General features: G+C 40.0%; 1 protein-coding gene across 3 annotated transcripts; it reads left to right on the forward strand.

The window, feature by feature from the left end:
• The first annotated feature begins 4,498 nt into the window (after positions 1-4,498).
• On the forward strand, positions 4,499-121,683 carry Mtm1 (myotubularin 1). 3 transcript variants are annotated; one of them, XM_034485685.2, is made up of 15 exons: positions 4,499-4,601; positions 31,564-31,634; positions 33,296-33,368; positions 35,086-35,180; positions 54,259-54,369; positions 60,300-60,401; positions 90,866-90,949; positions 93,389-93,538; positions 97,534-97,722; positions 102,087-102,272; positions 104,862-105,068; positions 107,045-107,137; positions 107,740-107,853; positions 112,983-113,159; positions 119,714-121,683. In XM_034485685.2, exons 2-15 carry the CDS (start codon positions 31,572-31,574, stop codon positions 119,879-119,881), a joined length of 1,812 nt encoding a protein of 603 aa, XP_034341576.1. In that variant the 5' UTR covers positions 4,499-4,601; positions 31,564-31,571; the 3' UTR covers positions 119,882-121,683. The 3 variants fall into 3 exon arrangements, with proteins under 3 accessions (XP_034341576.1, XP_076774983.1, XP_076774982.1); XM_076918868.1 differs by lacking the exon at positions 4,499-4,601 and adding an exon at positions 4,614-4,665; XM_076918867.1 differs by lacking the exon at positions 4,499-4,601 and adding an exon at positions 10,099-10,119.
• The last annotated feature ends 213 nt before the right edge of the window (positions 121,684-121,896 follow it).

A 121,896-nucleotide genomic window follows, 5' to 3' on the forward strand; every position in this document is an offset into this window, starting at 1 on the left:
GTAACCCTTGCACTTTGGGAGTCTGAGACAGAAAGATTTCAAGTTCAAAGCCAGGGTCAAGCACATATCAAGGTGCTGTCTCACAAAGCAAAATGCTGGGGCTGGAGGTCTATGCTGTTGTATTTGACCAACAGCACTGAGGACAAAAAGAGAAACACAACAGGCACAGAGAGTAAGAAACGCTTGGGACTTTGACTTTGATTTGTGTCTGAACTTCAGGGTAATTTATTTAACATGCTGCTTTCTGAACTGGACCTCAGAGTCATGTCTCCCACTGCACCCTCCACCCCACCCTGCACTGTGAACACCCTACCTAGTGATGTTTCCTGGGAAACAGTGTGATGTCATAACCCGATGACCATAGATCCCTGGGAGCAAAGAACTTAGATTTGTCTCTGTGGGAATATTTTCACACTCCATCACTTGCTTTAAACCTTCATTTAGCACCTGGGAAAATAGAACTTAGTGGCTAATCAGGTCTCCATTAGGAGGCCCCATCTTCAACTCTGAGTTCTGTGAGAAAATCTGGAGTGAGAGAGGAGCATCAAGCAGCAGCAGTGTGCTCATCTCCATGTGAGACATACCAGCACCTCTCCACTGTGTTCATGGTACAGCATATCCTTGCTAAGTGTGGAGAGCAAGTTTCTTTATCCTTTGTTCGTCCAGGCTTTCTTATCGCCATAACATGTTAGGCTAAATTTTATACACTGAAATTTACTCATATAGGCCATACTCATAGTTGGAGTTTGGGCAGCTGTTCATAGTTTCATAATTACCATCATAATCAAGACATAGTACATTTTGATTATTCCTTAAACTTTTCTATTGCTACCTTTGGACTCAGTCCTCTCCCATTCCTTTGGTGTGATGCAAGTCAACTATAAATCTGACTTCTATCACCATAGTTTTGTCTTTTCCAGGCTGAAGTTTAAGGGGTTAGGAGTGTTGAGCACTTGCCTAGCATGCTAAGACTCTGAATTTGAGTATGTACCATAAAAACACACTATAATACCAATGGAATAGCATAATATTTAGTAAGTTGTATATAGTTTATTTCACTTAACATGGTATTTCATGATTTATTCATCTTGTAGCACATAGTATAACTTTTTCCTTTCTATTGCAGAGTAATATACCAGTATATGCATATATCATTATTGATTTAGCCATTCATTAATAATGAGAATTTCAGCATTTATATTTTTGTTAATGTTTTTAGTTAGTATAAAAAATGGGTTTCATTATAGAGACAAGATCTCATAGATCCAAGTCTGACTTCACACTTTTTATGTAGCACATGCCTTTAACCCCAGCAGAGGAATACTCTCACTTCATAGATCAAAAATGAACGTTTATGGAGCAGTATTTGCACAGATAAACTAGGATTTGAACCCTGAGTCCTTGATGCCAAGCTCTCTCTCTCATATCACTCTTTTCATGACCATCCTGGTAGCTTGGAAACACCACCTTCTTGAAATATTTATATTTAGCCTGGATATGCAAGGGTGCAACAATCCTCAAATGTATTCTAGGCCTTTTTTTTTTTTCCAGAGGAAGCAAGTTGGTGTTTTTGAGAGGTAGACTGGCTTTCCCATAGCCATCAACTTGCCTATAAAACAATTCAGATCCAAATCACTTTTTCATTACAACTGCATCCTTCTAGAGTCCTGCGCCTCACAGGGACATTTTTACTCAGTCTTTCTTCAGCCTTGTTCTTCCTTCACAAGGATGTCTCTTCCTGTACTCCACCTTTCCCCATCCTGGCCCATGAAGGGCAGAAACTGTGAAATGTGAGATGGAATCCCAGATTCTCTTACAGGCCCCTCCTGGCTCTGCCTACTCCATTTCCCAAACTTCAGTGAACATAGTAATATCCAGAAGGCAGGTGTGTGCCACTTATTACAAGTCTCGGCAAAAGCAAGGATTTTAAGGAGTCAGGTTGGTGTGTGTGGGGGACACAAATAGAAGTACACTAGGTATCAGGTGTGCACCTCTAAAAGGTTGTTGAAGAAGTAGCCTCATGCCACAGTCGTTACCTCTGTGACTGAAACTGACAGATCAGCCATCTTCCCATAAAGCTCCTGCCTCTGGATAAATATCTATGTAAAGTTCAGGGAAACTTGAAGAATGGTTTAAACACACACACTCGTTTACACACACTCACACACACAGGTCCTATCCTGGAGGAAGGTAGTACTTGGTGACTAATACAGTCGCCTCACTAAGGGTTCAGTGGTAACGCCTCTGTAACACACATTAACAACTTTGAAATTGTTGTCAAATTTGTGTGTTTCTAGGATCTCCATTAAACTATGAGGCAGGCATGGCAGGGGCCACTGTGTCATTTCCTAGCCTAGGGCCAAGTCTTCTCTACTGCCTCTTCCACAGATGAAGCTAGGCTAGGGTTTGAGCCAGATGGACTCTGAAAAAAATCTCTAATGAGGACCTCCTTAGAATACATCAGGCTACTACCTGTAGCCTTTCCACCCCTGACTTCTAGCTTGAGCAGAAGGCTCTAGCCTCATTGTGGGACACTTAAAGTATGCTTAATGTATACAAGTCTCCATGCAAGCTGATGCTTTCCCTCCTCACATCTTTATTTTCCTCTACCCCTCTGCCCCCAAGATTGACAGACATTGAGAATCCAGTTATTCTGTAGGCACCAGGGAGCCTCTCCAGCATGCAAATTTAATGAGAATGCTTTGAAATACAGCACAAATATGAATGTAATTCAAAGAACTTCACAGTCTGGGGAGGGGAGCTGGCAGAGTAGACATTCAAGCAGATTATGACATCAGTACAATGAAAAGGACTCTGTGGGTTGGGGGAAGCTTCTAAGTTTGCCTGACTTGGAAACAAGCGCTATTCTGCTCTCTGTCCAGAAGTTTGACCAGTCTAGAAGAGAAGAATAAGTGGAAAGGGCTAGTAGAAAAACACTGGAATATCCAAAGAATAGAAGGACCTCTGTCAACTTGGAGGGCAGAGAGAGAAGCAGACTGGGAGAAGTAGCTAAAGAACGAATTGGATTCACAGAGGTCTTGTTATTTCAGAAGTGTCTCTCTCTCTCTTTCTCTCTCTCTCTCCCTCCTCTCTCTCTCTCTCTCTCTCTCTCTCTCTCTCACACACACACACACACACACAAACCTCCTCATAATCACTGAGAAATATATATCCCAGGATCCCACACTAGATGCTTGAAACCATAAATGGTACCAAGTATGCATTAATCTAGATAGATGGAAAATGAAACAGTACGACTCATGAACTAAGTACAGTAAGAAAGTAATAACAACAGCTAGCAATAAAATTGTGTTATTCTTGGGCTTTTTAGGCCATTACTAAATGGAAAGTTACTGGAGCGTAAATCCTGAAGTCCCACTACAATCAATCTGACAACTTTGGCCTCAGTGACTACCAGGTAGGAAGTATATAGACAACAAAAATGTTCTGGAAAAGAGATGATCCACGTCTCAGCTAGGATGGAGCTGGGAGTCAAGATATTTCATCACTTTAAAATAGTTTGAAAGTTAAATCTTATAAATTGTTTGTTTCTGGAATTTTCCATTTAATACTTTTGGACCACAGTTCAACAGTAAATAACTGAAACTATAGAAGGTGTAGCTAAAGATGGGTGGGATATTTTATAATGATATTTGAATATGTGTGCATATTTGAATGATATTAGGCAAAAGAGTTGCTTTTAGATGCATTTAGAACCAATCAATAGAAGAAGAAAAATGATCATGGTGAACTAATTCCTGTTTACCCAAACTTCTTATGTATAATGTCGGATACAAAACTAAGAGACATTATTATGCAAGTTCTTCTAGGAGTCAGTGTGTTTATTTGATCAAGCGCTGAACTGTCTTCTTAAATTTGTACTTGCTTTCACTTTCCATTTACTGTTTCAATGGTCATCTGACCCAAATCTCAAAAAGCAGAAGAAATTTTGACCTGTTTCTTTTTACTGGTTTAGTAGTGCTCTTGTGAAGGTCCTAGCACAGTGTGAGATACACCACAGCTATACTGTGGTCTTATGAGTTGCAGATATTGTACCAGAATAAGTGATATTTTTCAACTTCACCCACCGAATAATAATAGTTCAACTTCATGACTTCTGTTACAATATAATCTAGAATAGTTTTCCCTCTAGATTTCTCACTTTTTTGGGATAGACATATTGAGCCAGTAAGAAAGTACTGGGACATAACTTCGCAGAGCCTTCTCCCTAACACAGACACCAACTTTCTTACAGGGATGGTCCCTCGCAACTCTGCCCTACCCATTTCCAGCACTATGTTGCCAACTACAATTCCCAGATGCCTCTACGCTCCGGACCCGGCAAACAGGGTTTCCCAGCATCCTTACGGGTGAAGAGCTACAAGAGGCTACTTAGGTCACCCGGCACTTTGCGCCCACCCCACATCACGTGTCCAGGCCCTGCCAATCAGTACTGGGAGGAGGGAAGGCAACTGTGGCCTGGAGTCCTGGAGGGCTCAGAGGCGGGGCAAGCGTGGAGGAGGCGGGGCGAGCGTGGCGGGGGCGGAGCGGCGCGCCGGAGCTGAGCAGCCTGGCAACAGCGGTGGCTCCCCGAACCTGAGGTGGGTTCCCTTTCTCGGCTGGCCTGGCTAGGAGCCGGGCATTGTGGGGACCCAGGATGGAAAGGTCTGGAGGAAGAAGTAGGGAGTCCCTGAGCCGGCTGGTTGCGAGGGGCCTGGCTGCCCCCGCGGGGGTGGGGGTGGGGTTCGCTGGAGCGCCTCGGCTGTCCCTGTGAGGCAGGGTTGAGGCCCTGGAGCGGCAGGCAGGTGCCTCCCTCGGGCTTCCACTGTTCTTCTTGTCCTGTGTCCTCAGGTGGCGGCCGGTGATAGTTGGGACAGGAATAGGGAGGGCTGAGGGTCGTCGAATGCATTGCCTGCACTTTGCTTCCCTGTCTAAGGTTGTCGAGTGCGCAGGACAGCCGCCCTAAGGCGACTGCTCCTTGCCCTGGCTCTGCTCATGGGGCGGACACCCCCTGCATCCCCCGTGGCCTCGCCAAGTGGTGGCACCCTGGCGCTGGCCAGGAACCCTTCTTTGTCGCTCTTGGCCAGTTTTTCTGTGTCATACACAGGGGCGGCGGGGGCGGCGGGGCCGGGTATCTGCTTTTGCAACAGTTGAGAGAAGATCTGAGAAGGAACGGCTAGTTCCCTGATACCCAGTCGGAAGTGTGAGAAGCGCTCTTGGCCGGGTTGCCTCCCTTAACTGTCTTTTGTGCTCAGGAAGTGAAAACTAAATTTTAGTATTTGCCTAAGCAAAAATAAAGTGAATCTTTTGTGAAAAATATATTACAGATTTGATGGACACGTTTGAGATATGAGACAAGCGGGTTGTAGTTGGTTTCTAAACCAGATCTTTGCCAGAGTAGAATCAGAGCCTTTTAGAACAGACCTAACATTTACATAGTAGTTGAGTTGTTTGCTGAGGCCCAGGAAAGGTTCATGTGACAGGGGCTTCAGGCAACCTCATGACAAAACTGATGTGACAGGTCAATTCTCTGGGGGTTTCTCAGTGTCTGTCAAGTCTGGATTCCTTTTAGCAGGGTTCATTTTTGTTCATTGTGAAGTATCCACCTTAGAGTACTGAGTCTGAGCCTGGAGTCTTACTACAGTTCAAGCCATTTTGGACTCACCCCCCCCCCCAAAAAAAAAAAAAAACCAGTTTACTAGCCAATCTTTCATTCATCACATATACTAGGACGGATCTGTGTATTTGTCAAATTTGACTACAGGGTACTTGAGACCATTTTACAGGATCAGATCTAGCTTTTAAGAGATTCCCGTAAGCTGTAGGAGATTCAAACTGGTGGCTCTGTCTGAAGCAGTGGAACAGGTTTCTGAAGTGTTCAAAAAGTAGCTATCAATTCTGTGGGATTATAATTACTCTCATTATATGATTGGTCTCCTTTTATGTTAAAGTTTTCATTTATATCTCTCTAGTCATCAGAAGTTCTATTCATTCATTAAACATTGCCTATGGTGTACCTATAGTTTCTGGCCTGTGCACCAGGAAGACAAGAGGGAAACACACTATTAAGGCATTATGGAGTTGATATAGGGGGTGTCAGACATAAAGGAAAAAAAAGCTTTGCTGTGTTTACTAGCAGAGGTGAGTTGTAAAAAAATAAATGTTCAAAGTGTACAATAAGACAAGCTCCACGATTGAGAGTGCCTTTGCCATCGCATTGAATTTCTAATTTTTGATAGTTCTTACTCCAGTAAAACATACACATTGAAAACAAAATATATCCAAGTCCAAGAGATTCACTCTATGGAGTCACGTTTCTCCTGTCAGTGCATATAGTGATTTTAAACAATTAGGTTGATGGTTTACAGATGAATGTTTGACTTCCTTGTTAGCTAGATCACTGCTCGAAAGCCAGAAAAGTCTCTGGTGAAGTCAGGATTGCATGGTGATTTCTGGCCACAGTCTGCTGGACTTTCAGCCTACCGTACACAAGGGTTTCTATTCTTTCATGCAGGCTTGTACTGTGAACCTGTTATCTGAAATGATCATCTCTCTGTGTTGCCTGGCTTGTGGGGATACTCGTACACTTTGAAATAGTTCCAGAGTAAAGGAACACTCAAAATCTGAGGAACAAGAGCCCTCAATGATGAAATGGCATTGCAAGAAGTCACTGGGAAAGTCATCTGTTTGTGTAGTACCACCCCTTTTAATAGTCCTGATGTTCAATGTTTTCAAAACAATCTTTATGACTTCTGAAAATGACTAATGTTGCAAATAATACTGTAATATTGCTTCAAATGAGAAGAGGATTAATAAAATGTGCTTGCTTTAGAAACCATTGAAAACACATGGTTTTAGCTTTTATTGAGGGCTCAAAAATAAAGAGAAAAGTGGAGACTCTTCAGGGCTCCTGAGGTGACATTTTTAACCAGTGGCCAAGTGATTACAAAGGGTAGAGTTTCTAGTTATTTCTAAAGATTATCTAACTTTACAATAGCATAATGGGTTTCATTTTTTTATTTATTCTCTCATTCTGTTAATGACCTCGTACAAGTTCTAATTTCCTCATTTCCTGGTTTCTAGTTAATTTTTCCTCTTTGGCAGATTTCATTTGCCTAGAAGGTATGGACTCAGGATTGAGCAGTGGTAGTGAATGTGGGCAAGCTGCTTGCCTCTATGTTCTAATAAACCATTGGAAATCCAGTAAGATGGGTTTTCTAGACACCTCTCTGCTTTCCATTGTTGCTGTGAACCTTTAATTTCAAAGGGTAGTGGCATTCTGTAGGTCTTGAAGTACTAAATTCCCTTTGCCATGTGGAATGAAGAGTAACAGGGCCTTCCACTTCCAGTGCTTTGTAGATAGAAGATAGTCTTATATAGGCAATGGTTGCAAAACCTTTTTCCATACCTAATCCCACAGCCGTCTCATTCCTTTTAAGAATGTTGAAGCATCTCTGTAGAGCATAGACATCATACACAAGTACTTTCTTGGTATTTTTGCTCAAGGACCAAGGAATAGTAAATGAGCCTGTTGTCCCTGTGAGAAGCTCCTTGAATTTGGATTCTATATACAGGTTCAGGTCCCAGTTTCTCTTAACTGCGTGACTCTGGACACATTTTAGTAACCTCTTTGCTGGTGGTACTGTTTGGAAGATAGAGGTAATAAAACCTGCCCCACCAAACTTCCAAAGACCTAAGGGGTCTCACATGTGCATTAGAACTCTTTGTAAACCATGTGGCAGTATCATTGTTATAGTAAAGTGTTTCATAAACCATTGCTATTTGGAGAACTGGTGTAAGAGGGCACTTTGCCTTCTTCCTGTTCTTAGCTGTCCCTTGCCCTGGAGCTATGGGTGTAGCCTCTGCCTTACCTCCCCCACCCCCCAAACGCGTTGACACCACTGTCTCTAATGGACCTGAAGAATAGAATCCACTCCATTTATTCCACTTCATTCATTCCAAACAGTAGCAGTGTGTAGCCAATAATTAAATATCAATACCAAGGTGACTCCTGTGTCATGAAGTTTTGATTCATCTCTAATCCAGAGTGTGTAGGCACCAAGGCTTTCCTTTTCCTAATCAAGACCAGGCCTTGGCTGCTCAGTAGGACTAGAGTGGGTGCTCATGGTTCCTTGTGCTGATAAAAAGCCATCATGATCTGGTGAAGATCTGAAGATAAGATTGTTCCCCATATATCACTGTCCCCCACCACTGTCTGTAAGTGACAGGCCTTATTTGTAAATGACAGGGTCTAAGTTCCCTTTGCATGATGTTTGGATTTGTTTCTCATTATCTCAAGATAACTCCAGAAGTAACTTTGATACATCTTAGACTTCTAATAGTTTAGTATTGTGGTTTCTTAGCTGGATTTGACAGGTAACTCCTGATGTTGCAATATTTTTTTCCATCTAAGAAGGAGGTGCTGAGAGGTTTCAGATGGTTTCTGCAATGTGTATGAAACTTAACTTGGCCCAGAGCTCATATTAGGTATTTTGTAAACATTGTTGGCTTGAATCAAAGGAGTGCCAACTTAAGGCGTTGTTTGAGCATGTTGGTTTGAATCATTCTGCTGTATACCTACAAACCCCATGTTCTTTACATAATAAGTAGTGGAGCCTATGCCTAGCCCTTCTGTCCAGGTTCTGATAGTGGATCAATAGAAAAGTCTGAATGTAGTGTTGGGAGAGAGTTCATGCATTGCTTTGCCACTCCTTTCTTCCTAGCTTCTTGATTTTTGGACTCTGACATGAGTACAGGCTCATTTTTGCTTTGTTTGCAAATATGTTTGGGACAGGAAAGGGCTAGTGGAAGTTGAAGTGTAATGATTAAAAGTAAGAATAAAATTAACTTGTTTGTAAAACATTTAGCTCTCATCCCATTGTACAAACTTGGAAAAAATGCAGTGGTGCCCATTCTTTAGCATGCGATAATGGTTAGATTTTGATGTCACATCCTTGACCTTTTGGTGGGAAGGAAGTACTTTGTTTCCCCAGCTTCTTGAACACACTTTGAAAACAGTCATCCCGTCCTCTTTGTGGGAGTGACTGGGACAGAGGTGAGTTATAAGGACATTCCTAGTGTTGGGTGGTGGTGCTTTAAACTCTCTTCGTTGGCTTGTAAATTTCTTTATGGCCCTGAGATTGCTTAGGTGGGGATTTCGAATAAAAAGGACTTTACTTGATTTCAGTATTGCCAAGAAGTGATCCCAGCTGTTTTATTCAGCTCAGGACTGTGTATATACAACAGTGACCCTCAGGCTATGACTCCTGGTGTACCTCCTAGTTAGTGCTGTTCAAGGGTAACCTGCAGAAATTTGCTTTTGACTTCAGGGAGACCTCAGGCTGTGTGACTAGCAGCAAACATGTAATTTAGAGTTTCCTGGTTCTGAGATGTTCCTTGGGCAGGATGGTGTGGGGATGTGAGAAAGCATGTGTCCTACTCCCTGTCAAATGTCCTCTACATCTGGGTTCTGGTGGTTTTTAAAATAGAGGATGATGGCTTCTTGCTTTTCAGTCTTTCAGCTAAGATGAAGTGTAAAACAGAGGCTGAGCCTTATCCTGCAGGACATTTCCTTTCTTCTTGTTATCAAGTCCAATCATTTCTACAGATAGTCCCATCATTTCTGTGTGATCAAACAATTTTCCTTTGTTGACAAAGATTGTCTGGATGGCCTTAACCCTTAGCAACTGCTCTTGAGAGCTTGTAGCCACTGTAGAATTGCAGGTCAACTAAGAACCCCTGCAGAATCTGCATTTTCAGGTGTCTCCTTAGTGCAGATATATAAATGAAAGTCTAGGATACCTGATAGAAGACTTGGTCACATCCTGGCTTACCAAGCCTTTGAAATAACACTAACCAATACAGTGCTAGATTGAAAAAGTAAACAGGCAAAATAATTTTAACATGTTTTTGCAATCAATTATATGTAAAATACAAGTATATGTAAAATACTGTCATTTTACATACAATTACCATAATAATGAAGCATTCACCCTTTTTTGTACTTGACTTGGAAATCATTTGTGTATTTTACTTATAGGACATCTCCATTTCGACCAGCCACACGGTGCCAGCCCCTACAGTGTGGGACAGCAGGGTGTTAAGAGATGAGTTCATCAGGTTGGCTTTCAGTGCTCAATGAGCTGCCTCTGTACTAACTTATATTAATATTAGTGTTAATCTCTGCCAAGCCCATTGCTGTTACATAATGTCTTCTTTGAGGGTAAAATTATTAACGTAAGTGCCAAGTTTTTTTTTTTTCTCAAAGGTTAGGTCAACAGTGAGCTTTGGGGCAGTGCATTAAGATCTTAATCAAAGGTTGTGATTTCAGGGTTTACAACTGTGGTGTTCACCTGACTATGGCATTGTTTTTTATTACTGTTAAAAATGTAGTGTTGGATGTGGGTGTGGTGGTACACATCTGTCATCTCAGTGCTTAGGGTTGAAGCAGGAGTTCAGGCTATCCTGAGCTTTATAGTGAGATCCTGTCTCCAATGAATACATCAGGGGAGGAAGGAGGAGATGGAGGAGGGGCACATAAAGCAAGCTCTTGTGGAATGCTTGGCTTTTGCTTGTGTGTGGGAAAGTATCTTTTCCCTAGCGCTTCAGAGAGAGTGCCACCTCCCTAAATAGACATTTCCTCACTTTAGGAATACTGTAGACTGGGTTTGCTAGGCTGGCTGCTCATTAGAACCACCTGCTGCCTGAGCCCCACCCACAGACCTCCAGGGTCAATTAATCTGAGGTGAGACCTGCCTGGGGCTTTTGGAAAAGTTACCTTGTAGCAGGATTATGCAGTTCCATGGAGAACATCTGCTTTAGGATCTATCACTTCTCCAACTCCACTGTAGGGACTCACCTGGACTTCCAGGGCTAGCACAGGTTCTGCCTCAGTGGGTGTCCGATGAGGCAAGGAGTACAGTAGTCTTCTCATTAGCAGCCAATCCTGGGTGATGCCCTGGTTGCCGTGCAGGTTGTACTTTGATTAGCCAGCAGCACCGAAATCACCTGAGGGGGTTTTGCAGAGGTACAAGTTCCCTGGCTTTGTGCCTGGAGCTTCTGATTCAGCAGGTCTGGGCCAGAGCCCAAAATCCATGTTTTGAGTAGTGTCATTTGCAACATTTCATCATCAAGGATTGGGTTTATCTTCAGTTTCCTGCAAATGTGCTGCTAATACCCATTGGGGGTTAAAAACAAAAGATGAATTTTAACCAACCCCTTTTGTGTCTTGATAATGAGACACACAGCCATCTTTTAATTTGTTGTTGTTGTGGCTATTTTAAGATATTTCCTAGTCAAACTGCAGCATTAGCTGATTCCTGCTGTTGGGACAGACGTAAAGTGCACATGCTCTTGCCTACTGCTGCATTTGATTGGTAGTACTTTGGTGCCTGTGAGTTTTAGCTTCAGTTTTTGTATAGTTTAATGCCATGATTGACAGTGCTAGCCTTATATAGTGAGTAGGATGTTTCCTTTCTTCGCTGGAAGTCTCTAAGGTTGGAGCATATCACTTCCTTGAATGTTAACAGAACTGGACCTGGAAGATTTTCTACTGTTTCTGTGATTGTTTGCCTATCTCCCCCCCCAACCACCCCTTTATGTCGTCATCTCATTTAGGCCAAGTAGGCCTCATGCTTACTAAGTAGCAGAGGTTGGCCTTCTCCTGATAATCTTGCCTCCACATTCCAGGTGCTGGGATGACAGGTATATGCCTCCACACCTAGCTTTGCCTTTTTTCTTGGTCAGTTTGTTTTTTACCATATTTGTCAGTTGTGATGATAGTACTGTTTGGGGGTTTCATTTTTCTACAAATACATGTTTTGATTTTTTGTGATTTCATTTTTATTTTATTTTTTGAGACAAATATCACTGGCTGGCTTGGAACTCACATTGTAGATCAGGTCAGCCTTGAACTCACAGAGATCTGTCTGCCTATGCCTCCTGAGTGCTAATATTTAAAATGTACACATTATACCTAGATTACAAATAGAGTTTCCTTTCTTCCTTCCATGCTATACCTACCATTTTCTTGCCTAGTTAGAATCTCTAAAAATTGTAGCTACACATGGTTATTCTTCTTGTTTTGATGCTTTCCATTTTTTACCATTGCTGTATAAACTGCAGGTTTCCAGAGGTAGCATTCCTACTTTGCTGGACAATCATGATATGGTGTCTATTTTGTTTGTAGAAGCCATGTTTCAGATATGGTTTTCAAGAAGATAATAGAGATGGCATAATTGACTGTATCATAACACTCATGCCCATTCCCTAAGCATAACACCCCAACTTTTATTCTTAGTGTCGATAACAGAATTTCTGTCTGGAACCCGGGAATTCTTTTTATTGCTCTGAGAAGCTGCCCTTATTGCTTGTTCAAAGGGCATGGGAGTTGTCAGATTCAATGGGTGTCCTTGTTCTTGAACTAGAATTTCTTCATCCTGTCATTTCCATTCTGTTAATAGTGGTTTTAGTTCCTCTTCATCGTCTTCCCTTTCTGGTATTTCTTGCCTTTTCCTTGGATGATTTTTTTTTTACATCCATGAGTGCTTCTCTTCCAATGATGTCAAGGTCTAGACATGTTAGGCCCTTTAACTTTGTTCTGTGACAGGAATGTATGGTGGCTTGTGTTTATACCTGGTAACTGTCCAAGTAGGAAATGATTGTTCTCCATACTCTGGGTCACTGTAAGCCTTTCTCTTTGTGACTTTCCAAAGACCTTAATTAAGTCAGTCATTGGGGATTCCCTTTTGGACACTCTTTTAGTATGGCAAGCTGCCTGTTGGGCAAGTGACTACTCCTACTTCTGCTTTTTGCTAGCCTCCAAGGTAAACTTGCTCTTATAAATTTGGACTATTTCAATGGATCAGGCCCAGCATTTTCACCAGTTGAGATGCCAAGCTGCATTCCCTGTTCCTACTATACAGGAGTGTCAAGAAGCACCAATTCACACTTTTCTGCCTGTTCTGGAACTATTCATTTGAATTCATTTCAGAGACTCTGGTGCATTTTTAAAAAGTATTTTAAGTGTCTATATTTGAGTGAGGATTCAACATTTAGTTCTAGGCCATAATCACCGAGAGGCATATTTATTAAATATAGTGGGCACTGGTATTATAGGAGAATTATTTTTTAAAATTGAGATACAACTAAGTTTTATAATATGACATCTTGTATAACTTTAACCTCTGAAGGCAATTTTGTTTTGAGCCAGGGTCTCACTGCATATCCCTAACTGGCCTTGGACTTGCTAGGTAGGCAAAGTTGGCCTGTAAATCACAGCTACCTTTCTGTCTCAGCCCCTCTAAAGGCAATTTCAGAAGATGATTTTTTTAAAAGGAAGTACTTGGAACAGAAACAGCATTGCTGGAATGAGTGTACATCATTGAAGAATACTTCACTTAGCTACATATGCTCTGAGCCTCACTATTTCCTAGATATACCTCGTGGGATATCCATTCTGTTTGTGTCCACCAGTCCACAAACACAGTTACAACACAAAGTAGTACTGCAGTGGACAAATACGGGGAATATTTTTAAGTGCCTCATAGATTTGGTAGAGGGAATCTCCATTTGTTTACTTCCCTTTAAAATGAAGACTAAATTTCTTTCTGGATGTCAGACTTTTTATATGGGTGGAATCCCCTTCTAATACTGTATTACATGTCCAAGTAGAAACTATTATGTCCTTATTTTTATTTGATCATCTATTGAAAAATGGTTAGTGGTTCAGGGGGCTATGTTGCCTCAGGTTGACTTCTCTAATCTTTTGTGGACAAGTTGTTCTTGTTCGTGTTTGTCAGTTGTCATATGAAATTACTACTGTTATTTGACAAATATGGTTGTTGGTGGAAAATGCATGACTTATGATGTGCTTAGAACAGTGGCTGATAGTGTGGCAGTCAGAAATGTGGAAACTGTGATCAATGCCCATAAGCAGATAGATACCTTTTGCTTTGGTCATACTATCTATCACCTTTGTTATTGTCTTCTCATATGATCATCATTTTCTCATATACCTACTTTGCTGCCATCCAACTTGTATTTGCTTACTGTCTCCCAATTAATTTTTCAAAGACCTATCTCAAGGTTGTTGTTATTATTTTAAAGATATTTTATGTATATGGATGTTTTGCTTGCATGCATATTTGAGTGCCACTAATGTGCTTGGTGCCACAGAGGCTAGAAGAGGGCACAGAATACCTGGAAATTGGAATTACAGATGGTTGGGAGCAACCATGTAGGTATCTAGAATCAAACCCAGGTCCTGAGCAAATAGTAATAACTAATACACACACACACACACCAGATAGCCATCTCTCTAGCTTCTCAATTTATTTTTCAGTCTCCCATTGTAGTACATAGTATCTATTTGTTGGTTCTTTTAATTCCAAACAGTGAAGGTAAAATTAGTTTGTAGAAGGAAGCACCCATGTTTGAAAGTGATGTCTAATTGAGTGGCAGACAAAATGATGAATCAGAAAGATTTAACAGAATAGGATATGCCCAAACTCTCACAAGGATAGGAAAGGGAAGCTACTTCAGAAAGGGCAGCATGTGCAGAGAGAGGAGGAGGCGACTTTTCTTGACAGTTATACAGAGACAGGTTGCAGAGAGAGAACAAGCTAGACAGAAGTGAAGACAGAATGAGCCAGAGGAGTCAGAAGGAGTCAGAAGATTAAAACATATTGTCAAAGTTAGTATGAAGCCAAGCAGAGCGATTCAGGAGAGGCTGAGAGAGAGAGAAGTCAGATTGGCTCAGTCAGCTGGGAGAGGAGTTTGAGCCAGAGCAGCTGAGTTGATCCAACCAGCTACAGCTCAGTTAGAACAAGAAAGGATGGGCTTATTCAGCAGTAAGTCTCAGAGGCTGAAAACATCCTAGGCCTAGATAAGATTGTGTGGAGGCTAGAAGCTTCCAGGACTAGGCCTAGGTTAGCCGACATAAGCAATAAGCCTCAGAGACAACAATTATATCAGGCAAATAGAAATTACTATTACAGTATTACCTATCTTCTCAATATAATTTGATTTTTAAACAAATTTGCTGCTAGATTTGAAAAAAGTATAAGAAAACCTGGCTCCAAAATGCCATTGCAGTTTTACATGTGTATGTCAGGTATAGGAAGAAATGCTTAGAACAGCACTATTTGTAGTAGTGAAACATAGAAGCCAGTCAAAGGTCTGTGGAGAAAATGCTAGTACTATTTGGTAACAGAAGTGAGTAAAGCACAGGGACATGTACCTGTGTTCCTGATGCTCACAGTAACCTATGTGAGAAAAAGCAAAGAGCAGAAGATTGTGGACTCACTCTATTTCTACAAAAGCTCAGAAACACACATAAGCCAACATAGTCTTTGCCAATATATGCAAGATGATAAAGCTATGCATGGCAACTAGAAACATCCAAATCCATCCTCCTTCCTTTAGTGGCTGAAGTCGACCTTCTCCAAAGTCATAGAAATTTTGAAGGGTGATGCTCTTTACTGGGTGTTGTGTGCCAGTAACAGAAAACATATCCTTTGCCTTTAGGAAGGAAGCTCTAGAAATCTAACAGGAGACCCAAAAGGTCACTGTGGGGTATAGTTCAGTATGTGATGTGAAATATTAACAACATGTGCAGTATATAAAGAGGTTAAGTGTGTACATGTCATGTAAGATGTGCATGTGTGTGAGATGTGTGTGTGTGATGTGCACGTAAGTGAGATGTGTGTATGATATGCATGTGTGTGAGATATGCACGAGTGAGCTGTACACATGTGTGAGATGTGCATATGAGTGAGATGTGTGTGTGTGAGTGAGATGTGCACTTGTGTGAGATGTGTACATAAGTGAGATATTTGTGTGTGTGTGTGAGGGAGAGATGCACATGTATGAGTTGTGCACATGAGTGAGATGTGTGTATATGAGATGTGCACATGAGTGAGCTGTGCACATGTATGAGATGTGCACGTGTGTGTAAGATGTGTGTGTGAGGTGTGTGTGATGTGCACGTGTGTGAGATGTGCGTGTGAGTGAGATGTGTGTGTGTGTGATGTGCACATGAGTGAGCTGTGCACATGTGTGAGATGTGTGCTGTGTGAGAGGAGCCTGAGTACAGCTCTTGCTTCTACCTTCAGTGAAAGTACCTGGAGGAACTGGTTTCAATTACAGGTTCCATCCAAAGCCCTTTCCTCTCATTTGTTTCTAGAAGTTGCACATGTGCTTTAAAGTACCTTGCCATACTCCCTGTGCCGTTACTGTCCAATCTCTGGGCTTTTCTCTGAGGGTCCCTTAGCCTGCACCTGAGAAGGTTCACAGACTATAAGGAAATGTGATTAAATGTAATGTAAAAGTTATACAGTGGCTTTCTTCATTATCATATTAGTTATAATTCTTTACTTGTTTTTACTCCTTAGCAACTGCCATTTGACCTTTTTACTTAAAAATATGTCTTTTACGTATGAATTTAAAATGTGCTTTTGGAGAATAGTTCTCACTGCAGAAAATAATTCACCAAAAGATTTTGTTTTGTTGTGGAGACATTAGCTGGGTTCAAGAGTCTCGGAATTGGCAGGTGGATGGTAACTTGATCTTGCTCCTATTTTAAAACTTTGTTTACTGTCAAGTATTTGACTGTTACAAGACGCATTGGTGATTCTAATGGTCTGCTTCAGTGTCTGCCGTATCACTATGTTGCCTTTGTCATTAAAAAATAAGTTATAGTTGTTGACTTTTTAATAGTTTATTTGCCATACCAGTTTCAGCTTATGGTATCTAAAATTACTCTGTTCTATGGCTAACAGCTCATGTCACTAAAGCCAATCAACTGTCCTGAAGATGTGCTATTTGTCATGAGAAGACTAAGAAATAGAGTAGGTGGATCTACCCAAAGTCTATCACTGGCTGCTGGGGAAAAATGATTCAGACTGTCTTTTCAGCTGCCTCTGAATTGGTTTCAGCCAAAGATCTTTGGAGCATTTAAAGCTATAAAAGTAGATGTGTCTTTGAGCTTAATTTTTATAAATGATAAGAAGAGTGAGTTTCAAAACAAAAACCTACTTAGCACTTTACACTTTCTATAGTCTCATCAAACCAGGTAACTTAGCTGAGATTTGAAGCAGCCAATATAAACTGATCTAACACATATGAGTTATTGTATATTTGGATAATTAGCTACTTGCTGAGATTAGATTATCACATAAGAACCATCATCTTCATCAGAGCATCTGTGACTACTCAGAATTGGGCTCATTGATTACTGACATTGCCTCATGGAACAGTGTGGAAACAGTCATTGGATCCTTACCTGATCTCAACCATTCTTTACTGTACCTCCCAGCTAGTTTTACATAATTCTATTGTAATTACAAATGGCTTTCTGGTCGGGAGGTGCTGGAGCATAGAGGGTGGCAGGTTAACCAAAGGGGAGGCTTCATCCATGCAGCTGTGGAGAAGTTGTTACCCATGCTAGAGTGACACTTTGTGGTGAAACAGCTGCTTTGGGATTACTTGTGCTCCAAGTAACCCTCACCCATACTCTGTAAAGAAGCCGAAGCCAAGAGTTGAACTTTGGTTTGTTGTTGGTGTTCTAGGAAGAGTGAGTAGACATTTGTTTGACTCTCCTCAGGGCAGAGTTTCCATCCATACCTAATTTGAGGAATGCCGTAAGAATTTATGGAAAGCCTCTAGTTGGAGGCAGGAGCTGGTATACTGCGCCAGCTGTGGTCTCCTTTTCATGTCCTCCTCCCCTTCAGCCAGGACAGTATTTCAGGACTATTACTACTGAGTGACAGACTTGGGATTGCAAACTCAAATTCTTGAATACAGATTCCTCCTTTTCAACCATGTCACACCATGTCGAAGCTGGTCATAGTGGCATCTTTGACAAACTGAAAGATAGGGTTAATGATTTATTTTGCAGTTTAAAAGAACATAGTTATTATTTGTTTTTCTGAGGAAAGTTCATTTGGAAAGAATTACATAAAGCAAGAGGTAGCAGCCTGTTACTGTAAATGAAATTGTCTTACGTTACTGTTTTGGTGCTACATTGCCAAGTTGCAATGAGATTTATGGCTCACATACTATCTGGCCCCTTACAAGAACAGTTTGCCGTCTCTGGTCAAAAGAAAATGGATAAAAACTGAAACTTCTACTTTTCGTATCATGCTTTATTTTCATGCAGGTTGGGGTAGCCTTCTCCCAAGTAAGCAAATATAGTTTATAAATTGATAGTTACTGTGGGCTCAAAATGGCTGCAATGTTGAACAGTTTTGTTGTGCACAGCTAAGCTAGTAGTTTCATTGAGAACATTACGAGATCTTTTGTGATTTTCTTGTCTCCTAGGTGGTTCAAGTGCTTGATGCTTCCTCCTGAGAAGCCAGGTTGCAAATGAAAAGAGGAGGTTGAATGAAAATCACAACCTTTTATTTTATTCTAGATTAGAGTTAGGACATAATGTTGATGTTTGTTTGTTTGTTTGTTTCAGAAAGGAGGACTGACTAGAGGACAGAAGGAAAACAGAGAGATGGAGGAAGGTAGTGTCAGGGAACAGATGAGAACAAAGCATATAATGACACATGAAGATGCCATGATGAAACCCATTGCTTTGCATGCTGATCTAAAGCAGTGATACAGAGATGACTCAATGCTGCTTGTGCAAGTGTGAGTTTAGTTCCCCAAACCCATGTTTTTTAAACATGGTATAGTAGCATACACTTTAATATTAGCCCTAGAGAGGTAGAGGTGGTGGATCCCTGGGAGTTGCCTAACCTACTAAGCCAGCTCCAGGCCTGTCTCAAAACACACATACACACACCACCACCACCACCACCATCACAAACCACCACCACCAACAAAACCAAGCAAATAAGGTAGATGGTACCTGAGAAATAACACTTAAAGGTTTTCTTCTGGGCTCCACACAAACATACACACAGGGTCACACAATAAGATAGGGAAATTGTGCTCAGATTGATACCATCTACAATTCTCATCTTAAGCTAGCAAAGGGGCTTTTGCAGAGTTCGTTTTATAACAAGGGTGTATTGGGTCTAATAATATTGTACACCACTGCCTGATCTTGACATTTGTTTTCAAAACAGACTACCAAGCAAAGACAATTATCTTTAAAAGGAATTCTAAACTCAGGCTGCCTGTTGATGATTCCTTGTTGGCTGGCAGGCTTTAGAAGACTGGATAGGTCTGTACAGCTTCAGTGGGACTGGATCGGTGAGGGTAAGCTTCTCTGAATTTATTTAAATAAATTCCAAAGAAATAAATCCCATTAGGGAAGATCGAAGGAGAAAAGTGTCTATACTCTAGGTGTTTTGCATAATCTGTAAAGTTTAAAAATAGTTTCTTAGTCTGGAAGAAGAATGTGTGAGTGCCTTAAATATTCTGTTTTGTGGGGGAGCCGATAGAAGAGGAAAAACTGTCTCAATTCTTTGGTGCAAATTGTTTCAGAGTAGTATAAGCTAACAATCCAGTTCTGCTGGCCAGAGTATTGTATAGGGAACACCTGATGAGTGAGAAACTTTGTTGTACCTTTTTATTAATTTTAATAAGCTTTCATTGGTTTCTGGATTAAGAGAAATAGTGTCAAGATCCTTGTCCAAGTAGTTATTGACCAGTTTATTCATTGAACACATAACCCATTAGGTACCTGTTAGGTGCTAGTCACTGCTGCAGGTGCTATAAAAATGCAGGAGTAAATCCAACATAGAAGTTTTAGCTTGCAAATAGGGACTCTTGCCAGGAGAGCTCTAACTCTTGAGGAGGTGCTAAATGCTAGAATGAGAGTCATAAATGGGGAGAGAGGAAGACCCACTGAGTTTGCCTTGAATTTCAAGAGAGACAGTGAAGGCTATGTTGCACTTTAAACTTTATTCAATAAAATACCATCCTTATGTTGTTTTATTTGAGGAGGCTAGAGGACCCAAGACTAGTGAATAGTGTTCTCTTTAACTGTATTTTGTTTTACTGAGATCAGAAGCAGTCACATATAGCACTTAGTTTGCTTGAGAGACTCACTTCAGGAACTGATCTTAACCCCTCTCTAGTCCCTGTATGCTCTGTGACGGGAGAGTGCTTGGCTGAAGTCATCACAAAAATATCTTGTAGAGGGGACTCAAAATCATGTTTGTGTATAGAACTTTCAGTTTTTGCACTAAAGCCAAGGTAACAAAAAAGCAATAGTATTAAATGTTGCGAACCCCCCACGCTTGGGCACCAAACTGTTGCGCTTACTGGAGCCCGATGTTGGACGCCAAACTGTTGCAGCCCGTACTGCCCGTTCCGGTCCGAGGGTCAGGGTCTAGCGAGAGAGAGAGTGGGGATAAAGGGGAAGAGACGCGAAGAATGGAGACAAGACAGAGATTCTGATCAAGTCTCGTTTATTGAAGGGAATTCGGAGCTATTTATAGGCTTTTGCCACGTGCCTTGTAGGCGTGTGGATACCACGTGCCTTGCAGGTGTTGATATGACGTAAGCCTTACAGGCATCTATAGCGTGGACAGCACGTGCACCGCAATGCCTTGCAGACGTGGATAGCACGTGTGCCTTACAGGCATGTATGGTGTAGATAGCACGTGGACAGCACGTGAACTGCATGCCTTGCAGGCGTGACTACCACGTGCACCTTGCAGCTGGGGCCAGTAAACAGCAACACAAAATATGTGGGATATCAGAGTGTGCTTCAGCTGTTGTAGGCTATTGAAAACCAAATCTTTCGTCAGGGTATATGGTTCCAGATGGCTGCAAAGTTGATCTAGCCGCTTTCTGATAAAGTCACCTCCCAACAGGTCCCCCTTTTTAAATTTTTTTTTCAAAAGGGAAGGCTGGGAAAACTTACGGAAACCGTGCCTGTCCTAGGTTGGAACAAAGGACCCCAGCCTCCCTTTCCCGTCCTTGGATACTCAACAGCCATTGGTTGAGCTCCTGTCTTAGGATGGTGAGGCCTCCCTTCTTTTAGGGGCAAGGGTCTCGGTATGCTCTCTTACCCGTCACTGACTATCCGGCTTAGCGCGTAAGTTAGGGGTTAATCCTCATCAGTCTTGATGACAGAGGTTTCAGAGTCCCCTACTTCCAGCCTGTAATAGTGGACCTGTATGGGTTTCATTTGTATAGTATCTCGTACAAAAGCCATCAGTTTGTTGAACCTTATTAACCCAAGAGACAAGAGACTTAGCAATGCCTGAACAGTCAGTATAAAAGCAACACTCTTTTTTAAGGGTAACACATAACTCCCTCTATCAGAGGAGTAAAAAGTGTAAGCCTCTTCTATTCTGTTTATAAATGTCTTATATCAGAATCTAAATCTATATAAATACAAAACTGATCATAGCTTTGATCTAAAGAAAACTAAGGAAATCCCTGTTCCTGCTCTAGTCAATCTCAAACCCAAAAAACAACTATAGTAACTGTGGTAGTGGGTTTTCTCCTAATCTAAATTCCCACTAAATCTAAAACAATCTAGTTCCCCACTAAATCATAAGTCAGGGAATCAAGAGTCCAATAGAGCCACCCTGGAGATATGGGTGGTGATATCTTCTTCAGCACTGATAACTTCCCAAGTCAGGTTTACTCGTTGATCTGTTCCAATTTGAAGGCAATTGTGAAGCATCTTTATGTTTCCTGTGAAGAAAAAATACGCTTCTCAGGGGGTTTCTCCTCCCTGGATTTGTTATTGTTGTCTATTTGTTTAATCAGTCTCTCTGGCAGCCAACGTGCAGCATCTGCAGTTTGGGAATATATGCAAACAGAACCTCTTCCCCAGATAAGCACTGGGTCTGGCCCATTCCAGGTTCCAGTTAATGGGTCTTTCCAGAGGACTGTTGCAAAATTCTTTTTGGTATCAGGATGCCAGAATCTATCTGCAGCAGATTTTCCTTCAGAATCCAAATTTAAAAAATTTAAAATGAAGAGTGCATGATGAAGGATATTTCTGGGGGATCCCTTGGTAGGGTACCATTCCCCCTTTTTAATTTTTTCAAATTGACATTTAATGGTTTGATGTGCCCTTTCTACTATACCTTGGCCCTGTGGATTATATGGAATACCCGTTTTATGTAGTATTCCCAATCTTTCACAAAATTGGTGGAAACTGGAGCTTGTATAACCTGGGCCATTGTCAGTTTTTATCTGTTTAGGCACACCCATTACAGCGATTGTAGCAAGCATATGAGCAATCACATGCTTGCTTGCTTCTCCAGTTTGTAATGTTGCATAGATGAAACCACTGTATGTGTCTACACATACATGTATATATTTTTGCTTGCCAAATTCATTATAATGAGTAACATCCATTTGCCAGATACTGTTTGGTATCAGTCCCTTTGGATTTACACCCAAATGAGGAACTGGTAAAAGTTTAACACATGATTGACATTGTTTGACAATTTGTCTAGCTTGTTCTCTGGTAATTTTAAACATAACTCTTAAGGTTTTAGAATTAAGGTGATGTAACTCATGAGCCTTTATGGCCTGATCCAAATTAGATTTTTGATCTGATAAAGTCACTGCAGCTATTCGAGTAGCTAGGTCTGTCTTGGTATTTCCTTCAGAGAGAGGACCTGGTAGCCCAGTGTGGGCTCTCAGATGTCCTATAAAGAATTTACACTTTCTCCTCAAAATTAATTGTTGGCACTGTAAAAACAAATCAGCTGCTTCTGAGGAATGCTTTATTTGTGCAGCAGTTTCTAGCAGAGGGATAGACTGAGCTATGTATGAGCTATCTGTATAAATGTTAATGGGTTGATTTGGAAATGCTTGAAACACAGCAATAACAGCATGTAATTCAACCAATTGAGCTGACACAGATGATGTAGCAAAGGAGATTACTTGATCTTTAAAGGCATAAGCAGCTGTTCCTGATGAGGAACCATCAGTGAAAACTAGCAATGCTTCCTTGATAGGTTCATGTGCAGTACGAGATGGAAAAACAAATTCATGATGATTACAAAACTGAACCAATTTATCTGGTGGATAATGATTATCTATCTGACCAGCAAATGAGGCACATGCAATAGGCCAGACTTCAGAATTCTGCATAAGCCAATCAACCTGATGCCTTGTATAGGGTTGTACTATGACATCAGGATCTTTTCCAAAATATTTTTGACTGTTATCTCTGCCTAACATAATCATATCTGCTACAGCTGCATAGTATGGATTAAGAACCTTCTTGGGGGATGAGGGAAGATGAACCCATAATATGGGTGCAGTTTGCCAAAAAACTGCAGTAGGAGTCAGTTTAGTGTTAAAAATAAGAAAATATAAAGGCTTAGAATAATTAATATGAGTTACATATTGGGATGAAATAGCATTCTCTACCTTCTGTAAGGCTTTTCTACCCTCCTCTGTTAGAGCCCTGCCAGATTTAGGGTCAGGATCTCCCTTGAGAATATCAAACAGAGGCTTCAATTCTCCTGTTGTAAGTTTCAAATATGGTCTTAGCCAATTAATGTCTCCCAGTAGTTTTTGAAAATCATTAAGTGTCTTAAGGGAATCAGTCCTCAGTGTGGCTTTACTATTAATAATACTTGGACCATTAATCTGAAATCCTAAATAAGTATATGGGTCTTGTAATTGCACCTTTTCTGGTGCTATTTGTAACCCTGCAGTCTGTAAAGCTGTTCTAAGATCATCAAAGCACTGGAGTACCTGTTTTCCATCTTTTCCAGCTATCAAAATATCATCCATGAAATGAATCATGTAAATTTGCTTCCACATAGTTCTAACACCCTCTATGGCAGAAGCCACAAACTTTTGGCACAAGGTAGGACTGTTAGCCATACCCTGAGGCAATACCTTCCATTGATATCTTTTCATAGGTTCTCTAAAGTTTATAGAGGGAATACTGAAAGCAAAACGTTTTCTATCATTAGGATGTAAGGGGATAGTAAAAAAACAGTCTTTTAAATCTATAACTATTTTAAAATAACCTAAAGGTATGGCCACCGGTGTGGGCAGCCCAGGTTGTAAGGCTCCCATTTTAATCATGGTTGCATTAACAGCCCTCAAGTCTTGCAACAATCTCCACTTTCCTGATTTTTTAATGACAAATATTGGGGTGTTCCAGGGAGAGTTACTCTCTTCCAAATGCCCTGCCTGTAATTGCTCCTGCACTAGCAACTGGGCAGCTTGTAATTTTTCGGTGGTTAGGGACCACTGATCCACCCAGACGGGCGAGTCCCCTTTCCAGGTGATGGGATCCGCACAACGTCCTAGGGGTGCAGCTGAATCAGTAGCCCCCATCAAAAATACCCCAAGCCTCTTCTTTCATTGTTACCATAAACTTCAGTAGAATGAATAATTTCATCTTCACCTTTTCCTAATCCTTTGTCTGGGGAAAGCTCAGAGTTTACCATTTGAGCCATGATTACTTCATTAGGGCTGCACATAATCAATCCCAACTGGGATAACAGATCTCTGCCCCAGAGATTAATGGGAAGGCCTGAGATGACATAGGGTTGTATATTTCCTGTATTTCCTTCTTTATCTTTCCACGTTAGCACCTTAGAGCTTTGTAGTGGATTTTGACTTTGGCCAATACCCCTTAAATTGGTTAAGGTTGGGGTCAGAGGCCAGGTAGCAGGCCAATCACTTTGTTTTAGGATAGTCACATCAGCTCCTGTGTCAACCAAGCCTTGGAATGCCTTTCCATCTAGCCAGATTGTCATCATAGGTTTTTGTTTAACTATAGGCTGTACCCAGTATGCATCAGAGGAACCAAAACCTTGATCCCCTCTTTTAGGATTCTTATATTTGTGATTAGTAGGGTACAATGGAAGTAACAATAGTTGAGCTATCCTCTTTCCTGTAGGAATGGTGACTATGTTCTGAATTGCCTGCGCCATTACCTTAATCTCACCCTGATAATCATTATCTATAACTCCAGGAAAAATTTGTAATCCCTGCATAGTAGTACTGCTTCTTCCCACTATCAGGCCAAACACATTTGGATAGAGTGGTCCAAACACTCCAGTGGGTAAAGCCTGAGGTCCCATTTCTGGGGTTAATACTGTGTGGGTGGCAGAACTGAGGTCCAGTCCTGCGCTTCCTGGTGTTGCTCGACTAAGTTCAGAAAGGGATTGGTGTTTGCTGGTAGGACACTGACTGCTCCATAAGCCTGTTTTGGCTTGTGTTGGTTCGGGGCCTGGAGCTGGCCCCTGTTCGCGTTTCCCTGATCATAGAAAAGGGTGTTACCTTGTGCGTCTCTTTTAGACATACAATGACTAGCCCAATGCCTTCCACGTTTGCAACGTGGGCAGAGCCCAGGCTGTTTTCTGGGCTGTCTCTGGCTTAACTCATTTTCTACTTTGCAATCTCTTGCAAAGTGTCCAGGCTTACCATATTTAAAACATGCCTTTCTGTCTTTATTTGCCAAAAAATCTCTTACAGATTTTCCTTGCATAGCAGCTGCCATAGCTAAGCCCTGTTGATAAGAGGGACCTATGTCAGAACAGAGTCTGATATATCCCGTAAGGTCTGTCTTTTTCCTATAAGGTCTAATGGCCGCTTGGCAGGCAGGATTAGCATTTTCATATGCAAGTTGTTTCACATAATCTACACCTGCCTCTGCATTGCCAAAAATCCTCCCTGCTGTTGTCATTAATCGATGAACAAAGTCAGAAAATTGTTCATCAGGCCCTTGCCTGACTGCTGTTAAAGATGCACCAGGGTCTCCCTTTACCGGGAGTTTACGCCAAGCCTTCATGGCTGCATTTTGAATTTGAGCATATAAACCTGGGTCATATTGCATCTGGTTATCACTAGAAGCAAATTGCCCTTCTCCTACTAAGGCATCAAAGGACCAACCATTGCCTGCCTGAATGTTTCTCCTAGCTGTCTCTTTACAATTCTCATGATACTCTGATTTCCAAATAAGATAGTCTCCACCACTAAGAACTGCCCTCACTAACATATTCCAATCACTAGGAGTCAGCCACTCCTCTGCAACAGATTCTAAAATTGCAAGAGTAAAGGGAGCAGTGGCACCATATTGAGATACTGCATTTTTTAATTCTTTAATAATTTGAAAATTAAACCCTGTGTGATGTCTCCAAGCAACCCCTTGAGCGTCTCTGGTCTCTGATACAGGGAAAGCCTTAGCGTCTCCCTCCTCTGGCTGATCTGTAGCTGAACTAAAGCTAGAGGATAGGGACTGCCTTTGGACACCAGGTTGAGGAACATGAAAATCCGGGGGATTTTCGCAGTTAGTCTCTTGAGACCTCTTCCCTGTCCTTAATTTCTGTAACTGGTTACTTAAGCCCTGATACTCTTTTTCTAACTCTATCAGTTGTTTAAGGGTAGTAATTTTGTCCTGTAACTCCTTTTTAGGATCTACAACCATTGTCTCCATTGGGGGAGCACTTGGAGGTGGAGGCACATAGAAAGAGGGCATTTCAGCGTCATAAAATTTAACTTCCTCTTCCTCTTGGTCAGCACAATCTGGCTCTGACAAATTGTCATCAACCTTTGGCTGTATTTTGGATTCTAACTTACGCTTCTTTTTATTTTGAACCAAAATGACAGCATTCAAGAACAAAAGCAGAAAATTAACACATGTGAGCAGCAAACAAAACCAAAACAGAGAGTTGAATTCAAGCTGACAAATTTCTTGTCCCATTTTCATTACCTTTCTCGAAACAAACCAAAACAGAGAGTTGGATTCAGGTTGACTAATTTCTTGTCCCATTTTTCTTACCTTTCTCAATGCGGCAGATTCCTGCGGCAACCAACAGATCCTTCTTCCGTAAAGTCCCTCACTGGGTCTCTCGTTCCCGCTGCCTCTCGTTGAGCGCCAAACTGGCGCGAACCCCCCACGCTTGGGCACCAAACTGCTGCGCTTACTGGAGCCCGATGTTGGACGCCAAACTGTTGCAGCCCGTACTGCCCGTTCCGGTCCGAGGGTCAGGGTCTAGCGAGAGAGAGAGAGTGGGGATAAAGGGGAAGAGACGCGAAGAATGGAGACAAGACAGAGATTCTGATCAAGTCTCGTTTATTGAAGGGAATTCGGAGCTATTTATAGGCTTTTGCCACGTGCCTTGTAGGCGTGTGGATACCACGTGCCTTGCAGGTGTTGATATGACGTAAGCCGTACAGGCGTCTATAGCGTGGACAGCACGTGCACCACAATGCCTTGCAGGCGTGGATAGCACGTGTGCCTTACAGGCATGTATGGTGTAGATAGCACGTGGACAGCACGTGAACTGCAAGCCTTGCAGGCGTGACTACCACGTGCACCTTGCAGCTGGGGGCAGTAAACAGCAACACAAAATATGTGGGATATCAGAGTGTGCTTCAGCTGTTGTAGGCTATTGAAAACCAAATCTTTCGTCAGGGTATATGGTTCCAGATGGCTGCAAAGTTGATCTAGCCGCTTTCTGATAAAGTCGGCTCCCAACAATTAAAGAACTCCTTATACACATATTTATTATTTTTATGTGTGTGTGTTTATATACAACTGCATGGGTTTATGTGTGCCATATGTATGCAGGTGCCCAAAGAGACTAGAGGAAGCTGAAGCCTTAGAATAGGTTGTAAGCTGTCTCATGTGGGTACTGGGACCAGAACCTGGGTCCTTTACAAGAGCAGTCAGTGCTCTTAACCCCTAAACAGTCTCTTCAGCCCTGTCCACTCCCACAACTTTTCTTTTTTAAATAAAAGGAATGAAAATTTTATTGCTTGAGGTTTTGGGCAAAATGCATTGTAAACCTAGTGAGTGGCTGTTTCTATAAATGCCCCTTGGGTACTTGGTCTGTTTAGGGAATCTTTCACAGTGGCACATTGCTTCCTGTTGCAGTCCTTGTGGGCAAGTGCAGTTTTAAAGTTTACAATTTAGTCACCAGTAGCCAAACAGTATCCTTGTAATAGCTTGCTTTCTCCCTAGTATTTCTAAGGCAAGGGCTGATTCATAGAATTGATTGTGTTAACCACAATGAATAATTAGCCTTCTGTAATTAAAATACTGATAATTATTAACAGATATATAAAGAATGGTTCTTCTTTTGAATTAATTCATTTTGCCCAACAGTGATAAAGAAATGACATGGCCTCAGAAAACTCAGATAACCTGCCCAAGGTCAAATAGTTCCTCAGTTGCAAAGTTGGATTTGAATGGCACCAGCTCCAAAATCTAGCTCTTAGTGTCTCAGTGCTACAGCTTTTGTAGACTGGGGATTAGCCACCACATTTGACACAGAAGCTCACTGATGAAATTTTAAAGCCAGGTTTACAATGGAACTGACTCTTATCATCACCCAGGCCCTTGAATCTCTGAGGATTGTGTTTGATCCGGCTTTTAACAGCAACAGTGTCCAGTGTAATTCCCATGGTTAATAAAGATCATGTTATACATGCATTGTATATGAAGGGGCCAGAATGGGCAGATCTGTAGAGAGGGGAAGCAATCTATCTGTCTGCCAAAGGGCTTCAGCATTGGGAGTGATGACTGATGGGCGTGAGGCTTCGATTTGAAGTGAAGGAAATGTTCAGAAATTGTGATGATTTCGCAACTTGAGACGAAGACCTTTAGGTGGTTCTTTTCATTCTTTTTTTTGCTTTGAGGCTTGTTTGTTTGTTTGTTTTTGGCGTGTGTCTGGGGATTGAACCCAGCAGATCCTTAGGAATTCTGGGTCACACTCTACATTGTGCTCATGCTTGCTCTTATGCTCTCTCTCTCTCTCTCTCTCTCTCTCTCTCTGTCTCTGTCTCTCTGTCTCTCTCTCTCTCTCTCTCTCTCTCTCTCTCTCTCTGTGTGTGTGTGTGTGTGTGTATGTGTGTATTTTCAGTGTGATGTAGCTGGCCTTGAATCTTCCTACTTCTACCAAGTGCTGAGATTATAGGAATGCACTACCACCTTTGACTTTGGCTTTATTCTTCATGGTTTTTGAACAAATGCTATATAATCAGGCAGGTTGACAGTGAGTGGACTATATAGCCTTGGGTTTTAAATATCTTTATTGACTTAGCAATAGTAAATTTAGTTTGAAAACTGACCTATTAGATATTCAAGTGTCTTATTACTAAACCCTAATGTTTTCTATTTCTAAAGAACTTCCCCTGTCCACTTATATAATAATACTATGTAGGCAGAAGAATAATTTCAGGGCAGGTGCATCTGATCTGCCCTTTCTAATTCATCTTTCTCATTCTGTTTCCATGTCTAAGAACAATATTGTGTGCTACATGAACATAAGGATAGAGGAGTCTTCAAAAGCACAGAGTAAGATTTTGTCTGAATTTAATCCATTTGGCAGTTAATCACGGATCTTTTTTAAAAGTTAAACTTTAATTCCTTTTTAATTCCTTTTAAATTAGGCCACCACCTAATTCACTTTTCTTTCTTCCTCTTTCGTCTTTGACCATTTTTTTTTTTGTTTGTTTGTTTGTTTCCCTTACTCCTCATTTCTCTTTTCCTTCCTCGGGTCTCACTGTGTTGCGTAGCCTGGTCTCCCACTACTGGACTAAACAGACCCTACTACCTCTGCCTCCCCAGTTTCTGGGCATGTGGTATGTGCCATTGGTCCCGGTTAATATTTCTTCTTTAAGCTTCAATGGTAGTTCCTAATTCCAGTGTTGTGAGATTTGGTAAATCAGTATTGAAGTCAACCTCATCATGATATCTCATGATAGTATATATTTTCCACACTCATTCACTCACTAGAGTGTTAATAATGCCATTGTGTGCCAGGAGACAGCCATGAGCCAAATGGACACAAGCTTTGTCCTTGTCAAGTTGACCTGTTGTGGGAGCAGCCTGACAGTCCTAATTATGTATATATCTCTATCTTCAGCCTGGTGTTTTTCTTTCTATGCTTTTTGTTTACTTCTCTCAGGTCTTTTTTAAGGACAGTGACCAACACTGTGAAGGGGTGCCAGAATGTTGGTATGCTCCATGCTGTGCTTGTCAGGGAATGCCTGTTCTTTTGTGTTTTTTTCATTGTGTTTGTGTGTATGTGTGTGTGTGTGTGTGTGTGTGTGTGTGTGTGTGTGTGTGTTTATGAGGAGCTGGTATTCCTTCCAAGTGGTCTACCTTGTATTTTGAGGCAGGATCTCTCTCACTAGTCTGGAGCTCACAAATTAAGCTAGGCTGGCTAGCTAGGAAGGGGGATTTACCATATACCATACCTGTGGTGTTGTTGTTTTTTTAATTGTGGGTTCTGGCTCCTCATGATTTGAAGGCAAGCATTTTACTAATTAAGGTATCTCCCCAGCCTCACGACTGTTCTTTGAATGGAATGCATCCAAAAGATTCCACAGATATCCATAGTCACCTTGGATTAGATATGGCTTACCTGCTAGTGACTTCATCTGACTTCATCTCTATTATTAATGTTGATATCTAAAATAACTACAACATTTATTATTTCTGTCATTGCTAACATCTTCAGGAGTCTAAATACATACTTGCATTTGAATGGTTTTGTGCAGCCAGTGAGATGGCCCAGCAGATAAAGGTACTTACCTCACAGACCTGAGTTTGATTCCTGGAACTTAGGTAAAGGTGAAAGGAGAAAACAGACTATACAGACTCATCCTTGGATTTCCACACATGCACTACAGCATGTCTGCCCACACATATACATTATGCAAATGAACAAACATAAATATTTTAAAAATAGTTTTATGTATGCTTTGAATATTTCACTTTTGTCCATAGCTAAATTGAGGAATATTCATTATTTACCCAAAATGTATACTTTTACTAGAAAATACTAAATAATTCCTATGAATTTGATTTTAGTGAAATCTATTTCTTATTAAACCTCTTAATGTGGAAAAATAATTCTTGAAGGGAAGCTGTATGAGTGATATAATTCACTTTTTCATAGTTCTGCTTGAATGCCTATACATTCAATTAAGTGGTGTAGAAATTTCATGCTTGTCATACATTAGTAAACATTAAAAGGTTTTTGTTTATTTATTTGTTTTCTTTAAGATTGCAACTTGAACATTGTGAATATAATCTCCTGAATATAATAAGATAAGCCTGATGTTTTCTGTGGGGTTCCCCTTTTAATATTTAGCTCCTGTTTCACATGGCCCATAATAGTCATATTGCCTAGCTGTTATCTTAATGTTTAGATACAACTTTTGAAAAAGTACTGCACACCTCTGGCCTCATGCTACCAAACCTTAAACCAGGAGTAAAAGATAGCATTGAATGCCTTTTTTCTTTGGACATTTACTGCCTGTGCACTGGCTAGCTCTTTGTATTTACTGCCTGTGCACTGGCTAGCTCTTTGTAGTTACTGCCTGTGCACTGGCTAGCTCTTTGTAGTTACTGCCTGTGCACTGGCTAGCTCTTTGTATTTACTGCCTGTGCACTGGCTAGCTCTTTGTAGTTATTGCCTGTGCACTGGCTAGCTCTTTGTAGTTATTGCCTGTGCACTGGCTAGCTCTTTGTAGTTATTGCCTGTGCACTGGCTAGCTCTTTGTATTTTTTGTTCTGTTGAGCCATAGGATGTGAAAAGGGCCTACAAAGTCAAGTACCGTTTGTTCTCTTGAAATATTTAACCTTTGATGTTGCATGTTTGAAATAGCAATGCAAGTTCAGTTAATAGAGAATTTTGTCTTCCTTGGTAGGTTCCAGGATGGCTTCTGCATCAGCATCCAAGTATAATTCACACTCCTTAGAGAATGAATCCATTAAGAAGGTAAGTTGAGTTTTTACACTTCTCTGAATCTCTCTACATTGCTTTCTTCGTATTTGTATTAGACAGTCATTTGGGTCATATTGAATCATAAATTTCATTGTGTACTCACATAGCATAAGGTGATAGAGACATGGTTTTATTTATCATCCCACCTTGTTCTGGGAAAGATTGAAATATGTGTGAAGTGATTTTTGCTTTTGTAAATGCTCTCCCAAAGCTTTATTGACAAACTGTTGTCAGACCTTACATTCAGGTATGAAGCAGCCCTCTGTCTTAGACAGCTCCCTGAAGGAGCTATTGGAAGGCCAAGACTAAATATTTTCCTAAATATGGCATTATTTTCTAGCTGTGATGATTAAACTTATAAAACCTAAGCATATAAATTGAATATAAAATGTTTCAAAGTAGCCAGGGTAAATTGTTCTATTAGAATGAGATTGGGGAGGGGAGGATATAAATTGAAAGGGAGGGGTGAGTTCAGAATAAGTTTTATTCATGGCCCTTTGAGACATTAAAGATGGTCTACCAGAAAGGCTAATTTATTCTTCCACCCCACAGTGTACGAAAATGCTCAGTCAGAAGGGTGGCTAACTTTTTATTTTTATTTCTTGATTACTGACAAATCTGACCTTTTATTTCCTTTGAAAGCTACATTATTGCCCATTCCTGTTGATTTTGTGAAGTAACCGTGAATGTCTTTTGCCTGTTTGCCTTGGGAGGGAGGTGGGGAGATTCTTTTCTTAATAGTTTATAAGTATGCCTCATAATGAAATAAAAAACTCATTATAATATACAAATCACTTCATTTTGCTTCTTAATTTTATAGCAGTCTATTTTGATTTTTAAATATTGATATTTAATTTTGGAGGTAGCTTAGTTGGTTTGGTTTGAGACTAGGTCAGGTTGTGTTGCCGAGGCTGGCCTCAATTTGTGATTATTCTACCACAACTTGCCAAAAGCTGGCATTAAAATTGTATGCCACCATACCTGGCTTGCCTTAGTTTAATGATTACTGCTTTGCCTGCACGTCAGAACAGCTGATGGGATTCGGGGAGGCACATACCTGAGAATACCTCCCAAATGGGAGACCTACAGAAAAAGTCTATGGGGAACTTGTTGAAATGCTCCCTAGAGACCTAAGCAGGTCTCTGACAGACTACTTGTTCACTTATGTAGAATAAGGTAGAATAAAATGAAAAAGTAAGGCAAGATATTAATAAAATAATAGGTCAAAAATGTATTCTCTAGCACTGTGGTATGATAGCAATTGCATAGGAAAAAAAGCTATCACCATGCAGCATACTGATTTCATTAAAGTTTGACTATTATACTGAAATATATTAGCTTTAAAATACTTTTTAAAAAGTATAAAACTTTGATAACATTATTTAAATGCAGACTAGGAGTTAACATATCTAATAAATGTTACAACCAGCATAGTCTTTTATTTTTTATTTTTCTAACTTGTTATTGCTAGGGATTGAACAAATGGCTTCACATATATTTTCATTCCAGATTCTTTTTTCCAAGTTCAAATTTTTTGTTTTAGTTTTCTTCAATGCTAAACTTCTATTTTTTTCTTTAGAAGTGTATTTCTGTTTGCTACCATGTGTGTAAAGATGACACCACCATCTCCGTCCGATGCCCCTTTCATTTTACAGGTATCTCAAGACGGAGTCAGTCAGGATGTGAGTGAGACTGTTCCTCAACTCCCAGGGGAATTACCAATTACTGGTAAGGAGCTTTTGAGGCTGGGGGTATAGAACTGGAGGAGTAGTACAGCAAGATCAGGTGGTTTGTGTTCCACTTGCTCTGTACAAGTCACAGAGGACAAATAAGCTAGCTTTGTTTAGGAGCCTCAATGCAGACAGAACACTGCATGCCTTTCCTGATCAAAGAGTTCTTTCAAGAGCCTCGTGCTCACAAGGCTAGCGATATTCTTATCTCTGTACCAAAGAGAATGATTTAGGGAGAACAACATAGGTTATCACTTGAAAGTCTCAAACTAGAGTTATCCACTCTTCATAATTTAAGATTATAAGAACAGAAGTAGATTAAGACTTTCAGTCTGTGATGTATGTTTCAAAATGATAACAGCTTAAAGACTCTTCTCTGTGACATAATAGGAGATCCTTTGCCAGAAAAGGGAAAGTAAAGTAGTGGTAACATTTTGATACAGTGTTTTTAGTTTGTTTTGTGTTTGGCTTTTTCTTTCATGATAAACCTAGGCTAAGAGGACAGTATGTACTTTGGAAGGGCCAAAGCATTCTGACTTAAGACTGTAAGAAGCACGGTGTTGGCATTCAATATTTGTGTTAGGGTTGGTCCTTCCTGCCACATGATAGTATATTTGGGGCCAATAATAAGCATTATTTCAGAGAACAATTCTGTTCATTGAGTAAGACTCAAATTTGAATTTTAAATGGCTAAATTATTGACTGTTAATGGAGTTTTTTTTTTTTTAAAGTACCTTTGTGAATTATCCGTACACCACAAGAATCATGAGAAACATATTTGGTGTCCACAGACTCATAATTCTAGTCTTGAAACTAAAATTAGTAAAATATGTTCTTCATAGTTTCTGGAAAAGAGCAAAGAAATTTTATTATTGGTGATCTTTATATAGGATGTTTGGGTACTAAGTATCAGCAGACAGACCTTAACCAATGTAATAACTAATTGAACTGGCATGAAGTGACCTTAGTATATAGTTTTCATTTAGTACCTGAAGAGAAAAAGATTTTAAAGTCATTAACATATTCAAGGATATCCTTGAAGGAGAAGAGAAAGATAGTTTTATTATAATAGAAATGTTTGATTTAGTTTCTCCTTACATCAAATTTAGAAAATATATACTTTACCTTGACTGTACATTATCACTTAAATGTTTTCTACAGACAGATTTCTACAGCTGGCATTATAGCAGGGTGTGGTGACACATTCCCATAATTCCAGCACTAGGGAGGCTGAGATAGGAGGATCATGAGTGTAAGTTTAGACAGGGATACAGAGAGAGGAGACCCTTGGTCAAAAAAGCAACAAGAACCTATGATATGTGTGTGGTTGGTGGTTGTCAACTTTAACACCCAACCTACTGGTTAGTCACGAGGCTACCCTGTATGAACATTATCCTCTTTTGAAATAACTTAAGTAGTTTCTTTTACAATCATAAGAAGCTATCAATAGCAAGACCCTCATTTACTTCTGTGCTCTGGCTCTGGTCTGCATGTCTACAGTGGTGATAACACTAAGTGCAAACTCAGAAGTGCTATGAGTGCCCAATTCAGTCTGGCACAGAGCTGTGGAAACTTTGCCTGTGTTGCTTTTAACTTTTTAGTCATTTTTATTGTAGTTAAATGTAGCCAAGTAATTTATATTAAGTTAGTACCATTTGTTGTGTATCTTGGTATCTATTTCCATTATTTTAGGGTACTTTTTTTTATCTTACTAGACAAAGAAGTTATTTACATATGTCCTTTCAATGGCCCCATTAAGGGAAGAGTTTACATCACAAATTATCGTCTTTATTTAAGAAGTTTGGAAACGGTAAGTAGATTATAAGACCATCAAGATGACACTAACTGTTAAAAATGATACTGTTTCTTTTCTACCTTACAACATTGACTGTGGATCACATTAACAGGATCACATTAACGTTTCCTTCTCAATTCTTAATTTTTTGCTTCTGCAAAACTGATATAACACTAACAGCTCTTTTTGTAGGCAATCGAATGAAGTATTCAAATGGTTGGTGGTTGTCAACTTTAACACCCAACCTACTGGTTACTCACGAGGCTACCCTGTATGAACATTATCCTCCTTTGAAATAACTCAAGTAGTTTCTTTTACAATCATAAGAAGCTATCAATAGCAAGACCCTCGTTTACTTCTGTGCTCTGGCTCTCGTCTGCATGTCTACAGTGGTGATAACACTAAGTGCAAACTCAGAAGTGCTATGAGTGCCCAATTCAGTCTGGCACAGAGCTGTGGAAACTTTATCCCTCAGAATAAAGGAGAGGTTGTTAGAGAACATTGGTGTAGGACATTGGTTTTTAACCGGCAGCACAGATAAGAATGAACAACTTAGAGATTTTTACCAAGCTATACAGATGCTTCAGATTCACTGTATCAGAATGTCTGGGCCCATGGTCCAAGCATGCACACATTTTCTAAAACATCACAGAATAAGATGTTGATGTGAATCCTTGATTAAAGCCTACCACTCCAGAAGTATCTAGGTGTTCTTTTACCAACTGTTAAATAGCAGGGTAAAACTGGGATGAGTGGCATGGCTTACTGCTACTTACTTTTCAACCTACCACCAAAAAAGTTTTGTCACCACATTTCAAAGGATGTCCCATTGATGAAGCCATGACACAGAGCAGAGAAACCCCAGAAAGACAAGAGAAAATGTATAGCTACTGTGCTTTTCCCAGAAGAACTTGTGGTAGATGGGATAGATTATCATGACTCGCTCCTGAATGTGGGGGCAGGTGGAATTCCAGTACTCCTGGGAAATGAGTTTAGGGTAGATAAAAGAATAAGCTGTTGTTGCCTTGCATATTAGGCAACTTTGAAACTGATGGGGGAAATCTAGCTTTTGTTTTCTTGCTTTTAGCCATCCATTTTTTAGCACAGTTCTGATGTAGATTAAGTTCATATCTGTTGCTCTTTTATTATGTTCATTATTATGTCTAAATTCCAAAAATGCTATTTAATATTCATGTTGCCCTGACTTCTTCTAAGTCCTGTAGAGTACAGGAAGGTACAGGTTACAGTGGCTACCACTGCACACATCATGAACTATGTGAGTCAATTCAAGCTTAAACAGTGGACCCTAAGGGAATATTTTGGTTTTCCAGAATAGGAAGAAGATTCTGAAAGTTTACAGCAAGCTAGATGTCAGTCTTTGGCAATCATTTTAGTGGTTGATGGTTTAAGTATATTGAAAATAAACCATTGCAAGTATCATTGACATTATTTTTGTGGAATCAAGGAATGACACAGTCCCTGGGAAGGACAGACTAAATGGTGGCAGTATATTCAGATGAGCTTACAAACTGTCTAAAAGAAGATTAATGACAACTAGGAAGGGTGATCACTAATACCTTGCTACATAGGTTGCTATCTTGTAATGTAATGCAATGTAAAATGTAATGTAAAATAATGTAATGCATGGCTGAGATGTGAGAAGCAACAGATAAGCCAATGTCTAGATGTCAGAGTCAAGGTTTGAAATTATTGTAAATGCCTAGAATATTGGACACAACTAGTGATACAGTATTAAAATATATAATCTCACCTACTTAGTAAAAGATTAGTTGTATGATTAAAGGATAAAGGTCTGTCTTAACAGAAATCTAGGCTTTTGAAATCAGTAACTGGGTATTATTACTTGTTTAAAAATAAGATACCTCTACTGTAAATTAACAGAATATACTGAATGCCTAGATACAATGAGACAGTAGTCCTGTCTGTAGTCATGTTTTAACTACCAAGTAAAAGAGACATTGAGCTGGACAGTGGTAGCACACGCCTTTAATCCCAGCACTTGAGGTCCAGAGGCAGGAAGATTCACTGTCTGTTCAAGGGCTGCCTGGTCTACAGAGTGAGTCTAGTACAGCCAAGGCTACACAGACAGACCCTGTCTCAGGGAAACAGAGGGAGGGAGGGAGGGAGGGAGGGAGGGAGGAAGGGAGGGAGGGAGGGAGAGAGGGAGAGAGAGAGAGAGAATGAATGAGAGAATGAGAGAGAGAGAATGAGAATATAACAATATCTCAAAGATAACTAGGCTAACAATGGGACCAGTCTATTTCTGCAGAACACTATAAAAGGAGCTTTGCAGGTTTGTTTGTTTGTTTTAGTTGTTTTGTCATGGTGAGTGGGTGATCCAACCTAAATTCACTTGAGAAGAGGAAACCTCAGTTTAGGAATTGTCTACATCAGATTGGCTCATAGGCAAGTCTGCAGGGTGTTTCCTTGATTGCTGATTTGATGTGGGAAGGCCTGGCCTGTATAAGAGAAGTAGCTGAGTAAGGCAGGGGCAGCACACTAGTAAGCATCATTTCTCCCATGGTCTCTTCTTCAGTTCCTGCATTCATGTTCCTACCTTGAGTTTTAAGTAAATAAAAAATAAAAGAAAGAAATAGCAATAGAAAGTAAACTAGTACAGGAACCATATAGAGCTATCTTTGAATATTGAAGTGCTTCTCTGTGGACTAGCTCTGTGGACTTGGTTTGTATAGTTCCAGGGGTCTTATAGGGATAGATTGAGGTGCTTGGTACAAGCATCTATGCTAATACATAAGAATTATCGAAAGTTAGAATTAAAGCTATGTCACAGGCCTTTTCACCTTGCAAGACCCTGGCTTGTTGTTTAGCCATGCATATCTGGTTTCATTTTATGCTGTTCTTGATAATGAATTGGGGAAATTATTCAAATTGCTGACATGACAAGGCTGACTATATGGTGTGGTTTTGACTACATAAAACAATAAAATTATTTCTAAAGAAGAGTCCATAGGGAATATATATATATATGAAGAGTTCAATTCTTGGGATATCCAGAGCAGAATTATACATGCTTAATATTCTTCTCACTTGTTGGTATTTTTCAAAAATACTTAAAATGGATATGTATTGCTTTTATTATAATAAAAACACTTAGCAATCTTTATTTTTCTACATTTTATGTATAATTTATATGTATTCCTTTAAAACTGTTTTTAATTGGATATTTTATTTATTTACATCTCAGATGGCATCCCCTTTCCCCATTCTCCCACCCAGAAACTAAAAATGTTTTTAATAGAAATAGAATTATATCCCTTCCTCTCTTTCTTCCCTCTAGCCCCTCCCAGTTACTCTTCCTCAAATTCCTCTCAACTTTTTAAAATTATATTTGTTGCATATATATATATATATATATATATATATATATATATATATATATTACATCCATTAATATTGCTATTTTTGCAGTCTGATGTATGCAGCTATTTCTACAGAAACTGTTTCACAGCTGACTTTCAGGTATTCTGGCTCTTACAGTCTTTTCACCCCTTCTTCCATGGTGTTCCCTGAGCTATAGGTACAGGAGCTATGGTGTATATGTATCCTCTGCAGCTGGGTTTCTCATGATTCATTGATCTCTGCATCCTATCCGGCTGTGGCTTTGTGTAATAGTCACCATTTTCTGTAACAAGAACCTTCTTTGATGAAGGGTAGTAACTATACTTACCTATAGGTATAAGGATAAGATTTAGAATATAGTAAGGGGTTATGCTAGTCTATCAAAGTGGTGGTAGTAGATTCTAAGATCCATGGCTTCATTACCTCCTAGAAGCGATTAGGTTTCTCATACCAAGCATGATTTCTGTAGTTTACACATGGTAACTTATCGGATAGGGTTTGGTATTTAATGCATAAATGAAGTGCCTATCTGACAGTGACTGCTACTTTATTTCTTCTTCTGTGATATTATATAAAATCCTTTTAAGCAATTGGCCACACAACCATTAGTAAAAGTCAAAAAGGAAGCAGTGATGTTAACAGAAAACAGAAGGAATGCTACCAAAGTAGTTATATTCAGGAGCTGAAAAATAGTCATTGTAGTGTTAGTTCACTTAAGTAGTCTAGACTACACCAGTAACCGTAGGTTCTGTTGCAAAACGGAAAAACTTTTTTGCATGTTTGAAAAAGAATTGTCCTTTCATCATGCCTTTCAGTTAATACTTAACTGCTCTGAAACTTTTCACAACTAGCTTTGCTATACTTTTGTTGTTGTTGTTTTGTTTTGTTTTGTTTTGTTTTGTTTTTTGAGACAGGGTTTCTCTGTGTAGCCCTGGCTATCCTGGAATTCACTCTGTAGACCAGGCTGGCCTCAAACTCAGAAATCTATCTGCCTCTGCCTCCCAAGTGCTGGGATTAAAGGCGTGTGCCACCACTGCCTGGCTTTGCTACACTTTTTTTTTTTTAAGTTTTTAAAAAGTTTAATGGAGCCAATAATTCAGCATATAAGTTGTGTTCTGGCAGACATTAAACTTGCTTTCTCTTACCAAAAAAAAAAAAAAAAAAATGGCACGTTTTATCAAAATTTGACAACTGAGAGTAAAGGGCACTGAGATTCAGCTTCAGAGCAACAACTTAAACCAAACCACCAAGAACATCATTATTCAACTGGACAGAGGAAACAGAACAAGGCAGGAAGGGAGATGAAACATGTTCCTCAGTCTCAAGTCCCTTAGAAACGGGAGTTCTGGCTTCTTATCAGCAGCCATCACACTGTCAAACCACGATTCCAGAATCTATATTCACAACCACAGAAAAACAAAATCGAACTCCATATCTTGGTATATCCCAAGGGAAGCCTGTTAGTACTTGTGATGCACAGGCTTGTCCATTTAAGGTAAAATGACAGATTGCTATAATTCTTCCTGCTTTTCAAAAAAAAACAAAGCTCCATTTTTGCAAAAACCTTACTTTCATTCCTAGTTTGAATATGGTTTTCACTGTTTTAAATAAGGGCTATACCTATAATGAATACAGAACTTCAATTCACACAGCATTTCTAACATTCCATTCATATCCCACTCAGTCAGTAATGGTTAACCTAGTAAGGTTTAGTTTTCCACTTGAGTGCTGGATACTATATCTCTTATATTTTTCTGGTTCACCTTGCTTATTGTTTATTGTTCATTGGTGTTCTTTCAGCTTCCAGGGTGGATCCTAGTGCATTGGAGATGCTCAATCAGTAGTGTTAAATGAGTGAATTCTGTCTTATTTGCATATTGCTATATGTCTGTGACTTTAACAAACTTGGAGTCCTTTTGATCCTCACTAATGCAGTAGACAGAGGCAACACACCTTCTCTAAAAGTATATTGAGTGTGTAAACTCATGTGTTGTTCATATTCCCTATAAGTCAAAGGCCTTGATACATGCCTCAGTGGTTTGATAACAATATGTAGTCTACTAAATTGTGGCATCCGGAATACCATTGCCTCTGGAGTTCAGAAGTCCCATAGCCACCATCTGACCTTGAATGTAGCAAGGCACTTGTCTTTGGTTAATATTTTGACCACAGCAGGAGCAACTGTAAGCATGTAACTCCATTTAAGCCTGTAGACTTTCACAAAGAAGACTGATCCCAGATTCCAACCAGAAACACACTGGATTCAGATGCTATTGTGAATGAGAGAGGCAACTTAACCTATTCTTTGTTCAGGTTTTTGATCCAGAACCATTCTCTGTACATTATGGTAAATCTAGTAGCATTGAGGTGAATGATAATACAACATTCCTCATGGGATCCAGATGAATGACTGGGAGAAATGTGACACAACCCATGGCAGCACATGTAATGTTGATGTTACAAGGCAGAGGACAATGAGTCATATATGTTTATAAGCTTGAACAGGAGGAATGAAAAGAGAGAGGTCTATTTGGCAAAGAGCTTCCAAATCCGCATATTATACTTCCCTATACTACTATATAGACATCTGTGCTGGGGACAGTTGAATGATCTGTGAGAACTGGGCCACCAGCAACATAGTAAGTAGAGGGGCTAAGAGGAGGTGTGCTTGTAGCCTCAGGATCAGAAGTAATAGTTCAGCCGTATATGTGTTACATGAAGGACCACACACCAGACATGCATTTCTGGAAGAGAATACCAGCTGCATCATAGAAAGTTGGATAAGGGAGCGGGAGACTGGAAGTAGGAAGACCCACTAGAAGGTTAATTTTGTTCTCCAGGTAAGCAAGAAAAGCCTAATGGCAATCATGGTAGACACGGGCTTGAGGCAACTTTGGAGGATTTTAGTGGGCCATTATGAGAAGGGAGTTGAACAGTCATCCACTCAAGAATGACTCCCATGATTTTCTGCTTGAGTAATCAAAGCTGCTCTTATTCATTGAAATGGATCTCACTGGAGAAGGGAGTATCATATAGGTAAAGCCCAGTAGGAGGGATAAAAGTAAAGTTTGGACTTAAAGTATACAGCTATAATGTGGAAACATCTCCAGTATAGTTGGAATTATATGTTAACACCACATTGAAAGTGGTGAAAACCATCCAGTCTGTGGGATTCCCCAGGAAGAGAATGTGCCCTAACATGAATTATAGGCTTAGTTGAAAAACACCATGAGTGATAGGAACCTAATGGAACAAATCTTGAGTTCAGCCTCTGTTAGAGATCTGGAGGAGAGCAGAATCATGAGAGGGAGGGAGGGAGGGAGGGAGGGAGGGAGGGAGGGAGGGAGGGAGGGAAAGAGAGAGAGAGAGAGAGAGAGAGAGAGAGAGAGAGAGAGAGAGAGAGAGAGAGAGAGAGAGATGCTGGCCAAGGTAGGAAATGGTATAGGTATGAGGGACATAGTGTGAGAATAAGTCGGGAATGGATGCCCTGTGGAGTTCATAGGAGCCTCAGTAAGCAGATATTTTATGAGAGGGTAGTCATTTATAAGAGTTGGTGTGGTCATGGTTGTCTCTTCACAGCAATACAGCCCTAAGATAGAATTTGATACCAGGTACTGGGATATTGCTGTGATAGGCTTCACCATGGTTTTGTTTGGAGAAATGTGGACTTTAGAACTGTAGATTAGAAAAGCAGTTGAAAGCTTGAAAGCTTCAAGTGGGGTTTAATGGACCATTCTAGTAGGAACAAGGAAGACAGTGGTACTGAGAGTGATTTGAACTGTAGGGGCCAAGCTCAAGAGGTTTCAGAGGAGAACATTTTTAATATGTTCTAAAAAATTTCATTAGAAATTGTTCTTGTGATATTTTCGTGAAGAATGTGTCTGCTTTTTGCCCTTGTCTGAACAGTCTGCCTGAGGCTAAGGTGAAGAAATTTAGATTAATTGCATTGGCAAAGGAAATGCCCAGCATAGACTCTGTGCTGTACTCTTAGGAAGAGCTTTTTGATGAAATGTAGCACGCTTAGAAAGGAAAAATAAAAAATGTATTGGTCAAGGATTAAAGGGACACCAGGAAGTGGAATGGAGCTAAATCCTACATTGAAGGAGAGAACCAGATTAAAGATAACAAATGGAATTAAGGGAGTGGAAACCTCAGGAAAGATCCCACTCAATGGCTTCTCTGAGCCACCATGCCAGGAAAACCCCTGCCATATGCCTGACTTCAGTGAATTTCCTTAGCTACAGAGGAAGGAATTAAAGAAAAGTTTAGATCCAGGAGTGGTAGTACACATCTTTAATCCCCGAATTCAGGAGCCAGAGGTATACAGTTCTCCAAGTTCAAGGGCAGTCTATAGAGCAAGTTCCAGGATAACCAAACTTAGGCAGTGAATGAAACTATCAAAAACTGAAAGCTAAAAGGATGTAATTGAACAAGGGGGCCATGTTCCAGCCCCAGCAAGCAGCAGAATTTGGTAGATTCAGTTACATGGTTCTAGCTTTAGAGTCAATAAAAAGGGGATGGGTGATATGGAATCCCCTTCCATGACTAAGGAAAGCCACTGAAGCCAGGTGTGTGGCAGACGTATCTCTGCATGGAGGCCCAGAGAGGCCTAGGTAGAAAGAGGTCATGGAATTAGGCTCATTCTCTCACAGTGAAGCCAGGTGTGTGGCAGGGGTATCTCTGCATAGAGGCCCAGAGAGGCCTAGGTAGAAAGAGGTCATGGAACTAGGCTCATTCTCTCACACTGAAGCCAGACAAGGCAGTCCATTTAGGGGCATGGGATCCACGGGCAGGCGGGCAGGCAGCTAGGGAACAGGCTCAGGAACAGCTCCTGCTCCAGTTGTTGGGGGACCTACATGAAGACCTAGCTGTTCATCTGTTACATATGTTCCAGGGGGGGCTATGTCCAGCTCAAGTATGCTCTTTGGTTGGTGGTTCAGTCTCTGGGAGCCCCTATGGGTCCAAGTTAGTTGATTCCATTGGTATTCCTGTGGAGTCCCTATCCCCTTTGGGCCCCTTAATCCTTCTCTGCAGAAGGGAGTTGTGTTAGTGGTGGTAGGGGGTGATACCCAAAGGGAGACTTAAGGGGAAGGTGAAATGGTGGGGAGAATGGCATGAGGGGTTTCTGGGAAGAGAAGAAGGGCTGATGTTTATTTAATTAAAGAAAGAGAGAAGAAGGGAAGATGGAAAGAAAGAGGGAAAGGATTATGGAATTTCCCTCTGTAGCTAAGGAAATTCATTGAGGCTACACATCTGGCAGGAGTTTCCCTGCATGGATGCCCAGAGGGGCCATTGGGTAATTCTGTGAAAGGCCATTGTGTGAAGCTCTGAAGGTGAAGCCTGGATTGCCTTGGAAACCTCAAGAGGTTAGAGATGCCAGAGCCATGGGGTACCTGCCAAGGGAAGCTGCTAACTGGATGGAACTAGCCCAAGAGAAAGAAGTGTGTTAAAGACAACAAAGCTGAAAGGAATGGAAATCTGAAGAGCATTTTACCATCACACATGTAGATGAAGGGTTTGGAGTTTTCCCAGCTGGTTTTCAGTCTTGCTTTGGTCCAGTATTTCCTCACTATGCTCCCTTTCCTCCCTTTTGGAATAGAGATGTATATCCAGTGTCATTGAATGTTGGAAGTATGTGATCTTCTTTTCTTTAATTAATTATTTTATTTATTTACATTCTAAATGTTGCCCCTTCTCCTGGTCCTGGTTCTTCACTTTATCCACCCTCCCCTTTACCTCAGATAGAGTGTTCCCCCCAATACCTCTTCCCTGGGGCATCAAGTTTCTACAGGATTAGGTGCATCCTCTCCAACTGAGGCCAGACAAGGCAGTCCTCTGCTACATGTGTGCCAGGGACCATGGACCAGTCCATGTATGCTCTTTGTTTGGTTGCTTAGTCTCTGGGATCTCCCAGGGGTCTGAGTTAGTTGATACTGTTGTTCTTCCTATGGAATTACAGTCTTCTTTATCTCCTTCAATCCTTCCCCTAAGTCTTCTATAGGGGTCCCTGACCTCAGTCCAGTGGATGCTCCATCCAGCAGGGCAGTGGACTAGGACTGGGGGACCACCTGAAAGAGAGAATGGGGGACAGGAGTACGCAAAGAACCACGGCTTGTCTATAGTCTGATCAAACCATAATTTTATTTTTTTTCACACAGGGGTTATATACACGTAGAGGCAGGATGTTGGGAAGGGGATGATGCAGGAGCATAGGTGTTCCTAGGGGGAGTACAGATATCTTCCAGATCAGGGTGTCTTCTGGGTGAAGAAGCAGGGAACAGGTCACTATGACTCTGTTTATGATTTATTTGTTCTTATCTAAGCTGGCACTTTCCACCAGGGCTACCTATCCACAAGGTCTATGACTACTTGTTCTTATCCAGGCTGGTAGTTTTCCACCAAGGCTACCAGTCCACATGGTCTATAGCTATCTGTTCTAGGGTCAGTGTTTTTCCACAGAGACCAAGACTTTGTGTTAGCAGGCGTGTATGGCTGACTTAGGCCTATAGCTGATTTAGGCCTTCAGTGTATAAGCAAGGCTGCTCCCAACAAGTGGTTGGCTATAAGTGTCTACATCTGTCTCAGTCAGCTGCTTATAGAGCCTCTCAGAGGACAGCCATACTAAGCTCCTGTCTGCATAACATGGCATCAGTAATAGTGTCAGGGTTTGATGCCCACCCATGGGATGGATCCCAAGTTGGGCTGGTCACTCACTGGTCATCTTTTCCTTCAGTCTGTGCTCCATTTTTGTCCCTACATTTCTTTCAGACAGAGACAATTCTGGGCCAGAATTTTTGAAGGTGAATTGGCTCCTAAAACAGCCTTATTCTTCTGAGCTTTTCTTCAGGCTATTTCCTCAAACTAAACACATGTTAATTCCCAACCTATCCCAACCTAACCTGTCTTATTCCTTGAAACATGATTTTGGCATATTTAGCATATAATATTTATAAAAGACCTACCATCCAACTAAAGAAATCCCACTGACTTCTCCTTTACACTGGGATAGTTGCCACTTTCAAGTGATGCTTTCTACCCCAAGACATTCTCACATCCTGCTAGAAACCAGGAAAGAATATAGAAGATGTGTGAGAAACTGAAGAAGTCTTCCAAGTGAGCAGATCACTGCCCTTGACAGTAGAGTTCAGTTTGGTTTACAACTGCTGGTGCCATGAGAAAATGTTGATTAGAAACTTGGCATTTTCTGATAAACCAGAAACAACATATTTGTTCCTTGATTAAATTCAAGGAGAAATCCCTAGCTTGGCTTTTCTGTAAAAGATTGTAACATCGTCATTCAATTCTTCTGTTCCTTGTTTTATTACAGGATTTTGTACCATGTAGCCCATGTTTGCCTTCAACCAGTGATTCTCCTGCATCCGCTCCACTCTGGGATGACAGTCATTGTATATCACCATTTCCAACAGGAAGTCTGTGCTTACAACATTACCTCAAAATCCTTGAACATTCTTCTGTTCAGTGGGTCTTTTGTTGAGCTTTGGTGACAGGAGACTTTTACTCTGTAAAGGCTCTGTGTACAGGCCTAAGACAGTGTTACCTGTCTGCTTCATCTTCCTCCTGAGTTTCCTTCTGACACAAAGATGGAACGCAGAAAAGCCAAATGGGTAAACTATCTGCATGTTCTTCATAGCTGTGAAATGATCTTCAGGTAGAGGCTGGGTATCATGCTGCTTCCTTTAAGAGACCATCACTAGCTGCCATTGGAACTGGAAGCTCTGGCAACAGGAAGCAACAGGGTGGGGATTCAAAGTTTACTTGCATTGTGGCTATTTGAAAGCTAGACCCTGGAGAGAAAACTACATAATTCCATTATAAACAAAAGCAAAAAGTGAATCTTCAAATGATTCCTTTTTTTCTCTTCAAAAACTATATTGAAAGCTTAGGCTCACCCTTTTCACAGTTGTGCCCAATGAACTTTTTACCCTTCCACCATTTACTTGTCTGTTTAATTTTTATTTACTTAATTTTTTTTATATACTGTAGCCCAGGTCACTGTGAAACTCATCATGTAGCCTTGGCTGGCAGCTAACTTGCAGTAACTCTCTAGCCTCAGCCTCTGAAGTACTAAGATTATACATGTAAGACATTGTGCCTGCCTATGTCTTTTCTTTTTCAAGGATATTATATAATGCTGTGTATGGTCTAATAATCTAGTATTTTAACTGTAGGTTGAGTATCCAAATGCAAGGATATGAATGTTCTGAGATCCAGTATGATGCTCAAAGATCTTCGTATTTGAGGGCTTTTCATGTTATAGATACTTAACCAATAAATTCCATATTCCAAATCCAAATTGTTACAAATTGAAAAATTATTCAGGTCTGAAATGCTTCTCGTATAAGCATTTTGATAAAAAGATATTCAATTTGTACAGATGTTCTTTTTTCAGCCTTGTGTCATCTCCTTATATTGCTGCTACAAAATGAATCCTATTTTTAGGTTTAAAATTCTCTTGGATTCAGAATATAGATCATATTGTCAAAATGTCTGCAGAGGACTTGTGTAGAGTACATGAAGACTTAGGTTTGATTCTCAAAACCACAACAAACAAAAATTCCTCTTCCTACCACGAGTTTTTTGCTCCATGTACCATGTCAAAGCCATGTCCAAACTAGGATATATTGCCTGAATCCTGGTATTGGAAGTTATATGACAGATTTACCTGATGATCCACTTCATATTAGGCTTTCAGCCCCCAGAATAGATGTGACTATTGCTTTGGTAGTTTTTTTTAATTCTCAGATTGAATTCTTAGCATATCTCTTATCATCATTTAAATGACTCCCCTTTTCTCCCCTTTTCTTTCTTTCTTTCTTCCTTTCTTTGTTTTTGGTAGGGGGGGTGTTGAGACAGGATCCCTTAAACCTCAAGCTAAGAATGACCTTAAGCTTTTTTTTTTGACCAAGTCTCGTTTGTAATTGTAGCTGACCTGGAACTTTGCATGTAGGCTATGCTAGCCTTGAACACATAAAGATCCTGCTGTCTCTGTCCCCCTTCCCACTGCTGGAATTAAAGGCATGAGTCACAACACCTGTTCCAGTCTTGAACTTCTGATCCTTCTGCCTGTATCTCCCAAGTGCTGGGGTTACAAGATGTATGCCTGTCATGTTCCATACTCCAGCTAACTTTGTTGTTCTGTTGAAAAGATGTCAGCTTCTTTGAGCTTTCATAGATTCCTTTCTCCCCTTCCTTCACATAGGAGAATAAGTACATGTCCATTTTGCCAAAGTGTATACCTCTTCTAGAACCTTTCCCTACTTGTTCCTTCTACCTCCTTTGAAGTCTTAGCACCACTCAGTTTGGGTGTTACAATTTTGATTTTCATCTTTATACCCTCTATACTGTGCACAACTCCTCAAGAATCTTCATTTTAAAATATTTTAAAACATTTATTTATTTACTTATGTGTGGGTGTGTGTTTATAAGTGTTTTGCCTATATGTAGATATAAGCACCATGTGGGCCTGGTGCCCATGAAGGAGAGAAGAAGGCATTAGATCCCTTGGAAATTAAGTCACAGATGGTGGTGAGCCATCATGTGGGTATTGGAAGCCAAACCCAGGTCCTCTAGAAGAGCAGCCAATGCTCTTAACCACTTAGCTGTCTCTCTGGCCTCCCAACTCTTCATCTTACTACCATCTTCTTTCCTCCCCTTCTTGAACTACTGCTTCCACTTTCTGACAGTTCAGTCCCTCACCTCTCAAAGTCTAGCTTCCGATTGCTAGTTAAACTACTTATCTGCTGCTCAATCCCAAAGCCTTTGGCTGAGTGCTTGAGTTTCTAACTTCTTTAGAGTAGTTAGTACTTTCCTCCTTTCCTTTTCTCCACCCATTTTTGCCTTTTGCCTTCTCTGCAGTTCAATTTTTTTCCTATTGCTTCAGTCTGTATTTTTCTCAAAGTTCAGTTCAATTGCTTTTCAGTCTTATGACTGCAGGCCTAGTTCATTTTTAACTCACAAAAGATTTGAAAGCCTATTTTGTGTTGATCATGGTGCCACAAGCCTGGGTATAGTGGGACCACAGAAGGATACACAGTACCTCCCCTTGTGGAACTTATGGTTACAATGGAATAGAAGTACTGCATGGAAGTGCAGGAGTAGGAGGAGCCTGGGAAGTTATGCAGAGAAAAGAATGTTTAACTTGTGATCTGAAGACTGAATGTGAGTTACATAGAAGTGAGGCAGGCCTAAGGAGGCCAGAAGGAGCTCAGAGAGTAATGTCTGAGAAGACTTTAGATCAAAAGGAACAGAGAAAGGTGATAATGTGGTTAGGTGAGGGGGGTGAGTATGGCAAGGGATGAGAAAACTGAGTAACCTAGGCCTCACCAACTCCCTTATATGACCTGAACTTGGAACAGTCCTTGTGCTTCAGCCTCCCAGTGTTAGAATTATAGGCAAGTATCATCATACCTGCCTTTTTGCTTTTAATTATTTTAAGTCACTTTTTAAAGCAGTCAATCATGTTTTGAAACATGTCTGCATTGTAGAATGAATTCATCATGTTAATGAACATAGGCATGGCTATACACCCTTGTAGGCTTTGATTTTTTTAAAAACCTACTTCAATAAGGGTTTTTAAATGCTTTAACTTCCCCTCTAGCCCACCACTAGAGGTAGTAGAAAGGAAAAGTTAATAGAATAAAGGGGGATGTGGACCTGTTTAGAAATAGTACTTTTGAGCAATTCCAATCTTCATTGTCAGGATATCAACAGTCCATTTCACACAAATCAACAGCAGTAGCTCAATCCACTCACAAACACCATTCACAAATTAGCAATGGCATTTCAATCCAGAAGAAACTGCAAGGCTCTGTCAATGGGCCAGAGTCCACAGAAGAGGCAAGACACTTCTGGAATATCACAAGAAGTTCTTTGGTGCATTTCTCTCTACAGTCACAACAAAGGATGATCAGTGAAGATGCCAAAGTGAATCAATGCTAGAGCATTGTCAGCAAAAACAAGTATCAACAAAGCCCAATGAAGACCAGTAAAGAGTAGCAAGGTGAACCAATGCCACACTGTAGTCCACTGTTTGTTGGGTTATACTTACACTCTTTCCAAACATCATGTGTTCTCAAGCATCTGTTCTAGCAAAACATCGCATGCCCTTTTCCCAGGCAGCTTACAGAATAACACCACATATCTGCTTCAGCAAAACATCCTCTCATATGACAGTCTCCAGAAAAACATCACATGACACAACTGAGTCTTCAAAGAAACCAGAAATTTCCACTTCACACACTCATAATTTTTTCTTGTAGTAAGAAAACACAGCAATTTTTAAGATTTTACTTGTTCTCGTTCCAGTCACTATGTAGTATGGTGGATCTTAAATGGATTCTTTGCCTCTGACTGGACTTTTTCATGCTTTGATCAGTAGCTTCTTGTGCACACCTGCATAGATTTGGGTTTTCAGTGTTTGTTGTTGCAAAGCTTCTGAAAAGGTTAGCAGAAAACAGCTTTCTATTCACTTCTCTAGAAGTTGGTTCTGGTTGCTGTATCACTGTAGCTCATGAAGAGAAAAGTTTTAGATGTAAAGGGACCAGAATAGTGGCCATTACAGTGACCTAGAGGAGTTTTTGGGAGAGTTGGAAAGATGTGAGAGATCAAAATTTATTTAAGAAATAGAAATGGAATAATGAGTTAAGGGTAGTTAAAAAAATAAGGGCATGTCAAAGATGACTGGTTTTTAGCTGAACAGTATTGGCTTCCAAGACAGGAAGCATGGGAAGAGGACATCATTTAGTGTTTTCTGCTGGATTGCTGAATGTGAAGTATCTCTATACTGGTTAATATTTATTATATTGTCAAACATAGTAGTGGATCAAAAGTCTACTTTCTGCCCCCCTTTTTCTCACCCCTGTGTTCTGTATGCCTTTTGACAGTGCCACCATGGTCCTTCTGAGATCTGGACCTAACTCCGAATTATCTTGGATTCCTCCTCAGGCTGGTCATATCCTCTGTTTTCCCCCTGTCCCTATCCACTTTTAGGTACCCCTGGCCCTCAATGTGAACTCAAGCACTAGCTTCCATGATGCAGAGAGTTGGGAACATCCCTCTCCTTGGTAGTCCATGGCGTGCAGTCCTGCTGCCTGAATCTTCATGAAATACCAGTGGATCATGTACTCTTCTCAGAAAGCATTCTGTGGTTATCTCTAAGGTGAACTAGTCCTGCCAGTATTCCTTTGGGAATTCTGTGTGCTGGCTTTTAAATCCAGGCTATGTATGATGCCTGGTTTTTCCTACATGGGTACCAGATGCAGTCTGAGGTATTTCAAGACAGCCAATCTCTAACCATAGTTATTTCATCCCAAGAAAGTCATCACCATAGAAATTTGACAGAATCCAAGCAGTAAAGTACCAGCTTGCCCTTTTCTGACATTTCATTCAATTTTGGGTGGACTCTTCTGATGGCTTTTGGAACTGGCAAACTGGCATCTTACTGTTTGGGTACCTGTGTCTTATCTCCTAGATATGGCTAAGGCCCAAAATCCAGAGAGGCAATTCCACAACGTAGCTTCACAGACCCCAGTGCCCAGAACAGGTCTCTGTTCTCTCTCACAAGAAAGGGTGAATACAGTATCTTTGCTGGTTTATCATATTTCTTCCCAACTGCTTTAGAAACTTGAAGAAATAGAAGCATATGGTTTTTAGTTAGAGTGAACCTTTGGTACTCTTTTAATATTTAATGATATTTAGATAGCGATGACTCAAGTTTTCTGAGACTTGGGCTAATTTTTCCTATTCCTGGATCTTCCTGTTTAGCCTGTTGAGTTATCAGACCTAGAACATGCCATTCAGGAAGAACATAGCCAATAGCCGCATTAGACTGTATAGGCTTTGGATAAGGAGTTGGCTGGTTCTCCTCATTGCCTTGTTTTCTGCTTTCTTGTGGACTAGGGCAGTCTGAGATCTAGAATTTTCTCTATATAATGATTAGAGAAGACCCATGTTATATCTCATAGCTGGGCATGGTGGCTCACAACTGTAATCCCAGCACTTGGGAGGTGGAGGTAGGAGAATCACAATGAGTTTGATTCTAGTTTATAATCTACATAATGGGCTCTATGCTATGGTGGGCTGTTTGATATTTAAGAATGTAGTTCATAGACACTCATAAATCTCAGAATAGTTTAAGAATAATAGCACACTGCTGCATGGCAATATGCTTTTTAGATAACCTGTAGTACGAAGTAAATGTATTATAATGTACAGTTATTTATGTTACTAAGTCAGGGTTTTTTCCTCTTTTGGCATTTTACTTTTAGTCGTGTTGTAAAATACATAGTATTTAATAGAAATGCATCCAGCAGTTAGTCATGTGTCCTTACAGGTGCAGGGACAAAGCTCTCTCAGAATGTACTTATCTGCTATGTGTACAGACCACAATCATGTCTTCTGAATTCTAAGCCACACTTTAACATCATCAGAATTTTAGCAGTAACAACTCCCATTGTTTTCTGGCTACCATCAATGGGCACTGTGCCAGTTCCCTTACATTCATTATCACTATTGTACAGATAAGTGTGATCTAGAGGTAGCACTGATTTGTCCAAGTTCTCTAGCTAATAAATGTCAGGTCTCAGATTTGAGCCACTTTTGTCCATGTTAAGAGCTAGTGCTGTTTATCTTCACATAATACCTAAATTTAAAGTTTTGACTTTTTTATTTCTAAATAACTGCAAATACAAACGATTTTTTATAAATAGTACAGAGGGGTCTCATGTAACAATCTCCTAGCTGCCTCTACTAGCTATATTGTTTGATCAACCAGAAAGTTGCTTAGGAGGCCAGAGAGATGGCTCAGTGGGTAAGAATACTTGCTGTGCAAGTATGAGGATCTGACTCTGGATCCCTGCCCCTACCCCAGTACTCACAGAAAAAGCCAAATGTGGCTGTGCATACATTTCTAACTCTAGAGCTGCAGGGATGAGGTGACAACTGATAGAGCAGGACGCCTGCTATGCTCCTGCAGCCTCTATATTAACATACCACGAACACACACACACACACACACACACACACACATGCAAACATGCAAACACACATCCACACTTACAAGTAAAGAAGGAAAAGAGGATAGGAGTAGGAGGGGTGCTCGGTTAAACAGTATGTGAGTGTTGATAGTTTTGTGAGTGTCTTTTGTACATTCTGTGGCATTTGATACCAAGTAATCACCATCAATAATTAAGATATGAAGCTGTTAGAGCACCACAAAAAATCATTCATACCTATGCTCTCCTGTCCTCATCTCCTGGCAACCACTTTCCTGTCCTCAGTCCCTGTTAGTCAGGCTTGGTAGCACAGACCTGTAACCTTAACACTGGGAGGTTGGGGCAGAAGAATCAGAAGTTCAAGGCCAGCTTAGACTATAAACAAACTTCAAAGAAAAAGAATGGTATATAAATAGAATCACAAAGCATTGTATATTGAGATTGGCTTTACTTATACTGCAGGGTACTCAAATGGCCCTGTACTTCCCAGAGGAACTAACTATATGACACTTAATGGTTGCTAGTAGAGGAAAAGTTATATTCCTCAATGGTATAGTCACTGGTAGGTTGTCTATGGTCCTATAAATTACCACACATATATACTCATGCAAGCAACCTTAACTAAATTCAGAGGTGACAAAAAGGAACATGGAAGTGGGGGAGGAACTTCAAAAAGAAGTAGGTCAGCAGAAGAAAATTGATCAAAGTGTGTGCCTGTGCGTTTGTGTGTGTGTGTGTGTGTGTGTGTGTGTGTAATTGTGAGAGAATGAATGAATGTTAGTGGGTTTGTGGTCCCTTGTACCTTCATCCATTTGACTATGTATTTTTCTGTTACTTCAGACACAGTGTATTCTTGCATGTTGCTCATTTTCTTTACCTTAGTTTTCCAGATATCTTAATTATCCTAATACCTCCATACCTGACCATTAAGTTGACCAATTCTCTCCTCTCTGCTAGCCACCCTTTTCCCCATTGAGCATCTTGATCTATATAGGCTTTTTTCTCCTGTTGAATGATTGCTGTAAATTATTTAGGAGTACAATGATTGGGTCAAACGATAGGATATTTGTATGGCTCTTCTTGATGTATATTTCCAGACTTTGGCTTAGTCATTAACCCATGAAACAATGGTTGGGTTCTAGTAAGGAAATAAATTTATGGTGAGAAAGCAGAGAAGCATGTGATACAGTGGGAATCTCTCTTAATCCCTTCCAGAGAAGAAGAGCTTACTAGTTCTGTTTGATACAGTTGGAAAAACAAGGCTCGTGAAGCCAGAGCTATAACTATCAGAAGAAATTTGGTAGTTGGGAAGGATGGATCAGTCTAGGCAACAGGAGTACTTTTAGCAAAGTGCATTCTCCTAACTATAGAGGAAATGTCTGAAGAATAGGGAAGGATCTGACTTAGCTGTAGAACAGAACAGTGTAGGAAAGGGCCTACAGAAACGGACTGTAAGTGACTCCCTAGGCCCATAGAGCTATAGGCAATTCCAAATTTTGAAGATAACATTTTGGTGGCATATTTGCCTCTTTTAATGCTTGATCTTTCATATGTGACCTATATCCTACTTATACTCTTTAAGTGGCTAATGCACCAAAGCAAGAAAAAATACTTTGAAAGCTTATGATTATTTTTACATGTTATTGATGTTTTCATTATATTGACAGAAATACTGACTTTTGTAATTTTGTTCATTACAGGATTCTGCTCTAATACTTGATGTTCCTCTGGGCGTGATATCAAGAATTGAAAAAATGGGAGGCGCAACAAGTAGAGGAGAAAATGCCTACGGTCTAGATATTACTTGTAAAGTAAGAGATTTGATACTTTCTTTGTTTGTTTGTTTGTTTTGTTTTTTGAGACAGGGTTTCTCTATGTAGCCCTGGCCGTCCTGGAATTCACTCTGTAGACCAGGCTGGCCTGGAACTCAGAAATCTGCCTGTCTCTGCCTCCCAAGTGCTGGGATTAAAGGCGTGTGCCACCACTGCCTGGCAATTTGATACTTTCTTATACAAAAAATATATAATAGTATTGAATAGTAGAAAGTTAATGTGGGCTTAAAAATCAAAATTATTTCCAGTGGTAATGGTATACGCCTTTAATCCCAGCATTGGGAGGCAGAGGCAGGAAGGTCTGTATGAGTTTAAAATCATCAAAATCTCTTGTTAATCTAAAGTTGTAGACTTGGATCTTCCCCCTGTAGTCAAAAGCAAGACTTTCTCAAAGAAGTGGTCAGCCAATTAGCTTGCTGGAGCAGAAGAAATGTCTATAGATAACAGTTCTTAAACCTTAGTTTCACTCTCCTCCTCCTTCTCAGGTGGTCAGGGCACCACAATCATCACAATAGCATGCTGTCCCATGGAGCTGACTGGCCCCATTAACCATCCTCATGTGCATCATTTCCCTCCTTTTGAGTGAGAGTTATAAGTTCTCCCTAGGAAAATGAGTGAATTAAAGAATAAGTGTGTTTTTATGGCTCTTTATGGTACTACATATCACCACCTAGACACCCTCATACTGTGAAAGGAAGGAGGCATAGAAGAGATTTTGCCCTTTGTGAACAAGATGCCTTTTTACCTACCTCCCAACCATTTTCAGTGGCAGTGGGTTAATATTTTATTTGGGATGGTAAGTGGGAAAATTAGTTGTGACACTTAGCCAGTTCTTATAAGAAACATTATTGAGCATCTGTGTTCACCCAAGCATATAGTAGGAACTTCAAATTTTGTCCTCAGAAGAAACTTCCCAGACAGAATGTTATAGATGGAGCATTTGAGAAGAATTAGGAAGCTCTGCTGCAATGGTCCAATGAGTACCAAAGCTGAACTCCAAGTAGGAGGAAGTAACTAACCCTTTTGTGAGCAGTACATTTAAGTATTCTAGCAAGGAAACCTGCTTTCCACATACTGGGTATCAGTAGACCATTATCTATAGCATTATGCTCAATTCTTCAAAGAGCTAGGAGTTTGGAGGTCGTCTGTCCCAGTAGATCTTAAACACGTGCATCAAAATATCCAAAAGGCTTTTGACAGAGTCCCAGAGCTGACTATAAGGTATGCTTTAAAGGCTAAGACTAAGAAAGTGTTCCAGATGCCTGTCAGACATCTTGCTAGTGCAGAGCTCATCATGCTTGTTTTAGAAAAAGATCCAGATAGCAAATATTTTAGGCTGCAGAGGGTCACAGAAGATATCTGTTGCATATTTTCCTGCATGTTTTATAAAATAGTGTTGTCTTGAGAACTATACAAAGAAGTCTGTTTGTAGTTGCTGAGCCTTGACCACCCCAAGCCCATTATTTCATATAGATAGGAAAATGAAGCCTTCACAAAGTGAAGTGACTTACCTTGGTGTTACCAAGGACCAATAAAAGAATCTGTGTGTGTGTGTGATATTTTATTTACATTTCAGATGTTATCCCCTTACCCCATTTCCCCCTACCCAGAAACTTTCTATCCTATGCCCCCTTCTCCTGTTTCTATGAGGATGTGCCCCCACCAACCCACTCCCACATCCCCACCCTCGAATTCCCCCACACTTGGTGTCCAGCCTTCATGGGACCAAGGATCTCCTCTCCCAGCTATGCCCAACAATGTCATCCTCCCCTACATATACCACTGGAGCCCTGGGTCCCTCCCTATGTTCTCCCAGGCTGATGGTTTAGACCCTGGGAGCTCTGGTTGGTTGGTATTGTTGCTCTCCTCATGGGGCTGCAAACTCTTTCAGCTCCTCAGTCTTCTCTTTAACTCCTCCATTGGGAGCCTCATGATCAGTTCAGTGGTTAGCTGTGTGTATCCACCTCTGTATATGTCAGGCTCTGGCAGACCTCTAAGGAGACAGCTATGTCAGGCTCCTGTCAGCATGCCCTTCCTGGCATTCACATCAGTGTCTACCTTTGGTGACTGAACATGGTATGGATACCCAGGTGGGACAGTCTCCAGACGGCCCCTCCTTCAATTTCTGTCCCATACTTTGTCTCCATGTTCACTCCCATGAGTATTTTGTTATTCCTTCTAAAAAGGACCGAAGCACCCACACTTTGGTCTTCTTTCTTCATGAGATTCATGTGGTCTGTGAGTTGTATCTTGGGTATTGCAAGATTTTGGGCTAATATCCAGTTATCACTGAGTGCATACCATGTGTGTTCTTTTGTGATTGAGTTACCTCACTCAGGATATTTTCTAGTTCCATCCATTTGCCTGAGAATTTCTCAAATTCATTGTTTTTAATAGCTGAGTAATACTCCATTGTGTAAATGTGCCACATTTTCTGTATCCATTCCCCTGTTGAAGGATATCTGGGTTTCTTCCAGCTTCCAAGAAACACCTAAAGAAATGTTCAACATCCTTAGTCATCAGGGAAATGCAAATCAAAACAACCCTGAGATTTTACCTCACACCAGTCAGAATGGCTAAGATTAAAAACTCAGGTGATAGCAGATGCTAGTGAGGATGTGGAGAAAGAGGAACACTCCTCCATTGTTGGTGGGATTGCAAGATGGTGCAACCAGTCTGGAAATCAGTCTAGCAGTTCCTCAGAATATTGGACATAGCATTACCTGAGGATCCAGCTATACCACTCCTGGGCATATACCCAGAAGATGCTCCAACATATAACAAGAACCTGTTTTAAAACCCAAGTCATGTCTTAGTCTCTGGTGCTACAATTTCTAAAAGCCAAACTTCTATACTTATATTTGCTCTGGGAATTTAACAGACAGTTTTCTTCTCCAGTTAAAAGATCAACATGAATATGAACAACCAGAAACTGAGTGGGTACTCTTACCCTGAGTTTCTCTATTACTCTGTATCTCAGCTGCTTTTGTGTCTGTTGGAATCTGAGTTGTTTTTCATACTCCCAGCTATTGCTATCATGTGAAGCCTAGATGTATATAGATTTACTTTGAAGAAGGGTCTTTGCATTTTGTGTCAAAAGATTCATGGGGAATGTTCTATTACACACTCAAGGCAGTGTGGTTAACATGTTGGTGATACTGAAGTGACTGTCATACCAATAAGGTACTTGCTGCCTCATCCATAGGAAAATTTATATTTAATTATTAAGCCTCCAAAATGAATAAGACAAAGTATGCTCTTAAACAGATTAGGAACAGCTTTCCAGGAAAAAGTTTTCAGATTATATACATCAAAATTTTTGAATTGACTTGTACCCAAAATAAAGAGACCTTAGAGCAATGTTGTAAAACAGCATGGTTTTGAGGCAGGTTCTTATGTTACTCGTGCTGGTTTTGAAACCCCTCTGTAGCCAAGGCTGGCTTTGAACTTCTCTTATTTTACCTCCAACATGCTGAGGCTACAGGCATATGTCAGTTAACATAACCATAGCATAACCTTCTAATAAGATTATTTCCCAGAAACACTGATGGCGCAAAAGGCATAGTCTATTTTCCAAGTAGCAGATGTGATATGGATATAAGAGAAGTGTGTGGCAGTGGGATAAACACTTGCCATCCTGTCTCATAGATCACCTTGTACCCATTGTCAGTAATCAGGACTCCATAGCATTTCTCTCGCCAGCTAAGGAGCACCGCCTACACTTCTGGCTGTTTTAGCTGTGCACGTATGGATTTTACTCAGCAACAGCAACAGTCATAGACTGACTCTTGATTCCAGAGGACCTAGTGCAGCTACAGGGCTGTTATACATATGGGAATCAGTACCCTGTAGGCCCTATACTACCACTGATACCAATTTAAAGTCTTTTTGTAAAAAGACAGCACAAACAGTACTGCCAGAGATTCTTCTTGCTCTTCTCCCCCATTTCTACCTACTTGGCTTTCTTTAATAATAATTAAGCCATTGAGTATCACCCTAAGATTCAGCTGGTTAGCCTGTTGAGTCTGCCAGGGAGACTGTTACACCACAAGGCTCTTTCCCAGCTTCCCTTCCTTGATGAGTCAAGCTTGGAGGAGACCATGTATGACTTAGAGTTAGTGTATGTTCCTATTTATGTTCCAGAGTAGGTGATCTGCTTTAAATTGTGTGCCTTGTTCACTTCAGCTTCCTTGTTGCAATTTTTTTTACTGTAATTGCATCTGAATCAGATGGCAGAAAGTCACTTGAGTCATTCATGCTTTGACATGTGGAAAGTATTTCTCTGAGCCACTGGTGGATCACAGTAAATATTGGTTTGGAAACAGTCTAATTTGGAGCAAATGGTTCGAGAATGATATTGTAACTTCACCACAGCACTATGGCTGTTAAAAGAAAAGTTCTTCATAGATCCTTGTGGCCTGACAGTTGGCAGCTATCCACTGTTAGGCCCGTGGCTGCTTGTAAACCTGTTGGATGGATCTCGTCCTTGAGGTGACTCTTTCTTTCATTTGATTATCATGAACTAATAACTAATATCCCAAGATTTTTGGGAGGATGTGATATAAATTGGGTTTTGGACTTTTTTCAGGACCATGCTTTTAGTATGGGCCTGAAGTGTAGCTGGGTGGCCAAGTGTTCACCTGACATTCATGAAGCCCTACAGTCCATCCCCAGTGTTATAAAATCAAAAGAAGCAAAAGAGGAAGCACGGGATCCCAGAGCTGGCAAGGCTCATTCAGAGTGATTTATCTCAGATCATTCCTTAGTAGTCCTGGAGGCTTCTTCAAACTTTACTTGCCTTTTGTAATGTCTTGTATATACCAAAGCCTTTGTTGGCCCTTTTGACTGAAGAATTGTGAAGCTTAAATTAATTAGGTTGGAGAGATGGCTCAGCTGTTAACAGTGCTTGATGCTCTTGTAGAGGATGAGTTCATTTCTTAGCACACATCCTGGGCTACCTATACAACCACCTCTAAGTCAAAGGGATCTTATACCCTCTTCCAGCCTTTGCAGATACCTGTGCGCATGTGCATATACACATAAATAACAGTAAAATAAAGCTTTTGAACAATATTATTGATAAACAAAAAACACTTATGCAAACTCTGAATGTTGTCGTATGTAAGATAGCAGGAGTTGAGTCTAGCTCACCCCGTAGATAGTCCCAGACAACCTATAAAACATTCTTAAAAATAAGGTAGAATACTGTGTTTAATACAAACATATTAGAGGAACCTATATCATTTAGATTCGGTTTAAAAGTCTTTCTTGCCTATTAAAGAATCGTGTATAGAGAACTGCCATTAAAATCTGGTTTTGATCATTAATTTATAGTTCCTGAGGGTAAAATGATATCTAATGTGGAGTATACTAATATATACTATATCTCTGAAAGTAGAGCTGGTAGTAAAAGTTTATTACTTTTTTGAGGACATAAAATGCCAATCATTTAGGGAGAGTGTTTGTATTTTAATGACACATTTAACAATGTTGAGATTATATTTGATAGCTGATAGTCTTTTGAAATGTTATATGACTTAAGTACTGTTTAATAACTAAAAATTTCTTGCAAAACAGTGCACATAGAGACGGGTGGGAAACAGATGAAAAGCAAGACAAGGTTGGGTATTTTCTTTCTTCTAGAATGTGATTCCACTGTCTTGTCTTCAGCACTTTAGTTTGGAAACAGACTCATTCTGGTAAAGTGCTTTGTCTTTACTTTCTTGACTACAATGGGACTGTGTCCAGGTCTCCTTAAACTGTGTATGTCAAGATAGCATATACAAATATGGCTTAAGATAAATTGACCTTGTATATAAGTGAATCTTCTCACTTAATTGAAAAGATTTTTTTGCTTATTTTCATGATTTTCCTTGAAGTCTCAACTCCGCATTCTCATTTGCCTCTAGGATTTGAGAAACCTGAGGTTCGCATTGAAGCAGGAAGGCCACAGCAGAAGAGATATGTTTGAGATCCTCATAAAACATGCCTTTCCTCTGGCACACAATCTGGTAAAGTCCAGGACTCACCTAAACATCAGCATGCTCTGAAATGTCTCCTCTGGGAAAACTGCTTGTGAATTGGGCTTCTCTTTCATGGACTCAGACTCACTGCTTTGCATTTCCTGGTGTGACACATTTTAAAGATGATTGCTCACTTCCAGAAGCACCTCCCTGCTAGTGTCCATGAGCCTGGGATCTCTTGTGCTCTCCAGCCAGGAGTGTGTCCTTTCTGTGATAGTAAGAGAATAAGGTGACTTAATACAGTACTGTTAAGTCTTCTCAGAATTCATGGCTCCTCACTTTGGTGCTAACAAGCAATGTGAGTCAGGTTTTTGTGTCACCAGTTCAAAATGGGATCAGATCCACTGGTCCTAAAGACCATTTAAACAAATATCCCCCTTTCTCCCTTCCTCTTCCTTCCCTCCTTCTCCTCTCTCCCCCTCCCACTCTCCCTCTCTCTGTGTATCTGCCTGTCTGTCTGTCTGTCTTGTCTGTCTTGTCTGTCTTTTTCTGTGTCTCTGTCTCTGTCCTTCTCCTTCCCTCTCTCCCTCCCATGAGACAGAGTATCGTATATCTCAGGCTGGCCACAAACTCTATGAAGCCAAGGATTACTTTGAACTTCTGATACTCCTGCCTCATCCTCACTGGGATTACCAGCTTGTACCACCAAGGCTGGTTTATGTGGCGATTAGCTGGAACCCAGAGCCTTATGCATAGCAAGTGAGTACTTTACTGACTTGAGTTGCATTTGCGTAGGCTAACCTGAAACTCATGATCCTATTATGTTGACCTCCTGAATGACAAGTGCATGTCACCAGGCCTTTACAGACATCCTCTCACCCATAGCTCTCAACAAACATAGAGAAGAACTCCTACTAATTAATAGCAGGACAAGGAAAAGAAATCATTGTTTAACTGTAAAAAAAGATTAAATAAATAAAAAAATGAAAAGTGTATAAATGGTTTAGAAATAGCTCAGGCTGGTCTAAAACTCACTATGTAGCTGAGGATGACTTTGGATTTCTAAGCCTCCTGCCTCCACCTCCCCAGTGTTGGTGTTAGTGTCTGGCTTATGTGGCACTGAGGATCAAACCGATGGCTTAATACAAGCTAGTGTTGTATTCTCCCAAATGAGCTACATCCCCAAATGGCTGCAGACTGAACAGACTGTGAGGAGAAGGATCGTACCACAAGACTATCCTGTATTTTCTCTCTTTGTGATATTTTGGGTTTTTTGTCATGGTAGGTGTTTGTGGTTCTTGTTCTTGTCTTAAAAGTGAAGTGAGAGGGTTTTGGGGGGGTAGGGATTTTTTTGGTTGTTTTTTGTGTTTGTTCGTTTTTTTCTCCTAGCAAGCCAAGACTTTACTTTCTCTGGATTTCACCACCAACAGTTGTTTGAGTCCCAGGAAACACCCACCTGGTAAAAGGAAGAAGCCATTAGGAGGAGCTAATGAGTACTTCATGCCCTTACATTGACAGCAGATGAAGATGGGATGTGTTTGAGAAACAATTCTACCAAAAGTTTTTATATTTCTGATCAAATAAGATATTAAAAATGTTTCTATCTAAATATTTTCAACTTTATCAGGATGAAAAGTTTATAGGAATAGGTCTTTTCAACTATTATGAAAGTGAGGCTGAAATTTATAATGATTTAGTCAGGAAACATGTATCTTGGTTTATGCATATCTACGTCTGCATTATTAGAAGTTGAAGGAGTGCCTCACAGGCATGTTTCAGAAAGCTGAGGTCTTATTACATGTTCCTTCAAAGTCTTGAGCTGTCAGCTTTCTCTTTTCTCTGGCATCCTCTGGGTATTTTAAAGCTTATTCCCTTAAAAAAATTAGTCAAGTATCAGGACAGCATCCTCTTAAACTACTCACCTCTGAAAAGAATATTTTACTAACTTCAATAAATCACTCACTCATTTACTCATTCATTCATTCATTCATTCCTCTAGCCCATGCCAGAATCAAGCTTTATTGTCAGTTCCTTTGTGAAGCTGGTAATGGTTAGCATTGTCAACTTGATGGGAAACAAACCTCTGGAAACATCTATGAGGGACTATCTAGGTTAGTGCCTCTGAGGGAGTATTTAAATAATCTTGTGATTTTGAAATTAAAATGCAATTCTATCATTTCTCCCACTTACCTTTTCTTCTCCAAGCCTTCCTATGCACCCCCTTGCTCCCTGCCTTTCTCAAACTCATGGCTCCTTTTTCTTTAATACTTGTCACAGACACACATAAATGCAACCTGCTAAGCTCATATAATGTTACCTGTATGTGTGTGTGTGTATATATGTGAGTATGTATATATGTATATATGTATGTGTGGATATACACATATGTGTGTCTGTATGTGTATATACATACATACATATGTATGTATGTGTGTGTATGTATGTCTGAATGAAGCTCTTTCCTGAGAAGACTATTATCTCCCACTCTCAACATTTCTTACTTACCCATAGCTCTTTGTCTAGGGTTGAAGGCCTATGAGCTTTCCTATTTTCATGTTAGCATGACCATTGGTGTAATCCTTGTTCAGGTCTTGTTTGGGCAGCCATGTTGATGGGACTTTATAGATTCTCTGGAGACACAATTTTACAGCAAACTTCCAGTTCCTCTGGCTCTTATAATCTTTCTGCTCCTTCTTCCCAAATGATCCCTGAGCTATAGGTACAGGCATTGTGTTGTAGATGTATCAGTTGGATCTAGGTGCCACATAATCTCTTATTGTCTGCATTTTTACCAGTTGTGGTTTTCTGTAATATATCTGTTGCATTGCAAAGAGAAGTTCCTTTGATAAGGCGTGAAGACTACTCTTATATGTGGGTATAAGGATAAATATTTACAATGTAGATATAAATTACATTGATTTTGAAAGTGGAAGTTGTAGGTTCTCCTCCAAGATTCATGACTTCTGTGGCTCTGGGTTGTTGGTTAGGTTTCAGTACCAGGTGTGAGTTCTTTTTTGTTGACCAGGCCTCAAGCCCAGCTAGACAAAGGTGTGTGTACCATTATTGTTTGTACCCTTAGGGTTACTATGCCATGTTGGTCATTGTTCTGCTTCATAGGTATCATAGTTGAATAGAACTACTGTGTGCTTCCTTCGCTTGGAAGTTCGCATGTGTAAAAGATTATTTTGATCAGATGAATTGGAATTGTGATCTAAAAGTGGGCTGAGCTTGGGTTCTAGAGGGCACAACAAGGAGAAAGCTAGTTGAGCTTATGCATTCATTGTTCTCTGCCTTGTAACTATGAATGTGATGTGTGTCTCTAGCTCCTACTGCTGTGACTCCTTGCAGTGATGCAGTGAACCAAAAAAAAAAAAAAAAAAAAAAAGAAAGAAAGAAAGATAAGAAAGAAAAAAAAAACTCCGTCCCTTGACTTGCTTTTGTCTTGATTTTTATCACAGAGCTCTTGATCTCTTACTGGCCAATCTATCTCCTGATTGCCATGTGCACTGGATGTCTTCCACATTCAATGTGATTGAGATCCTTCTGTATTAGTTGTGTTCCTGTATCATTGTGACCTTTCCTCCTCAGTCTTTACTTGCCCTTGCCTTTTCCTTCACTGTGGATGCTTTATCAGTGATCCACCCTCAGCTTTCAGTTCCCCTTATGTTCCCAGCTTTGCAATGGTGACTTCATTTTTCCCATAAATGGAGTTGTCACTACTGTCTACCTGACATTGCTCACATGTGAGTTGAACCTTACTAATCCTAAAGAACTCCCTTCCAGAAGTCTATGTGCTTTACAAGTTCATTGGTACCCCAGTCTCTCTATACTTTTTGGATTTTGTCCTCTGTATCTTCCAACATTGAAGATCCTTAGTTGCTCATGCTCTGTAACCTGAAGTCACTTTAGTTTGACTTTTCTCCTGACTTTCTTCATAAGCACATCAGTTGCAGCTCCTGTAGGTCCTACTTGTTTCTCAACTATTTCTCCCTAATGTTTATTTGTGCTTCTTCATTTAAACCATACTTCCAAATTGGTTCCCCTCTTCCAGGTTTTTCCTGTACAGTGCAGTTGTCCCTTGTGCTTTTTGTTTGTTTGTTTTGAATTTAAATATAACTCTGCCTCTGGGCATGGTGGTACCTGACTTTAATCCAGCACTTAGGATAAAAGCAGGGCATTTCTGTGAGGCCAGTATCACCCTGGTCTACATAGGAAGTTCAGGGTCAACCAGGGATACATAGTAAGACCCTCTCAAAAAAGTACAATCATGTCACTGCCCCCACAAAACATTCAGGGATTCTTCATGGTTCATACCCTATACTCTCACCTTGAAGACCGTCTCTAGCCCTCTGGCCTATGCTATTTCTTGTATTGGATTTTTGTCACCTTTTATTACAGTCCACTTGTCTCTGTAATGCTTGTCTTCTACAGTCATCTTTTAGCATCTTGCTCAGTCTGAGTTGCTGTTCCATGCCATGTGTGGTTTACTTCAATAATTGATGATCTTCTGTTTCATTGTTAGGTTCTTCTCTCAAGTATATACCACAACTTCCTTGTGTGATAATTATGTTATAATTTTCTTTACCAGTCCTTCCTGTCCATTATTCTGTGATCTTATCAGGGCAGACATCACCCTTTATTTCTCTAGCTCCAGTATAGTGACTTCTGTACAGGAAGGTTTTTGTTTTGTTTGAGGAAATGCTGGCTGAGGATAGAACACAGCTAATGAAGGCAGTCTACCACTGTGCTATCACTTTAGTGACAGGATTTTAATTAAACTATCTCATGAGAAAGTAATGGGAAACATTATTACATAGAAATAAGTAGATTAGATATTTCTGTCAGGACCTAGAATCCTGTGTCTGTCATTGAAAGAAAGTGTCCAAAGAGAAATTGATTATTTATGGTTGTAGGTTTTGAATATATTTTTCATGTCTATGCTGGAAATTCATGTTCCTTTCCTTAGGACATGAGTAATATTATACACTAGGGGGGAAATGTAACTACTAAAATTTTCCCTTCAAAATGTGTAAATCAGTCACTTAAACAATGCAGTAAACAGATTCCCCTGTTGGCACTGCTTTTCTAAGTTGACTTTATTCAGAGTCCTGTGGAGGGTAGCGTCAGGGAACAACCAGATAAGTTGAGACAATGTGCAATATGAGTCTGCTAGTAGTCTAGTGGAAGTGACATGGCAAATGTGTGTGGTTCTAATATAGGGGAGAGGATGCAGAGGAAAATCACAGGCTCTCAGGAAGGAGGCTAGAAGAGCCTGTGTGCCATTGCTCCTTAAAGGATGAAGTTTGCTTTTAGTGGACCAGGAAAAATGGAGGAAATGGGTATTCAGGCTATAGGCAAGACTTCTTCAATACAGAAGGGAAGCTGGCAACATTTCAAGGTGTTTGCGATGAACTGGGACCATGTCTGAAATCTAAGAGATCTGAGGTCATCTGGTCAAGGCTAATGCTAGCTTAGAGAGCCTGTGCCCCAGGGAGTAACAAAGACTTGCTGAAGATTCTAAAGGAAATGGTGATAGAATGAAGATGCCCTCAGGCAGTATAGAACCAAGGCCTGGACTAGAGAACCGAAGACCCTAGACAAGGATCAGTATGGAAAGAGACTCCATTAACTTGAACAGTGGTTTGTTTAGAAAGGGTCAGACAAAGATGTGTTCACTTTGCTTCTCAAGTGTGAGTAATGGGAAGGATGGCACTGCTGAGAAAGAGAAGGGCAGGGAGGGGAAGCCTCACCTTATCCTCGACCTGCGGTCTACTCCAGTGTTGCTTTAACAAGTTGACTGTTTCTGGGACATAGATCACCTTGCAGAGGTTGAAAGAGAGAGTGGTTTGTAAAAGAATGAAAAAGGAAGGAGAGAGGAAAGGAGGGAGAAAGAAAGAGGGAGTTCCTTTCTAGGATTATCAGAAGGCAGAAAGAAGGTTAAGGGTTCAAGCCCCCATTTGTAAGGTGGACTTTAGAAAGAAAAGGGAGCAATTGTTCCTATGAGATGGGAGAGGAACAAAAGTTTCCAAACTACCACAGAGGGATGCAACTTCTTGAAGCATAATCTAAATATGATTGCATTGAACAATAAAAGGGCTCCTGTGGGGAAAAACACCACTTTGTGAATATTTCTGAAACTGTTAAACTAGTATGGATGAGCTCAGTAATTTTTGTCACTATTTGAAATCTGAATTTGCCGATGAATGCAAGAAGTGATATCTGGAGACCAACAGACTTGGGCTGCAAGGGCAGTCATGGGGTGAACACACTGTGAGTGGGCATTCTTATTCAGACCACCCCTTTGGCCCTTCTGAGCCATTACTGTTTTCACCACTCAGTTTGTTTAAGTCAGAACTTAAAAAATTGATTTGAACTGGAGCTATTATAGCAGCAAAGAGTCCACCCCCAACAATTAACCTGATTGTCTCAGCTCAGTACTGTGTGCATGGCTTTTAGATGGGGTTTTCTTGTTTCAGCCAAAATACTTCTTATTTGATCTTTGCTTTTCAAACACCAGAAAGTCTCACAAATTGCATGTAGCTCAGCACAAGTTTTAGGTAAGTGATACAGCTTTGTGACAACTGCTGTAATCCTTCTGACACTGTGACAGAGTATCTTATCTGAAGAGAGAAACCAGTCATGTACCTATGTGCAAACATAGCAACACTCCAGAAAACACAACAATGTCGAGATAATAACGTGTATGGCCAGTGGCAAAGTTCAGTCATTGATTTCCTTGACTGGTCATTTTGTAATTAAATATGGCAATCAGAAATAATATAATTTTAAATGAGAGTTTAGATGAATGCATCAGTTCTAACCTATTAGTGAATCCTAAGTCAGTGTGTCTCTTTAAATGGACTAGAATAGAAACCATGGAGAGCATGACAGAAAAGGGGTATACTTTGTTAAGATGTTTCTTCTAAGGGTGTGTGCATATGTGGGGTGGTGGGTTCTTGGTGTTACAGTTAATTCCTTACCTATAATCATAGCCCAGAAAGTTTGAAAAGAACTGTTTCTCTATGAAGCATAAGGTTCAGGTGCCAAGCTCACAGTAGCCACTGATGCAGAGATATATGAGGAGACTTGACTTCTACTGCTAGCACAGGCCATGGGTTCAGTGACCTCTGACAGAATGAGGCTCAGTAAATTTCTTGCATAGAGACTTTGGAAGTCACATAATATTTATGTGCATTAGTGTTCTCATCTACAACGGGGATAATAACAGCTCCTACCCCGTAGAGTTTTTGTGAGAATTCAATGTAAAGTGCTTATAACATTGCCTGACACTCAGTAAGGTCCCAATAAATGCCAGCTGTTCTGTTATTAGCTCACCATTTTCCCAGCAGATGTAAGAAATAAGGATGACTACTACAACTCCCCACAGACTATTAATAAAGGAATTGTGATAGTGTGTGGGAAATGTTAAGCCCTTTAAAAGAAAAATGCTATATAAAGATTAGTGGTATTATTAACAAACCATGGGTTGTACTTTGATAAAAGACTCACTAGATGTCTTCAGAGTATTAAATCCAGAAAGCATCCCAACCAGCAATGCAAAAGAGAAGAAGTGATGCTATGAAGTGAAAGGAATCCTTCAGAGAGTGCTTGCCATCCTTCTTTTTCGATCTTTTCAACCCACACAGACTTAACTGCTTTTAGGGAAACATGGCTCAGATTTGTGTTTGCACCTCCCATTTCTTGGTGACATTCTGGATTAAAGAACTACAGTATTTCCCTCTTGTTCCTCTGTGAGCTGATGAGCAATCTGGAAGGTTCACCCTTTTGTTTCATCTGGGAGCATGGCACATCTGACCTTATATCTGTCAAGGAAGGTAGGGGTAAAGATACTCGCAGTGGCTTTCTCAAATTTCAGGAGCAAAGCAACTAACTGGCTGGCTCTTGTTCTTTGCATTGACTCCTCACAAAACTCTATGGGGTAGGAGATGTTATTATCCCCACTGTAGATGAGAACACTGACACACATAAACATTATGTGACTTCCAAAGTCTGTGAAGGAAGTTTGCTGAGCTTCACTCTGACAGAGGTCACTGAACCCATGGCCTATGCTAGCAGTAGCACACTGGAAGAACTCTTACTGTGGCTGGAGTAGTAGCATATTGCTTCCAAAGGATGGGAACAGTGCCTTTAACAGCACCCCCTCAAAAATGACAGGCATTGGTTACTACCTTTGGTTTGTCATAGTATCCATGGCTTATTTCTTCTTGCCAGGCTTTTTCTAAGTGCATGTTTCTATTTTGAATTAACACATAGTAATGCATGTTCTTCTGGGCAACAGTTGGACATTTTACTTCAGACATACAATGGGTAGGTAATATGAGATTTGGGTCTTTGTTTGGGGCTGGGAGGTTCTGGTTTTGAAGAGATCAAACCCTGTCATGTGACTTAAGCCTTGGGCCATTTTACTTGTGTTACCTCTTATTGAACTATTTTTTTATAAGCTAAAAATTTTATTTGGGGACACTTTTAGAAGGAAATTTTGTGCTTTCAATAATCTCTAAAGAGCTTTGAAATAAAATATTTGCCTAATTCATCATTTATCACAAAAAGAAAATGTTTCAGCTGTCTGATACTGAGAGTGCAGTTACTGAGAGAGTCAATGTCAAAGGTAGTGCAGGAGCTCCCTGTCTCCAGGGTAGCTCCAGTTGCCCCTCACAAGGGAGAGGAAGCCACTCAACTGCACCCATATCCCTGGGACAGGCTCTGCCATTTTTTTCTGTTAATAGCATCTTTATTTTCTTTTTTATTATTAATTTTTATTGGATATTTTATTTACATTTCAGATGCCATCCCCTTTCCCCATTTCCCCTCCCTAGAAAACCCCTATCCCATACCCCCTTCTCCTTTTTGCTTTTATACAATTTTTTAAATGTTAACCAATGGTTAACATTAAATTTGGTAATGCTCAATATCAATCAGAAGTGTAACCTAATACCCAACCTAGATATATCAACTATCTTTGACTGGCGGAGACATGTGAACATCTGCCTCAATGTCTGGCCCCCTTCTCTCTTTCTCTCTCATCACCTAGCTCCTCCTCTCCTTACTCCTCCCACCTTAGCTCCTCCTACATATCACCTTTCATATTAATATAAAACTTTTCTATCAAAATACAGTTAGAGCATAACTATACCAATTTATGTCAGTAAGGTGCAAGATAGATCTAATACCCAGTCCATCATTTTGTTGACTAAGCAGAACCTCTGTCATCTCTCCTAAATAAAAGACTTAGTTTTGAGCCTGGCTTTTTTTTCTTGGCTTTAGAATGAATATCAGCTGAAAACCATCCTCTCAAATCTTTTCTCTCAAAGTAAATAACCAGGATTGGCTATGAGACTATAAGTTTTCAACCCCATCAGAAATCCAGAATGACTGAGTTAACTGAAATTATGGGAAGCACAAAGCATAGCTTCTAAAACATAGCCAATTTATAGAGACCACTGAAGACCTGGACAGTCCCTATACTACAGAACATTGGAGCATCCGATCTTTAGCCTTCTGGCCCAGGATCATCTGACAGACCTAGTGACACAGAATTATTAAGGGCTGATTACTCTGTCTTGGCAGATATAATCAGTTGACTATTCAGCAAGTGTGTCCTTTTCTGGACAGTGATTTGTCTGTAGATGGAAAGAGCCAATTCTTGCCTAGTGGCTGACTCACCACAATTGGAATAACACCAAAGATGCTCAATTTCTTCTTAGAATCTAAGACAGAAAGCTGTCAGGAGCAGACACGTCTCTAATCAAAATGAACATTAATACAGAAATGTTTGTAACGTCAATTCTGTGGATTTCTGATGTTTTGAAAACCAACTATCCATGTAAGGCAATTTGGACTGTTGTCTGTTAACTCCTCTCAGCTATTTCTAAAGAAAATATAGAAAACACCCTAAGGATAAACTCAAAGCCATGAATTTGCTATAGGCCCTTAACTCACAGTCTAACCATCTCAAATCAGTTAAAAAAGTTAAAGGACTGAGTCTAAGCCTTATATTCCTAAATGTGTTATACAGGCGCAATGCCTATGATAGTAACAATATTCATCTCACTTTTATATTAATAAGAAGCTCGTATGAATGAAAACCTTAAATTTGAAATCAAAGTAAACTTTGTACCATTTAAGAAATTATAACTTCATCTTAATAACAATTATACATATTTCTACCAGTAGGTTATGGCTATGCAATAAATCCTAGCTAATCCTCCCTGTTCCAACAAAACCACTACTTTTCCCTAGAAAGGCAGCCCAATATTAACCACCTCAGTCCCCAAGCCCAGGGAATAGGGGTGCCGACTCTTCATTAACTTCTTCAAGCTGATTATGGGTGTTGAGATATTAGAAGAGGGGTGGGGAAAGAGTAAATTGATAAGCCTCTGACACTGTGTCTTCACTGCATCCAGCTGGAATTCCAGGACATCAGAGGTTCCAGCAGGTCTGCTCAGCTTGCCTGATGAGTAGATACACCAAGGCTATGTATTTTGCAATATACAATTCTCAAAACAAATTTTAGTATCAAGATAATTGTTTGTTTGAATTCTGGAATCTAGTCTTTGGTGGCCTGCCTCTGTCATGTCTAATCCATATAATCCATATAATTCTGGGAGTTTCTATGAGGGTGTGCTCTCACCATCCTCTCATTCTCGCCTCCCTGCTCTTGCAATTCTCCAACACTAGGGAATCCAAACTTTCAGGTACCAAGGCTGTCCACTTCCACTGATCCCTGGCAAGGCCACCCTCAACTACCTATACAGGTGGAACCATGAGTCCCCCCCCCTTTTGTGTTCTTGGGCTGGAGATTTTAGAGTGGCTACTCCATCTTGTTTCTTAGGACCATTTGCTTGAAAAATTGTTTTCCAGCCTTTTACTGTAAGGTAGAGTCTGTCTTTGCACTGAGGTCGGTTTCCTGTATGCAGCAAAATGCTGTGTCCCATTTACGTATCCAGTCCATTAGCCTATGTCTTTTAATTGGGGAACTGAGTCCATTGATGTTAAGAGATATTAAGGAACAGTGATTGTTGCTTCCTGTTATTTTTATTATTAGAGGTGAAATTATCTTTGTGGGGCTATCTTCTTTTGGATTTGTTGGAAGAGGTTTACTTTCTTGCTCTTTCTAGGGTATAATTTCCCTCCTTGTATTGGAGCTTTCCTGCCATTATCCTTTGTAATGCTGGGTTTGTGGAAAGATAGTGTGTAAATTTGGTTTTGTCATGGAATATCTTGGTTTCTCCATCTATGGTAATGGAGAGTTTTGCTGGGTATAGTAGCCTGGGCTGGCATTTGTGTTCTCTTAGGGTCTGTATGACATCTGTCCAGCATCTTCTAGCTTTTATAGTCTCTGGTGAGAAGTCTGGTGTAATTCTGATAGGTCTGCCTTTATATGTTACTTGGCCTTTTTCCCTTACTGCATTTAATATTCTTTCTTTGTTTTGTGCACTTGGTGTTTTGATTATTATGTGACGGGAGGTATTTCTTTTCTGGTCTAGTCTATATGGAGTTCTATAGGCATCTTGTATGTTTATGGGCATCTCTTTCTTTAGATTAGGGAAGTTTTCCTCTATAATTTTGTTGAAGATATTTATTGGCCCTTTAAGTTGGGAATCTTCACTCTCATCTATACCCATTATCCTTAGGTTTGGTCTTCTCATTGTGTCCTGGATTTCCTGGATGTTTTGTGTTAATAACTTTTTGCATTTTACATTTTCTTTGACAGTTGTGTTGATATTTTCTATGGTATCTTCTGCACCTGAGATTCTCTCTTCTATCTCTTGTATTCTGTTGGTGATACTTGTGTCTATGACTCCTGATTTCTTTCCTAGGTTTTCTATCTCCAGCGTAGTCTCCCTTTGTGATTTCTTGATTGTTTCTACTTCCATTTTTATGTCCTGGGTGGTTTTGTTCAATTCCTTCACCTGTTTGGTTGTGTTCTCTTGTAATTCTTTAAGGGATTTTTGTGTTTCCTCTTTAAGGGCTTCTACCTGTTTACCTGTGTTCTCAAATTCTTTGAGAGTGTTATTTATGTCCTTCTTAAAGTCCTCTATCATCATCATTAGAAGTGATTTTAAATCTGAATATTGCTTTCCTAGTGATATGGGGAATTCAGGACTTTCTAGTGTGGGAGAACTAGGTTCTAATGATGCCAAATATCCTGGGTTACTGATGCTTATGTTCTTGCGCTTGCCTTTTGCCATCTGTATCTCCTATGTGCTACCTGCCCTGTCCCTGACTGGAGCCTGTCTTTCCTATTATCTTGGTTGTATCAGAACTGTGTGGGGTGGGTGTAACTACAGGGGTAAGCGCTGAGGCCCAAAATCTGCTCAGTGCTCAAGTGCAGACAGGATGCTGCTCAGGTTAGAGCTCTGGGAGCCCCATTTCCTCTGGGTTCTTAGAGATTGGGGGCAGAGCTGCTACCCAAGATCTGCTCAGTGCTCTGGCCCAGACCAGAAAGAAACAGTGTTCCAGGCTGGGAGTGACTTCCTGGGTCCTTGTGGGTCCCAGTTACTTCCTGTTTGGGGCGGGCAATGCTCTCTGCTTACCTAAGATAGTGCCTGAGTTAGAGCACCTGGGATCCCAGCTTCCTCTGGGTTCTTAGAGATTGGGGGCAGTGCTCTGGCCCAGACCGGAAGGAACCCGTGCTCCCGGCTGGGAGTGACTTCCTGGGTCCTTGTGGGTCCCAGTTACTCCCTGTTTGGGGCTGGCCTTCCTGTCTGCTTACCTAAGATTCTGCCCGGGTTAGAGTAGTTCCTGGGAGCCCCACTTCCTCTGGGTTCTGTGTGATTGGGGGCAGAGCTGGCATCTTGGATCTGCTCAGTTCCTGGGCCCAGACAGGAAGGAGTCTTATTGAACTCTTAACGTGAATTAGTGAATTAAGTTATGCATGTACACATTCTCTTGATCATTTGAGAAGTTTATACTTCTCAAATGTTAAATGAACATGTGAATAGAGAATCCAGGGGGAGTTTTATTCTCTGTCTTTGTTATTCAGCTCAGAAATGGAGAAATACTCTAAATTGTACTAAAATTTTAAATGAGGCAAAGAGTGAACTCTTCTTTTTTAGGTTGATTATAGAATCAGTGGATAAAAGGACATAGTGTTTTGAGATTGGAATTGAAATGAGAAGTGTCTGTACACATAGCCCTGCTTTTGGCTTCAAGGTGGCTTAAAGACTGTAAACTGTCTTGAATTCTTTGTATCTTTTTAGCCAAGATGTTTTTCCTTTTAATAAGCAGTACAATTAGCTAATTAAAGACCTCCCATGCTTTTCAATATTCTGTCTTGCTTTCTCAGAGAGTTAGCCCTTCATTCAATTTGATCTCTCCCAATGCTGTTTCTATCAAAACCTTTGACTCTGCTTGGTTCTTTTCGACACCACCCAGTTCCTGGAATCATCATCTCATCTAGATCCCCCTGAATATCACTGCGTGTTTCCAAAGCGCTGCATTCCCTGGCTGCCTATGTTTCATCAGGATCCACTCCAGAACTCATGGCCAGCACACTTGTAGCCCTGCTATTTATTCAGAACTATTCTAAAAATGGCACTAGACCAGACACATCACAAAACCTGGGCTGGGCAGATGGCTTGTTCAGTAAAGCATGAGAATCTGACTTTATCCTCAGAACCTACATGTATAAAACTGAGCATGGTGGTTGTTTGTGCTTACAATCCCGTTGCTGAGGAGGTCTAGGGAGGTAAGAAGATCCCTGGAGCCTGGCCTAATTGGTCAACTCCAGGTCAGTAAGTGACTCTGTCTCAGAAAGCAGGGTAGGAGTGGGATGTGAGATTGAGCTTAATAGTTAAGAACACTTAAGTGACACATTTGATCTTGTATGTCAAGGCAGGCAAGGGTAGGGGACTTGCACTGGCTGTCTCAAATTTCAGGAGCAAAGCAACTAACTAGTTTACCCAGCTTTCACTGTGAGTGGTGTAGTAGCATATTATACTTAAGTGCTCTTAAGGAAGACCTGAATTCAGTCTTTAGTACCTACATCAGATGTCTCACAACTGCATTAAGTGTCACTCTGGGAAATCTCATACTCTCTTCTGGCTTATGTGAGGACTGTGCCCACATATACACATACATACATACATACATACATACATACATACATACATACAAACAATTGGTTGTCCTCTGTCACACACACACACACACACACACACATACACACACACAAGTCTCTTCAGCCTTTTCTTTCACTCCATAGCCCTTCATCTCAAAGAAAATACATATAAAATATAGCTTTTTCACACAGGTATACATTCTTTGATTACCAGGATTCAGGCAGGGTAATTTCTTCCATTTTATCTTATACTTTAACTACCTCTACATTTTATTTGCTAGGGTTTTCTTTCCATTGTGTATGGGGGGGATAGTGGGGTTGTTTTATTTCATTATTATGGAAGTTGATTTTCATTTTGTTTCAGAGCTGTTTGGCCAATGTTTATAATCTCTCCCTCTCACTTCCATACCATTTTTTATTTATTAATCATAGTAAATATAATTTATAGTAGTATCTTATTTTAATTCAAAGTTCAAAGTCTCTGGATTTTCTATAAAAGGGCAGTCTTGAAGTATGTTTTCTGCTGTATTTTCTGATTACTAGCTGGAAACTCTCATTCTTTGGAATATTAGTTATGGAAATACTCGAGCCTGGGATTGAAAGGGTTTTGAATTTCTTCTGCCAAGAACTTCAAACAGCTTGAGGAGGTTATAAATTAATTCTCCTTTGATGTTTTGGGAACCATTCAGTTTTTTTTTTATTAGGGTATGTGCTAGGCTGACCTGTGACTGGAGAATCTCTGGGTAGACAGTGGTAGACATGTGTTGTTCTCTGTTCAGCACCAAGTAATTCAAGCTCAGGTTCTCTTATAACCCTAAAGGAGTTATGGCCTACTCACCTCTGCTTATGTGGTAGTGTTGTGAAGTACAGTCTTCCTTAAAAGAGGTTTTCAATATGACCCCATCTTGGATGGGCCCACAGCTTCATTTCCCAGCCCCTAAACTATCATTAAGTTCTTTGATCCTGTTTGTGGCTAGTTTACATTTGTTCCTCTCTTATAGGTTCATTGGTACATTGACAAAGCCTGTTTCTATTTTATATAGTACTCTTTGGTGTGTTTAGCAAAAGTCTCATGATCCCATTGTCTAAGCATGTCTGACCCATGGCCTGTGCAGTGAACATGGCCAAGAATAGCTATAAATGTAGCCCAACACAAAATCATAAGCTTACTTAAACATGTTATAGAAAATTGGTTTTGAGATTTTGTGGTTTTGTGGCAACTCAATTGCACAGTTGTCAAGTGTGAACTTTGTAAACATTGTTTTGCAATGTCAAAGAATTGGGCATGGCAGAGTATCACATTTCTAGATAATTCTCCTTCTTGGTTTGAAATTCAACTTTCTCTGTAGTTTCCAAGTCTCTTTTTCTTTCTTCCTCCTCCTGCTGTTCTTTTTTTTGGGGGGGGGTGGGGGGAGGGACGGGTGTTTATACATGAGTTTTCTAGAAAAGTATGTTTTCTTTTCCAGCTTACTAGGCAAGCTTTCTCTTTGTCCACCAAGATTGCCTCTCGGAGTAGGATTTAAAATTTATAGTGTCATATTTCTCCTTAGTTGACTTGTTTAAGATGACTCTCTCATATTCACTCCCAATATACGCTCTGTGCCTTAGACATACCCGATACCTCTTCCCCTTCCTCCTCCTCCTGATCAAACTTAAAATCATAGGCATTTTCTCTGCGCTTAGTGGTTACTAAACCTAAATGCTTCTTGTCACCAGCCTGACTTGGTTGAAGGTGTTATTTCCTCTGTAAGAAGTGGGCTTTGGCTAGTTCTCCTACCTCTCATCCAGTACACATGCCTTCTGCCAGTCTGTGCTATCAGGACACAGGCAGGCCTAGCTTTCTAGTATCCTTGTGGAAATGGCCTCCCCTTTCTGTCAGTTTTAATGCAAACCTCTGTCTCTTCCACAGGGTGGCCCCATCTCTGTATTTTTTGTTTCCTCTCCTACACTCCAGCAGAAAGACCAAGGCCTTTGCCAGTGACCATGTATTATCTCTCTAGCCTTTCAGTACTTCTGCCATTGTTGTTCTGTCCTTCCAGGATCATTCAGATATCACCACTATCCCCTGGGGAGGTCTGTCAGGGAGTCACCCTGCTGTCTCCCCTAAATGATCTACAACTGTGACCCCTGCAATCTCTCTCCTGTGGAGAATTTTTAACTCCTTCTAGAGATAATGTCATTTTTTCCACTCCATACCTTGTTTACAGTGGGTCCTCAGTAAATACAAACCAAGTGAATGTACTAATGTAAATAGACAATAAATAGGAATCACCATCAACCAGCCCATCAAAATAATCTGTTTAAATAACTGGTTTAGTCAACATTATTTTAAGTTTGTAAGTGTACATGTATGTGTAGGCTCACTCCCTGGATGGGGCCAGAGGTTGACACTGTGGTGTTCCCTTGATTATGTCTCCAACTTATTACTTTGAGATAGTGTCTCTCACTAAGCTTGGGGCTCACTGTTTCTCAGATAGGTTGGCTGCCAACAAACCCCAGACTTGACTTGTCTCTGTTTCTCCCAGTGCTTCTGTTACAGATACCTCCATACCTGCTTTTTACATGTATTCTGGGAATATGAACTCAGGTCCCACTGAGGCATCTACCTATCCTTCAATTTAATTTTTAAATAGCTGTTAGATATTCCTTATTGAAAAGTTAGGAAATATAAAACAGTTTAAAAAATTCCTGTGCACTTCAGCACCTCATCCCATGCCTTCCTCACAAACAACCAGTGTATTCATTCAGTGAATTCTGTACCCACATAGTGCTAGGGGAGACCTTGAGTATTCCTTATCCAAAGTACTGAGACAAAAAAATATTGCCAATGTTGATGGTTTTAGGATTGTAGAACACTTCCACAGAGTTTATTGGCTAAGCATTTATAATGTTTAATACTCCAAATGCAAAATGTGTTAAGTATGTATGTTATAGCAAAAATATTTATTGTTTGGAGCTTTGGGAATTTTGGATTTCCAGATTAGAGATGTTCAACCTGCACAGGCTACTAAACAAACAGCCTTTGCCCCCTTCAACTCTAATGGTATCATCAGCATATATCCTCAATGTCTTGCTTTTTTGTTCTCCAATAGAGATTACATAATGAATGGACTTCTTCACTCTGTTTACAACTACACAGTATTCTCTCTACTTTTACTATAATGTATTAGTCTTTTCTTGATATCTATTTGAAGACTTCCATATTTGGTACAATATAAATACTGCACTGAGTAGCCTTATATACATAATTTTGTATATACCCACATACATTTTGGGCTAACTGCTTTGAAGTAGAGTTATTGTTTTTGTCAAATTCTACTTTATAGCAGATATCAGTGTGCACTTCTGGTTAGAGTGTGGGTTCTTAGCCTCTTCAATGTGTTAGTGTCCCATTGTTGCTGTGATGGACTAAATGATTCTTTTTTTTTTTTTTTAAAGTAGTCTGTTATATTTGTAGAGCTCAGAAGTGTGTGTGTGTGAGTGTGTGTGTGAGAGAGAGAGAAAGAGATAGAGAGATAGAGAGAGAGAGAGAGAGAGAGAGAGAGAGAGAGAGAGAGAGAGAGAGAGAGAGAGAGAGAGAATTAGTTAGTTAGTTGGTTTGTTTCTGGGATACAACCAAGGAATCTAATACAGAGATGGGTTCCTTGCAGAGACACTAGAATGGAATTGATTTCCTGTTGTTCTATGTCTCATGGCCCCTTTGCTTCTATCCCACCTTTCCTACCTCTTCCAGCTTATACTCTTAAGTTCTCTTAGGATTATATGAGGCTGTTACAGATAATCCAAGATACTTTCTTCCTTTTTTAAGGTCAGATATTAGTGACCATCATTCCATCTGGAACATTAATTCTTTGTTGTGTATGGTAACATAACAAAGGTTTCAAAGATTAGTGCACAACCATTTGGGGAGGGCACAACCTCCCCATCTACCTACAATATCAACTCTGTGTCTTCTAACTTTTTTTTAACTTTGCAACCCTATAGATTCCCAGTCCTGCTTTGTAGCAAGTAAATGAACCACTTGTGTTATGTTCTGCCTTCTGCTCTGTTTTTAGTCTTAAGTGCTGGCACTCTTTATTTAATAGTTGACTTGTACTGTGAGTTGCAGGTGTTTGCTGCAATAGGACTTTGGACAGTGTTTACAGTGCTTTTGCTATTGAGAACTTTAAGACATTCATTTGGTGGAATTTCTTGACAATTTGGTGGGGATACCTAAGAGCATCTTAAGGTGCATTGATTTCACTAGAAGAACTTGCAAGCCTCAACATTTATTTTTGTGCACAGGTAGGACTTATTACAATCAAAAGATACACAATAGAACCAGCAAAAGGAAAATCTACAGAGCCCATGTTGTTGAACTACCATTTGTTGACTAGTCCAGTAATAGGTAGGTGGTTTGTGGTGCAGCATATTGGTCATTGTAGCTCTGTACTAGTTATTCTTTTGTAACCCAGGATCATGTGTATACTGGGTAAGTGCTCTACCACTGAGCCACAGCACCAACCCAGCATTGTTTTAACTGTTGAAGGCATGGGCTTTTCCCCCACTAGGGGAGAGGGCAAGGTTTCACCTAGCCCAGGCTAGCCTTTAATATGCTGTGTAACTGCAGCTGTCTATGAAGTCCTGATAATCTTTTTTATTAATTATTTTGTTTATTTACATTCAAAATGTTGCCCTCTTTCCGATCCCTCTGCCAAGAGTTCTTGGGCCACACCACCCCTGTTGTCTTTGAGAGGATGCTCCCTGCCCCCATACCCCTCACCCACCCATCTGCCCATTCACTCCCACATCCCCCTTCTGTAATTTTAATTTTTTAAGTCTTCTTTTTAATGATGGTTCTTAAACGTTTTAACCTCCCTTCTAGTCCACCACCCACTAGGGGTACTAGGAAAGAAAGGATACAGGAGAAGTGGACCTGTTTAGAAATGGTTCTCTGGAGCAACTCCACGCCCCGCTCTGTGTTGTCTGGAAACCGGCAGTTCAGCTCATAGATTAGTGGCAGCAGCTCAATCCACTGGCAAACATTTCACCCATATATAAGCAGTTCAGTTCAGTAGAGTTGGGATAGCAAACAAAAATCAGTAGTGGTGCCACTACCTAGTAGAGACAGCCAGGCCTCAGTATTAGTTCTTTTAAGAAAAAGTCCGACTGCAGCTCAGAACAGACCACTCCGGACCAGGCGGTTCCAAGGGGGAGGAGGTTTATTCAGGGGAAAGGGCAAAGGTGGGGAGAGGAAGGTGGAAGAGATAAGAGAGCGAGTCAGGGGGGGTCCTGCCTGTTTTATATGGGCGGTGACGTTCTTTTAAGAAAAAGTCCCCAGTTCAGAACAGACCACTCCAGACCACGAGGTTCCAAGGGGGAGGAGGTTTATTCAGGGGAAAGGGCAAAGGTGGGGAGAGGAAGGTGGAAGAGATAAGAGAAAAGAGAAGTAGAGGCCCGCCATGACCACGTGGAGAGAGAGGAAGGTGGGGGAGGGGACAGAGAGGCAAGAGGGTAAGAGAGAGAGTAAGAGAGGAAGAGAATAAGAGGAAGAGGAGGGGGCAAGCAGCCCCGTTTATAGTAGATTGGCCTACCTGGCGGTTGCCAGGTAACTGTGGGGAGGCGCATACCTGGCTGTTGCCAGGTAACTGGGGAGGTGGAGTTTAGAGAGAATACTAACACTCAGTCTTAGCACAAATCAGCAGGAGGGACCAGGGCCAACAGGAACTCCAGGAAAAGATCTCAGGCTGTGCCTTTCTCAGTGAAATGAAGATCAGAGAAGGCTCAGACCAACAAACCTTGCACAGCCAGTTAGTTGTACTAGCAAGCCAAGTTCAGCCTTTCACTGTCCATCAAGTTCTATTTATATGTCTTCCATGGGTCTTGCCTCAGCACAGATCTTGCCTTGGCATGTGCATCTGTCTCAGCTGACAACACTGCCAATCAGTCAGAGTCCACAGAAGCAGCAAGAAACTGCAACACACCACCAGAAGGTGTTTTTTTTTTTTTTTTGTGCATTTCTTTCTATGGAGTCCTGACAAATGTGTAATATAAGGTGGACCAATACATGTGTGTTGTTAGCAAAGAATCCTTTATTATGTTTCCATTCATGTGCTTGCTTTATTAGAGCATCCTCTCCTGTGTCTGCTTCAGCCAAACCTTCCTTCATGGGTCTGCCTTAGCCTTTCACCTGTGTCCACTCCAGCTAAATGTTCCTTTACATGTATGCCTCAGCAAAACAGCATCCAACACAACTGACTTTCCAAAAACCTTCAAGTTTTCACTTCACCCTTCCCTGAGACATCAAGTCACTACAAGATTAGATCCTTTCCAATTGAGGCCAGACAAGGCAGTCCTCTACTACATGTGTGCCAGGGGCCATGGACCAGTCCATGTATGCTCTTTGTTTGATGGCTTAGTCTCTGGTATCTCCCAGGGGTCTGAGTTAGTTGATACTGTTGTTCTTCCTATGGAATTACAATCCTCTTAACTCCTTCAATCCTTCCCCTAACTCTTTCATAGGGACCCCAACCTCAGTCCAATGTTTGCCTGTGGGTATCTGCACCTGTCTCAGTCAGCCATGGGTAAAGTCTCTCAGTGGACTGCAAGCACAACATGGCATAAGTAATAGTGTCAGGGATCAGTACCTGTCAATGAGATAGATCTCAAAGTTGGGCTGGTCACTGGATAGCCTTTCCTTCAATCTCTGCTCCATTTTTGTCCCTGCATCTCTTTTAGACAGGGACAATTCTCAGTCAGAACTTTTGAAGATGGATTGGTGTCCCCATTCCTCCACTGGGGGCCCTGTCTACACTGAAGGTGGTCTCTTCAGGTTTCATCTCCCCACTGTTTTGGCATTTCGGCTGAGGTCATCCCATTGTGTCCTGTAGCCTCTCACATCCCAGGTCTCTGGGACTTTCTAGAGGTTCCCCCACACACAAGCCCCCAATGGCTACATATTTCCATTCATTCTCCTGGCCCTCTGGGCTTCTTTCCTGTCTCTTCCTGTCTGAGTTAAGATTTTACTGCTGTGAACAGACACCATGACCAAGGCAACTCTTATAAGGCAACATTTAATTGGGCTGGCTTACAGGTTCAGAGGTTCAGTTCATTATCAAGGCAGGAGCATAGCATCATCCAGGCAGGCATGGTGCAGGCAGAGCTGAGAGTTCTCCATCTTCATCTGAAGGCTGTGAGGAAAATACTGGTTTCCAGGCAGCTGGATGAGGATCTTAAATCCCACACCCACAGTGACACACTTACTCAAACAAGGCACACCTACTCCAACAGGGCCACACCTTCTAGTAGTGCCACTCCCTGGGCCAAGCATATACAAACATAATATTCCACTCTATGGCCCCCATAGGCTTGTTAAAACATATGACACTGTGGGGGCCATACCTATACATAGCAATTGCAAAATACATTTAGTCCAACTTCAAAAGTCCCCATAGTCTATAGCAATCTCAATAATGTTAAAAGTCCAAAGTTCAAAGTCTCTTCTGAGATTCATCCAATCACTTAACTGTAATCCCCAAAGCAAGACAGGAAACCAGCTGGGCAAACTCCAAACTCTGCATCTCCTTGTCTGATGTCAAATTGGTCTTCAGATCTCCAAATCCTTTTTCATGTTTGTTGACAGCAACAATCTTCTTTCTCCTGGGCTGGTTCAACTCCGTGTTAGCAGCTTTCCTTAGCAGGTATCCTATGACTCTGGCATCTCGAACATCTTGGGGTCTCCAAGGCAACTTCAGTGTTACAGCTCTTGTTTCAGTGTCTGGGATCCACACACTTTCTTCTGGGCTCCTCCAAAGGGCTGGCATCACTTCTCCAGCTCTGCCCTCTGTAGCACTCTAAGCTCAGGTTGATCCTCTCCACTGCCGCTGCCGTTTTTAGTGATCATCCTATGGTACTGGCATCTCCAATATGCTGGGGTCTTCAACTGCAATTAGGCTTCACCAATAGCCTCTCATAGGCTCTCTTCATGGTGCCAAGCCTCAAATCCTTTGCATGACCCCTTTAGTCCTGGACCATCAACTACACCTGAGGCTGCACCTTCACCAATGGCCTTCCATGGCCTCTCACAGTGCCAAGCCTCAGCTGCTCTTCATGACCCCTTCATGCCTTCAAAACCAGTACCACCTGGGTGACTCTTACACATTACCAAGTACAGCTGCAGCATGAGGTACAACCCTGGCTATCTCTGGAACACAGCTTCTGTGTGCTCTTAGAAAACACTTCCCAGAAGATTTGACCTTAGTGTTGTTGGTCTTTTCTTAGTCACCACTAATTTCTCAGCTCCAGCTCACCAGCATCAATTGTCCCATTACTCCCAATTATCCCATATACAAACTATAACACCCCTATACCTAATCCTGCCCCACCCCTTTCCCTTTTCCCTTTTCCCTTTTCCCTTTTCCCTTTTCCCTTTTCCCTTTTCCCTTTTCCATTTCCCTTTCCTCTCCCATCCAGGTCCCTCCTTTACCTCCAGTGATTATTTTCTTTCCTCTTCTAAGTGAGATTGCAGCATCCTCACTTGGGCCTTCCTTCTTGTTATATTTCGTAGGGTCTATGAGTTGTATCATGGGTATTCTGTACTTTTTGGCAAATATCCACTTCTCAGTGAGTACATACCGTGTACCTTTTGCATCTGAGTTACCTTACTCAGGATGGTATTTTCTGTCAGTTTGCCCACAAAATTCATGATGTCCTTATTTTTAATAGTTGAATATTCAGTATTCCATTGTATAAATAAACCATATTTTCTGTATTCATTCTTCTGTTGAGGGACATCTGGGTTGTTTCTAGCTTCTGGCTACTATGAATAAGGCTTCTATGAACATAGTGGGACACATGTCCTTGTGGTATGGTGGGGCATCTTTTGGATATACGCCTAAGAGTGGTATAGCCGTGTCTTCCGTTAGAACTACTTCCAGTTTTCTGAGGAACTGCCAGTTTGTTTGTACCAGTTTGCAATCCCACCAGTAATGGAAGAGTGTTCCTCTTTCTCCACATCCTCAACAGCATGTGCTATCACCTGAGTTTTTGATCTTAGCCATTCTGATTGGTGTAAGTTGGAATCTCAGGATCATTTTGATTTTTATTTTTGTTTGTTTGTTTTTTGTTTTTGTTTTGTTTTGTTTTGTTTTTTGAGACAGGGTTTCTCTGTGTAAGCCTGGCTGTCCTGGAACTCACTCTGTAGTCCAGGCTGGCCTCGAACTCAGAAATCCACGAGCCTCTGCCTCCCAAGTGCTGGGATTAAAGGTGTGCACCACCATTGCCCTGCTCATTTTGATTTTCATTTCCCAGATAACTAAGAACTTTGAACATTTCTTTAGGTTCTTCTCAGCCATTCATGTTTCCTCAGTTGAGAATTCTTTGTTTATCTCTGTACCCCATTTTCAATAGGGTTATTTGGTTGTCTGGAGTCTAATTTCTTGAGTTCTTTGTATATATTGGATATTAGCCCCCTATCGGATGTAGGATTGGTAAAGATCTTTTTCCAATCTGTTGGTTGCTGGTTTGTCCTATTGACAGTGTCCTTTACCTTACAGAAGCTTTGCAATTTTATGAGGTCCCATTTCTCAATTCTTGATCTTAGAGCATAAGCCATTGGTGTTCTGTTCAGGAACTTTTCCCCTGTGCCCAAGTATTCGAGGCTCTTCACCACTTTCTCTTCTATTAGTTACAGTGTAACTGGTTTTTGAAGGTCCTTTATTCACTTGGACTTGAACTGTGTATAAGGAGATAAGAATGGATCAATTTGCATTCTTCTACATGCTGACCTCCAGTTGAACCAGCACCATTTGGTGAAAATGCTGACCTTTTTCCACTGGATGGTTTTAGCTCCCTTGTCAAAGATCAAGTGACCATAGGTGTGTGGGTTCATTTCTGGGTCTTCAATTCTATTCCATTGATCTTCCTGCTTGTCTCTGTACCAATACCATGCAGTTTTTATCACTATTGCTCTGTAGTACAGCTTGAGGTCAGGGATGGTGATTCCACCAGAAGTTTATTGTTGAGAATAGTTTTCATTATCCTGGGTTTTTGTTTATAATCCGAATATTCTTAGCTCTAGGTCCCAAGCACTAGGAGTACAAGCATGTGCCACCGTGTCCAGCTCTTCCCTGCTCAGGATTCATAAGATGTTTGAGTGTCTGCGAGGGCCAGCCGTCCTTGGTACCTCTTCTTTTTTATCTCTTTCTCCGATAGTTTTTCTTAGCCATTCAATGCCTTTTTCATGGTAGGGCCTGCAGACCTAAAACTGATCTCCACTGGCTGTCTCCAAGGAACACCATTACCTGAATGGTGTAGACAAGCAAATACATATAGTAGAGTGCTTCATGAGATCTCATGGGGATATTCATAAAAAGCTTTCCTAGAGGAAGAAAATACTGAAAGATGAGCAGGGCATCAGTCAGGTTAGGCCTAACTAAAGGAGTGATGTGCAATGTGAAGAAGCCAGATAGACTGCCAGTGCAGGGGTGTGTTGCCTAGGGCCATTCTATATGTGTAAGGGTGCTAAGCATAGATACTGCTGGGGTAAAAGGCAAGCCAAAGCTTGCAAAACCTGTCCAATCATTTTTCCTTTTAAAAGGCTGTGTGTGTGTGTGTGTGTGTGTGTGTGTGTGTGTGTGTGTGTGTGTAGTTTTTCATAGTACTGGAAGGTGCATAATCTACTTGTTGCTGGAGGAGAAAAGTAATCATAAGCTTTCCCCAGCTATGATCTCTATGAGCTACAGTAATGACTGCCCTGACAAGATATGTCCATTGGAAAATAATGGCACGAATGTTACAGGATTAACCAGCCATTTTGTGATTGAATCCAAAGTCTGCTCCACGAGAGAGAACCCATACCTAGCACTTGCTATTGGGCCAGAAACCTGTGACTATATAGGTCATAGACCCTAAAGGAGAAACTAATACTATATTCTGCTAAATGCACATAGTTGTAGCACAACAACTCCTAATGACTTATTGCTAGACTGATTACCAACACTCACCATAGAAGCTTCTTCCTTTTACAGTAGATGACATTTAACACGGGGACATGCATCTGGTCAATTTACAAAAACCAAAACACTGTCATGTGCTCAACCCTAAATGGGATGTCTTTTCCCTTAGCCAAAGGCTCAGGGAGAAAGATTTTAAGAGGCAAGGTGGCAGATAACTGTAAGGAATGTGTTTTCCAGGCATAGTGGGACAGCTGCACATATGCACTCTATGACTGGGATGACATGTAGAAATCCTGCAGAATGAGGGCTGAGATGTGAACACTCCTAGCTAAGGAGGTCTTGGCACTTAATAGGTACTGGATGAGGGAGAATCTGTCTTCTTTTAGGGTGTGACCACTGGTAAGCTGACCTATATTCCAGGGCAGGACCCACACCTAAGAGTATTTGGGTAACACAATTGGTTGTAATGACTTTAAAAAAAATAACAAGAAATTAGGGGAGTAGGGAGGTGGGGGCAGATCTGGGAGGAACTGAGGGAAAGGAATCAGTATGATTAAAATATACTGTATAAAATTTTCAAAGTATTTTTTTAATTCCTTAGTCTGCAGTACCTCATATGATTCCTTAAATTTAGGGGTTCTAAAGATTTTCAAGAAAATATTTTCTGAAATGAAGAAACTTTGTTTCTTAAGTATAATCCAAAAGGTACAAAATGAGGTGACTTTATATCCTAAAATGGTAGATCAGTAGCTTTTAATGACAAAGGTCATCAGTTCAGAAGAATATCAGAAATTAAAATGTGAAAAAAATAGTCCCTTAAACTCCCATTAAACTAGTGTGTAGCCTACGCATAGAGGCAAGGTCCTGTCATCTAAGTGCTCGAGAGGGTGAAGCAGGAGGCATGCCAGGAGCTGAGGCCATCCTGTTCTATATAGAAAATTTCAGGCAAGCTAGGGTTTCAGAGTGAGATCATATTTGTCTTTTTAAAAAACAAACATAAAAATGTCAGAAAAAGAACTACTTAGTAGTTCCCTAGAATCTTGAGGTATTAGATATTCAGAGAAATAAGTCTATTCCCTTTATCAAAGGAGATGATCTTCCTAAACTCCATGAATGTGTTGCTCTGGGATGGCCCCACCATTTGAAGAGACTTCTAAAGGTCCATTGTTCCTCAGTTTATGCCCTGGAATACTTGTTTTTCTTTGTTTTTCTGGTGCTAAGTATTTGTACCTAGGCTCTTATGCATATTAGACAATCAATCTTACTACCACACAATACCCAGGCCCCCAAATACTAAAGACGTGATGTTAACGGAACTGTCTTCTATTTGAGATGACTCTGAGTCTTCATCTTCATCAATCTTACTCGAAAACATCCAGTTCTGAGAGAACACTACAGAGCAACCCCACTCAGTTAGGAAACATTTACTCATTTCAATAAAGTTTTAAACACCCAGTCTAAAATTAAAACACATGTAGTCAAATACCATAATGAAACCAATTACTTTATATGCTAACTTAAAATGAGTTTTCTAAAAAAAATTTATCTACATTCTTTAAGCAAATCTTTATATATGTGCCATTTTAAAATAACATCTAAGCAAAAGCTAGAGTCTGTTGTTATTTTGGAATTTTTCCCCCAAGACACAACAGTGTTAAATGTAGCTAAATGAAAATGACAAGCTATATTCTATATGTCCATACTGGTTTTTTCCCCTTGTGCAGAATCAGAGATTTTCATTTCAACTTTGTCCTTTAACATTTTTCAAATGTTACATTGTGCTATTTTTAATGTGGAAAAATGTGCATGTGCTCTTTTTGTTAGTCTCTACAGCTTGACTAGTATGTATTGAAACTGATGGAATGCCCAAATACCAATACAGAGTAAAACAAAGAAAGACTTGGACACTTGTTAAATTCTGGGCTAGGCATAGCCGGCTTTTCTAATATCTTTGTGCCCGTTTTGACATTGTTCACTTACATAAGATGCTATTGAGGGAAACTGGCTGAAGGATACTTGGAGTCCCCCTAATGTTCTCTGTAAATATGTGATCCCATGATTATAATTATAAATATGACTCATTGCCCAAATACCTTGACTACAGATTCCTAAGTATTTTGTTTTAGTCTATCTGTCCTTCTAGGACCAGTGCAGGAGAGAAGTTAGCTTGTAGAAACCCTAAAAATTCTGGTTCACTAGAGCTTAGATAAGACATGGGCATCTTGAAATGGAACCTGTCAAACTCCTCAGTTCTGACGCAGAAGACATGGCTGGAAAAGGACCATACCCCAAAAGGAAGCTATAAACAGCACACTGAGCAGCAACACATCACTAGTTCCTGGCAAAACATGTCACTGTTCTGACTTTGCTAGGTTAGGGATGCATTTGAGAATTCATAGGCAAAGAAATGGAACCAGAGCTTAAACAATCAAAAGACTAGATGTCAACCTCACCTGGGCATGTGGCAAGTCAAAGTAGGTACCATCCTCACTTAACTAGGTGAACAATTCTGCCTGCTTGATGTTGTAGTCTCTCAATGAGACTTCACTTCTAAGATGGAGAGTCAAAAACAGGCCCACGGTTATGTTTGGGAATGTCAGTTCACTAATGAGATTCTAATGACCTCAAAGCTCTGAAATGGACTGTCTAGAAGGGAAAATAAAATGCCAGCTGAAAACCTCAAGTCAGGTAAGCCATTAACTTCAAGTTAAAACATTTTTCAGACAGCAATTCAGGTTAGGCTGGTAATAAGTTACCACTTGTGGGGAACTGTATACTTTTTAATGATGTATGATATATGGATTTTGATAAGTGTGCTTTAATTTCCTGCTTAATATTTGTTTTGTTTCCTGTAATTATCCACCTTTGTGTTATCTAACAGTGAGCTTCCATTATAAAATTCTTGCTTCTTTCTCTTATCTAAATCTTTGAGGAAAAAAAAACAAAAACATCTAGAAAAAGTCCGGGTATGTTCTGCTTTGAAAGCTATAAGCATCTGTTGGTCTAGAATGGTTGTTTCACTTGAGCCAAATGGTTTCCGTATAATTAAAAGCTAATTTGTTGGAATGGTGAAAATAGTGATTTAAGCTTCAAGCATTTTCCATCCCGCTCTCTGATACAGCATTGTACGGTGTTGCTATGTTATTTCCTAAAGAGAAATTTTAGAAATTATGTGGTTTAAATTTTTTTCCAAAATGTTTGAGCTGTGAGTCTGGATTTGAGGCTCAAGAGTGATCTAGGAGCTCTTCCTGTCACTAGGTTTTTGCTTCCTTCTACAGGGGAGTGGGGGAATTTACACTGAGGTATGATGTCACCTATAGATATGTTAACCAGTTTGAGAGCTATTGTAGGACACATGCACAAGCTTCAGGGTGGATGTGCCTATGACCAGTTCACAATGTGAAGCGTCATTATGAAAGCAATTTCTTGTTTCGTACTTATGGCAAAGAAAAATGGCATTGCCTGTACTAGACTTCTCATTAGTGTAAAGTGTTCAGAAGATGGTGGTGAATTGGACAATATAGCTTTAATCTTCTCATAATAATTTTGCAATAATTTTCATATAAGATATATGAAGGAATACTCAAGGCAACAATCAAGTGTTACTATCAAGGACTGAGACATCGTGATGTACATAGAAAGTGTTGTTGGCCTTGAGCCTTCCAAATGTGTAACTATACATCCTTAACTCTCAAATTATGTGCCCATGTCAGAGAATTTAGGGATAGTGAGTATTTACCCAGCCTAGGTACTGACCAGGGTGGAATTAGATAGCCAGAGCAGTGATATGTCACTGACAAACTTTTTTCCTTATTAGAGAAGTTCTTCAAAAGTGTGAGGTAAACATCAGTTAACAGACCTTATTTCTTCTCCCTCTTGGCACCAAATAATTAGGAATTAAGTCAGTGTCAGGCTAGAGCCTTGGTCAGTTTCTTAGGTCTATGTGGTGGCTAATGTGTTAGGCACATGCTATCCACTGTTGAATATAGCATTTGAATCTGACAGTGTCATACTTGAGACCCACTGAGAGTGCTGTATGTATGCATGCATAGGAAAATTCAGGAAGACAGTGAGATCCAGCATTTTGGTGGTCAGTTTTTTACCTTAACTTTTTTCTATCCAAACATAGAAAACTGTTGCTACAAAATGAGACTTTTCCAAAAATCCCATGTAATATAAGGGAAGGGTCACAGTTCAGTGTAGTAACAAACGAAAATAGATAAGTATATAGATGATTGTTGAACAAGTGTCCAGCCACAGCATCTCCAGGGTTTGCAGGTGTTTCAGGACTTCACTGTGCCATTCAGTCAAAAAGAAAAAAAATCTGTGTTCTGGGCCAAGCTTCATTTTATAGTTAATATGTGTAGAGGATCTAGGGGTGTCCAGATGGCAGATGGCCATGTGGAGCAGTAGACGCACTTCAACTTTTGCTGTGAGTCAAACGGGAAGCTGTGGGATGATTTTGAATGACTTGATGTAACTTAATATTGCAGCATTGTTGCTCTGACCTTAGAGATGTACAGTTGAAAATGGGAATAATGCAGAGTTACTGTGATAAGGCAAGTGAGAGACCAGAGGGTAAGCAGGTGGTGAGAAGACTAGCAGTATAGTACTTGTGTCAGTCACCTAGGAGCATGGATTTCTCATTGGCTAAACAGAGGAGACTGGAAAGAAACTGGACTGCTGGGGTGGAGCCAAGGGTTTGGTTTATGGCATTAGCCTCAGAGTCACCCCCCGCCCTGCCTCATTCCTTTGATGTACCTGTGGGGATTGTGGAGTTTACACATAGCCACATTCAGAGCAAGGAGCTAGAATGGTCACTAGGGGACAGATGGTATTCAAAGTTAGGAAATTCATCAATAGTGCCTTGAAAGGTCAGAGTCCTGTTATTTCAGAGGCTGGAACATTGATTCAGAATTCACAGAGAGCAGTTAATTAGGATTTCTAATGTTCAGTCTTTCTTTAAATAGATAAACATGTCATGAAACTCTTGAGACAGGTGCACTGTTTAATAATCATTCCTGAATTCCTTTTTTAGTGACTTTTAACTAATCAGTTGATAGTATTTAATATTCATAGGTACTTTTTAGTCTAGAAATCTGGTGTGAGTGTGTGTGTGTGTGTGTGTGTGTGTGTGTGTGTGTGTTTGAGAGAGAGAGAGAGAGAGAGAGAGAGAGAGAGAGAGAGAGAGAGAGGAGAGAGGAGAGAGGAAGAAGAAGAAGTAGTAGTAGTAGTAGTATTTTTAAAAAAGCACCAAGGTGACATTTGTAGCCATAGAAAATCAAGGTTTTAAAAGTAATTATTCCTGAAGATAGAGGTTAATGTAAGGCTTGTCTTAATTTTCCACAGTTTTTTGTTGTTGTAAGTCTCAATGTGGGTTGCAATTTCATAGTTAATGAATCTATGAACTTTATTTGTGAAAAATTAAAGTACAAACTATTTATAGACTATCATTGCACATTGAAATTTAAACTCCTGTTTCTGGCCTTTCCTAGCCATTATTTGCATTTGTAAATGAAGAGAAGTTTAACGTGGATGGGTGGACTATTTATAATCCAGTTGAAGAATACAGAAGGCAGGTAAGTTAATAAATGCAATTGTCTGGTATGTGTTGAATTGCAAACATGCATTGGGAAATTACATTGTTGGTCATCTTTTCAAAATAAGTTAACAGCCTTGCTTAGTTTGTGTTCATGGCTGTATTATCATCCACATTTTGTATAATGTACCTCATTGTTTTCCTCTTGTATCTACCAAGCTCATTCTGTAGCCATATTCAAACTGATCTGAAAACGAAATGACTAATTCTGCTTCATTTCCTTTATGAGGAACTTCCATTTTGTGGTTTTTATGAAATGAGTCAAATACTGAGGGTCTAGAAAAGTCAAACCTTTATACATTACTTTGTGCGTGTGTATAAACTTAAATATTACTAATCTTTTTATTTAACTTATATATGTCCTGAATTACAGATTCAAATGAGTTAGAACTTTTCTTACAATTGATGTATAATATCCACAAAGAGCTTTATTATTCTCTTACACAAAGGTCATCTGCGTGTATGTTCATTTGTGATAAGAGCATGAGGTTTGGAGTATGGAAATGTCTCAGAAGGTTAAAGTACTTGCAATGTGAGGACCTGAGTTTGAATCCCCAGAACCCATGTTAAAAGCCAAGCGTGGTAGCCTATATCTGTAATCCCGTCACTGGGAAGAGATACTGGAAGATCCCAGGGGCTCTCTGGCAAGCTAGTCTGGCCAGTCATTTAGCTCCAAGTTCAGTGATACAACTGTTTCAAAAGATGAGGTAGAGAAAAATGCAGGAGGATACCTGACATCAATATTTGGCTTTCATATGTACACATACAAGTATAAATGCTTTCATAAACACATGCATGTGCACACACACACATACATGCCATACATATCATACTTACCGTATACATAGCAAGAAAAAAGTCTTCTAGAACTTTTATAAAGAATGTTGCAAGCAAGCATATTATGTAACAAAAGCCACAACTTGACCTCAAATATAATGGCTAGGAGTTGTGCAACGGAATTTTTCATATTTCTTCTACAAGGCTCCTAAAATAATTTGGAAATGTTATGAAATGAGCTTTCGAGAATCAAATTAAGGCCAGTTGCTCTCTGTGAAAAGCAAGTGAACATAGAGTACAATTCCAGAACCTCAACCTTGTGAAAAACTTCCTAACCACCCCTTCCACCATCATGACCCTGGTTGACTTTCATTTTCAGTGTTGATCAGTGGTTTGCACATTCATAAGCAGATTTTACCCTGGGGTTAGATGAGGGGAGGCTTTGCTATAATCACAGTTATGATGGATCCTGTGAATCTGCTTTAGGCTACTGTAGTTTCAAAGGATGTGTACCTTTCACTTTAATGGCCTCTGTTCTAGACTGACTACTAAGATGAAAGAAAGACCATTAGAACATTGTTCATGCTTTAGAAATCTCTCTGACATTTTGTATGAAAGCATTTTATCTTGTCTTTAGTTGATGTTGACAGTACATAATAAGACTTTCCTTCAGTTTGAGCTTCTAGCTTAAAACAAAATCATTTCCTGGTTTTTTTTTTTTTTAAGAATTGCATGCATAGATGACCTTTGTAGGTATTTTCTTCTAGACTGCCATTATATTCAATCTTTTTTTCTTGTAACTTTCTGATGGGACTTAAAAACTCTCTAATTGGACTCAGCATCAGACTCAGCATCTGTTTGGCCGTGGTACATAGGGCCAGACCTAAAGAAAAGGTACAATGTCTGTCCCCAAAGCAAACAGCCACCATGCTCACGTTCATGTGTGTGTTTGTGCATTTGTGAGTATGGGGAGAGAATATTCCACCACCTCTGGTTATTGTCCTTAGTGGATATAATTTTGTGGGCGAATAATAGGTAGGGGGTGGCCTCTGTGTCTCCCTATCATACTAGCAGTCTGCTTAAAATACTGACTCTACTCCTCACACAATTTACAGGATAATCCTGGGTCCCCAGGCTCTTGATTTAAATAACTTGTCGGAGGTGGCGAAATGAGCCTCCCCAAAAGGGTTCCTCCCTCCAACCCCCAGGGCCTCTTTCCATGTGGGAGCAGACTACATCATTCTCTCTGTCTGGAGCATGGAGAAGAAGCTGCTAGCTCTCTTGCAACCCTCAAGTAAACACAGGTTAACACAGGAGGGGAAGGGGTGCATGAGTAGGAGATGAACTTGGGCTTATCTGTATTGGAGAAGGAGTAAAAAATATATCTACAAGAAACAAAATGTCAAATTCCAGAGAACCTATATTTAGGAGGAATAGTTTGGTTTTGGAAACCACCAGTGTTTTGTCCATGTGCTCATGTTGTCTGGATTGTTGATTTGACATCCTTATTGTAAATAGGTAGGCTGTCAATCACTCTGTGGTCAAAGAGGCATGTGTACATAATGGTAGAAGGAAGACAGAGCCAGATATTACAGACAAGAAGACATTTCATGCTGACTTAATGCTTCCTATTGTCCTGCAGGGCCTGCCCAATCACCATTGGAGGATAACTTTTATTAATAAGTGCTATGAACTCTGTGACACATACCCTGCTCTTTTGGTGGTTCCCTATCGGACCTCAGATGATGACCTTAGGAGAATTGCAACTTTTAGATCCCGAAATCGGATTCCTGTGAGTATCATGTCACATTTCCCTCCTAGAATGTCTTTTCTTTCATAATAACAGTAGTCATGTTGTTGAGAGAGTACTCATTTTCTGATGAGTAATTCCCAAGGACCTACTACAAAAGTAGCACCAGGTGAAATGGGAGAAGAAAGAACAGCTGCCTTCTATGAGCTCCAAGTCCAGGGTGCAGAAGGAAGGTATGAAAGAGCTCTAATGAGAGCATCACTGAGAGGTCACAGCCCACCTCAGTGATGCAGGGAAGAAAGGGCAGACCCTTGGTTGCTGTCAGCATTATGGCACAATACCTGATGTTATGCAGGCTCTTGCTAAATGTTGGTTAAACTGGGCTGCAAAGAAAAGACAAGACTATGAGAACATGTGTTTGTGCAGGCTTTTCTGCAGATGCTAGGGTGTGCTCATCCTCAGCCTGGTTGCAAGCTGCTCAATCCCCTTAATGAACTGGAGTCAAGTACAGACTATTCCAGACATTATGCTACCATGTCACTGAACCTAGCTCACAAAGTTCTCTTTTAGTCCTTAAATATTTATGCACATGTCATACTTTCTACTTGTTACATAAATTTTATTGACTAAAAACTTAGAGATTGTTTTTCTTCCTCTGTTAATTTTCAAGAGCTGTCATAATAAGTACATTGGGTTTTGTTTCAAATTAGTAGACTTAAAAAAACAATGGTAGAAGAAATTAAGATTTAATGTCACCTTGCCTTTGATTTCTAAGTGTAGACATTCTTGTCCTTAAAAGGATTTTTTGGAGAGGAAAACTTTGTATATTGTCAGCCTATGAGGAGTTCTAATTTTTAAAATCTCTTGCTTCTCTGATTACTGTCTGTTCATATCTTCCTGATAAAATTGTACTTGAAAGTATATTCTTTAGCTCAGTTTGCTAAAATGGAAAGTAGACTTAGAATTTCAGTCTTATGTTTTACTTGTACATATTTTTCTGTACTATATAGATTATACCACTATGACACTAGACACTGTTGTCTTGTATGTACCTTGCTTATAGCAGACAAGGAGAACTGGGCTACTGGGCTACTGTGGTATATATGCATGTGTTTGATTTACCTTCTGTTCAGTCTTCATTGAACATCTGCTTTATCAAAAATTGTGTATGCATGGGTGTGTGGGTATGTGGTTGTGTTGAGTAGCATATGGGACAAAAGGGAAGATGACACAGTTGTGCCTAAACCATTGACCTCAGTCTACCATCATGGATCCCATAGTCCCTGTTGTTCTTCATGAGTTACAGTCCAGTGTAGAAAAAAAGAATATAACATGTTATTTAAAATGGTTCTCATACTTTGTCAGGTTATCAACTTATTTTTTAATGTAGACCCCAATCTACATATCTTCCCTAGCAATCTATCTTAACCATAACTTTTCTAGGTGTGCAATGATTTAATAAGTTTTCTATCGTAAGATTTCTATATCTGTTTTGACTTTGCTTTTATAAACAGTGCTATGAGCAGGGAGATTATTCAGTGAATAAAGACTCTTGCTGCTAAACCTGACAGCCTTCATTTATCCCTGTACCAACTTGGTAAGAGAGAACTGATTCCCATAATTTATTCTCTGATATCTGCATATTCTCTGTGGAATATGCATTCCCAGTCCCACACACATAAATAAATATAAGAATTCTAAAAGTAAAAAATAATGTTATGATAAACATTTTTAAATTTTTGGTTATTTTTTGTTTTATGTGCATTGTTTTTTTGGTTTTTTTTGTTTGTTTGTTTTGTTTTTGCCTGGATGTGTGTCTGTGTAAAAGTGTCAGATCCTGTGGAAGTGGAGATATAGTTGTAAAGTGCCATGTGGGTGCTTGAAATTTAACCCTGGGCCTCTGGAAGAACAACCAATGATCTTAAACACTGAGCTATCTCTCTCCAGTCTCCTGTGATAAACATTTTAGTGACTGCATTTTTATGTACATTTTAATTATCCATGGCTTCTCAATATTAATTTTAATAGCAACAATATAAAGTAGATAATTTAAAATAAAATAAAATACTCTCACCATTTGTAGCCAGTCATTTTTTATACCAAATACCATTTTAAAGGTATCCAGGGAGCTAGAGAGATGGCTCAGTGGTTAAGAGTTTAAGATACTCTTACAGCAGAACAGGGTTCAATTCTCAGCACTGATGTGGTGGCTCAGAATAAGCTGTAACTTCAATTCCAGGGACTCTGTGTCTTCTTCTGGCCTTTGAGGGAATCAGGCATGCATCTAAGTTTAGAGACATACATGCAGGCAAAATACACACACATACATACACAGACAATGCCAGAGTCCTTCCCCTAACCCCTCCAAAAATGTAGAATTTAAGAGGTAATAAAGCTTTGTAAAGAGTGGCATTTCCTAAGATGACAGTGCAGAGAGAAGAGAAGGCAGCATTTTCTTTTGGCCTGACTTAATTTTCAAGTCTCTTGCATGTGTAACATTTTGCTTCTTTAAAAGTGATCTCGGGTTTGTCATCACTGTTGAATTAAGGGTCAGAGGAAGTGAATGGGCAGATCTGAGGCTCACAGCTTGGGTTAAAAGGCGAAGGGTTATTGTAGGCCAGTGGATTTCCCAGGACTTTCTAAACATCTGAGCCTCCTTGGCATGGGCTACCATGTGTTTAACTGGTCTCTAGCATGGGACAAGGACTTAGATATTTGTTCTGAAAACAAACATACATTCTTATTATGTGACAATTTGTCAGAAGGGAAACACTCAAATAGCATCATATTAAACCTGTATGTTCTAAGCATTCATGTTTGTCACGTGTCATCACAGAGAAATAACCTCAAAGTTATCAGAATATTCAATTTCATATTAAGTGAGCCCAAATGGTTATGGTTTTTTATCCCTGTGTCTGTGGATTATCATTTTGGGAACTGATTTTGCTGGCTGTGGAGCTTGCCTCTAGAAGGTAATGTGAGCTCATGTTTATTGCATACTTTATGGGCATTCTTCCTTTTGTCTTCCCAGCAGTCATCTGAGGTCATTATTCTTCTCTCCATCTGACCAGGGAGGGCCATGAGTTCAATGCCTGAGGGTAGCACTCCAGGAGAGCTAGTTGCTCTCTTCATTTCCTTCACATTCATGAACATTCACAGTTGACTTTTCAGTCCCACACTGTAGTTTTACATATTTATAGGGCTCACAGTACTATATCAGTATATGTATATAATACATACTTACCAGAGCAAGCTACCTGGCATAGTCATCGGCCCAGATAGTTATCATTGCTTTGCATTGGGAGCACTCAATTCTATTAGCCATTTTGAAGTATCAATTAAATACTAGTGTCCACTATAGTTGTCTAACTATACTAAGAAACCACCTGCAGCATACAGCTCACTAATTTCCAAGATATATGTTATCAGCTAACATTTAACTGCAGAGTTTTTCATATGCTTTGAGAAGCTGAGAAGCTCAGCATCAATGGGCTTGCCAGTCAGTTGAAGACTGGCTCTGAGGACAGGCCACATATGCCCTACTAGGCATTAAGGGATGCAGGCTTTACAGCAGAGAGTGTAGCTCTCTCAGCCACTGAAATCCTCCTTTGCTTCCTTTGTGTCTTCTTCCTCCTATGTTGCATTTAAAAAGGGGAAATGACCTGTAGACATAAGTTACCTCCATGGGTAGCACACTGATTGCTTAGCCCTTCACTTACTAGTCACGTTTTCATATAATAACAAGTCTAGTACAAGCTACCCGATTCCAGTAACAGTAGAGGCTTTCTACAGCCATTCAATAAGTCAGCTTTGTCGTGGTAAGCATTATAGTGTTAATTTTAAAAGAAAGGCTGGTAAACTGGCTGTTCAGATTGTTTCTGAGCAGCTGTAAATGTTAAATGTGTATTCTGATGCCACACACGGTGAAAATTATAAATGAGCAAGTATCTTGTTTCAGCACAGATTCGCTTCATCATAATTGGCAGTTTTAATGATTTCTGGAGACTTGCTGGATTAAACTTTCTGAACTACCATAGGTACTGTCGTGGATTCACCCAGAAAACAAGATGGTCATTATGCGCTGCAGTCAGCCTCTTGTCGGTATGAGTGGTAAAAGAAACAAAGATGACGAGAAATACCTGGATGTGATCAGGGAAACTAACAAACAAACTTCTAAGCTTACAATTTATGATGCACGACCCAGTGTAAATGCAGTGGCCAACAAGGTGAGTGTAGTCAATGGAGACCTACCTTACATATGAACTGCAATGTTTGCCATGAATTGTTTTCCAGAATATATCAGTCAATAATGTGAAATTATTTTGAATTTTCATGTAATTATTTTTTAAGTCCCATTGGATTCAAATCCCAGCAATGGGAAGATGAAGACAGGAGGATAAGAAATTCAAGATCATCCTCAGCTACATAATGAGTTCTAGGCCAACTTGACTTACTTTAGACCCTGTCTCCAAAAGAAATGAATGAATGAACAATAACAAAAGCCTAACATGGCCATATATACTTGTAATACCAATATCCCAGCACCAAGGAGACAGAGATTATATTAAGCATATAATCTCAGTATTTGAAAGGCTAAGGCCAAAACAAGTCTTCCTTAAAAGGCATGTCCAGAACTGTAATGAAAGTGAGTTTTGTCTATAACCTTCTGCAAAACATAGTTTTTGGTACCCTTGCGGCTATGTATGATCATCGTGTGAAGTGGTGGGGTATCTTCAGGGAATTGTAGGAAACTGTTACTATTTAATCTGAAGTTTATCATTTTATCTGAAGACTCCATCATGCATACCATTTGTACTCATAAATAGTCATTATATAAGATAGTTGAAGATATGAGTAGGTCTGCGTATGGATTTTATATTCATAGACACAGAAGTTGATTTTTTTTGTTTTTGTTTTTTGAGACAGGGTTTCTCTGCGTAGCCCTGGCTGTCCTGGAACTCACTCTGTAGACCAGGCTGGCCTCGAACTCAGAAATCTGCTGACCTCTGCCTCCCAAGTGCTGGGATTAAAGACGCGCCACCACTTCCTGGCAGAAGTTGATTTTTTTTTGAAAAGCAAATTTCAGTTGTCTTTTTGCCTTTCTAAGCCTAACATGCAGTGAGGGCTTTGTGGGAAAAAATTGTTTGTTATGTTTGCTTTGTGTTTTTGTTGATTGGTTGATCAGTGAAACAGGTTCTTACACTGTTTAGTCTAGGCTGTCTTGGAATTTGTGTCAATTCTCCAGCCTCAGCCTTTTATGAACTGAGATTGTAGGCTTAAGCTACCTTGTCTGGTTTCTGCTTTTATATTTTTTGATTCTCCCATTTTTACCTGTGTGGTTTTCAAATAAATGCTCACAAGCAAGCCTGCCCCAAGTTGCTCACTCCTAGATTCTGTCTTTCAACTTTATTCTCTTCAGCTGCAGGCTTAAATTTCACCATCTTTAATGCTTTACTCATCCCAAGGTCATTTCTCTGACATCTTTAATTATTCAGAACCCATCATAAGAACCTGAAAGCAAAGCAAGTCCTTGAGCGGTCCAGATAGATGCAGCAATTTCCGAAATGGAAAGCATGTGAAGTCTGTCTCCCCTAGGGTGTGTTAGACTATGGCTGTATGTGGGGCTCAGCTCTTCACCATGTGTGTGTGGTTCAGCTGTCCTACATAGTTATTCCTAGGCCTCACGCCCTGGCTTCATGAATGCTTTAGACAAGCTATTTATTAACACAATTGGAGGTGATGTAGAAATAATTTCAAATTTCCATGTAAAACAGTCATGAAGCTGAGTTGGTAAATCAATTAAGAATGTAAGTAAAGCATTTAGGAAATCTAAATATCTTTTTGGGTTATCCTTAATTTTATATATTTTTGACTTTCAATATCCTTCATATATAATTCAAGGTGAACACATGTATAAAATACAATATTTCCATGTACTTACTTAGCCTGAAATAGGTAGGATGTAACATTAAAATAAAGTATTTAGAACGAATATTTTAAAATATTAAAGTGTGTGAAATGACTACCATAGTTATATTAAACTCTAAAGCTAATTATAGCAATACAATTCTTGAATGCCTTTTTAATGTTAGGGAAATAAGCCTCTGTTTTTAGTCCTCTTAAGAATGAAAAGAAGGAAAATATTAAGGGAAAAACCAAACCAAGCGAACCACCTAAGCCTTCAAGCACTCTAGGGCCAGGCTTCGTTTCTCTACTCGTTGTCTATATGCATAGCAACAGGCCTTTGGTCCTTTATTGCATTCTAGGTAATTTGGGTCATTCAGTTTTGTTGAAAAAAGAAAAACCAAAGGGAAGACTTCAAAAGTAACCAGAGATAGAGAATTTGAACTTTGGGGAACTCAGCCCGTGCTTAACTAATTGATTTTTACCCTTGCTGACTTCTGTTCTCTTTGCCCCTCATAATTGTTCCTCCCTTGTGTGTATTTAGATGTAACTGGCAACATCACATCATTTTCAATGAAACAAAACCCAGGGTTGGTAAGATCTAGCACCACAAGGCTTCTATTTTAGGGCAGAGCACTGTGTTGGATTAAAGTAAGGACTGTGTTAATGTTTGGTTTTGCCAGAAACTTTGGCAATGACTAAAACATGTATTTTTCCTTTTGCTTTTTTTTTTTACACTTCATGCCCAGTTATTTATGAAAGGAACTCCAGTGTCAAGCATCTCTGAAAACCCCATAATTATGTATGAGCCACACATGCAGAGGAGCAGGCCCTCTGTCTGTGGGAGGGTGAGCGTGTCACTGCATTAGATATAGGCTTGCCAAGGTAGCTAAAAGTAGCCCAGCTCTTACTCCCCAGGTCTCTGCCTGCAATTTGCAGACATACTGCCAGGCAGATGCCAGTAACTCTGGCCATTCACAAAGCATGAACAGCCAGGAAGAGAGGAAGGCAATACATTTGTCTGCTGATTTATTGGCAAAAATGTTCCTTTTAAATGGGAAATAGGCACTGGAGAGATGGTTTTGTGATTAAGAGCACTTACAGCTCTTTCAGAGCACCCACAACTACCTGTAGCTCCAGCTCCAGGAGATCTGACACCATCTAGCCTCAGCATCCATACCTAAATAAGTTTTCTCCTCTAGAGTGTTGGAGACTGATACCTCTGGCTTTACACATACATTTCCAGGTTTGAAGTTCAAATGATAGTCTTATTCTACTACAAGAAACCTCTATAAGTAACCCTGGGGCAATGGAGGCACTCAGTTTGTTTTGCTGTTCAAACTCTGGCTCCAAGCTTATATCCCTAACATCGATATTGTGGGGTAGCACATTTGCCTTCCACTTTCCTCTTCAGTCCCAATGCAGGTGTTTCCCTGTGCTCCCCCTGGAGGCAGACTAAAGTTAATATCTTTTCAAAATCTCAGAAGTGTTTCACTTTTTCTTTAAGGGCCTAAATTTATCTATCCCATGACATTTCAAAAACCTTTAAGCAAAGTACAGCTATGTTTTTAAACAAAGCCATAATGTCTTTTTTCATCATTGTGGAAATGGCTACTTTTCACAGTGTTGTGGTGGTGAACTAAAGTCCCCCTGGCAAGTGAGCACGATGAAGTCCTATTGAGAACACTACTAAGTGTTTCAGTAGTGGGCCACTTACCGAGCATGTACAAGGTCTTGAGTTCCATAAGCAGCACTACAAAACAACAACACAATTCTGTGCTTGATACAGTAGGTGGTTGCCATCTTGTGCCTCTTAGAACCTTGTGGGCCCACTATGTGCAGCTCTGTCCTTGCTGTTTATATAGTAGAGAGATGGTGGGGATACTGTGGAAAGGGTTTCTATGTTGAAATCAAAGCAGATGTACATTCTGTTTATTACTTGCAAGATTTTGGAATGGATGAACCTTAGTTTCTGCTTTCCACTATGCCACATGTGGATAGTAACATCTGTCTTGTAGCGTTCCTGTAAGAGGTAAAATTACAGAGTATGTCACAGAGCCTCATCAGAAGGTGGTTACTGTTAGCCGTTGTAAAAAAAAATGTCTGGCTCTTTTTACTCTGTTAGACCTAGGTAGTGAACCTTATTTTACAGGACAGGACACTGGTGCTTCAAGTTTAGCATCTGGCACAAGATCATTAGGTGAGGAGAAGCTGAAGCTGAGCTATTGACCTGTGTCTAACTCCAAAAGCTGTTTTTCCCCCAACACATTATAGCCTGTATGAATGTTCACAATGTTAGAGTGCCCACTGCCATATCAATATGGCTACCTCTTCCCCAAACAGTACAAAAATAACCACAAAATTGATAGAGGAGGACTTTTCAAAGCCTATTCTTGCTTTTCCAGATCTAGAAGAGCTAATAATTACGGAACATTTTGAAGGGAATATAGCTGATGAATTCAGTTGTCTGCCGCTCCCCCACATACACATTAGAAAGTGCCAGTCTTCCATATTTTTTTCTACCTCAAAGCGTGACTCAGGTTGTTGAGGATTTGTACTGGATCACATTCCCTATTTAAGTGAGAAAGGTTTGGGATAAAATTTTGAAAGTACATAGGATACTTTGGCTAAGTAAGTTATTGATAAACTAGAAAACCTATGTGATTGTAATCTTGTTCTTTCTTAGGCAACAGGAGGAGGATATGAAAGTGATGACGCATATCAGAATGCAGAACTTTCTTTCTTAGACATTCATAATATTCATGTTATGCGAGAATCTTTAAAAAAGGTGAAAGATATTGTTTATCCCAACATAGAAGAATCTCATTGGTTGTCCAGTTTGGAGTCGACTCATTGGTTAGAACATATCAAGGCAAGTATACTTTTAAAGTATTTGCAAGTATAGAAGAATAAATACTTTGAAGGTGATTTTTTTCTTAAATACTTAAAAATTGCATGCTCTAAGTGAGACTGTACTAGAAGAGTCTACATTTGATAGTTTTATGTTTCTTATAATTTGATTACCTAAATTGAAGGTTTCACAATATCATTATATCTTATTTTTAGAGTTTGTAGAACTATTTTTTCCAATCTTGTCAGTAGCTAATAGTTTCATGAGGGTTTATTTAGGAATAGCCAATTTATTATTCAACTGTTATTAGATGTCTCCCTCAGAGACCTAGACAGAGGTACAGTTTCTTTGTCATTTTCCTTTTAAGAATTTATTATTGACTAATTTCAAAGGCTAGGTTTTGCATTTTGATTACATTTAATCATTTGTTCCAATAGAAGCATAAAATTTCTCTTTTCAAAATGCAAGTGTTAGGAACTATGTTAGCAGACTGGCACTTTTGAAAACCATATAGCTAGTTTTCTAAAAACCAGCTGAAAGCATATTTTAAACAGGTAAATTATTAAGATACAATGTTCTCTAGTGAGATTATAAATTTCATCTTGTATTTTTAAAATTTTTCCTGTCTAACTTTTTTTAATTTACCAGCCTCAAAAATTTGATTACAAAATAATTAATTGTGGCAACTAAATATAATGTAGTATCCTGAATGGGACTCTAGAAAAGAAAACAGGCATTAGGTTAAGAACTAAGGAAAATAAAAAGGAATTGAAGACTCCCAGTGTCAATGTTGAGTCTATACTTACACCTGCACACACAGGCTGACACTAGCCCCTTGACTCCCCAGAAGGGCTAGATAAAAGAGGAAGCAGTGAAGAGTCATATGATTTTAATAAAAGCTTTTAAGTCTTGGGATACTTCTGCCTGTTTTCAGACAAAGAATTTAGATGTTTTATTCAGGAAAGACTCACAATTTTGAAAGTGTAGTATTTTGGCAATTTTATATCAGTAGAAAAATCATCCTAAATAACCTGACTGTAGAGGAAAAGTTCCATCTCTATAATGAAGTACTGTGCAGTCACAAAGTAAATCAAGTACTGTTGTTAATGACATGAAGAAATGCTCAGAAGCCCAATTTAAAAATCCAGGGGAATTTAGAAATGTCTTCCAACTTTCTTTCTTCATTCTTTCCACAAAGTAGAAATATTTTCATGTCTTTTTTTTCTTTTAAAGAAATAAGGGAAGAAGGGAGAAGAAAAAGGGAGTGAGGAAGAGGAAGGGATGCAGGGAGAGAATGAATACGTGCATATAGACATGTATCAGAAACCTTAGGAAGGTGGAGAGAGCTGTCCTGTGGCAAAAAGAAGACTGTATAAAACTCATGTAACTGAGAAGGCTGAGGAGCCCATGCAAGCACATGGAAGGGCATGCACCTCAGTGGTTCTCACAGCAGTTGAGGGCAGTAGAGCAGGTGCAGCACTTGGGCTATATTCCTCTGTAAGCTCTAGGAAATGTCCTTTTTATCTCTTCGCAGCTTCTCAAGGCCTCTCAGGAAATTTCTTATCTACTCCTTGTCTTCATTAACAAGGACCACTGGCTAGAGCCTGCTGCTTTCTTTTTCACAAAAGTGCTGGATTACTTGTTTTAAGTAATAGACTTTTCAAAAGTAGATAATTACAGTTACTCCAAGTCACAGTGATTATGGGAATACATAATTGGAAAGCATATAATATTTTCTAAAATAATTGCCTTGTTATTATAAGTGAGAGATGCATTTTGAGGGAGAACCGCCTCTACAGTGTGCTGGAATCCCAACTTCATTAAATAGGGCTCCAGTAAGTTAGAATGTTAGTAATGCTTCTCAGAGGTAGCACTTTCTGCAGAAGCGCCTCAAGTTAAAACTGCAAACAGAATTGCAGGGAGTTGTTTCAGGGGCATTGACCTCTGCACATGTGCTTTTGATGGCCTGCCATCTATTGGCCCCCTAACTTTCTTTCTTGTTCACTTGTTTCTTGGGAATTTATGTAAAAATAACGACCTTTCATATTTTCTATTTGTCAGGTGGTTCACATACTCCAACATTTTCTTGAATAAGTTTCAGTAGGTTTTTTTTTTCAGTTTCTTTGAATTGGTTAAAGTAACCACAATGCATATCTGAGCATGCTGTTAGAATTTGGGGCACTCCATGGAATAAATCTTAAGAAATCAGCTCAAGGGCCAACAAGATGGCTCAGCAGCTAAAATGATTGCCATATAAGCCTGGCCACCAGAGTTCAGTCCCCAGAGCACATATACAGGTAGAAGGAGGTAACAAACTCCATGTCGTTGTCCCTTGACCTCCACAAATGCTCTATGGTTTGCATGCCCACACATACATGAAGTTACGTACAAATATGCATGCAATAATATGTTTTTAAAATCAATTCAAAATGGCAAAATATATGCAAGTAACTGTTAAGCACTTGAGGAGATACAGCCTTCATATAATACTCGACGGAATGTGAGGTAGTATAACTATTTCCCTTAAGAATTTGAATGTGATCCTACACATTGGAGTAGTAGCCATGCTCTCTGCTGCTTCCTGCTGACTTGTATGTTTTTCTCTGCCAGCTTGTTCTGACAGGTGCCATTCAAGTTGCAGACAAAGTTTCTTCAGGGAAGAGCTCAGTGCTTGTACACTGCAGTGATGGATGGGACAGGACTGCTCAGCTGACGTCCCTGGCCATGCTGATGTTAGATAGTTTCTACAGAAGTATTGAAGGCTTTGAGATATTGGTACAGAAAGAGTGGATAAGTTTCGGACATAAATTCGCATCTGTAAGTAAACATGCGTAAAGCCGCCCTTTAAAATCAGTTGGGATTTTTAAAAATTGGTTTCTGTACTGTGTAAGAAGTTGCCAAGCAAGGTGGTGCTTGCCTTTAATCCCAGCACTAAGGAGGCAAAGGCTGATGGATCTCAGTGAGTTCCAAGTTAGCCAGGGTTACACTGGCCTGGTCTCAAAAAAAAAAACCTGAAGTGTATAAATAAACCCCCTTCATGATTTTAAAAGTTTGTAAGACCTTAGGCTAAAACATGTGGTCGTCCATCTGCACTATTCTAGTTAGACTCAAAAGCAATGTAATAAAGCCTGTAGAAGAATGTATAAATTGAGACGTGGGAGGCTGAGGCAGGAAGATTGCAGTTAGTTCCAGCCAAGGCTGCTCAATGGTTCCAGGCCAAAAAGCACAACTTGTATCAGAAAAAAAGAAGAAATGTTTAAATTAAAATTTCACAAAAGAAGATAGGATAACAGTTTTCTCTGTCAGGAGCAAATGTATTTTACAGAATGGCAGTTTTTTACGCAAGGGTTTTTATTATTCTTGGACACACATTTTTAAAAAAAAAATCAAGAGAAACTTCCAATTCAAATACTTGAGTCTTGGATACAGATACATTTTGAATGAGCATCTTTTTAGAAGATTTATTTATTATGGGGGGTGGGGCTGTTTGTTTGTTCACCAGATGCATGTAGTATTCTTGGAAGCCAGAAGAGGGCATCAGATTCCCTTGGATTGTAGTTATAGCAAGTTGTTAGGCACCCTGTGCATGCTGGGATTTGAACCTGGGTGGCCTGCAAGAGTAGCAAGTGCTCTTAACTGCTGAGCCATCTCTGTGTTACCCAGCTCCATGGTGAGTCTCAGAGGATACATATATCATACTAATACAAATATCATTTTGTCACCCGTTAGCCTTCATCTAAATTTCCCAAATGATATGAGTAACATTTTTCAAGTAGAAGCAGTCACTGTCACTGTTTAGTAAAGTCATGGTGAGGGTTTTGTTTGGGCTGTAGCAGAAGAAGGCATTTTAATCACAGGAACTGTACTCTGAACATGATTTCAAACTTCCATGTTGCTTCTTACCTGAAAGATCTAATGAAGCTAGAACATAACACACAGGGTAATCCAGTCAGCTCTGTAGTTTTCATTGTTTTGTGTTACAGTGTTTTATCTGTCTGTAGTTTTCATTAGTGTGTGTGTGTCTGTGTGTGTGTGTGAGAGAGAGAGAGAGAGAGAGAGAGAGAGAGAGAGAGAGAGAGAATGTATGTATGTATGTAAATGCACAGAGCTGTATGAACATATATGTACATAAATGTGGAGGCCAGAGGACAGCCTCAAGTGTCACTCCTCAAGAGTTTTTTTTTAATTAAATAGGGTCTCTCAAAGGAACCTGGGACCTTTTGCTTGGGTTTGGATGACTGACCAGTGAACCCCATCCCAGCTCCAGTGTCACACACCAGGGTTGTGGTTTGGTTGGCTGGTTGGTTGGTTTTGCTGTGACTTATGGAAATTGAACTCAGGTCCTCATGCTTGTCTAGCTAGTACTTTATTAACTAAATACCACACAGTCCCTCCCTCACACTGAATTGTCATTCGGATGGTGAAATGACTCAGTTGTTAAAGGTGCTTCCCACTATCCTGATGGCATGAGGTCAATCCTGGTACTCACTTTCTAGGAGAGAATCAACCATTGAAAGTTGTCTTCTGACTTCCATATATATGTTGTAGGAATCAGGCACATGTGCAAACAAACACACACATACATGTAATTTTTTAATTGCCATTATTATGAAATCATCTGTTGTTTCTATGTATTTCCATGGCAACATTCATAATTTACTGTCTGAGCCTGGCATTTAGAAGGCAGGTTGCTGTGTTACATTTTAACATTTTAACATTTTAACATTTTGTAAGTTATAAGCTTTTTTGATTTTATACCCATGAATTAAATCATCTTCATCAATTTATTTTAGAGAATAGGTCATGGTGATAAAAACCATGCTGATGCTGACCGATCTCCTATTTTTCTTCAGTTTATTGACTGTGTGTGGCAGATGTCAAAACAGGTAAGAATGTATGGAATGGATGTACATTCAATGTTTAAATAGTGTTATAACATCCAAAGTTTATTATTATCCAAAAATAATGCAGCATATAAATAAAGATGGCACAGGCCTGGCCATGAGTAAATACTCATTGAATCCCAGCAATGGGGACACAGGAAGTTATTTCTTTAATTACTACTACTATGTATGTTTAGAATTCTCCACAGTACAGTTTACACAATTTGATTTTTAACTGGATTATCTGTTCTAGTGGATGGTCATCAGCATGACCAATTACTTGGCATCTCTGTGTAAGCATATCTGCTAACTTGTAATACTTTAAAAAGTAAACTTGGCCACTTTTTCCTTTTTATTCCTTGACAGTTATATGTATAAGTCTTATATAAAGTACAAAAAAGTGCACTTAGGCACTCTTGCCATTGATGCAGGCATCTTTTTTTGCCATGGTGTGCATATGTATTTGCATCTTTCTTTTAGTTTAATGACTTCCTTCTTTGACACTCACCAACCAACGTGGTCTGGGAGAAACCATGCATTTTGTCTTTCTTGAGAGAATAGACTCGATTTTTCATGTTCTTCTTGCTTGTTTGTTTTTAATCTAGTTCCCTACAGCTTTTGAGTTCAATGAACGCTTTTTGATTACGATTTTGGATCATCTGTATAGCTGTCGATTTGGTACTTTCTTATTCAACTGTGAATCGGCTCGAGAAAGACAGGTAAGCAAAACACTACTGCTGATCTAAGAAGAGTATGAGTGTTTATGAGGGACCCCTTTCACCCTCAACAAATAGGAGTGATTTTTAAAGTATACAAGTTCTCCCCTGTGAAGCTCCATGAAAAGCTATGTAAAGAGAATTTTAAAATTTATTCTTTGAGAATTTTATAGAATATATTTTGATAATATTCCTTCCAGTCCCCAGTTCCTCCTAGTTCTTACCTACCTCACTTGAAATTATTTTTCTCTTTGAAAAATTAGAGAGAGAAAAAGCAAAGGGCCACTAAGAACATAGAGTATGGTCACACTCTGTGAAGAAATGGATTTTCCCTCTCCCAGCAGCTATCACTTTAAAATGGCTTCTTAGTGAGGAGGGAGACTCTGTGTCCACTTCCCCTCCTCCTTTCTGGGATTTTGTCTGGAATTTGCTGTTTTCCAGAAGTCAGCCTCCAACTCTGGCTCTTACAGACTATCTCCCTAGGAAATGTATAAGTCTTATGAACTGTTAAGGAAAGGGGAAACAATACATTTTTAAAAGGGAAATGTAGAATTAACATTCAAATCAGAAACTTCACTTCTTAATTATGTATATATTTTTTAAAAGAATGATAGCTGAAGCCTATAAACCCAGCAGTTGGGAGGCTAAGGCACGAGTATCACAAGTTTCAGGCCAGATAAATTACATGCAGAGTTCCAGGGTAGGCTGGCCTACATATTAAGACCTGTCTTCAAACAAAATAAATACAAAGTGCAAGCACATTAATGTATAGCCTAAAATTAAATATATATTATATATATTTGTATATTTATATATATATATATATATATATATATATATATCATATATGAAACATAATTTAACTTTATGCTTTGACTTGGTTCCATCTCTAAGATATATCTCATTATCTCTGTGAAAATATTCCAAAATCAAAAGAAAAATCCAAAAAGCAAATCACTTCTGGTCCCATCCTGTATTTGCAAAGAAATAGAAATTAAGACAACTTGGGAATCTTCAACAATAGTATACAGATGACTTTTAAGGAAAGAGTTTCAAGCCAGCTTTCTACAGCTACCAAACTGACAGCTATCTGAAAGGAGAACAAAGATCCTCTCAGATACACATAGTATAAAGAATGACTTTGCTTCATGTGCTGGGGAGATAGCTCAGTTGGTAAACTGTTTACTATGTGAGCATGAGGACCTGAGTTCAATTCTCAGAACCCACATAAAACCCTAATCAAAGGGGAGAAAGGAAACCTCTGCTTGGTGACTATCCTGCACACACATACACATGTACCTGTGCACCTATATACACAAACACACATCGGAAAAAATAACCTACTTCCCTCATAGTACCTTCCTTTGGGAAGTGGCCAAAATATGACCTCCATGAAAACAAAAAGTTAGGCTGAACAGAATCCCCAGAGTGAGAGCTCCAGCACAGCAGTCCTCAATGAGAACTGATCACAAGGCACAGGAACTACTTGTGTAGGTTGAAGCCCCTGTGACAGAGACATTGGGGTCATCTGACATGTTTAAGATTCTTCAGGGGCATGTGATACACTAAGGAGAACTTGGTGTGAAGTTAGTCAATGCCAAGAAAAGTAAACAGACAGTTGTGACATCAAGAGAAAAATCAATGAGTGTAGGAAAAGGAAAGCAATCATAGGATGGAGACTGGAGAGCGCAGCTGCAAACAGCAGGTGCTTAGTCATCAGAATCAAACTGCTAAATGCTGAGCTAATCAGAGCTGTACTATGGATTGGGAATGTGTGGCAGAAAAAAAATTGAGTCTGTCCATGGGGCAGGAATGGGGGAAAGAAAGTCACTATGACTGTGTCAGTAGTTAACACCTGCAACTGCATAGCTATGTGGTAGCAGTAAAGGCATTCACTTGGGGGATAAGAAAACAAGTACCAGGTAAATCAATTAAAAACCCAAGTTGGCTCAGGCTTTATGGAAGACAGTATGAAGATTCCTTGGGAAATTAAAAACAGAACTGCTCTATGATCCAACAAGCCTGCTACTACTGGTTGGGTATCCAAAGAAATCAAAGGCAGACCTAGTATGCCAGGCCTGTGATCCTAGCTACTATGGAGACTGACGTAGGAGTATCATAAATTAGAAGAGTGTCTGGGCTACAAAGCAAGATCGAGGCTGGCCTGGTAACTTGGTGAGAACTTGTCCTTTTTTTTTTTTTTTTTTTTTTTTTTTTTTTAAGTAATAGGGGACAGGGAGATGCCTTAGTGAATGAATAAAAGTGCTTACCTCAAAAGCCTGGTGACCTGAGTTCAATCCTCTCTTAGAGTTATTTTTACAGCAATGAAACCATGACCAAAGCAAGTTCGGAGGAAAGGGTTTATTCAGCTCACACTTCCACATCACTGTTCACCACTAAAGGAAGTCAGGACAGGAACTCACACGGGGCAGGAACCTGGAGGCAGGAGCTGATGCAGAGGCCATGGAGGGGGTTTGATCCCCCTGCTTTCTTACCGAACTGAGGACTACCACTCACAAAGGGCTCGGCCCTCTCCCATCAATCACTATAATTAAGAAAGTATACCCTGAGCTTATAGAGGTATTTTCTCAAATGAGTTTCTCTTCTCAGATGACTCTAGCTTTTGTCAGGTTGACATAAAAACTAGCCAACACAGTGGTGATTGTTTCTTCTGTTTTTTGTTCCCCAGAACCAGGTGATTTTAAGTTGGCTGATGCCCTGGATGATCAAAACAATCTAGATGGCCACAAAAAATGCCCCACTGCCCAATCTTATGAGGCTTTTTCTTAATTGAGGATCCCTCCTCTCTGATGACCCTAGTTTGTGTAAAGTTGTCATAAAACTAGCCAACACAAATCCCTAAAACCAGTATAATGGTGGAAGGAGAGAAAAGAGTTGTTCTCCAACCTCTACACTTGAGCTATGGCACTCACTAAATCCACATACTGTTTTGTTTTTTTTTGTTTTTTTTTTTGAGACAGGGTTTCTCTGTGTAGCCCTGGCTGTCCTGGAACTCACTCTGTAGACCAGGCTGGCCTCGAACTCAGAAATCCACTTGCCTCTGCCTCCCAAGTGCTGGGATTAAAGGCGTGCACCACCACCGACCAGCAAATCCACATACTCTTAAAGTCCTCTGGTCCTCTGTTTAAACTCCTGAAGCACAAAAAGGAACAAGGGAAATCAGGTTGGAATGTAGAAGAGATAAGTGCACTCATACTTACAGAAACAGTACTTACAGAAGCCAAGATGCAGAATCTGGAATCACATTTAAATACACATGGGCATATGAATAACAAAGAAAACATGATGTACTCCATGGTATAATACAATATTATTCACTCTTAAAAATGAAATTCTGCCACTTGCAGCAACATGGGTAGAATTGGAGGGTTGAATTCGGTAAGCCAGCCACAGAAACTTTGCAGCAAGAGTTTGTTTAAGTTGAGCATTACAGTAATGGAAAGTTGGACAGTCAGTGGTGTCAGGATGGTGTTAAAAAGATGCAAAACTTTGCTTGTAGTATGAATAGGTCTGAAGCCATGTTACTGTTTGAGTGTGAAATGTTCCCTCATTGGTTCATATGCTGGAACCTTTGGAAAGTGGGGCCTTACTGGAGGAAGTGGTCTTGTTTTTTTTTATTGGCTATTTTATTTACATTTCAGATGTTACCCCATTCCCTCCAGGAACCCCCTATCCTGTAACCCTCCTCCTGCTTCTATGAGGATGTGCCCCCACCCACCCCCCACTCCCACCTCCCTGCCCTCAAATTCCCAACAAGGCCATCCTCCCCTTCATGTACAGATGGAGTCATGGGTCCATCCCTATATGCTCCCAGGCTGGTGGTTTAGACCCTGGGAGCTCTGGTTGGTTGGTATTGTTGCTCTCCTCATGGAGCCACAAACCCTTTCAGCTCCTTTAGTCTTCCCTCTAACCTCTCCATTGGGAACCCCATGATCAGTCCAATGGTTAGCTGTGTGTATCCACCTCTGTATATGTCAGACTCTGGCGGTCTTTGTTTTTATATTTGTATGTATTTCACCACATTTTCACTATAAACTATGGAAAAGCCAAAGCTAAGAAATAAAAAAAAAAAAATACAAGAAATAAATATACCAAAGTCAGAATCTGAATCTGAATCTGACTCTTCCTAGTAATGACTTCAATGATAAATCATGATTGTACCATTTGAACCCACCTTATAAAGTTCATTTGTACTTTTCTGGACAAACTCTGGACTGGATTGTGCTTATTCTGCACATTTCTGTTTTATATACATAGTTTTTAAAAGTCAAACAATTTTACAGTTAGGAGAAAAAGCAGCCTCTCATCCCCCTCAGAAACTATGCTTTGACTTTTTTAAGCTAGTTTAAGATGTGACAACAAATGCAAACCTATGTATTTAAGGCTATCATGATTTATCATTTCTATAAATGAATTAAGCATGCTACAGCAATTTCCATTTAGCTGTTAATGTTGGATTCTTTGTCTTCCTTTTTGAAGTAATTTCTAGGACGCATCAAAGTCTAACTTTGGTAAATTTATTTCTTATATTTTCTATTTCTCAGCTTTGGCTTTTCCACAGTTTATGATGAAATTTTGGTAAAATGTATGAATTTTAAAAACTTGTAAATGTTTTATGAGAATATACCAGTTAAAAACTGAAAACTTGGTACAGTTATTTATTCAGTTTTTCAAATATCTGGATACGGCTATGATACAGATTAAAAATCTGGATGGTTGGTTAAAATAACTGTTGAAATACCTGTTGTCAAGTAGACATAGGTTAAAATATATCTAACAAATAGAAAAGGAATTGGAAACTAGGTATAGTCTCCTGATTTTTCTTTGAGTGGAATGAAAAAGATGGTGTGGCCCATCTGCTCATAACGAATTATGTATAGATCAGTGAATTGCATTCAGTGGTACAGCATCCTGCTTCCCTGTATTGCAGCAGAAACAGTGGCTCTCAAGCTAGGCAGTTATCGGTAAGTGAATGTAAATCCTCAGTGATGTTTTTTTCTTAGTTATGGAGGCTGTTGTAAATGCGTCAGTGAAGCTAATCTTGAAATGTATTGCCACAGGCTTCAGGATACTTTGTTGAGCGTTCACCTTTCTGCTTTCTCTCTGTGTAGAAACTTACAGAAAGAACAGTTTCTGTATGGTCACTAATTAACAGCAATAAAGACAAATTCAAAAACCCCTTCTATACAAAAGAAATCAATCGGGTTTTATATCCAGTTGCCAGTATGCGTCACTTGGAACTGTGGGTGAATTATTACATTCGATGGAATCCTAGGATCAAGCAACAAGTAAGTGAAACAACTCTCTTGCAGGACTGAATGGCTCCAGCCTAGCTTATCTGATACTATTTGCTCACATTTTGAGGACAAGCACAGGAAAGACAAATACTTGCTTTTAAACTAACCATAATTTAAAATTGTTGTAAATTACTAAACCATGAATTTTGAAGTTAAAAATTTCTCTGTCCAAATGAATGCTGTAATAATGTAAGTAATTTTAAAACTCTAGAAAGTTTTAAAGTTTTTCTAGCTATGGATTTCCTTTAATTACTTCAAATGCTCACACCTCACTAGAAAACTCTGTACATATTTCTTCCCTGGCATGGTGGTACACTGTTGTATTTCTAACACTTAGGAGCTGAAAGGCAGGAGAATCTGAAGTTCAAAGCCAGCCTTTGCTACATTGAGAATTTGAGGCCTACATGAGACTCTGTCTCAAAAGAAAAAGTTCTCTGCACTGACTAGACAGTCTTTTTTATTGGATATTTTCTTCATTTACATTTCAAATGTTATCCCCTTTTCTGGTCCCCCATCCCAGAAGCCCCCTATCCTATCCCCACTCCTCCTGCTTCTATGAGGGTGCTCACCCACTCACCCACCCACTCCTGCCTCTTCTATGCTCTGCTTAAGATGTATATATGAAATGAGCTGGCATGCTCCTTACTGAATATCTCTATATCTAAAATAAAGATACTAATATACCAGTGGTTAGTAAATCTAACTAGCCCTTTATCAGTCAAAATGAAGGCAGAATTTTGAAGTGATAATATTCACATCTTAATAAAGACATTTCCATGTGAGTTTCAAGCCAGCCAGGACTAAACAGTGAGACTCTATCTGAAAAAATAACAACACACACACACACAAATTGAACAGTGTTTGTCTTCTAAAATAAGCTCTTTCTATATTTGTCTTTGAGCCATTGGCTGTGAGGAACTTTTGGCAGTGTCTGCAGATCGTACAATTACATCTTTATTTATTCTTGTAGGAATTTGTGAAGTATAAGGAATTTTGAATTATTCATTTCTAACTATAAAAAGTAACAATGATTATGTGACAAATCATTTGGTTTAGAGCCTTGTTGATTGGTTTTGTTTCATTTTGCTGATAAGGCAAGATTGAAGGGACATCACCATCATCAAAACTTTAAAGTATATCTCCCATCCCTGTATTCTCTAAAAGTTTATAAATGGTACCTGAACAAATAGGAATGCTTGTCCTTTAGGAGAACCTTTTATTTTCAGACATAAATTGCTCTATATCATGATCCACTGGAATCTATTCATAAAAGAAAAATACCTTCCCTTTGTAGATTTTTCTGACTTACAGTGTTCCTACACAAATTGATGTCAGTGGGCACTTCACATTTTCTTCTACAAAATGTTGAGTGTTCCCATGTGTCCTGCAATGGGAGAACACGGGTATTAGAGATGGTCTCTGCCCACAAGACTCCCCAGGCTGGTGGAGGCAGCTAGGAACATAAGCTGATGATTGCAGTGCACAGGGATGAAGCTGATAATAAAGGTGTGAATTAAGTATGTGAGATGTCTTTAAAGATCTGCTTATGTAGAACATTATTTCATAAAGAGATTAAAGTCAAATCACATAGGAACTTCTAAATTATATAATGTATATAATATAAAACTAAAGGAATGTACTTAACTGCTTAAAAGTTAAGTAATTATTCATTTGAGTGATCTAGAAAGCATTCAGTTGCTGACCACCTACAGTATTCACAAAACAATGATATGCTACCTGTGTTGAAAGATAAAAGAATATACAGCCCCTCCCCATAACAAGCTCTTAACCTTAATGAAGGCAAGGTGGCCTGTTCTTTAAAGCAGACTTTGTCAGTCCTTGCTGTGATATCAAACTTACTAACTAAAAGATAACAGCAGGGCCAATGACATATAAACCAGCTGACATGTATGGTATTTAAGTCATTTCTACTAGAAGGGTTAAAAGGCATATGAATGCAAGAAATCATTTGAGGCTTAAAATGCTTCCATGATGAGCTCTCCTGCAGTGTGTGTGCCATGCTGAGCTGGCACACACTTTAGCTCACAGCTTGTTGCAAGTCCTTTTGTCCTATCAGAAATGGACTCCTCTGTTATATACTTTAAGGTTTTTTGTGTATCTATAGGTTATAATAACTTCTATGTATTTTAGACTCATTACTCCACTGATGTTTTTCACGTGTAAGTTTTTAAATCTCTTTTATTGCTAATAGTTTAGAAACCTCATTCTAATCATATATTCATGCCACTACAAAAGATTGTTATATCTGATTTCTTTTTCTTGTCTACATATAAATGCTGATTCTAGTATTCAAAGTGACTCAAATTTAATATTCATATGGAAGATGATTTTTTAAATAAGCTAAACAGTTTGGGAGAATATCAAGGAAGAACTTGCCTTCCTATGTATGTCAAGAGTTATATATGATCCAAACTTAGCCACTGATAAGGTAGCCACATTTCTGTAAGCAACCCTAACTAAATTTATCAGGCCACCAGGAAAGGGGGGCATGAAAGTAGGAAGCAAACAGTAGTTAGAAAGAGAAAACCAATTAGTGGGAGTGAGGAAAAGACAGTTTCAAAGTACATTATCATGTGTGTAAAAAGGTTATGATGAAACTATTTTGTATAATTAATGCATAATAACATATAAAACAAAACTTGATATGACCTAGGAACAAACCAGTGTGGCTATGGGTACTTGGTATAATAAGAAGGTAGCATTATTTATTCTGTTAATAATGTCAGGACCCCAGATTAAACCAGAACACCTAAGACTACCCCTCCAGCTCCTCCTGCTGTCGTCTTCATTTCAGCTCAGGGCATCACCTCTAGTCACCCTATCAAGAAACCTAAGTCATCTTTGATTTCTTCTTGTCTCCCACTCCACGGCCAGTGTGCCTAGGGAACCCATTTGACTGTCAGAATATATAGGGCATGGGGAAGGAGGGCTGGAGAGATGGTTCAGTGTTTAAGAACACTTGATCTCTTCCAGAGGACCTGGGTTCAATTCCCAAGACTTAACATGGCAGCTTGCAACTGTCTAATTCCAGTCCTAGGGAATGTAAATCCCTCTTCTGCCCCTCTGTATATACCAGGCTTATACATTGTGCATATATGCACACATGCAGAAAAATACCCATATACATAAAATTAATATAACATACACAGTGTGTGCTTCTGCCACCACTTTAGGGTGGGCTGTGTGATAGCAGTAGTAAATGGAGTCTGGGGACACCCTTGCTTCCTCTGTCTGTCCTCAGCATGGCAGCCAAAGCAGTCCTTGTTAAGTAGACATCTGACTATAACACGTTTCCATACTGGCTAGGAAGTTGCTCACCTCATGCCAGACTCAAGGACCAAGTTTTCACAGTGGCTTCTGAGGCCTTATATGACCTTGTCCCTTTTGTTTTCTCTGTCTCAATAAGTCTTTGTGAATACTTTTTAGCCACATTGGCCTCTCTTTCTTCCTCTATTCCTCTCAAACTTTTCCTCTAAACTCCTTTTCTTCTTTAGTGTGCTTCATTTTATAAACCTAAGTGAGAGCCCAGTGACAACCCACCTGTACATAAGCTCCTAGCTTGTTCTGCTCTCTGTCAGTCTTCTTCATGGAATTGGTCTTTCTTTGTTGGTCTGTCATCCCCTGCTGGAAGATATACAGCAGAGAGGAAATCAGGCATTCTTGATCACTGAGCATCTAGACCAGCACCTGGCCCCTATTTGAACACAGAGAAAACTAGGCAGAGAATATTAGTGAGCAGCATGGGTGTTAGTTACTGTACCAGGTGTTCTTGCTTTGTTGAAGACAGCACTGGGGCTGTACAGGGTGAACTGGGAACTTTGGTAAATCTGTGGACTCTGAACAAGCAATCCATGTGTTGTTGAAAGTAGCAGTCCCCATAGAAATGTGGAAGTGGATAGCTTCGCAGCTATATTCAGCTGATTCACTCTTTGGAAGCCAGCAATAGTTGAATGGCACCTGCTCTCTCCCCAAAGGAAATATGTATTCAGATACTACAAATGTGCCTATTAGTTATTTTTCTTGTTGTTGTGACAAAATTACCTGACACAAACATCATAAGGAAAAGGGTGTTTACTTTGGTTCACGTTTGTGAACACAGTGCAGCATGTCAGGACAGGCATGGTGACAGGAGCTCACGTTCCTTGGCTGGCATTAGGCCCACAGTCAGGAAGAAGGATGAACACTGAAGCCCAGATCTTTCTCCTTTTTATTCAGTCTGGTTCATATCCCTATGCGCGCGCACACACACACACACGCACACACACACGCACACACACACATACAGTCATACTCACACACTCATGGCCTGCTGCCACTCTCATTCAGAGTGTGTCCTCCATCTTCAGTAAAACCTTTCAAATCTCGCAAAGACATACTGTATGTTTCTTAGGTGATTCCAAATCCAGTCAAGTTGACATGAAGATCAACCATCGAAGTTACTTCATATTTGCAGTTGTAACTTAGATTGGCCTTAAATCCACTGATAGCATTCTCCTAGGACAGAGGAGGAGATTTGCAACATGGGTGCAGAGGAGGGGAAAGGGCCGTACAAAAGCAGATATAGAAACCAATGTGAAATTTTCATAGGCTGGAGCCATCAGAAATAGAGTTAGAGCAAGGAAAGGATTCTCTCCTAGTGCCTCCAAAGTGTGTGTGGCCCTGGTGATGCTTGACCAATGAGCTCTCACCTTGTAGAAACAAGGTGAGTAACTTTCAGTTTTAAGCCACCAAAGTTTCTGTTCACTTGAGATAGTAGCCACAAGAAACTAAGGCACAGTGTTTCTTCTCAAGGCTCAGGCTTGCTGATCTTGAATCCTGGTTATATCAAGTGCCTGGTGCTGGCAGGGACCATTCTCCTCAGCCTTTGTCAACAGTACCTGCTGTCACAGCTTTGTTGGCACTCAGAGCTTGGCTAAGACAGTTGAACATGGACAGTTCTGGAAGCCACTACATGTGCTAAAGGAAAGCACTTTTATAGACTTTAGCTTTTATTTCTTCCTGTTTCATAAATCGCTCAAGCTTTCTGTAAAGCCATCTCTGATGGCTTTGGAACATGAGTCTCCTGCAGAGCTCTTGTCTTGTACATCTTGACCTGAGTGATGATTACCTAAGTATATACTTACATAGAGATTCATTGAGCTGGACATTTTAGGGTGTGTGCACTCTGTGATTTTTTTTTTCTCAAAATAAAGGTGTACAGAAATGAACATGCTGGCAAGGATCCCATTGTGCCTTTATGCCAGCATCAAGCCCTGTTGACTACTAAAAGAAATTACAGTGACACAGAATCATGGCACCCTCAGAACACTCCTGGAAGGGCTATGCTGGGGTTTGGGCAGTTTGTATAGAGAGCTTTATAGAGACATGCAGAACCTGTTCCACAGCTGAAAAGTGACTCCCTGACCAGAGGTTAGAAGCGCTGCTGCTCTCAGCTGTGTGTGTGTTCATTCAGGCAGTAAGCTCATGTGAAGATGGTCTTGTAGAGCAGCATAGGCATAGAATATCAAGATACACCACAGTTTAGCCCCTATATATCAGTACAAATTCTTTTTTTTTTTAAGATTTATTATATATACAACATTCTGCCTGCATGTGTGCCTGCAGGCCACAAGAGGGCACTAGATCCCACTACAAATGGTTGTGAGCCACCCTGTGGTGGCCAGGTTGAACTCAGGACTTCTGGAAGAACAGACAGTGTTCTTAACCTCTGAGCCATCGCTCCAGCCCCCAGCACAAACTCTACTCTTAAGCTCTCTTTATGAGTGAGTGTGAAGCAGGAGGAAATGCCAGGCATCACTGGCAGGAGCACTGGGCCATGGCCCCATGTCAAGGGCGATTTGGTAGCATGTGTTGAAGTCAAAGAGATTGTACTCTATTCTTCAGAGACACCATGCCTAGGAATAGTCATCAGATATGTGCATGAATACATGTGTAGGAAGACACTCGCAGACCGTTGCATTTATCATTGAGGAGCCCTGGACGTTGCTGAGTGCCTTCAGCATGGGCATGTCTGTGTTGATTGGCTTATTCTATAAGTGGGACTCAGCAGTGACAGAATTTACAAAGCACAACAATGAGCCAAATACCAGTCACTAGATACAAAATGCTATCAGTTACATCGATTTTTAAAAAACAAAGTAATAAACACACTGTGTTTTATTCTGGATATTCACCTCTAGGAAAAGTGTCACAAGTCTACAGCGAAAGGAAAGCCTCACACCAACTTGTAAAGAATTGTCCTTCAGAATAAAGGAGGGCAGTAGTCTGGTGCTGGGGCAACACAGAAATCTGAAGCTGTGTCTAGACGGATAAATACTTAAAGGTGGCAGTGCATGTATGAAGAGATGTGTGCACTTTATTTCCCAGTGGCAAATAACAAGCTATGTGTTTTTTCCTATGTGTCCACAGTACAGTGTGTAAGGAAAGTATGTGTGTATGTCAGTCCTTAGGGGCATAATTTGAAGGCAGTGGGCAGATGTCATGGCTAACATAAAATATGACTTGTGTGTGTGATTTTTTTATAGCAGCCCAACCCAGTGGAGCAGCGTTACATGGAGCTCTTGGCCTTGCGTGATGATTATATAAAGAGGCTCGAGGAATTGCAGCTGGCCAACTCCGCCAAGCTTCCTGATCCCCCCACTTCGCCTTCCAGTTCTTCACAAATGATGCCCCATGTGCAAACTCACTTCTGAGGGGATCTCTGGCACTGCAGTTGAACTCTAGATAAGTGAAATAGCTGAGTTTCATTCTGGGCATGTGTACAAAGTAGATTTAAAGTATCTGCCTCCGTTTAGAAGTTGAACTAACATCTTAGACTCTTGAGTATGTGCCTTCTGTAATACATATTACAAGAAATCTACGGTGTCTGTGTGGCAATCATGAGGAAGGAGTCAAGAGGGGATTCTGGAAAATCCTCACACTTTTTTTACAAAGCACTTTTGCAAAGATAAAAGTTAAATTTAATTTACCTCTATATAAATTCTACATAAACAGTATGTATTTTGTGGGCTTAATTGAAATGTTACTTTAAATCCAGGGGGGAAATTTGTTTGTAAAATGGATTTTCCTCCAGCTGCTTACAACAGTTGCTTTGGATTATCTAAAATTAATCCAAATGTGAAAGATGGGTATTACTGCCACAGCCAAACTGCACTCACTTCCTCGGCAGATTCCAAGAGCAAGGCGTTTAAATAATTGCTAATTTTTATACCACCATAAGTGGTAAGGTAAAAAGAAAGATGAGCATTTCATCATTTTGAATTTTTGAAATAAAAGGCTCTCCCATCATTTTTCAAGAGAAGCGTATTTTTATATTAAAAAAGCGATGAGGTTTGATTTTTTTCCCTCAACATTCTCAGCTTTGCTTTCTAAATTATCCCATGAGCTTGTCTAACACTGAGTCATACTCAGGTTGAAGCAAACCCATAAATAGCACTGTTTGAGGAGCTGGCTGTCTTCTGCTGCTTAGGGGAATATGTTCGCAAACATGCCTCTAGTCAGTGCGGCTTATCTGCTGAAGTGTAGGGACACTGTCTTAGATGGATGAGCTATGGCTAGAGCATCTTTCTTTACAATAATGCCCCAGGTGTACATTTTTAGTATATTCTTTAAAGTATTCTGTTTGTGTATCTCTGTTTAATTGGTGTTGGGTTCCCTCCCCTACATGCGTGCATAAAAACTGGTTCTGCACATTATTATTACTTGAAGTACTGGGCAATTTGCTTTTTCAGGTTTTTTTTTTTTTCATTTTTTTGTAGTATAAAATGAAATTTTAAATGCAAAATTCTATTTGATATCTGAACTAATTCATTTAGTAAATATATTTGTAAAAGCTAAAGTTAAATCAATGAATGTTTTACAGTGATTTGTAAAGGATTATTTATAGCTAATATGGTTTTGTTTTCAGTGAATTAAGAGAGATTAAATTTATCTTTGTAAATTATTTTATGTTGTAGCTTAATGGTCTACCAAATAAGGTATCTCAAATATAGTAGTAGAATGTATGGATTTTATACGTATAAAAATTATTAGATATTCTTTTGCTTTTTGTAAACGCTGTAAATATTTCATAAACTAAAAAGTGTTACTCCATAAGAAGAAAAAAAACTAATACTAATAGCTCACAGGAATTTGTGAAATTTCATGAAAATATTTTCATGGCAATAAATATTAAAAGACCTGCTGTAATAAATGTATTAACTAAAACCTAACAGTATTTCCAGGGATAGAACTGTGTGTGTAAAATGTGCATGGTGTCCATCTTATTTGCCTACTTGCTTTTCCTGGATCTACTTTTTTTGTCACAGTAACAATATCTGTTTTCTTTTGTTGTTGTTGTAATTGCTGTTTGACCTGAAGTCTCATATAGCCCAGGTTGGCCTCCAGCGCACTGTGTCATGAAAGCTGGCCTGAAACTCGTGATCCTCCCGAACTGTCTCAGACAGCCTATTTCCACTGTAACTAATACATGGCCAAATAAATATACTCTTCTTGATGGACAGATCAAGAAACCTTTTGGAAAGTGCACCCCAAACATATACACACAAGGAAAAGAAAGGAGAGAAAACACTTTACCTTGACAAGTTGGTCCAAAAAAAAATTAAGGAGTCTCAAGTTTCCAAGCTGTCTTCCATGTACTTGAGGATGACCTTTGGGTTCTTGATCCTCTTGTCTCTACTTCCCAAAGAATATGCTAGAATATGCTTCC

The sequence above is a fragment of the Arvicanthis niloticus genome, chromosome X (genome assembly GCF_011762505.2).
Source record: "Arvicanthis niloticus isolate mArvNil1 chromosome X, mArvNil1.pat.X, whole genome shotgun sequence".
Classification (NCBI taxonomy): domain Eukaryota; kingdom Metazoa; phylum Chordata; class Mammalia; order Rodentia; family Muridae; genus Arvicanthis; species Arvicanthis niloticus.

Excerpts from the sequence above, each read along its gene's own strand:
- Mtm1 (XM_076918867.1), top strand. Across the intron at positions 33,369-35,085 it reads AGGGGAATTACCAATTACTG|ACAAAGAAGTTATTTACATA; the intron begins GTAAGGAGCTTT and ends TTATCTTACTAG. Across the intron at positions 93,539-97,533 it reads GATCCCGAAATCGGATTCCT|GTACTGTCGTGGATTCACCC; the intron begins GTGAGTATCATG and ends GAACTACCATAG.